Here is a 131750-nt window from a genome sequence, read left to right on the forward strand (position 1 = left end):
AAGTATAGAGGTTAGTCACTTGGACTTTGAGTAAGGTTTCAGTGGAGAGTGATTTTCATCACTGCTTAGGAGACAGAATGTGGATTGCAGAAGATAGCCCAGAGTACATGAAGTCTTCACATGGTTTAGGTGGCTGACTATGAAGTCAGAAAAGGCCAGGTGGGGAGACCTTCAAAGCAGGGCTTTGGGCTACCCCTGACATAAGGGGACTTTGATGTTCTGGGGAAGGATGGAGGCTGAATTGGATGGTGGATGTATTTGCCATACACCACCTGGTTTCCATGTGAAGAGCAGCCTGTTCAGAGGTGAAGGAATGCCCGTGATGTGGGCTGGGAGTCATCTGTGGAAATGTAGTAATGAAGAGTGCAGAGATGTGATGGAAGTGCCAAAGAGTCATATGTAGGCAGGAGGAGTGTGACTGGATGGCCCTCAGGCCCCGACACTGGGCCCTTAGGGAGAAGGATGAGTCTAGTTTGGTTGACCAGGAGGAAAGATCTGGAGGCCCCCAGGGATACTGGCTGCAGGAGAAAGGTAGAGCCCTCCAACCCAGGCCCCTATCTTAGATAGTGCTTTTCTACCTACCCCACCCATTTTCTCAGTGTGCTGGACACAATAATCAATGGAAATGTAGAGAGAAATTAACCCATGCTACCAGGACCTGGTATCTCTTCCACATGGGGAAGTTGTGGAGGAGAGGGACTGAGATCCTGTAGAGAGATGTAGAACAGTGATTGTGCCTAAGGGGTTTTAATTTATGGATGTGAATGAGTGATGACAGGGGCAGGCCAATAACATTGAAAGAAGACATTTATTCCTTACATTTTCCCAAAAGGGAACACATGGCTGTTGAAGCACCAGATTTGGTCAGGAGGCAGAAGACACGGGCAAGGGAAAAGCTTGGGCCATGGCTTCTGTTAAGGTTCCTGAGGAAAGACAAGGCAAGGCAGGGTGACCACCTTAAAATTGGCTAATTTAAATAATTCCAGCACATCTGGGCCATAGGGGCTGTCACTAAATAGAGGTGTGATACCTGTCCCTGGGTCAATTTAGGACAAAGGAAATACAATATTGGCTTGGTCTGAGAAAGTTAGATAAGGAGGGGGTTCAGAATATGGGTTTTAGATGGCAGGGGAGATGGAAAGAAATTTAGCTGTGTGGCCCTGTATTTAATAGATGAGAAAGAGAGAAATAGAAAACACAGTTTGAAAAAGCTGCTTATGTACTGAACTGTCTCAATTTTGGCAGGGCTGTGTGGTCTTTGAGGACGTGGCCATATATTTCTCCCAGGAGGAGTGGGGGCACCTTGATGAGGCTCAGAGATCACTGTACCGAGATGTGATGCTGGAGAACATGGCACTTTTGTCTTCACTGGGTAAGGCCCTCACACCCAACCAGCGTCCTGGGTTGGGCTGTATCTTCCCCTTTTACCTAAATGCAGTTCTGGCTTTCCTGCAGTGAGACCATGGGTGCTGTTTTTTTACTGGTTTCCTGGCACATGTGCTGTGGAGCCAGGGCTGGGCTGTGTGCTCTGTACCCCTTTTTTTCTACCAGCCCCCTTCCAGCTGCTCTGAGGCTCACAAGAAATTTTGAAGTTGGCATGGAGATCACACCAGCCTTGTCTGTTCTAGACAGGTAGCTCTATCCAAATGCATGCACCCTCCTTGCTCTAGGTTGTCCCCTTGCTCTCACTGATATTTCAGGTGACTTCCTGTGATAGGAATTTCAGGCACTGACCTGGTCATTAATATTATAGACCACTGGATTGATTCTACAAGACTCTTCTATGAAATTCTTGTGAATGTGGGGTGTCACAGGGTGGATCTCTCTGGGTATATGCTGTCAACTCCCTTTCCCTGTATTTTCCCTAGGACTGGCCTCCCCTGGGTCCCAGACATTGTCACCTTGAACAATGGGGAGCGATCAGGGTGCCTGAGAGGGTGGATATGACTCTAGTATTGGCAATAAAGCCTCAATAATGGCCCTGGTGCCTGGGAGTCAGGAAAAGGTGTGATGTCAGATCTGGGTTCAAATCACACTGGGTACCTCTCCTGTGCTCACCATTTGATGGCAGGACCTCTGTCCACACCTCATTTTTACTTTTTCCTCCCCACTGTCATGTCTAGTATGATTTCCTGCCCCTGGATCTTCCACCTCCTGCCCTACAGCCCCCACTTCTGTGGCCACCATCTCTCACCCATTTTCTTCCACTGCTCCCTTTACAGTGTCCTCCAACATATGACTTGCACTTTAGATGTCATTGAGTCTACTTGTCTCTGTCAGTATTCCTTGAACTCCAGCTCCACAGTCAGTTCTCTCTGGGTCTGGACACAACCTTCTACACACTGTTCACCAGTCACCAGCAGCCATGGCCATTTGCAGAGGAAGGAGTTGGAGAACCCCCCTCCTCCCTGCACTGCACCCCTCCCTTGCGTCCTCACTCTTCATCAGGGCTCTTGATCTTAGGCATTTGCCAGGCCCAGCTCTGCACAGCCCATCTTCCTCTCATTGGCCTCAGTGTGCATGCCTGTCAGCAATCCCATGCCTTATTTCTGGGTATGTCAGACAGACATTTGTGTTGGGGCTGCTTCTTCCCACCAAAGTTAACAAACACTTCACTAGTATCTCTCTGTTTTCAGGTTGTTGCCATGGGGCTGAGGATGTGGAGGTGCCTTCTGAGCAAGGTGTTTCTGTAGGAATGTCACAAGTCACAACTCCAAAGGCTCTTCCATCCACCAAGAAGACCCTGCCCTGTGAGACATGTAGTTCACTTCTGAAAGACATACTGCACCTGGCTGATCATGATGGAACACATCCTGAGCAGGGGCTGGAAACGTGTATAGCAAATCTTCACCAGCACCAAAAACAGGAACTTAGAGAGAAACTCTCCAAAGGGGATAAAAGTAGACTTTCATTTATGAAGAACTGCAGAGTTCATATGGCAGAGAGGACTTTCCCATGCAGTGAATGTGGGAAAGCCTTCACCCACAAACATAAACTTGTTGACCATGAGAAAATTCACACTGAAGAAAGGCCTTATAAATGCAGCAAATGTGGGATATTGTTCATGGAAAAGTCCACACTCAGTAGACATCAGAGAGTTCACACTGGAGAAAGGCCATATGAGTGCAGTGAATGTGGGAAGGCCTTCCTTTGTAAGTCCCATCTTGTTCGTCACCAGACAATCCACTCTGGAGAAAGGCCTTATGAATGCAGTGAATGTGGAAAATTGTTTATGTGGAGTTCCACACTCATTACACATCAGAGAGTTCACACTGGAAAAAGGCCTTATGGTTGTAACAAATGTGGGAAGTTCTTTAAGTGTAACTCCAACCTCTTTAGGCATTATAGAATTCATACAGGAAAAAGGGCTTATGGTTGCAGTGAATGTGGGAAATTCTTTATGGAAAGGTCTACACTCAATAGACATCAGAGAGTTCACACTGGAGAAAGGCCTTATGAGTGCAGTGAATGTGGGAAATTCTTTAGCCTGAAATCTGTCCTCATTCAACACCAAAGAGTTCACACTGGAGAAAGGCCTTATGAATGTAGTAAATGTGGGAAGGCCTTCCTTACAAAGTCCCACCTCATTTGTCACCAGACAATTCACACTGCAGCAAAGCAGTGCGGTGAATGTGGGAAATTCTTTAGGTATAACTCCACACTCAGTAGACATCAGAAAGTTCACACTGGATAAAGCCCTTATAAATGTAGCAAATGTTGGAAAGCCTTTAACTGCAAAGATATTCTGGTTGGATGTCAGACACTCCACACTGGAGAAAGACAGTGAATGTGGGTAATTATTTAGGCACTGCTCCACACTCATACATAAGAGAATTCACATTGCAGAAATATATGTTCAGCAAACTTGGGAAGTTATTTTGGTTCAATTCTGGTCTTACTAAACATTGGAGAGTTTACACTCAAGATAAGTCTTTTCAGTAAAGTAAATGTAAAGCCTCGACATGCAAAATTATATTTTTTGAAGTCAGAATATTCACACTAGTGAAAGTCTTACAAGTGGAGTAAATGTGAGACAGCCTTTTGGTACAATTCCACACTCATTAGACACCATGTAATTCACACTGGAGAAAGGCCTTATGAATGCCTTGGATGTGGGAGAGTCTTTTTTTTCTTTTTGAGAGAGGGTCTTACTCTGTTGCCTAGGGTGGAATGCAGTGGCATGATTATAGTTCGCTGCAACCTCAAACTTGTCGTCTCAAGTGATCCTCCTGCCTCAGCCTCCTGAGTAGGTAGGACTACAGGTATGTGCCTGGCTAATTTAAAAAGTTTTTTTTATGGAGATGGGGTTTTGCTCTGTTGTCCAGGATTATCTCAAGCTCCTGGCCTCAGCTGTTCTTCCTGCCTTGGTCTCCCAAAGTGCTGGGATTACAAGGGTGAGCCACCTTGCCCAGCAGGATGTGGAAGAGTCCTTAGCCAAAATTCCCACCTCATTTGGCACCATAAAGTTCACACAAGACAAAGTACTTAGGTCAGCAAATGGAGAAAGAATGAAGACTAAAATCTCTGATTTAGCACTGAGGACTAGTATTTGATACATATATATTCATATATATGTACACACACATATATATATTTTAATAGTGGTGAAGTACATGTCACATAAAATTTGCCATCTTAACCATTTTAATGTTGTGTTGAATACTTGCAGTACATTCACATTGTTGTGCTGAGAATATCCTGAACTCTTTCTGTCTCTTAAAATGAATCTTTATAACCATTAAATAAAAACTCACTCCTGTATTCCTTCAACCCTTGATGACCACTATTCTACTTTCAGTCTATGAATCTGACTTCTTGGTATCTCATATAAGAAGAGCCTTAGAGTGCTTTTTTTTTTTCTTTTCTTACATTTTTTTTTTTATTTAGGATAATATCCTCGATTTTCATTTATTTTTTGTTTCACTTTTTGCTTTTCTTCTCTCAGTCTCACTTGTGTATGATCATTGATTTTGTAAATGTGTCAGAATTTCCTTCCTTTTTAAGGCTCAGTAATATTTCATTGTGTTTACATTTCCTTTATTCCTTCATCCATCCATGGACACTTGGATTGCTTTTGGCTGCTGTGAATATTGCTACTGCAAGCATGAGTGTACAAGTATGTCTTCAAGGCCCTGCTTTCGATTCTTGGGTTTATTCCCAGAAGTGGAATTATTGGATCATATGGTAATTCTATTTGTAATTTTTTTTTTTTTTTTGAGACAGAGTCTCACTCTGTTGCCCAGGCTAGAGTGAGTGCCATGGCGTCAGCCTAGCTCACAGCAACCTCAAACTCCTGGGCTCAAGGGATCCTCCTGTCTCAGCCTCCCAAGTAGCTGGGACTACAGGCATGCACCACCATGCCCGGCTAATTTTTTCTATATATATTTTTAGCTGTCCATATAATTTCTTTCTATTTTTAGTAGAGATGGGGTCTCGCTCTTGCTCAGGCTGGTCTCGAACTCCTGAGCTCAAACGATCCGCCCACCTCGGCCTCCCAGAGTGCTAGGATTACAGGCGTGAGCCACCGCGCCCGGCCCTATTTGTAATTCTTTGAGAAACTGTTTTCCATGGTGCACACACCATTTTACATTTGCACAAACAGTCCACAGGAGTCATAATTTCTCCTCATCCTAACCCATAGAAAGTTTCTAGGTTGCTGCTGCTATGGGGTCTACATTTTGAAGACTGCTGTCTTACTCCATTTTTTTTTTCTTTTTGATAAACTTTATTAAATCTTGTGTTGGTATGGGTTATCTCTTACTGCATTCTACAATCCCAGGATTCAAGGGGGTGGTAAAGTGGCAATGGTGAATTTGGGTATCTGGTCTCCCAAAAGTACCTGCCGCTCTACCCCTGACTCTGCAATGGCTGCCAGGCAGATCACCCCTCCACTGGAGTCATCCCACTCCATGGCCAAAGCGAGAGCATTGGCAGTGAATTGCAGACACTCTTCCTTGGTCATGCCTTCCCGGTAGGTAGCATTGTCATAGCCATAGATACTGGAGCTCCCAGAGCCTCCAATGGCAAAGGACTGCCTTACCATCATATCCCCCATGGGCACTGAATACACCTGCCCTTCTTCTTGAGGGTCCTAGCCAGCAACAGTAATTCCCGCCTTCAGGTCTTCCCGGTATCAGTAACACATCTCTTTGAAGAGGCTGACTACTGTGTGCACCAGTGGAGGCTCATTCAGTTCAATGCTGTGGAAACCAAGCTGGTAAGTGACAGCATCAGCTACTGCTTAAGTATCAGCTGCTGAGCCTGAGTGGCAGCAGAAAATTCGATCATGAATAAGAGTCAGCTTGTCAGTCACTCGATTGGTGATGTAAAGACCCAGTGGTTGTTCTGGAGTCAGCCCCCAATACCACGCCCCCGTCAAATTGGATGGCCATGGTAGTGGTCCTTGTGGAGATTTCACGGTTTTCCCAGTCTGGAGTGATGGCCTCCGGCCCCCAGGCCGGTGCTGGCCCCAATCCCCGAGCAGCTACCAAGGTGGCTGCCATCTTCCTCCTCCATGTCTTACTCCGTTTTTATGGCAATGTACATATTCTGTAAATATTCCTCATTTCCATTTGTGTTCTATCTTGTGAGCCTTATCATTTTATTGATTAATTTCTCCCAATGTTTACAACCAAGAAATGATTTGTTATCTTGGATATAAAACAAATAGAAATCTTTGCTAAATATCAATAGCATACTGTAGTCCCTGGGTCATTTTCTCACCCAATCTAGGTATTTATAAGCATGTAATCATGTATGAGAATATATCTTGCAAAGAATAAATTTTAAAGGATTTAAGTACAGTCAAAATTACAGCAATTTATTTACCTGTGATTCATATGATATGTAGCTTTTTCAGATAGCCTTCTTTCGCTCAGTAATATGCATTTAAGGTTTCTCCATGGCTTTTCATGACTTGACACCACATGTCTTTTCATCTCTGAGCAATATTCCATTGTACGGATGCACCACAGTTTGTTATGAATCATCTACTGAAGGACATTTTGGTGGTTCCACATTTCGGCAAAAATGTGGAATAAATAAAATAAAGCTGCTATAAACAGCTACGTACAGGTTTTATGTGAACCTAAGTTTTCAACTCCTTTAGGGAAATGCCAAAGTGAGAGAATTCTGGATTGTATACCAAGAGTAACCCTGCAGCTTAGCAGACCCTCAGGGCAACTCCCTGTTAAACAAAGGAAAGATCAAAGGAAGTGGTGCAGCGGGGACCAACCAGGGGACTGCTAAGCCATCGCCTCCACTCCTCAGGGCAAGGGCAATGTCCAGTGCTACAATCAAAGGCCCCCTGTTAGTGCCCTTATAGAATTATGCAGCTGAGGCCCTCACCAGATGATGCCCAATCTTGAACATTCCAACCATCAGAATCATGAGCCAAATAAACCTTTTTCTTTATAAATTACCCAGCCACAGGCAATCCTTTATAGCAACATTAAACAGACTAAGACACCATAGGTATTGTATAGATTTTTATTTGCAAGGATATGTTTTTTAGCTAATGTTGCTACTAAGTGATGTACTTGCCATTCACAGTGTGCAAAAAATGGGTCTATCAAATTTTTCTAATGTGTTGCAACAACCCGAATACAGGATATATAGGCCTTTTGATAAGTCAATACAGGATGCAAGAAAAATCAGTAAATGCAAGATATGTCCTTGAACTCTGCCAGGTCTTAATGGATAAATGTGAGTTAGTTACTACACAAGTCAATGCCATTAAAAGAAAAGTTTAATGTTGCTCGAAGTTCCGCTGGACATGGGGTACCACACATCACACAGGCCAGAAGAGACCTTATCACATGCAGAGACCAGGAAGCAGAGAAAAGAGGAACTGGGACTGTGCCTCTATAACTAAAGTGGCAGGGAGTAACAAGGTGAGGACATCTCTATTGGGCAGGTAAAGAAAACACACGTTAGGGTTTGTGGTTGGGGTTTCCTTATGAGTTTTCACGCACCTAAGTAAATGACTTGGAAGAAGGAGAACAGGCTGGGCGAGGTGGCTCACGCCTGTAATCCTAGCACTCTGGGAGGCCGAGGCGGGTGGATCATTTGAGCTCAGGAGTTTGAGACCAGCCTGAGCAAGAGCAAGACCCCGTCTCTACTAAAACTAGAAAGAAATTAGCTGAACAACTAAAAACATATACAGAAAAAATTAGCCGGGCATGATGGCACATGCCTGTAGTCCCAGCTACTTGGTAGGCTGAGGCAGGAGGATTGCTTGAGCCCAGGAGTTTGAGGTTGGTGTGAGCTAGGCTGACACCATGGCACTCTAGTCCAGGCAACAAAGTGAGACTCTGTCTCAAAAAAAAAAAAAAAAAAAAAAAAAAAAAAAAAAAAAGAAAGAAAGAAAGAGAGAGAAGTGAACAAATTTGGCTGTTAGTCTGGCCCTCTGATTAATGAATACCAAATAGACAAATTCAGAATCTAAGGATACACAGAACAGTCCTGTATACATACACACAACAGCTCACTGAACATTTGATAGAGCTGTAAATACATGACACCATACAACTTTCCTATTAACTTTTCCTTTGTGGCAAGTTGCTCAATTTATCATTCCTACATATCCCTCCAAGTAGTTAAGAAGCAATGTTTACAAGCATGAAAAAAGAATAACATTTTGGAGACAAAAACATGAATGTGTCCAAGGTACCACCACAACCACAGGCTCAGTGTCTTTAACTTCTAAGACTTCATTTTCTCTCACTCAAACTTTACTGAAATCTTATCTTTTTTCCACAAAAGTCATAGATAGGTTTCTCCAGAGCAATTTTTGCCAATTTTTTTAAATAACTATACAATCATTATTAATAGATTTTAGAAATTTCAATTTCACAAGTGTTTTTCAACAGATAATTTCAACTCTGTGCACACACTCTTGCAAATACAGATGAATTAATAAATCACTTCTCAGAAGGGAGATGAGATCATGGAATTCCACACCTTTTCTTGGGGGTAAGAACATGTGCTCCAATTATGAAAAGGCAGACAATGTCCTGTCAGATGGCATGTAATCAGTCATTCACATTTTCAAATAGGATTGGGATTCTTAAAATAAGTAGAAAATATCTTAGATATAGAGTAATAAATATTATTTGAATATAAGTGTTGCTCTCTTGGTAGGAACACAATCATGGACTATACAGCCTGAAAAGACATTTTCTCTTGCAACCAGAGGCAGAGTTTCACTCTTTCAACCTACTTCAGTAACTTCTGTCCTTCCTGCAAATTCCCTGCCATGGCCCTGTCCATAGTCTTTCTCCTGAAGCAAACATATTGAAGCTTATTAAGCAGACTCCAAAGTTTAACTCCTTATGTGTTTGAAATGCAACAAGATAGCTGACAAGAATGAATAGAAACAGAATGCCTTTGTGATATCGTGTGTCCCTTTGCATGTGTGTTTTTGAGAATTTGCTCTGCTTCTTAGAGTCTGAAACAATAGGTCCCTCACATTTCTGTGAGTATCCTAGACTGCACTCCAAGAAAATCTGGGTACCTCGCCTTTAAGATCAAGCCAAGCCCGGTCCTGTCTTTGGAGTGCTGGTCCCCAGTTTCCCACGACTCTCAGGGTACAAGGGGGCCTTTATCCACCATGTAAGGAGAGATCAAATCTCTTAAGACGCGTCCAGAAGCAGAGTGGAAAAACTTCATTGGCCGGGCGCGGTGGCTCACGCCTGTAATCCTAGCACTCTGGGAGGCCGAGGCGGGTGGATTGCTCAAGGTCAGGAGTTCGAGACCAGCCTGAGCGAGACCCCGTCTCTACTAAAAATAGAAAGACATTATATGGACAACTAAAAATCTATATAGAAAAAATTAGCCGGGCATAGTGGCGCATGCCTGTAGTCCCAGCTACTCGGGAGGCTGAGGCAGTAGGATCGCTTAAGCCGAGGAGTCTGAGGTTGCTGTGAGCTAAGCTGACGCCACGGCACTCACTCTAGCCTGGGCAACAAAGTGAGACTCTGTCTCAACAAAAAAAAAGAAAAAAGAAAAAGAAAGACTTCATAACCCAGAAGACCCTGCGGTGCCCGGAGGCGGGACTGAGCCAATGGAATCTTATAGAGGGACGTATATGAGCATGCGCAGACGTGAGTCCGGGACTTCCGACGCCTTACTGGCGGCGGCCATTTTGGTTGGTCTCTCAGGCCTATGGAGCACTGGGACGTCACCGAGGTGACGGAGCGGAAAAACCCGAGAAGGGGCTTGGTCCCCACTGCATAGAGGCGGGTGTGACGCTCCACTAACGGACTCGGAACGGCCGTGTTCTTGTCGTACCCCTGTCACCGCCGCTCCCAGGCTCACTCTTCCCGATGAGCTCGACTCAGGTGGGTGCTCGTCCCCGGGCCCTCCCCGGCCTGGCCCCACCTCCGAGTGCCCAAGCTGGGACGGAGGGGCTCCGGCTCCGGTCACTGCAGGGCCGGCTGCTGTGTCCGATGGACAGGGGCGTTCTGGTGTGGGGCCCCCGTTTCGGCCAGCGTGACGAGGTGTGGGAGAAAGTTCCCATCAAGGCCGGAAGGCTCGCAGGTGCCACGGCTTCGACTGCTCTGAGGAACACTGGGGTGGCTGTTGTTTCTGCAGCGAAGAGAGGCTTTGGTGGAGTCTCAGCTCGAATGTCAACCTGAGCAGCCGGTAGCCATGGAAGGTTGTGAAGGGAGGGCTGAAGAGAGGGGCATGCCCAGAGTTAGAAATTTAAAGTTGGGAAAAGAGGATGAGGAATAGACACATGCAGACCAACGAGGAGCCCACTGCAATGGACCCAGGAGAATTATGGTATGGGCTGGGCTAGAATGTTGTTAGTAGAGAGAGGATGTGATTAGATCTATAGATCTGAAAGATAGGGCTGGCAGCTATTCCTGTGAGCAAAAACAGGGGGTGTCAAGAACCATCCCAAGAATTTGTTATGTTTTGTTTTGTTTCCTGAATATTTGCGAGAATGGAGTTGAAGAAGTCATCATAATGAGAAGGGTTCAGGGAGAAGATCATGGGTTGGATTTTAGATATGGTGATAGTCAAATGTGTCAAGATGGGTATGTCACATGGGCAGGTGGACATAAAGGTCTGCAGTCTGAGGAAGAGGGTTGGGATAGAAATACGAAAAGGTTAGAGGATGTGGACTGGACCAGGGCACGACCTGAAGATCAGATTGAGTAGGGGAGTGTAAAGGTCGCTATTGCAGATGAGCTCTGTGGTGAGGGAGGGTAGGGATGAGACTTGTGGGCCAGACCTTTGGTGGGTGCATAAGCCTGATACTCTCTTTCAAAAGGCACAGACCTGTCATAGGAAGGATTCTGGCCTATGTCTGCAAAACGGGAGGCCTAGATGGAGTAAGGAGCTGGCTGAGGATGGAGACTGAGGTGTGAGTTGGTTTAGACTTGGCTTGGCTGACTCTCAGGGCCATTGTCTGTGGAACAAGAGAAAGACCATCCAGGCTAGGACCATCTGAGTTCCAAACCAGGAAGTGGTTTCCTCCCCTTTTCCACATGTCAGAACAAGAGGGGATGATCTACTACTCTAGTCAAGGTCTCTTAGCAAGCTCCCTTCAGAGGATTATGTAGCAGGCAGTCCTGGTTGCAAAAAGGACTAGTAGCTCACCAGCCTCCTCAGCCCATCTGTACAATTTATTAACTTAAGAATGTATGAAACAATTATTTAAATCCTAATTAACCAGTATCTTACGAAATATATACGTATCGATAGGCAATTAGTAGCAAAATTATTCAGTAAGTTAAATTTCTAAAAATGTTTCATAATTTGTTTGATGTTACTTTACCTCTAAGTGTTTGCTTTCCATGGAAAATTTTAATATCACATTCCCTAAAATCTTAAAAAGACAATATACCCCCAAATTTAAAAACTCTATTATTTCATTTACACTGAAAACCCATACAAAGCTATTAATTCTTGTACAATAATAGCTAATATGTATAATGTATCACTAATGTTTGATACAAATATGAGCCCTATGACATGGGAGCCATTTTCTTATCCTCTATTTACAGATGGGGACTCTGAGGCTCAGGGAGGTTTAGTTCTTTTCCAGAGTTAAAGAGCTACTGTTAGGTAGCACTGAGGTCTGAGGAGCTGAATTTATGCAATAAATTTCCGATCATTTTGCTGCAGGGCAAGGAAAAAGAGGAGGTAGTCCATCTCAGCCTGCAGAATTCTACCATAGTTGCCCATTTCTCATGCCCTCTCTATTTCCTCAGGATGCCCTCATGATGGCAGAAATGGAACCTGCACAGGTGAGTAGAGGGATTCCTACTTCTCATCTACCCTAATTATCTCCTGGTTGGATTTGGCACCCCAGTATAAAGAAAGGCGGTATCTTGAAACCCTATTCTGTTCTCACTCTCTTATGTCTGAAGACTGTGTAATTCCACCAGGCTCAGTATGAGACCCTATTCTGTTCTTCTCCCTTTCCTGTGTCTGAAGACTGTGTAATTCCACCAGGCTTAGTATGAGACCCTATTCTGTTGTTCTCCCTCTCTTATGTCTGAGGACTGTATAATTTCACCAGGCTCAGTATCCTAAGGTTAGTCCTGGGTTACATGGAGTGGTTCCATTTTTGACATTGATGTGGTAAGATGTGTCAGGGTGTCCTGGGCACAGGATTCAGCATGTTTCAGTGCTTGGATACAAGACTGAGCTGTGATTTTCAGGGAACTTCAAGTCTCATATCTGGTAGGAATGGGGAGCAGAGAGAGAGTTGGCTAGAGACACACAGATATCAGGAGTGGAATGACAGCCTGAGGTTCTGGGCCTACAATCTGAGGGTGGTGGGATGTAGGGAAGATTTGAAGCAGAAGAAGACAGTGATATGGTTCTGATTTAAGAGACTCCCCCTCACTTCAGAGTGGAGCACAGACTGGAGGTGAAGGTAAAGGCAGGGAGATGTGGAAGGGTGTTCTTGAGTCAGTCCAGGTGGATGTTGGTGGTAGCTGGACAAGAATGATGGCTGTGGAAGTGAGAGGAGTGATTAGCTTTGGGATGAATTTTGAACTAGAGCTGTCTACATTTTATGACATAGAGAGTGTGGGAGCTAGGGAGGTGGGACGGGAGAGCAATCAGGGAAGGCCCTGTGTTTTTTCTTGTTTAGAAGGATAGATGCTCTGTCAGCAAAGACGTGGGAAGTCAACATATGAGGAATCTTCAGAAAATGAGGAGTCAGTTTTTGACAATGTCATGAATATTCTAGAGATTCCTAGTGGAGCACTTCAGTTTGCAGATGTCCACAACTTGGTGTCTGTTGTGTGGACTGGAATGAAGCTGTGGATTAAATTTAGGAGGTGGCATGTCTAGATTATGGTGGCAGTGCCCTTCTGGGGTAAGGAATGGGAATGAGGGGGCAGAGAACCAGGTCTGTCTACTGAAGCACCTAGATGGTGGTGGAAGAGTCAAAACAGATGAGACAACTGAGTATTTATGGGAATAAGTATGTTCCAGATGGTGGGGTGTAGGAGTGAGAAGGTTTCTGAGGAGAGAGTAGACGTGATAGGGACGCTGAGGAGGAAAACATGATGAGTTAGGAGAGTTGCTAAGCCTTGATTAGGGTGGGGAAAGGGTGTAGATGTAGGTGGGTCAGTGTCACTGGGCTTTGAATGAAGTTTCGGTGGAGAGCAATTGTCCTCACTGCTTATGGGACAGAATGTGTAATGTAGAAGGAAGAGATGGCCAAGAGTACCTTGTGAAGTCCTCACATGGTTTGGGTGACTGACTGTGAAGTGAGAAACAGGCAGGTGGGGAGACCTTCAAAGCAGGGCTTTGGGCTGCCCTTGGCATGAGGGAACTTTGGTGTTCTGGGCAAAATGTGCACTGAATTGGATGCTGAATGTATTTGCCATACACCACCTGATTTCCATGTGCACCCCCTGTTCGGAGGTGAAGGAAATGCTTGTGATGTGGGCTGGGAGTTGTTGGTGGAAATACAGTAGCTCAGAGTCCAGGGAGATGATAGAAGTGCCATCCAAAGAGTGATGTGCAGGCAGGAGGAGAGTGAGTAGATGGCCCCCAGTCCTGGCACTGGGCACTTAAGGGAGAAGGATGAGTCTGAGTTCAGTTCTCCGGGAGGCAAGATCTGGGGGACCCAGGGAAACTGGTTGGTCTATGTGGTAGATACATGGATCATTAGAAATGTGGAGAGAAAAGGTACCCATGCCACCAGGACCTGGTATCTCTTCCATATGGGGAGGTTGTGGAGGAGAGGGACTGAGGTCCTCGAGAGAGATGTAGAGTAGTGATTGTGCTCATTGGGTTTTAATTTGTAGGTGTAAGAATAATGACAGGAACAGACCAATGGCATTGAAAGAAGACATTTATTTCTTATATATCCCCAAGGAGGGACCACACCACTTAACACAAGGCCACATGGCCACTGAAGCACCCGATTTGGTCAGGAAGCAGAAGACAGGAGTGAGGGAAAAGCTTGGGCCATGGCTTCTGTTAAGGTTCCCGAGAGAAAAACAAGGCAGGGCAGAGTGACCAGCCTAAACTTGGCTAGTTTGTATAATTCCAGCACACCTGGGACACAGGCGCTGTCACTGGATGTGTGGTACTTGTCCCCGTTTAGGACAAAGGAAATATTGGCTTGGTCTGAAAAAGCTAGATAAAGAGGTGGCTCAGAGTATGGGTTCAGGATGGCAGGGGAGATGGAAACAAGTTTGGCTATTAGCCTGGCTCTGTATTTAATTGGTGACAAATATATGAATGGAAAGTCTAAAATCTAAGTAAACATAGTTTGAAGATACTGCTTATATACTGAACTATCTCAATTTTGGCAGGGCCGTGTGGTCTTTGAGGACGTGGCCATATATTTCTCCCAGGAGGAGTGGGGGCACCTTGATGAGGCTCAGAGATCACTGTACCGAGATGTGATGCTGGAGAACATGGCACTTTTGTCCTCACTGGGTAAGGCCCTCACACCTACCCAGTGTCCCGGGTCAGGATGTGTCTTTCCCCCTTTTACCTAAGTGCAGCTCTGCCTTTCCTGCAGTTAGACCATGGGTGCTGCTTTTTGCCTGGTTTCCTGGCTCATGTGCTGTGGGAGCCAGGGCTGGGCTGTGTGCTCTGTACCCCCTTCTTCCTACCAGCCCCCTTCCCTGCTGCTCTGAGGCTTACAAGAAAGGGCTGAGGAGTCAGAAATCTTGAAGTTGTCATGCAGATCCCACCAGTCTTATGTCCCTGGTCTGGTTACTCTGTCCAAATGCATGCAACCTCCACATTCTAGGTTGTCCCCTTGCTCTTGCTGATATTTCTGATGACTTTTGTGTACCAGGAATTTCAGGAACTGACTTTGTCCCTAATTTGGGGGACCACTGGGTTGATTCTACAGGACTCTTCTGTGAAGTTCTCGTGATTATAGGATGTGGGATGTCATGGGGTGGATTTCTCTGGGTATGTGCTGTCTACTCCCTTTCCCTGTATTTTCCCTAGTACTGGACTGTTCTGTGTCCCAGACTTGTCACCTTTGGCTATGGGGAGGGCTCTGGGTACCTGAGAGGATGGATTTGGAGTAAAATATTGGATACTAGAGTAAAGTATTGGCAGTAAAGGCTCAGTAATGGCATTGCTGCATGGGAGTTGGGAAAAGGTGTTAATGTCAGAGCTGGGTTCAAATCACACTGGGTACCTGTCCTGTGCTCACCATTTGATGGCAGGGCCCCTGGCTACAACTCATTTATACTTTTTCTTCCCCATTGTCATTTCTAGTATGATTTCCTGCCCCTGGATTCCCCCACTCCTGCCTTATAGCCCCCACTTCTGTGGTCACTACCTCACACCCATTTTCTTCCACTGCTCCCTTTACAGTGTCCTCCAACATATGACTTGCACTTCAGGTGTCATGGGGCCTACATGTATCCCTCAGTAGTCCTTGAACTCCAGCTCCACTGTCAGTTTTCTCTGGGTCTGGACGCAACCTTCTACACACTGGTCACCATGGCCATTTGCATAGGATGGAGTTGGAAACCTGACCTCTCCTCCTTGCACTGTACCCTTCCCTGGCATCCTCACCCTTTTCCAGGGCTCTTGATCATGAGCACTTGCCAGAGCCAGCTCTGTACAGCCCATCTTACTCTCACTGGCCTCAGTGTCCATGCCTGTCAGCAATCCCATGACCTTATTTGTGGGTGTGTCTGACATTTGTACTGGGGCTGCCTTCTCCCACCAGAGTTAACATTCACTTTAGCAGCATTTCTTTGCTTTCAGATTGTTGGCAAGGAGCCCAGGATGTGGAGGCACCATCAGAGCAAGGTGTTTCTATAGGAATGTCACAGGTCATGACTCCAGTGCCCCGCATATCTACCCAGAAGATCCAGCTCAGTGAGATGTGTGACCCACTCTTGAAAGACATTTTGTACCTGGTTGAGCACAGTGGAATACTTCCTGAGCAAGAGATGTATATTTGTGAGGCAGAGCCTTTTGAGCACCAAAAGCAGAAGATTGGAGAGAATCTTTCTAGAAGGGGGGATGATTGGAGACCTTCATTTGAAAAGAACCACAGAGTTCCCATGGCAGAGAGGACCTTCACATGCAGTGAGGGTTGGAAGGACTTGCCAGCCACCTCTGGCCTTCTCCAGCGCCAGGCCCCTCAAAGCGGGTGGAAGCCTTTCAGGGACACAGAGAATAGGGAATTCTTTCAAACTGGCCAAAATGATTACAAATGCAATGAATGTGGGAAATCCTTCAACTTCAATCATTCACTTATTGAGCATCAGAAAATCCACACAAGAGAAAGGCCTTATGAGTGCAACAAATGTGGGAAACTCTTTAGATATGGTGCCAACTTCATGAAACATCAGACAGTTCACAGTGGTGAAAGGACTTATGAGTGCAGAGAATGTGGGAAATCTTTTATGTACAATTATAGACTCATGAGACATAAGAGAGTACATACTGGAGAAAGGCCCTATGAGTGTGACATATGTGGGAAATTCTTTAGGTACAGTTCTACATTTGTTAGACATCAGAGAGTTCACACTGGAGAAAGGCCTTATGAATGCAGAGAATGTGGGAAATTCTTTATGGACAGCTCCACACTCATTAGACATCAGAGAGTTCACACTGGAGAAAGGCCTTATGAATGCAGTGAATGTGGGAAATTCTTCAGGTATATTTCTACACTCATTAGACATCAGAGAATTCATAGTGGGGAAAGGCCTTATGAGTGCAGCATATGTGGGGAATTCTTTAGGTATAACTCCAGCCTCATTAAACATTGGAGAATTCACACTGGAGAAAGGCCTTATAAGTGCAGCGAATGTGGGAAATCCTTTAGATATCACTGCAAACTCATTAGACATCAGAGAGTTCACACTGGAGAAAGGCCTTATGAATGCAGTGAATGTGGGAAATTCTTTCGGTACAACTCCAACCTCATTAAACATTGGAGAAATCACACTGGAGAAAGGCCTTATGAGTGCAGAGAATGTGGGAAAGCCTTTAGTCACAAACATATACTTGATGAGCACCAGAAAATTCACAGTGGAGAAAGACCTTATGAGTGCAGTGAATGCCAGAAAGCCTTCATCAGAAAGTCTCACCTGGTTCATCATCAGAAAATCCACAATGAAGACAGACTTGTGTGCTCCATGAATGTGGGTAGTTCTTTAGGTACAATTCCAGCCCCATTAAATGTCAGAGATTTCACAATGGAGAAAATTTGCCAGTAACAATTTTAAGTAGATATTTCAGTAATGCTGTATAAATTCACATTTTTACACAACTTATCTCAAGAACTTGTCTTGGAAGAAACTCTATAGCCAGTAAATGACAACTCTTCATCCTCCTTTGTTACTGTTCTTGGCAACTATGCGACTATGTTTCTACACTCTGTATTTATGAATTTGGCACCTCATATAAGTGGATTCATGCAGTATTTGTCTTTTTGAGATTGGCTTATTTTACTTAGGGTGATGTCCTCACGGTTCCTTCATGTTGTAACATATATCAAAATTTCCTTCCTTTTTAGGTGAAATAATTTTCTATTGTATGTATATACCACATTTCTTTATCCATTCATCTGTCAATGGACACTTGGATTACTTCTACCTTTTAACTATTGGGAATAGTGCTGCTATGAAGATGAGTGTACAGATATCTATTCAGACCTTGCTTTCAACTCTTTTTGGGTATATACCCAGAAAAGGGGATGCTGGGTCATATATAATAGTATTTCTATTTTTAATCTTTTGAGGAACTGTTTTCCATCATACTTGTACCATTTTACATTCTCACCAACAGTGCACAAAGGTTCTAATCTACATACTTCTTCACCAGCATTGTTCATTTTCTCATTGTGAATTTTTGTTCTTTTGTTTTTGTTTTGTCTTTTTTTTTCTTTTCCTTTATATATTTGGAGTGTTTTGTTTTTGTTTTGGATAGCAACTATCTTAGTGTGTGAGGTGGAACCTTGTGCTTTTCATTTTTGTAATATTTTGCTAATTAATAATGTTGATCTTTTAATGTCCTTGTTAGGCATTTGTGTATCTGGAGAAATATCCAAGTCTTTTTTTAAAAAATTTTAAATGGGATTATTTGCTTTTTGTTGAGTTGTAGGAATTCCTTATATATGCTGAATATTAACCCTTTTACAAATATATTATTTTCAAAACTTACCTCCCAAACCATAGGTTGTGTTTTTGCTTTGTTGATTGTGTCCTTTGATAAATTTTTTAATTTTGATGTACAGATGACCTTCTGTATCTGTGGGTTCTATATCGGTTGATTGAATTAACCACGGATGAAAACTGTTTGGGAAATTTAGTTATATACCTAAGAGAAAAAAGTACTCAGGAAAAAAGCATGTTTGCATCTGTATGGAACATGTACAGACATTTTTTTCCCCTTGTAATTTCATAAACAGTATAGTATAACAACTATTTACATATCATTTACACTGCATTAGGTGTTATAATCTAGAGATGATTGAAAGTATACAGGAAGACGTGTGTAGATTATATGCAACTACTACATCTTTTTATATAATCAGCAGGTTTTTACATCCACAGGGTGTCCTGGAAGCAGTCCCCCACAGATACTAAATACAACTGTCATCCAGTTTATCTGTTTTAACCTCTGTTACATGTGTTTTTGTTTTCAGAGAGGGTCTCGTTGTGTCACCTCATTAGAGTGCAGTGGTGTCATCATAGCTCACTTCAATATCAAACTCCTGGGTTCAAGCAATCCTCATGCCCCAGCCTCCCAAGTAGCTGGGACTACAGCTATGTGCCACCATGGCTGGCTAATTTTTCTCTTTTTTTGTAGGGGCACAGTCTTGCTCTTGTTCAGGCTGGTCTTGAACTCCTGGCCTCAAGTGATCCTTCTGCCTCAGCCTCCGTAAGTTTTAGAATTATAGGCATGGCCACCAAGCCCAACCAGTTACCTGTGTTTTTTTTATGTTTTATCTAAGAAATCACTGTCAAACTTAATGTCATGAAACATTTCCCCAATGTTTTATTCTAAGAGTTTTATATTTATGGGTCTTACATTTAGGTCATTGATCCATTTGAGTTCATTTTTGATATAGTGTAAGACAAGGGTCTAACTTTATACTTTTGCTTGTGGCTATCCAGTTTTCCAAGCACCATTTGTTGAAAAGACTGCCCTTTCGCCTACTGAATAGTCCTCTCTCCCTGGTCAAAATGATTTGACCATATTTGCCAGGGTTTATTTCTGGGCTCTCTATCTATTGTTTATGTTGTCTATATGTTTGCTTTTATGTCAGTTCCTCACATGTTAGCATTTTAGGTGTATACTTTTTAAAAAAAAAAAAAAAACTTAATATTGTCTTGACTCAGTTTTGAGGTCCAGGCTAGAGGCAAATCAGTCTCTCTTTTGGAGCAGCTGATTATGTTCAGATCCCAAACACTTTCCTTACTGGGGTCTCACACTCCAGACCACTGTATACTAGCCAAAATTATTCATATTAATCCACAGGAAATTTGGGAAACGGCAAACCCAATTCACTGGCCAAATGCAACTCTCTATGGGGCTATGCCTGATTTTCTGTGCCTAGCTGTAGGTAATAAATAGTTCTGTCTTTCATGTATCCAAGTGACATTGGATTGTTTCCTGTGATCAAAAGAACCAAGAAATGAATTATGAGTGCAGTGAATGTTGGAAAGTCTTTTCCATTAGCATAACCTCATTCAGCACCAGCAAGTTCACACTTGGAGAAAGACTTCAGGAGTGAAGGCAATGAGGTCTTTCATTGTTCAACATAACTCAATGGAGCAAAGCTGTGAAAATGACCTTTGTAGGGATGTAGCCAACAATTAAACTTCATTCATCCAAGCATCTATATTAGGGACATTCTCTGTATAGACAGACATATGAGAAAGTTTTGTGAACTATGTCACACTTTTGGACTTTCCTGGGGCCTTTGCCAGAGTTATGTCACTGCCAGTGCCTGTTGCAAAAGTCATCTCTACCAAGTGGCAGAGAGCCACAGTGTGTAATACTTTAGTCACATTAATATGCTCTGGCATGGCAGCATGCCATGTTCTCTCCCTTTATCTGGAGAGTTGCTAGAGATCATAATCCACTTCTTGGATTGATTACTGTAGATAGAAAATCAGCTTCCTGAACTAGTTGGTGCAGACTGTGGGGTACAGTTCAAGTTTTATATTTGGGGTGGCCATTGCCCATTTGTATAGCAAGCAACACTTACACAAAGAAGTAAATATCCATAATAGTGAGATTTCTTTTTTTTTAACTTGGTTATATGTTGAAAATTAGTTTAACGTCCATTTTTTTAAAACCACCCATTTCAAAGGCTTGCCTTTTCTTGACTTTCAGTTAGGCAGAGTATGTTTTTATTTTTTGTTTTGGTAAACTGGCCATTAAGGCAAATTTCAAGACTTTGGCCAAAAAAGTCTTTTCCCCTCCTTAATGCAAAAAAAATAAAATTAATTCTTAGTCCTCACTTTTGGTCTTCCCTCACCAATCCTGCCAGAGAGACCATAAGTCATTGTCCACATATTAATATTTATTTGTGGGGTATGAGTTTCAGCTATTGTTGCCACTAAGTGCTTTCATCTACAATTACAATGAGAGAGACATAACTCTAACTGGCAACTTTTTGTAATGCATTATAAAAAGGTTAATGAAGGACATTTAAGGCATCCTGACAAGGTCGATACAAGGCACAGGACAAATTGAAAGAACTAAGGACATATCTTATATCACAGACAACTGGCAATCCTATTCCTGATGTGTCCCGTGAACCTACTATAGTGGCTGACATCCAATAAGTATTCATTGAACATTTGTTAGAGTAATAAATATGACAGCCCAGGTTCACTATTCATTTTTACCTTTCTGGTAACTCTTTTATTATTTATTTATTTATTTTTATTCTGGTAATTCTTTTAAAATATCATCTTTACCTCTACATCCAAGCTGTTAATACACAATGTTTTCAAGTTTGAAAAAGAAACACATACATGTTGGACATCAAACCTTGAGCATATCCAAAGTTCCAGGACAGCCACAGGTTCAACTTTATTTTCTTCTCACATTTCAATGTCTCTTGCTCAAAATTCATTGAGGTCTTTACTTTTTATCTCCTGTCACAGATATGTTTTTCTACAACTATTTTTACCACTTTCTTGGAATAGCTACATAATCATCATTAATAGCTTTGGTAATACCCATTTCACAAAGCTTTCTCAGAGATAGTTTGAAGTCCCTGTGTAGACACTGTTGATACAACTTCAGTTGAAATGATAAATCACTTTTCAGCAAGGAGATGAGATCACGTATTCTCAAATCTTTATCTCAAGGATAAGATGCACCCTTTGCATATGTGCTTTGACTGTTGGAAGGGCACACAATTTCCTGGCAGAAAATGGTATATAATAAGATGCTCTTCTTTTTCAGATATGTTTCAGATTCTTAAAATAAATGGAAAATATTTCAGATAAAAAGTAATAAATATTAACTGAATAAAAGTACTAACTGGGTTGGAACAGAAACACTGATTATTTAGGCAGTTAAGATAGTCCTTCTCTGACTCCCTGGCAAGCCCTATCTGGAGTCTTTATTTTCCCAACGGAGCTTTATTTTCCCAATGAAGGTCATCACATAGTATTTATTTATTTATTTATTTATTTTTAGACAGAGTCTCGCTCTGTTGCCTGAGCTAGAGTGCCGTGGCGTCAGCCTAGCTCATCCAACCTCAAACTCCTGGGCTCAAGCGATCCTCCTGCCTCAGCCTCCCAAGTAGCTGGGACTATATGCCACCATGCCTGGCTAATTTTTTCTATATATTTTTAGTTGTCCAGCTAATTTCTTTCTATTTTTTTTAGTAGAGACGGGGGTCTTGCTCTTGCTCAGGCTGGTCTCGAACTCCTGAGCTTAAATGATCCTCCCCTCTTGGCCTCCCAGAGTGCTGGGATTACAGGCGTGAGCCACCGCGCCCGGCCTATCACATAGTCTTTAAAGCTTCAGTTTATATGTTCTTGACAGGCAACAAAAGAGCTGACAGCTGTGAGTTACGACAAGAGTCATTACAGGCTTCTGTGTCCCTTTGGAAATTTGCTGTGCTTCACAGAATCTGAAATAACAGTTCTTTGGAACATTTCTCGGACTTGCTCTAGAGTGCATTCTGCCACTATCTGACCATCTAAGAGCCAGCGAAGCCTCACCACAGACCTGAAGCCCTGAAGCCCGGGAACTCCATTTCGCAAGGCCCTTCAAGACGCCTCTTGGCTTTCACCAGGAACATCAAGGAGTGAGTGACCTCAATTCCGAGACACGACAGGTGGCGGCGGCGAACTACATTACCCAGAGGAATGTGCGGCGTGCGCAGGCAGCCAGTTGAACCAATGAAAGCCTAGCAGAGACGTTTACGCATTACGTTTGGGCGGGACTTTTGCCGGTGCCCATTTGTGGCGTCATTACCGTTGCTTTTGGGTCTGTTACCTGATTTTTATGGTCCGAGAGCGCTGGGTCGGTACTCAGGTGACAGAGCGGAAAAGCGCGATAACAGGTGTCCCAAGTGCACAGAGGCGATAGTGAGGCTCGACTGAGTCGGGCTGCAGACGCCAGTGCCCTCGTCTCCGTTCAGGTCACCCGCTGCTCCCGGGCCTGCTCCTGCCGATGAGCTCGACTCAGTTGGATACTCATCCCCGGGCCCTCGCCGGCCCGACCTCACCTTCAAGTGCCGAAGCCTGGACGGAGGGGCGCCTACTCCAGTCACTGCAGGGCAGGCCCCCATGTCGGTGGACCGGGGAGATCTCTTGTGGGGTCCCCGTTTCGGCCGGTGTGATTGGGTGTGTGAGACAGTTCCCGTCCGGGGCCAGCACGTACAGAGGCATGTAAGTGCTACCGAGTGGACCGAACTGGGGAAACCCGGGATATCTTGTGTCTCCAGGGAACAGAGAGTGAGGTGGAGTCTCGCCTGGAATGGCAGTAGAGTAGCTGGAAGCCATGGGAGGTTGTGAAGAGAGGACGGACGGGAGGGTCATGCCCAGAGTTAAAACTTTAAAGTTGGGAAAAGCAGGATGTTGAACTGAGGCAGTGGAACCCGCGAGGAGACTACTGCAATAGACCCTAGTTGAATTACGGTAAGAACTGAACCAGAGGGGTGGCAGTAGAGACGAGATGAGATGAGATTCTGGGTGGATCTCAAAGGTAGAGGTGACAGGATTTCCTGGTGCGTCGAATCTATCTGTGAGGAAAAGTGGGTAGTGAAGGTCCAACTCATGGATTTTTGGCTGCAAATCTGAAAGAATGGACTTGGGGAAGTCATCAAAAGGAGCAGGTTTCGGGGAGAAGATCACGGGTTGGATTTTGGACATGGTGATTCAGAGGTGTCACAAAATAGAGGCATCACATGACTAGGTGGGTAAGGTAGCTATTCTGCAGCTTTGAAAGGGGTAGAAGGTGTGAAGTGGATGAGGGCATGGTCTGAGGGTCAGATTGAATATGAAGTTTAAATGTTGTTATTTCAGATAGGATCTGTGGTGAAGAAGGGGAGGGTTGAGACTTGGAGGGCAGACCATCGGTGGGTCCATGAGCCTGATATTCCTGTTAGATAGGTATAGACCTATAATAGGAAGGATACTGGCCTGTATCTGCAAAAGGGAGAGATGATTAGGATAAGGATCTGGCTTAGGATGGAGACTGTGGTGTGAGGTGGTTTAGATTCTGCACCTGCAGACTCAGCAGACCCTCATGGGCACTCCCTATGGGAGAGGGAAATGTCAGACAGTCTAATACTTTGGCAGTTTTGTTGAAAATAAATTGACAATGTATGTGTGGTTCTATTTCTGGACTCTATCCTCTTGCTATGTCTATCCTTTTAGCAATATTATACTTTTGATTAGCATAGCTCTATAAAAATTCTTCACACAAAATCTTTCAAATTTGTTATTCTTCCTAAAATTTGTCTTGGGTATTCTTGATCATATGCATTTTCATATGAATACTGGAATCAGATTGTCAATTTCTAAAAAAAAAATCACCAGGAATTTGATAATTATGGGAACCTGTGGAACATTAGGAGAGAATTGACAAATTGCAATATTGAGTCTTTAGATCCAGAAATGTATGTCTCAGCAATGTTTTATAAGTGTTTTATAGCTCTTGAATGTATTTTGTTAAGTGTATTTCTAAATATTTCAAACTTTGATACTACTGTAAATGACATGGTTTTTCAATTTCCAAACATTCTTTGTATATTGACCTTTCATCCCGGGACCTTGGCTAATCTCATTTATTAGATCTATTAACTTTTTAAGTAGGTAACTAAGGATTTTATAAATAGATGTCATCTATAAATAATGACCATATTGGCTCTTCCTTTATAATCTGTACACCGTTTATATTTTTTATGTCATTGGCACATACTCTGAATGCAATGTTATATACAGGTTGTGAGAGTGGACATCCCTGCCTTAATCCCAATATTGGGGGCAAAGCATTCAGATTTTTGCTATTAGATATGACATTAGGATTAGGTTTTTAATAGCCATCCTCTATCAGGTTGAAGAAACCTCCTTTAGTTCTGACACCAATTACCCAGAGTTAGCATCAGTCTCCACAGGTTTAATGGCTCAGTCTGCTGCAAGACTACCCACGTTTCAGATGTCAGCTGAAAGTCTCAGGGGCCACCTGCAACTCTGACCAACTGGGTATAATTTGGGGGGTTCCTATGGCCCCTTTACGTTTGATAGTTTGCTAGAATGACTCACAGAACTCAATAAAAGTGCTATCTATACTTATGATTCCAGTTTTGTTATAAAGGATAAAACTCAGGAATAGCCAAATGAAAAAGATGCAAAGGGCAAAGTTTGGGAGGGTCCCAGATGTGAAACTTTCATGCCCTCTCCCTACAGAGTCGAGGCACCTCACCCTCCTGGTACACCAATGTTCACCAACCAGGAAACTCCACCAAGCCTGTGTCCAGTTTTGATCTAGGGTCCCATATTGTAGTCATGATTAATTAAATCACAATCGCATGACTAAATTCAATCTCTGGCCCTTTTCCTCTATCCAAAAATGAATCTGGCTAAAAGTTTCAATGCTCTAACTACAAGGTTAGTCATTCTAGTGACCGGTGCCCATTCAGAAGTTTTTTAGGGGCCCACCATGAATCACCTCTTTAGTATAAGACACTCCTGCCAGGTGCATGCGTATAGTCCCAGCTACTTGTGAGGCTGAGGTGGGGGACCACCAGGTTACCTAAGGAGGGGTGAACTGGCCCAGGTTGGAAATGGAGCAGGTAAAAACTCCCATGCTGGTCAGTAGTGGGATCATGCATGTGACTAGCCACTGCACTCCAGCCTAGGCAACATAGCAAGACCCCCTATCTCTTTCTGTATGTATGTATGCACACTAAATAAATATATATATTTTTAAAAAGACACTCCTCTCACTCAAAGAATTCCAAGAATTCTGAAACTCTGTGCCAAGAACCTGGGACAAAGTCCAATATATATTCTTTATTATACTATACCTTCTATTTGACATAGATTAAGTTCATAGATTTTCAGTCATTAAACCTACCTTACGTTCTTGATCTCACTAGTATATAACTTATTGTCTGTCTTTCTCTCTCCATATATATATGTCAGATTTAATTTGCTAAAACTTTGTTAAGGTTTTTTTGCACCCACATTCATGAATATTGGTCTGTAGTTTTCTTTTAGTACCACTACCTGGTTTTGCTAGCAGGGTAATAATGGCTTTACAAAATTAGTTGAGAAGTGTTCCATCCTTATTATTTTTCTGGAAAAGTTTGATAGAGTATGAATTATTTGTTCATTACATGTTTGGTAGAATTCATTAGTGAAGCCATCTTGGTCTGAAGTTTTCAGTAGGAAGGCTTCTTTTATACACAGATTTGTACTACTGGCCGTCTGGAAATACTAATTAAATATCTTTAACAGAGGATTTTTCAGATTATCTATTTCTTCTTGAGTAAGCCTGGTTGGTTGGTATCTTTCAGGAAATTTTTGTTCTCTAAATTTCAATTTATTGAGAAAGAGCTGTTTAAAATAATCACACGTTATTTATGATGTTTCCAAGTATCTAGTACTATATCATCTTTCCTTGCTCATATTTGTAATATGTGATTTTTGTCTTTTTCTCTGATATGGCTGGAGGTGTATCAATTTTACTAATTTATTCAAGGTATCTGATTCAGAGGTTCAAAAATTTTCTTGAAAAAGAAAAACTGAAATAACAAAGCATATGAAACTGATTCTCAATACACTGAACATCAGACAAATAGTGATCTATAGGGACAGACAAATGATATGATAAATGAGGGACCCTGGCTTCCATGTTAAAAAATAACAAAAGAAGAGAAATGAAATCCAATAAAGGCAAAAGGTAATAGTAAAGGTCTGAATGGGGGGAAAAGAAATAAAGCAGAGAAATTAATGAAACCAAGTGCTTTAACATCAATAAAATTGATGAATCTCTACAGTTAAACCAATCAGGATTAAAAGAGAAATATAGACACTACCAGTATCAAGAATAAGAGAGGTGGCATCACCATGAATTCTACAGGTATTAAAAGAATAATGAGAGAATATTTTGAAAAATTTGACTACTTAAATGAAGTGGACAAACTCCTTGACAAAAAGAAATCAAAGTTCATTCTAGAGATAGAAAATAGTAAGTAGATAAATAGACAGATGGACAAATGTATACATAACTTGCACAGCCCTCTATCTACCATGGAAATTAAACTTGTAGTTAGAAACTTTCCCACAAAGCAAATTCTAGGCCCAGATAGCATCCCTGGTGAATTCTACCAAACATTTAAAGAAGACATAATGCCAATTCTTCACAAACTCTTCCAGAGAGAGCATTTCTTGAAGAGTAGGGAATACTTCCCAACTGATTATGTAAAGCCAGGATTATGCTGATACCAAAGCCAAATCTAGGCTTTAAAGAAAATCAGACACTAACATTTTTCATGAACATAGATGCAAAAATCTTCAAAAAAGAAAAAAAAAAATTCAACAATACATTAAATAATAATATGTCATGACCAAATGGGGATTATCCCAGAAATACAAGGTTGGTTTAACATTTGAAAATCAATGTAAGTCACCATTAAAAGACTGAAAAAAGTAAAGAAAAACACATATGATCATGGTCACCAGAGTCCAAGAAAACTCCCTACAAATTCCTACCTCCTTGTATTTTTTATCTTTGTATAGCTCCCTTTCACCTTTTACTGGAATTAGTCAGAGAATATATCAGAAATGAGGGTACATCACTTTCATGTTTAGGTAATGACAGATGCTGTGGTTTGATTATGAGTTCTCTCCTGGATCACTTGCTTTGGAACTATTTTTTCTACAGTGGAATACTCCTAGCAAAAGTACGAATGAAAAGAATTAAACTACTGAAACACAGAACAACAAGATGAATCACTAAATAATTATATACAGTTAAAGAAACCAAATACATTAAAGTACATTATTATATTACTCTCTACATATAAAATTCTAGGAAATGCAAACAAAACTACAGTGACAGCAGATCAGTAGTTGTCTAGGGATGGGTGAGAGGGAGGGAGAGATTATAAAGGGAATCAGGAAAATTTTGGTATTACAGGTGCAAATGTGTATCAAAACTTATCAAACTGTACACTACAAATATGTACAGTTTATTGCAGAAAATATTAACTGTTCTGACAGTGACCTTAGCCATAGGAGACACAGGTATAGGAGTCCTGAGAATTTATGTAAAGCCCTATAACCCATAGTAATGGAAATATGTGCGGATATACCTTTAGAAGGGTCAGTTCCCCATAGTTTGCTGTGGTTTCCCAACTCCCTATTAATCAGTGTCTCTGTACCAATTATGATTCGTACCTGGGCCTTTTAGAGGCAGCCAGTTGCATCTGCCTATTGAATAATAAACTTCAGGAATCTGGGCAGGTCCCAGGGGATCAAGGTCTACTCAAGAGGCCTGGGGAATATGAAAACTCCTCTGGGAATAAGGGACCGAATTCATGTTGCTCCCAGATACTCTAGAAATTGTCACAACACACACCCAGTGTTTAGGGTGACCCCAGTCACACAAATAATCTGGGCATATTAACCACAAGATTAGGCCCATGAAGATTGGAATTCTTCCCTAAGGGAGTCCAAGCAGCAATGCAAGTTATGCTGACACTAGAACAAGACCTATTACTTGCCACCCTACTATCATCTCTGAGCCACAAATCATTGCAGCTCTCACAAAAGCTGGTCAACCCTTCATACTGGCCTAGCTCAATTCTGTTTTCAATCCAACCCATAAAGTGAACAGAATCCCCAAGATTAAAGGTAGTCTAAAAATTAAGGCATCTGTTGCAAAACCATAACAATATGAGGCAGGTAATTGCAGGTTAGATATCTTAGAAGCACAAGTGCCATATGAGACCAACAAAGTCCATGAAGAAGGGAAACTTTCTCTACAAGTGGCCAGCAGAACACAAATCCCATCCTCCTGGGACAAAATTGGGTCGCACTCATCACATTCATGCTTAAACCAGCTAGGAGGGAAGGAAGGGGTGAGACTCCTCAATGGGCTCAGACTACTGACAATCCCTCTAGGGGAAGGACGAGTACAAAGGTCTGCCTTGTGAAGCAAGCCGAGGTGACTTTTACACCGTGCAGGACTCGAACAGTGCAAAGATAGATGGCTTCTGTCAGAGGCACTGGCAGTGATATAACTCCAGCAAGGGTCCTGGGCAGTTTAGAAAATGCAACATAGCCCCAGAATGCTTCCCACATAGCTGACGTTCAGAAGAATCTCCTCAGGGTACATGTTCGAATGTATGAAGTTCAATTTCTGGCTGATGGCTGCGCACAGCTACTCTTGAAGCTTCTCTGTGGTGTGAGTCATGTTCAACAAGGAGATGGCATATTCCCTATACTAAGACCTTTCTCCACTGTGAATTTTCCAATGGCGGATGAGGGAAGCCCTTTGCCTGAAGGCCTTCCCACATTCACTGCACTTATATGGCCTTTCTCCTGTGTGAATTCTATGGTGTTGAACAAGTACATGTTTGTGGCTAAAGGCTTTTCCACATTCGCTGCACACATAAGGCTTTTCACCATTATGAACTCTTTGGTGTGCAATGAGGTCAGAGCTTTGGCTAAAGAACTTCCCACATGCAATGCACTCATAAGGCCTTGCTCCAGTGTGAACACTCCAGTGTTTAATGAGTCTGTATTTGTGACCAAAGTATTTCCCACATTCACTGCACTCATAAGGCCTTTCTCCAGTGTGAATACTCTCGTGCTGAACAAGTGTGGATTTGTGGCTGTAGGCTTTCCCACATTCACTGCACTTGTAAGGCCTTGCTCCGGTGTGTACTCTCTGGTGTACGATAAGGTTAGAGCTATGATTAAAAACTTTCCCACATATGCCACACTCATAAGGCATTTCTCCAGTGTGGATTCTCTGATGCTGAGCAAGTATAGGTTTGCGGCTAAAGGTTTTCCCACATTCACCACACTCATAAGGCCTTTCTCCAGTGTGGACTCTCTGGTGCTGAACAAGTGAGTCTTTGCGGCTAAAGGCTTTCCCACATTCACTGCACTTGTAATGTCTTTGTCCACTGTGAAAGGCCTCCTCACCCTTGGTATTACCATGTGGCTTCCACTCACTGTGAGGGGCATGGTGCTGGAAAATGCTTGAGCTGGTTGAGAAGTCCTTACAGCCCTCCCCTGTCATAAAAGGCATCTCTGACGGTTGGACAGGGCAGCTGTTAACAGGAAAGGCGCTGCTGTCACCTTTTCTGAAAGGTCTCTCTCCACTGTGCTGCTCCTGGTGCTGGTGAAGGTTTGTACTGAACCAGAACTGCTTCCCACATGCCACACACATATATGGTTTCTGCGCAGGGTGTGTTTCCTGATGCTCAGCCAAGTGCAAAATGTCCTTCAAGACCAGGCCACATGTCTCACAGGTGTGAACCTTCTTGGCAGAAGAGCCTTCCTTGGGAGTCCTCATCTGTGACAATCTTTCTCTAGAAATGCTCTGCTCAAAAGGTATCTCCTCATACTCCATTCCATGACAACCTGAAAGCAGAGAAATGCTGTGAAAAATTGAAGCAGATGGGAGGCAGGCATCCTCATCACAAATGTGTGTCTAACACAACTAAGATCAAGGTAATACGACTGTTGTCGGGAGAAGGGGGCCCACATTCAAGTTGAGTAAAGGTCTGCTGTGCAATAGCTGGTTTCTAAAGGTCATAGAATGGAGGAGGCCTTGACTGGGAGAGGACACAACCGTGGGATACAGAACAGGAAAAAGAGGCAAGTTCTTCAATAAAATCATTCACAATCGGATTTCCTTGCTGCTGCGGACTGGTGAGAGCTGTGCAGAAGGTATATCCATGCTCAAGAAAACCAAATTGCTACTGAGTCACTGGTGTTTAAGAACTCCTTTCGTTATGTGCACATGTCATGACACATTAAGTATAGGCCCATGCTGGAGAGAACTGCGGAGGGAGAAGTGGAGAGCAACAGGTGAGACATGCATGCAGAGGTATGGAATAGCCGGAGGCCAAAGGTCAGAGCATAAAAGCCAAGTATGTAAATGGCTAAGTGGACAGAAATAAAGTGTGACCAGTAGTCTTGGCACAAAAACAACTGTGGGCACAGAGAGGTTATGGAATGATTTGAACCCAACCCTGATGTCACCCTTTTCCCCAGCTTCTACTCACCAGGGCCATTTCCACCTAAAGTCTCTGTGGCAATGGCTGGAGTCACATCCACCCAGTCAGGTACCCAGGGCTCATTGCCCTGCTCCAGTGAGGCAATTATATGAGACATGGAAGATGCCTGTCCTAAGGGAAATACAGGATAGATGAATGGCCAGCACTGGTCTGGGTGACCCACCCCACAGAGAAGAAAACTAAATATTATAAAAATAATCTCAAAGTAGGGTCTTGCAGGAATGGCTTAGTGGTCTCAGCAAGCAATAACCATAATGGTTCTTACACAATTTCTGGCACAGGCAGGCCCCAGGAAATGTCAGCTAAACGAAAGGGGCAGAAACTGAGGTATAGAAGTGCCATGAATATGAACAGAGGCATCCAGTCAGGAAAAGGACAAGATAGGTATGATCTACTGGGCCAACTGTAGGACACTTGACTCCTGGATTCATCCATGCAAGCCTGCTCTGGGACAGCAGGTATTCAGACTGTTCAGGAATAGGAGGCAGCAGTGCACACAGCCCAGGATCAGGCCCCATATCCACAGCACCTACTCCAGGAACTGGGGAAGGAAGTAGTGCCCATGGCTCTTATGTAAGAAATACAAGGCCACCCCGAGAAAATAGGGAAGGGCAGGGCCCAGTCCAGGACACTGGGGTGGGTGTGATGGCCTTACCCAGCGAGGCCATAAGTGCAAAGTTCTCCAGCATCACATCACGGTACAGGAGCCTCTGAGTCTCATCAAGGAGCACCCACTCGTCCTGGGAGAAGTACACAAACACGTCCTCAAAGTTCACCTGCCCCTGCCACAATGGAGAGAGCCAAATCAATGAGCAGCCGCTCTCCCAAGGACCTCCATGCATTCTTCACACATCTACCTAACCATCCATCCTACCTAACTCTTCAACTTGGAGGAAATACCAGGACTGGGTGCCATTTGTGTCTTCTCTCTCCTCACGGTCACAGTGATCACTGTGTCCACCCACAGCAACCATAGGCAAGTGGGCAGGAAAGCACCATCTAAACTACAGGCCTAAGATACATGGCCCCACCCTTGCGTTACTAAACTCTTGAGAATCCACACTGAAAGTTACTTCTACCACCTTTCTGCCAGCTAATTCCTCTGGGGTTGCTAAGATCATGCATCAGACAACCAAAGTTGGGCTCACTTTTCTCCCTTAAGCCCAGGGGTCGTCAGTCCACACTTTTTTTTTCACATGGACATCACTCTTGAGGTCACATCTATCTCACAACTCTGGCCCTCCATCCAGTCAGTGGCCTCCACCATCATCTACCTGGCTTACTAATTGCACTACCACTGTGATGTGAATATTCTCTCTCTTAAACTCCAGTCTATACAATCATCTTCATCCTGAACCCTTCTACAGAACTCCAGTTGTATGTGTCGTCCAGCCCACTTGACACATCCACTCAGTGTTCTCTGGAACATCTCAGAGTCTTCACATGGCCACAAATAAACTCTTGCTACCCACACTGAAAGTTACTTCTACCACTGACTTGCCTATTTCTGCTGATAGATGGACAAGTCAACAGTGGCTCATAAGGCCAAAAACCTTGGGGTTACCTCTTTTTCTCTCACATCAGTGAATCTGATCCAATCACTTCTCCTATCTACATAGCCACTTCTGTGGCCTATCCATTATCTCCACTCATCTGGAATTTTGTAGTAGCCTCCTCCCTGGTCTCCCTGCCTCCATCATAAGCCTCACTGCATACCACCTGTTCTCCACTTGGCATCAAGAGGAGGCTATTAAGACCTAGGTCAGAACACATCTCTCCTCTGCTCCACACTTCACCTGGTCAGACCACTCTCAGAATGCAGATTTACCTCCTCAGCCAGTTATTTCAGGCCTGATTCCTTCCCCCCCCCCGCCCCGCCCCCCGCTCTCCGCTCTTGGTTCCTATCAGAGGTGGCAGAGCCCTGCCGTTTCTTCCCTTTTTTTTTTTTTTTTTTTTTTTTGAGACAGAGTCTCACTGTGTTGCCCAGGCTAGAGTGCTGTGGTGTCAGCCTAGCTCACAGCAACCTCAAACTCCTGGGCTCAAATGATCCTCCTCCCTCAGCCTCCTGAGTAGCTGGGACTACAGGCATGTGCCACCATGCCCAGCTAGTTTTTTCTGTATATATTTTTAGTTGTCCATATAATTTCTTTCTATTTTTAGTAGAGAGGAGGTCTCACTCTTGCTCAGACTGGTCTCGAAATCCTGAGCTCAAATGATCCAGCTGCCTTGGCCTCCCAGAGTGCTAGGATTACAGGCATGAACCACGGCGCCCGGCCCCTGCCGTTTCTTGAAAATTCCAAATCTCAGTCTCAACTCCAAGTATTTGCGCAAGCTGGCTCCTGAGCCTGAAGCAACCTTCCACCCTTATTCCAATGGCTGCTAGAAGAGGAAACCCCTCCACATAGCCCCTGGCCTGGGCCTGGGGATTCTCCAGGGTTCCTAGACCCAAAGGATCAGAGAGTAGCAGGAAGACATTCTATATGACAACAATCCTAGAGAATGTGTGGGGTGGGGGTGGGAGGTGTGATCAGTGAGAGCATGGACATTCTCCCCTCACCTGTATAGAGTCCATAATTACTTCTGAGATCATGGGAACCTGTGGAAAGAGGGAAACTGTGAGAGACAATCAACCATGAAGGAGCCTCAAAGGTTCAGGCCTATCCCATATTCCTGCCCTGTTACAAAATGACCTGGGGCTGTCTACCCTCTGTGCCTAAGTCTTCAGGGCCACCTCTTAACAACTGCGTTGCCCCGGACTATTCCTCAATCTTAATTATGCCTCACATTCATCATCATACCCGCCCCCACCATGACCAACCCAAGTCAGTTTTCCCCTGAGCAGTGTTTGGAATACTTTTTAAACCCTCAGATCGTGTCTCCCATTTGTTCAGAACCTTCCATGGCTCCCATCACCCTCAGAATAGAAACCCAGATGCTAAGATTGACATTCCAGGTGTGACTACTTCTCGCACACCCTGATCCTTTCAGGTCCCAGAGACCCAGTTTTCCTGAATGCTCCGGCTACGTCGAACCTCTAAACCTTTGCATGGGCTGGTCCCTCTGCCCATAACGAACCTTCCACAACTCACCGTCCTGGCCGCCAGAAATGGGACCCAACCACCAGTGCTCCCACTGTCCTGGACACGGGGGCCTGGGCTGCAGTAACCTAAGGAGCCCTTTAGGATTCCGAGATGGAGGTCAGGGCGAGGCCCCAGGGACGCACCCACCTGCGCCGGGCCCATCAATTCGGCTGCCGCCATCGGGCCCCGGGACTAGGGAAAAGGGGAGACAAGTACGGGAACGAGGGATCCGCCGTCCAGGGCCCTCCCCAGCAGCCAGGTCACTCGGCAGCACCACTGCCGAGCCCCAGGCCTGCCTCTCTTCAGAGAAGACAGCGTCTTCTCTCTTTTTTTTCCCTTTCCTGTCGCCGGGGGTCTGACACTGTATTCCAGAGACGGATCTGGGGGATTAATCGAAAAGCAAATAAAATGTCCGCCTGAAGGGGGACAGGAAGTCCCACCCCGACGTCTTACCTAAGAACAGAAATGCCCCTTCCTTGGGCCTTCATTAGCCCAGCACCGCCAAGGCTGCTAGGAAATGTAGTTCTCACAGCACCAACGACAGAGAGCGGGATTCTGAGCGGACCGCTGGGGCAAAGGCCCAGCCACACCGCTAGGGGTGCCTGGAAAGGACTAGGCGGACCTTCCTCTTAAAGGAGCAGCGAATTCTGGTGAATGTAGTCTGTAACATATCACAGAAATGTTTAGAGACATTATTTGAAGCTTCCTTATGCAAAGAATGATCACCAAAAAAATCATACGAACACACTATACGCTAATGTCATTCAGACTTCTTTAGCTGGAAATTAATAAATATCATGTTGTTTCTAAACACATGTAGCATGAAGCTCTAGTTTTGTGAGCCTCAGCATTTTAGGTCAGGCACAAGAAAGAAAAGACCAGACACAACCACAATGTGGAACATGGAGTAGGGATATTAGAAGGTGTCAATGAAAAAGAATCCAAACTCTGTAAAATAATTTAAAGAGGTTTATTCAGAGCCAAATATGTGCAACCATGGCCCAGAGAGCCACACCCAACAAGCCTGGAGCAAGTAAGTGGTCTTGCCGTGGCTGGGTTACAGTTTGGTTTTATCTATTTACACAGCAAATAAATTTCTTAATACTCAAGGCCAAAGAAGTTTGATCTCAGGTGAAAGGTTTGCAATGAGAAAAGGAATGAGGATGAAGAGAGGTGCATCTTTTGATTGAAATAATTGCTCATCACTGTGTAAAACATAAATATGTCTCCTTATGTAGTTAGAATGATGGAATTCCCATGCATAACCTTAGTAACATATGAATTGAAAGGAGACATTGCTCAATGTTTTAAATCTTTTATATTTCCAAGTGGAAAGTAAATGTATTTACAATACTATGCAGTACTCTAATGTATTAAATGTTTGCAATTTCTAGCTTAAATATAGTAAATAGAATGAGCATATATACTTTTCAAGCTAGAAGAGGAAAGACTTGGAATGTTCAAAAAATTAACTCAAAATGAGTCACAGCCCAAAAGCACAAATTAAAAAAACTGTACAACTTCTAAAAGAAAACACAGAGGAAAATCTTTGTGGTCATGTTAAGCAGATATTTCTTAGATACAAAACCAAAAATAAAACTGTAAGAGAAAAACTGATAAATTGGACTTCCTAAAAGTTAACATTTTATGGTCTTTAAAAGATCTGTTAATAGAATGAAAGGATGAGCCAAAGACTGGGAGAAAGTATTTCTAAATCACATACCTGGGTGAGGACTTGAATGCAGAATATATTAATAAATCTCAAAATTCTACACTAAGACAACAAACAGGCCAGGTGAGGTGACTCAAGCCTGTAATCCTTGCATTCTGGGAGGAGGAGATGGGAGGGTCACTTGAGCTCAGGAGTTTGAGACCAGTCTGAGCAAGAACGAGACCCCATCTTTACTAAAAATTTGGAAAATTAGCTGGGTGTCGTGGTGTGCACCTGTAGTCCTCGCTACTTGGGAGGCTGAGGCAGGAGTTTGAGCCCAGGAGTTTGAGGTTGCAGTGAGCTACGATCATCTCACTGCACTCTATTCAGGGCAACAGAGTAAGACTCTGTCAAAAAACAAAAAACAAAACAAAACAAAAACCGACATAAACAACTTAATAAAAAATAAGTAAAAGATTTGAACAGACATTTCCACAGAGAAATTATATGAATTTCAAATAAGTGCATGTGAAGTTGCTCATCATCATTAGTCCTGGGGAAAATGCCATTTAAAACCAGCATCAGATATTACTATGTATCCATTGGATCAGCTAAAATTTAAAGTGCTGGCCATACTAAGTATTAGTGAGGATACAGAGGACTTGGAAAACTCATACACTGGTGGTGGGAATGCAAAGTTACACAATTATCACAGAAAATGGTTTCTTTTAAAATTAAACATACACTTACCATGTGACCCATCAATCCAATTCGTGGGTATTTACCCAAGTGAAATGAAAGCCTGTGATAAAAAAAAATAATAGGCCGGGCGCGGTGGCTCACGCCTGTAATCCTAGCACTCTGGGAGGCCGAGGTGGGCGGATCGTTTGAGCTCAGGAGTTCGAGACCAGCCTGAGCGAGAGCGAGACCCCATCTCTACTAAAAATAGAAAGAAATTATATGGACAGCTAAAAATATATATAGAAAAAATTAGCCGGGCATGGTGGTGCATGCCTGTAGTCCCAGCTACTCGGGACGCTGAGACAGGAGGATCCCTTGAGCTCAGGAGTTTGAGGTTGCTGTGAGCTAGGCTGATGCCACGGCACTCACTCTAGCCTGGGCAACAGAGTGAAACTCTGTCTCAAAAAAAAAAAAATAATAATAATAATAATTACTGAGGCAAATATATGTTTGTTTGTTTGTTTTTTAAAGACAGAGTCTCACTCTGTTGCCCAGGCTAGAGTGCTGTGGCGTCAGCCTAGCTCACAGCAACCTCAAACTCCTGGGCTCAAGTGATCCTCCTGCCTCAGCCTCCTGAGTAGCTGGCACTACAGGCATGTGCCACCATGCCCGGCTAATTTTTTCTGTATATATTTTTAGTTGTCCAATATAATTTCTTTCTATTTTTTAATAGAGTCTCACTCTTGCTCAGGCTAGTCTTGAACTTCTGAGCTCAAATGATCCACCCGCCTCAGCCTACCAGAGTGCTAGGATTACAGGCATGAGCCACCGCACCCGGCCTTTGTTGGTTTTATTATTAACCTACAGTTTCTCACAGAAAAAGTCCTTAATGAATTAATGTATTAACAACTATGGTACATAGTTTGGAAGACTAGTCAGAAGTATAAAGAATGAAGTATTAATACACAAAACAAAGGTGAATCACAAATGCATTGCACTAAGTGAATGAAGCCAGACTGAAAAAGGCTGTATACTGTTGGATTCCATTTACGTGACTCTGGAAAGTGTGCCCCTAAAACTCCATGGAGGCAGAAATCACATCCATGATCCTGGGGGCAGGAGTAAGGGGAAGAATTGATTTAAATGTGGGATGGGATAGGAGGAGACAGCTGGGAACTGAGCACTGAATGCACAATCACATCAGTTTCTTACATTGCTCTTTTCCCCACCCCCTGCCCCAGCTACTATGTCCTCCTTCCCATTACTCCAACTCACCAAGTCTTTTCTCACCTGATCTCTTTGGAACTTGCTCCGCCTTTTACTTGAACAGTTTAAACTTGCCTTTGTAATGGATTTCTCTTTCCCATTTTTCTGAATTTTAAACTCCATAAAAGCCCCTCACATTTAGCCCATTTGAAAGAACAATGTCCCCAGCCCTCCGTTTATAAACATTTTCAACTCCTTCCTTCATTCAACCACTCTTCCCTCATATTGTCCCTTTTCTACACCCATTATTTTTACCACCATATTACAAAAACTTCTCATTTTTTTTCTTCCATTCTAGGTCCAGTTTTCAGACAGAGTGTAGACTGAGCAAATTCCACAAAACCGGACCAATATTTTCAAGGTTTGGCCGTGGAGGAAAGACTTTAGTGTATTTGGGTGGTATGTGTAGATAACTTTCTTCCAGTATTTTTTTTTTTTTTTTTTTTTTGAGACAGAGTATCGCTCTGTTGCCTGGGCTAGAGTGAGTGCCGTGGCGTCAGCCTAGCTCACAGCAACCTCAAACTCCTGGGCTTAAGCGATCCTTCTGCCTCAGCCTCCCGAGTAGCTGGGACTACAGGCATGTGCCACCATGCCTGGCTAATTTTTTCTATCTATATCTTTAGTTGGCCAGATAATTTCTTTCTATTTTTAGTAGAGACAAGGTCTCCCTCTTGCTCAGGCTGGTCTCGAACTCCTGACCTCGAGCAATCCACCCGCCTCGGCCTCCCAAATGCTAGGATTACAGGCGTGAGCCACCGCGCCAGGCCTCTTACAGTATTTTTAGTCTTTTTTTTTGGTGAATCAGTGTTCAGTAAAGAAATCCAGGTAAGTATGAAAGCTGGGATGCCTGTGGGAGCAAGGAGAGGGTTATGGCACTCAGGAATAGCTGTACTCTTGGGTGGTTGGTGATCCTTGGTTACCTGATTCCACTGGAGCTTCAGAGTAGTGCTTGGTCACCAAGGCAACATCTGCATGGGATGGTGTCTTCTGGTGTAAGCCTGTGATTGGGTAATACTAGGTCATGCAGATGCTTACCTGTTGTGGAGCAGAATTGCACCTCTGAAATATCAGGCCGCTCTCTCCCTGAGGAGACAGTTCTATTTCTCCATTCTATAGCCTCACCTCCCTGTCCACTTTTCCTTCTAAAGATAGTTCAGATTGAAAGTTAGTTCTGGCTTTCTAGCAGAAGGGTCCTGACTTCAAGTGTCTAAGGACCAGATGGCCATATCCAGTGGAAGTCCAGAATTTCCAGAGCTTCTGGGTGGTGGATCATTCCATTAAGCTCTAATCTTGGGGAATCCGGGAAATTCCCACCAAAATCTGCTTGGTCGGTTGTAGCCCTCAGCCTCGCCTCATTCCCTGAAGCAGCTCATGTGTTGAAGCTTGACCTGTAACTGGCCACTAAGGAGCATCTGCCTCTTATGTTCTCTTGGGTAAGTTAGGCTTCCAAAACACTAAAGAGCGTGGTCTCCAGCCCTTCAAGAGATCTGGTCAAAGATAGGGCCTGGGTTTCAAACTTTGGTGTTCCCACTCTTTATATACATGGAAATATTCCTAAAGGCTGGAAATAAAAATGGATTCCAGAGGTTACAGAGAAAACCTATAGACACAGAATATGTTGTTTTATTTTGAAAGTATCTGCATGGAACTTATTTTGTGAATTCAATGAAATATAAATGAATTTTACCTAAGCTACATAATTAGTCTATTCTTTCCTCACTGATCATGTTATTTGCATTCCACATATATATGAATGTTTTAGTCTGTCGACTATTCCTGTGACAAAATTAAACTGTCTACATAGACTTTTTTTTAATTTATTTTAAAACTGTCACACATTCAGTAGAATGTTCATTAGAGGCATACAGTTTTGTTTTTTTTTTTTTAATAAAAACCACATCTGGGATTCTCTCTGAACCTATTCTGGTTCAGGGGGCTGCCCAATAAAATAATAATAGTAAAATTTTTAAAAAGGTACATCTGTGAAACAACCATCCATGATAAAACAGTTTGTTAGGCATCCTCTCTCCTCACATCTCTTGCCTGCCTGACATCCCTCCTAGAGCTGACACTTGCATGGCATTTTTGTTAATCATTTTGATAACCATTCTGTTAGTGTCATTAGTTTTGCCACCGATGTAGGTTTCCCTAAACGATATGCTGTTTCTTATTGCCAGATTTTGAATTTTCTATAGTTTGTATTATATCATATGCAGGACTAGATTCTGTAATATGTTTGTTAGATTCATCCACAGAAGTTCATGTCACGGTGGTCAGCTCATTTTCATGGCTTACCCATAATCTGTTAGGTGAATAATCCAGAATCTACTCTTCTAAGGGGTGTTCTCAAGGAAGTGAGACATCTCTTCCTGTCCTTGTCTTAACAGGGGGAAGTTCCTCTACACCTTGTCCCAACCCTGTCAATTGGTCCATCTCTCCTCAGTCTCCTCCCCTCTCTTCCATGTGCCATATCATGACCTGACTAAAATAACTAATGCTGAATAAAAACACCATGGCCACTGTGGAAGTGACAAAGAACTTGGGTCTCTATCCTATCATGTCCTCAATCCCAATATTGACTCACCTCCTCCTTTTCAGACTCAGCTAGTACTGAACACCTAGTTTCAGAAAGTTCCAAGAAGGAAGGAATGCTTCATCACCTTTTGTCCTCGTGAGTCACCCCAAGGCTGTGATGAAGTTGGTCATTGCTCAGCCCACAGATGGAAGGGATAGAAGAATCAGGAAAAGGAAATTGACACAAAAGGACAGCAGTAAATGGTACGGGCTGTAGTGGGACAACATATAGTAAAGGGTTGGCATCTTTCATCAACAGCTGCTTCTTGTCAGCAACAGACCCCCACTCGACCCACCTGTGAGGAGTTGGCTTTGTACTTGGAAGTGGAAAGACAGTGGGAACATGGAGTAGGGACGAAGGGGAGAAATCAGGGGGATAGGAATGCTGCCTGTGGGTGGAAGGCCTATTGTCTTGCCTGAACACCAACGCTGAGTTCTTGAGAAGAGAAAGGGAAAAATGAGCGTCGGGGGAAGGAGGAAAGTGAATTCTTGAGATCCCCGACTCTCTCACCACCCACATCCATAATTCAGAGCCTTTTCTTATTCTCACACGTGAGACATTGCGTCGCCACCGTTGACTTTAAAATTGGGCGTTCCCTTGCCAAGGGAAATTTGGGGATGTATACATGGTTCAGCCCAAAGAAACCACTTTATTCTCTTCAAGTCCTTCAAGCGGAGGAAGGAGTGGAGTAGCAACTACCCAGGGAAAACTGAAATGCAGGCACATTTACAATAACGACAGTCTCTGCACGACTCCAGCAGCAGTTCCGCACCCCGTCTTCTTCAGCTCCATCTCCGCAGCTTTGCCAGCTTCTCCAAGTTTGAAGCTGTGGAACTATATTACCCAGAAGACGCTGCGCCGTGCGGCGGGGTCGCTCGACCAATGGAAATGGGTGTTTCCGTAAACGCACTGGGCGGGACTTCCGGCGCCGGGTTAGTGGCTTTCCATTTAGCTGCTCTTCCAGAGGATTATTTGAACATAGGGCCCTGAAAGCTGATTCTGAATTGAGGAGGCGAGACCGGGAAGGCGCGGGAGGAGGCAAGCATTGTCCTCGCCGCACTGAGAGGGGTCTCGGTGGTGGCGCCCTCGGTGGTGGCGCCCAGGGTGAGCCGGGTGCCCGCCCCGGTGGTTCTCCTGTCCCCGCTCCGCCCTGAGAGTCCGATGGCGGCCGCCATGCTGAGGGACATGGCTCTGGTAAGTGCCGCATCCTCCGGTCCTCAACCGCCCCGGCCCTCACCCAAATCCGAAAGCCCTGCGAAGGCCGCCTGCTCAGGACCTTGGGTTCAAAACAGTGGGGCGCTTGTGGGCGAGGTTCTGTTTCTGACACTCAGTGTGACAGGCGGCCGGCACGTGCAGAGGCTCCGGCGTTCTTGAGCCCTTAGTCCATAGTCCATGGTCATAAACCTGAGATTTGCACGGTGTCTGCTGGACAACTTGTGAGGGGAACGAAGCACACGTGAATTACAGCCCGAGCAGGGCCTTCATTCTGTGGGCGCTGCTGGGCCATAGAGAGTTGGGAACAGAGGAGGGACTCAAACTGTTTCTCAAAGTTTTCCAAAGGCTTCTCAGTGGAAAACAGACAAGGGTGGAATGATGAGGGTGAAGACAAGGAGACTTGTAAGTATGTAAATCCAAGAAACTAATGGAGAGTTCTGGTGGGATTGATAATAGAGGGAGTTGGAGTGACCAGATACTGGATCAATTTTAAAAACTGAACAGGTAAAGTGGTCACAGTGACTCACACCTGTAATTCTAGCTACTCAGAAGGTCAAGGTGGGAGGATCACTTGAGGCCAGGAATTCGAGACCACTCTGGCAATGTGCATACCGGGGAGGCAGAGCATGTGCATCTTGGGAGGGTGTGCAAATGTTTGGCTGTCCTCAGGACCCTGGCATTGAGACATAAGTTGAAGTATGAGCCCTGGTTTGGTTGTATCTGAGATGAAGGATTTAGGAGACCTCAGGGAAACTGCCTGAAAAGAGGGGTGTGGCCCTACATGACAGGCTCAGAGCTTAGATCCCTGCCCACCTGCCGGTTGTTGCTGTGGGAGGACACAGTGACCAATGGTACCTGAGGAGAGGTATCAGTGGGTATCACTGGCCTTGGGATCTGTGGTAATATTTGTGGTTGAGACATGGAGAGGATGGTGAGCAGGGGTGTGTGTTTGGGGAATGCCTAGAATCCCAGGGAAGGAGGCTGCATATAAACTCAACTTTCTCTACCTTGGTAGGGCCATGTGACCTTTGAGGATGTGGCTGTCTGCTTCTCCCAGGAGGAATGGAAACTGCTTGATGAAGCTCAGAGGCTCCTATACCGCAGTGTGATGCTGGAGAACTTTGCACTTATTGCCTCTCTGGGTAAGGCCCTCATACCGCACACCAGCATCTTGGGCTGGGCTCTGTTCTTCCTCGTTTTCCTAGGGACAGATCTGTCCTTCCCATGGATGGACACTGTTTCCTTCCCCAATGTCCTGAAGTAGGTGTTGTAATGGACAGGCCTGTGCTGTAACAGTATTGCCTTCTCTCCCTAAGCTGCCTGAAAGCCTTGCAGGAAAGGGTTTAGGGGTCCAGAATCTTGCAGTCAGCCTAGTGGATCTCATCCTGTTGGCCTCTGCATAGCCTGGTTATGCTGTGCAGATCTGTGGCAGTTCTGTGCTCCAGGTTCTGCCTTCGTCCTCTAGCGAACATACTTCAGGGTCTGTCTGTGCCAGGATTGAGACAATGACTTGATCAGTTTAACTGGGTTGTTCCTGCAAGACCCTTCTCCAGGTTCTTTTGGTACTGTTTAATTTTCTTTCTTGTGGTCTGTTGTGGGGTGGGTCACTCTGGCTCAGTGCTCGCCACTTACCTGTCCTGTCTCCCTTAGGACTTGCATCTTCCGGGACCCATGAAATAATCCAACTGGAGTCATGGGGAGAACCCTTCATGCCTGCCTGGGGATTTGTGGCTCCTGCCATGCCAAAAGGTACTTAGGGGGTGGAGCTTAGAGACATACGAACTCAAGGATGGGTTCAAATCATACCAGGAGTCTTTCCAGTGGTCCTTGGTGTTTTGATGACAAAGCAAGGGACCACTGCTGATTTCCATCTTTTCTTCCTCAGTTGCCTACTTATCATTTGTGTTCTGCTTTCTGACCCAGGGCTGTCTCCCATTTCTCTGCACTCCATGTTTCACCCCTTCCTCTGCAGTACCCTCCGGCAGTGGCTTTCACTAAATGTGTTGTGAGGTATGCAGCTATGCTTGGGTAGTCCTCAAACACCAGCTATTCAGTTGCAGTTGGTTTTTCTGGGCTTGAACACCCACTTTTGCACTGTGTCCTGTGTCCCCAGCAGCCAAGGCCCTGCAGAAGGCCATTTGCAAGCGTGTGTTGGAGACCCTGCCTCTCTTCTCTGTGCTGCACCCCATCCTTGCATCCTTAATGCTCATGAGGCCCCCCAGTCTGTAAGCTTACCAGGTTCAGTATTGCACAGTGGGTCCTTCCCCACCCTGACCTCTTGTTCTGCCAGCCATCCCAGGGACTCATTATGGGAAGTGTCAGACACACATTAGTGAGGGGGCTGTCTCCTCACATCAAAGTCTACATTGGCATTTTTCTGCTTTCAGGTTGTTGGCATGGAGTGGAGGCTAAGGAGATTGCTTCTGAGCAGAGTGCTTCTGTAGAAGTAGTGCTCGGTTCACATGTTTATCAGCACCAGATGCTGAACTGTAGAGAGAAACTCTTAAAAAGAAAAGGAGGGTGGGTCCCAGTTTTAAGGAGCTGCAGAGTCCACTTGTCAAAGGAGCCCTTCCACAGCAGAGAGGATGGGAAGGACTTCCTGACCAGCGTGGGTCTTCACAAGCACCAGGTGACTCACAGTGGAGGAGAGTCACACAGGAGCACCGAAAGTGAGGAGGCCTTTCACACTGGAAAAAGGCATTACAAATGCAATGAATGTGGGAAAGGCTTTGGTCAGAAATATTTACTTGTTCAGCACCAGAGACTACACACTGGAGAAAAGCCTTATGAATGCAGTGAATGTGGGAAATTATTTAGCCACAAATCCAACCTTTTTATACACCAAATAGTTCACACTGGAGAAAGGCCTTATGGGTGTAGTGAATGTGGAAAATCCTTTAGCCGCAATGCTGACCTCATTCAACACCAGAGAGTTCACACTGGAGAAAAGCCTTTTACATGCAATGAGTGTGGAAAAGCTTTCAGTCATAATTCTACACTTGTTCAGCATCACAGAATCCACACTGGAGCAAGGCCTTATGAGTGCAACAAATGTGGAAAATTCTTTAGCTTCAACTCCAGCCTTACGAAACATCAGAGAGTTCACACTGGAGAAAGACCTTATAAGTGCAGTGAATGTGGGAAATTCTATAGCCACAAGTCCAGCCTTATTAATCATTGGCGAGTTCACACTGGAGAAAGGCCGTATGAGTGCAGTGAATGTGGGAAATTTTTCAGCCAAAAATCTAGCCTCATGCAACATCGGAAAGTTCATACTGGAGAAAAGCCTTTTAAGTGCAATGAATGTGGGAGATTCTTTAGTGAGAATTCCAGCCTTGTAAAGCATCAGAGGGTTCACACTGGAGCAAGGCCTTATGAGTGCAAAGAATGTGGAAAGTTTTATCGCCACAGCTCCAGTCTTGTTAAACATCGGAGGATTCACACTGGAGAAATGCCTTATGAGTGCAGCAATTGTGGGAAATCCTTTAGCCAGCATTTCAACCTCATTCAACACCAGAAAGTTCACACTGGAGAAAAGTCTTAAATGCAAAAAATATGGGAAAGCCTTTAGCCACACCTCCAATCTCATTCATCACTGAAGATTTCACAGACCTGAAAGGCCTTATGCAAAGAATGTGGAAAAAACCTTTAACCAATGTCTGTTCTGCTTCAGCAACAGAAATTTCACAATCCAGATAGGCCTTATGAATACAGTGAAAGTAGAGAAAGGTCTTAGGAGTACATGGTACATGCTACCTCCTAGACTATATAACTTGACTTAAAATGGAGAAACACTGAGAGTACCCTTTATGAGGGAGCCAGCAATTGAACCTCATCCATACAAATATGCACACTGGGGACAGGATGAGAATTCCTGACAGATTGCCCCTCCCAAGAAGATAGTGTTCTGCCTGGGAGCCCCAGGGAGAGGGAGCCCTGTGTTCTCAGGTCCACCAGACTGGAGTAGAGTTTCCATCTTGTTGAGTTAACAAGGGAGGAGGGAAGGAGTGGTCTTCCTTCAAAAGTGACTGATTTACTGTTGTTACTGAATGTTAGATTTTCTTGAATAATTATTTTTTAATTTGCTATATGCCCATAGCACCATTTCCAAAGACTTTGAATTTTGTTTTTATAATTTTTGCTAATTTGGCTGAGTCTGTGAAGTTTTTCATGCTGTCATGCTGGAATTTGATTCAAATGTTTAAAATATCAAGAACCTGAAAAATTGTGTTCTAAATAGTTATGCATTTCACATTTCCTCCTGGAGTATATTAAATTCCCAGTTTCTTCATATCCTTACCAAAATTCTGTATGGATGTAAATCATGAGCCATTCATTTTCGCCATTTTAGCAAGTGTGTAGTAGTATTTCGTTGTGGTTTTTATTTGCATTTTCCTAGTGACACAGTGTTGAACATTTTTCATGTGTGCATTTGTCATATATCTTCATTAATGAAATGTCTGTTCATATTGTTTGCCTATTTTTAAAAAATTTGGTTGGTTTCTTGTTTTGTAATTTAATAATAATCCTAGATACAAGTCCCTTATTTGATATAAGCTTTGACAATATTTTTTCACAGTCTGTGGCTTTTGTTTTCATTTCTTAACAGTATCTTTCCTAGAACAGAATTTCTTAATTTTGATGAAGTCCAGTTTGTCCATTTGCTCTTTTATCAATTATGCATTTGGTGTTGCATTCTCTCTCTTATTGTACCATATTTTTGCCTTTAAGTAAAAGTGTGAGTTTGCTGTTGGATTCTTATGAGTCTTTTAAAATACTAGAAGAAGATAGAGAATTCAACATACTAAATATACAGATAATGTGTACATATTCCCTATCTCTTCTGAGACAGCCCAGCAAGCACTGGCATTCCAATAGCTTTGAGCATATTTATGGCCCAATTATTGGTGTGTGTGTGTGTGTCACACACATACACATTTTTTTTTTTAAAGGAACCAGAACTACTTAGGCTATTTTCAGGTTGGGGCAGAAAAGGTACAACATGAGCCTAGGAAATATACTTGCATTAGGAAGTAAAGAAATGCCTGCAGGATAATGTTGATGTATTAGCTTTCTATTGCTGTCCCAACACAGAAGATCTTTTTCCAAACACTAGAAATATGGCTTCTTATCATTATTATACTTGTGGTTTTTCAGCCCATGCCCTGAAAACTTTTATGAGCTAGCAAGAAAAACATTCAGGAAAGAAAAGTGACATATCTATGTCCTGCATCATTTACACTCTGTACCCTCTGTAAACTGAATTTGATAAAAAAGTGAAGAAGCACAGATGTCCTGAGGCATCTATTATTGGCAGTGAATTAGTTTGTCCTCTATTCCTCCAGACTGGAACTAGTTATATACCCTCCTTGGGATAATTAAAACAATGTTGGCTCGAATCGTTTTTTAGTCCTTATTCTCACATGGAACCCCATTCTCAAAATGTGTTCCAAGTTCACATAGCCACAGACAATTTGGAAAACTTATCTTCACTGTCAATTCATTTTTGGTATAGTGAATGTACGTTTTATAAATTTTCAACAATGTAAGAATAAGATGTAAATGTATTTTCTGAAGATTTTATTATTGTCATCTATATTTCTGCTGATTTTTGTCTGGTTTACCAATTTTTGAGAAGATGTGCAAAATCTAAATTTTAATAATTTATTTGCCACAATTCTTTTTTTTTGAATAATTTTTATAATAATGTATATTTTAAGTGAATGTTTTCTCACAATTAATACTTCTTGCTTTATGACTCTCAGTTTATAATAGACCTCTATTGTTCTGTGACATATTGACATGATTTCCATTTCTAAATTAGTAATATGATATCTCTCAACATTTAAAAAAAGATACTATATGGCTATAGTTTTCAAAATTATTTTTGTAAAGTTTTACCTAAATAGGCAATGGATTTATTTTATTTTTCCATTCTGACATATTTTAGTCTTATAATTATTATAAAGTGTTAAATTATAACTAAAAAAGCCTTGTACTTTTTTTGTCATATTTGGCATTATTTATTCTTCACTTCATACATAACATATATGATTTTTCTTTTTCTTATTTTCATAACACAGATCAGATTTTCTTACTCTACATTAAAATCTATATATTTTGTTTTGTGTGTTCACTTAATATGTCCCATGTTTATATTTATTTACCCTGATAATGTTGGACTTCCATACTTTTGAAATATAGTATGCATACAGAAAACAGCTCAAAACGTACATGACCAGTTTAAAAACTATTTCTAAAGTTATATCTATCTTACTCTTGCCCAGGTGAAGAAGTGGAACATTCATAGCACCCCAGGAGGCTAATGTGCATTTTTCCAATGCAATTACCCAAACCACAGAATTTAAGCAATTTTCTGATAGTCCAAGTAAGCATATCCTTGTTTTTCTTGATATTTTTAATACCTATGTGGTGAACAGGTATTTATCTAGCATAGTTTTGTCTGCTTGGAAATCTTGTACAAATGGAACCATACAATAAGGATTATTATGTGCCTTACTTTATTTGCCCAATATAATGTTTGTGATTTTGCATCTTTTTTTTTTTTTTGAGACAGAGTCTCACTCTGTTGCCCGGGCTAGAGTGAGTGCCGTGGCGTCAGCCTAGCTCACAGCAACCTCAGACTCCTGGGCTTAAGCGATCCTACTGCCTCAGCCTCCCGAGTAGCTGGGACTACAGGCATGCGCCACCATGCCCGGCTAATTTTTTTTTTTGTATATATATATTTTAGCTGTCCATATAATTTCTTACTATTTTTAGTAGAGACGGGGGTCTCACTCTTGCTCAGGCTGGTCTCGAACTCCTGACCTCGAGCGATCCACCCGCCTCGGCCTCCCAGAGTGCTAGGATTACAGGCGTGAGCCACCGCGCCCGGCCGATTTTGCATCTTATACCTGTTTATTGTTATCCATTTTCAGCTTTGTATAGTATTGTATGGTATGAATGTATGAATGAAATGCATTTCTACATTCTTCTTTGAAGGTTTTCGTTTATTTTTCATGTTTGGCAGTTACAAGCATTTCTACCATAGAGACACCTGCCACATTTTCTAGTTTATATGCACTTATATGCGTGTGCTGTGGTGAGAACTACATTACCCAGAATACTGTGCTCTGAACGTCCTGCCGCCTTGGTCCAGTGAAGGCCCAGAAGAGGAGCGTTTTCGCGAGTGCGCACTACGTCGGGGCGGGGCTTCTGGTGTCTTCCTGTGGTGGTCATTTTGGGAGTTGATTGCGTCCGCTGAACTGCAGGCTCCACGTTGCTGGCTCGGGCCCAGGTAACTGGAGCTGGAAAGGGCGAGAGGCCTTGCCCCCACTGCAGAGGAGCGCGTCTGAGGTTTGGTCTGAGCGTCACCTGGGCGATCTGCCCCGGACGCCCCTCCCGGATCTCCGACCTCGTTACGCGCGTCTCCAGGTCGCGATCCGCCCACGGGCTGCTATGGCGGCGGCCGAGCTGATGAAGCCGCCACAGGTTGGTGTTGCGTTCCCCGGACCTTCCCATCAATCCTAAAGCCCTGAATGAGGATCGCCTGTTCAGGCGCCTATCTCCAGAACTGTGAGGCGCTCGTGGGTGGGGTTCCTGGTCTGACTGCCGGTGTGCTGAAGGGGCAGAAGTTGCAGACAATGGGCCTGCAAGTGCGAAGCTTTGGAGGTACACCTGAGCCAGGACCATCTGGGAAACCTGGGGTTCTACTGGTGTTCGCAGAGAATGTGAGAATCATGCCTGCCATGACAGCCTAATCAGCAGGGCCTTTAGTCTGAGTCTTTTGGGAGCCATGGAGGGTTGTGAACAAAAGGAGAACATAACATGATCTGAGTGAGGGTTTTTAAAATATTTCAAAGGCTGCCCAGGAGAGAACTGATTGGGTGAGGGGATGATGAGAGAGGACGCAAGGAGACCGGTGAGGAGGCTACTGCAATAGAATCCAAGAGAATTATGGTGGATTCTGGACCAGACTGTGGCGGGTGGGATATAAATAATAAAATAATAATAATAGTAAAAATAATCTTGATAGATCTTAAAAGTAAAGCCAGCAGGAATTTTGCTGTATCATTTGTGCCTTTGAGCAAAAGTAGGAATGAAGTATGATCCCAAGTTCTTTTACCTGAACATCTGGAAGAGTTGAGAAGGGAATCTGGTGAAGGAGCAAATTTCAGGGAGTGATTAGGAGTTGAAATTTGGACATTGTCACAAACATGTCCCACACTGCAGCTGTTACATGGGCACTGGAATCAAGTAGGGAATTGAGGGGACGAGACTAAGCTCAGTGATGTACAAATGGTGACAGTCTGGGGCTTAGACTCAAGCCAAGCCTGGACCTCAAATTTAAAGGGGTTTAAGGTTTTATTTTGAGGTAAGCCCTCAGATGATGGGAGGACTGAGGTTGGAGGGTGGGGAGTGGGGGGGGGCCTTACTAGGCCACCTGCAAATGGGAGGGGCCCGGGGATTCCAGGGATTCTTTCTGTGTAAGGAATAAGGACCGCTACATAGGATGGATCTGAGGATGGAAGGCTATGTAGATTCACCATTCTGAAGACTCAGTAGACTGTTCACTCCCTGTGAAACCAGAAAAAGTTTAGCCAGACTGGTGGAGCAGCCCAGGCCCAAAAAGGGCACAGGTGCCTCTGCTCTCCCAGGAAAATACAAGTTTAAACTATATATTTAACAAATAAATTTATGTTATCAATTAGTAATTGGTTGAAATGACAGTATGCCTCTGTGCTCTAATAAAAATATATATATTTGGTTTTCATCATGCATTCCTGGCAAAGAATTCCTAAAACCTTTGTAATTTTCTCAGAGAAAAGTGTCTTTTGTTATTCATTACAAGCCCCTTTTGATAATATAGTCATGTACCACACAACAACTGCATATACTATGGTGGTCCCATGAGATTATAATACCATATTTTTATTCTACCTTTTCTATGTTTGGATACACAGATATTTAACGTTATGTTTAAATTGCCTACAGTATTTAGTACAGTAACATGCTGCACATGTTTGTAGCCTAGAAGCAATGGGCATATACCCTAAGTGTATGGTGGGCTGTCCTATCTAGGTTTGTGTAAATACACACTATGATTTAGGCACAATGATGAAATTGCCTAGCGATGCATTTCTCAGAACATATCCCCCCTTTTCCTCAGGGGGTATGTTCTAAGACCTCCAGTGGATGCCTGAAACTGGATAGTACAGAACCCTATATATACTGTTTTTTCCTATACATGCATACTTATGATAAAGTTCACTTTATAAATTAGGCACAGTAACATATTAAGAACAATAATATAGAACAATTATAACAATATACTGTAATAAAAATTATGTGAATGCTCAGTATACCTTATTGTATTATACTCACTCTTATGGTGATGAAGAAATGGAGCTGGATGGCACAAGATTTCCTCACACTTCTTAAAATGCTGCACAGTTTAAAACTTATGAATTGTTTATTTCTAGTATTCTTCATTTAATATTTCTCAACCAAGGTTGTGTGGAGGTGAGGGGGAACTTCCCCTCCCCCCACCCCCCAAAAGTTTGCTGAGAGATCAACTCACAATTAAGGCAGATTAATGAGAGGAAGAGGTTTATTTACCATGCTTACAGGGAGATTCACAGATGATTACCCAGTATTCCAGTGGAATCCAGATATTTTTATACCACCCTTTTAGGGGGGAGGGGGAGATGAGAAATATAGGTAATTCTGTTTAGGGGCAATAAATGGTTGCTAGGGAGAATGAATGCATGGGAGAAACAGGTTGACTTGTGAATGATTCTTTTTTGCAAATTAAATTAACCTGAGAAACAGGTATTATATTTAAAATGATTTGGGCCAGGTCTGGTTGCATTCTTTTTTTTTTTTGAGACAGTCTTGCTTTGTTGCCCGGGCTAGAGTGAGTGCCGTGGCGTCAGCCTAGCTCACAGCAACCTCAAACTCCTGGGCTTAAGCGATCCTACTGCCTCAGCCTCCCAAGTAGCTGGGACTACAGGCATGTGCCACCATGCCCGGCTAATTTTTTGTATATATATTTTTTAGTTGTCCATATAATTTCTTTCTATTTTTTAGTAGAGACGGGGTCTCACTCTTGCTCAGGCTGGTCTCGAACTCCTGACCTCGAGCGATCCACCCGCCTCGGCCTCCCAGAGTGCTAGGATTACAGGCGTAAGCCACCGCGCCCGGCCCTGGTTGCATTCTTAATCATTTTTTCCTTCAATATATTGAGATAACAGGGAGGGGAAGGAAAGTCAATTGTCCTTTTTGATGGGTCAGTCCAGTTTATGCAGATAAAGGGGAAGTCCCTTCCAATGCCTGTTGATCTTGAAGGGCCTTTAATTCAAAGTATCCTTTATACCAAGGAGACACATTTTGGGGTGAAATTTCCTGAGCATCTTCAGTTGACTGTGGGTAACTGAAACTGCAGATAGTGAAACCACAGATAAGGGAGATTACTGTACCTGAGTTTTATGAGATGACTTAGGGTGAGAAGAATTAGAGTGGGGTCTCTAGATAGGCTCAAAATGGAGCTGGTCATCAAACACACCAAGTGATTACAGAATTTGAACTTTCAGCCTCCAGGGAAAAGAAAGGAACTAGAGATTAGGTTAGATAAACTCTTTTTTTTTTTTTTTTTGAGACAGAGTCTCACTCTGTTGCCCAGGCTAGAGTGAGTGCCGTGGCGTCAGCCTAGCTCACAGCAACCTCAAACTCCTGAGCTCAAGCGATCCTCCTGTCTCAGCCTCCCGAGTAGCTGGGACTACAGGCATGCACCACCATGCCCGGCTAATTTTTTCTATATATATTTTTAGCTGTCCATATAATTTCTTTCTATTTTTAGTAGAGATGGGGTCTCGCTCTCGCTCAGGCTGGTCTCGAACTCCTGAGCTCAAACGATCCGCCCACCTCGGCCTCCCAGAGTGCTAGGATTACAGGCGTGAGCCACTGCGCCCGGCCTAGATAAACTCTTGAACAGGGAGATTCAGGAAGTTTGCAAGTTGTGAACACTTGGAAATGCTGGAAGGGTGATCTATCCACAGAGGGTGTGGAAGCACCTTACCACACCCCTTCTCCCAGTACCTTGCCATACACGTCTCAACATTTGGCAGTTCCTGAGTTGTATCCCTTATAATAAACCAGTAAACATAAAATATCTTCCTGAGTTCTGTGAGTAGTTCTAGTGAATTATGGAACCTAAGGTCATGGCTACCCCAAAATTTGTAGCCAAGTTGGACAGAATTACAGTGGACGGCATGTTGACATCTAAAGTAAGGGAAGTTTTGTATGGCTAAGCCTTTACACCTGTTGGTTCAGATGGTGACTCCAGGTAGTTAGTACCAGAATAGAATTGAATTGTGGGACACCCAGTTATCAGAGAATCAGAGAATTGGTGTTGGAAAAGACACTACATACTTTGGTGTTAGAAAGAGAATCACAGAAACCTCTGATTATTTAATTAAATACCGTATTCACATAAAGCCTTAAAAGATAGGTAAGAGATACCCAAATTTGCAAAAACATTTATAGAAATTTTAATCTTGTGGTCAATAATAGCTAAGTCTTTGTGTTGGACATGCACTAATGAGTTTGATGCCTACAATAGCACTATGAGGTGGCTACCATAAGTGTTTCCACTTTACAGATGAAGATAGTCTCAGGTTAGATCTTTGTCCAATGTGACACAATGGCATGGGGTAGTGCTGAGGACTGTGGATGTGAGGCTATATGTCAGCCTGAGGTCACCCTCTTCTGGGACAAAACAGGGGAATGACTTAGCCTTTGTATACACCACCATGATCACCTTTTTCTCATAGCCTACCTCTTCCCACAGATTACCACGGCAACAGAAGGGAGTGTAGAACCATCACAGGTAAGTGGAAGTCCCAGGTTCTCACCAACTCTGATCCCTACACCATATGATCCTGGCACACAGATACAAGTGTTAACTGGTGTCCTGGGACTCTTTGTCCTTAGTCCTGGGGCCCTGGGGTCACCTCAGGCCCAGAATCCTTAATCAGGGTCAGAAGTTATACGGAGATGCTTCCATTTCTGCATCCAATAGGATGAAATGATGAAAGGTTTCCTCGGCATAGGAACCAGCATGTCCAAATGCTTGGAGGTAAGAATAACATGGGCATGTTTAAAAAACTGCAAGTCTCCATTGTGTCTGCTGAGAACAGAGAAGAAAGTACAGGAGTCCATCCTGAGGCGCACGTTGAGGATCAAAGGCCTCTACTGAGGGTGGTGGGAGGCATGGAGGGTTTGGAGCAGAGGAGGGAAGTGATACGACTAAGGTCTAAACAAGCTCCTCTGTTGGCAAAGTGGGTAACAGATAGTGGGGTGAGCATGGAGATTACTCTGACATTCCAGGTGAGTGTTGATGGTAACTGGATCAGAGCAGTAGTTGTGAAGTTGGGAGAGGTGGTTAATTTCTCAATTTGTTTAGTAAATAGGGACAATTTTTTGTTGGGCATGGTGAGAGAGAGAAGTCGGGAATGACCTCAAGATGTTTGGCCTTAGCAGATGGAAGTGCGGAAGTGACATCTATTGAGGTGGAAAATGAATGGTTAGTTTAGGAGTATTTAACAGAAGTACTGTAGGAATGAGGTTTCTCTTTTTACTTTTAATTTTTTATTAGACTATTTTTTTAAAAACAGTTTTAGGTTAACAGTAAAATTGAAAGGAAAATACAGATTCCTCAGATGTCCCTTCCCCGGCACATGCATATTCTTCCTTATGATTAACATCACCAGAGTGTAGTGCATTTATTATAATTGATGAACTTTGTTTTGGCCCACCAAACCTGTGGCTGTAGTCACCCCAAAAATGGCATAAGGGAACTGCCACAAGAGATTACCCTAAACCTCCAGAGTGGTCAAGGTACTCTGTGATTTTCAGTCAGGATGCAGAAAGAAAGTGGGGGGGCCTGGGGAACCCTAAAAGCCCACATTGACACATTGTAATCATCCAAACTCCATAGTTTACCTTAAGGTTCACTCTCGGTGTTGTGCATTATATGGGTTGGGCAAATGTATAATGACATGTGTCCATCATTATAGTATCCCACAGAGTATTTCTGTTGCCCTGAAAATCCTCTGCACTCCACCTGTTTATTCTTCCCACCTCTTACCCCTAACCCCTGGCAACTATTGATCTTTTTACTGTCTCCATAGTTTTGCCTTTTCTGAAATGTCATATGTTAATAGTTGGAATCATAGAATATTCAGCCTTTCCAGATTGGCTTCTTTCACTTAATAGTATACATTTAAGGTTCCTTCCTGTCTTTTTTATGGCTTGATAGCTCATTCTTTTTAGCACTAAAAAATGTTTCACTGTCTGGATGTACCACTCTTGTATCCCTTTACCTACTAAAGGACATCTTGGTTGCTTCCAAGTTTTTGCAGTATGAATATAGCTGCTGTAAACATCCATGTCTAGGTTTTTGTGTGGACACAAATTTTTAACTCCTTTTGGTAAATACCAAAAAGCACCATTGCTGGATCTTATGGTAAGGGTGTGCTTAGTTTTATAAGACACTAGCAAACTGTCTTCCAAAGTGGCTGTACCATTTGGCACTTACACCAGCAGTGAATGGGTGTGTAGAGGTATCTAGCTGTTTTAATTTATATTTCCCTGATGGCATATGATATGGAGCATCTTTTTTTGTATTCTTTTTTCCCATCTGTGTATTTTTAGTAAAGTTCATGTCTTTGGCTTATTTTTGAATCATGTTAGTTGTTTCCTTATTGTTGAGTTTTAAGAGTTCTTTGTAGCTTTGGACAACAGTCCTTTAACAGATAGGTTTTTTACAATTTTTTCCTCCTGGTCTGTGGCATATTTTTTCATTCTCTTGACAGTATCTTTCACAGAGCAGATGTTTTTAATTTTAGTGAAGTCCAACTTCATTATTTCTTTCATGAATCATGGTTTTGATGTTATATATTAAAAGTCATCACCAAACCCAAGTTCATCTAAATTTTCTCCTGTGCTATCTTGTAGTTCTGTAGTTTTGCATTTGACATTTAGGTCTGTGATCCATTTTCAGTTAATTTATGTGAGGGATATAAGGTTTTGTTCTAGATTCTTGTTGTTGTTGTTTTGTTTTGTTTTTGCATGTGGGTGTCTAGTCATTCCAGCGCCATTTGTTGAAAAGGCTGCCTTTGATCCATTGTATTGCCTTTACTCCTTTGTCAAAGATCAGTGGACTACGTTTATGTGAGTCTACTTATGTGCTCTCTATTCTGTTTCAGTGATCTATCTGTTCATTCTTCTACCAATCCCTCACTACCTTTATTATTTTGTCTTTGTAGTAAGTCTTGAAGTTGGGTAGTGTCAGTCTTACAACTTTGTTGTTCTACTTTCAGTATTATGTTGGCTATTCCAGATCTTTTGCCTCTCTGTATAAATTTTAAAATCAGTTTGTCCATATCCACAAAGAAACTTGCTGTGGGCCTGATCGGGATTGCATTGACTCTATAGTTCAAATTGGAAGGAACTGACATTTTGACAATATTGAGTGTTCCTTTCCAGGAACATAGAATATCTCTTCTATTATTTAGGTTTTGTTTGTTTGTTTTTTAATTTCATCAGAGATTTATACTGTCCATAAGAGAGACCTTGTACATACTCTGTTAGATTAATACCTATGTATTTCATTTTAGGGATGCTAATGCAAATGGTACATCGTGTTTTAATTTCAAATTCCACTTGTTCATTGCTGATATATAGGAAAGTGGTTGACTTTTGTATATTAATTTTTTATCCTACAACCTTGCTGTTATAGCTTATTAGTTCCAGGAGTTTTTAGTCAGGTCTTTCAGATTTTCTACATAATCATGTCATTTGTGAATAAAGACAGTTTTATTATTTCCATCCCAATCTGTATGCCTTTTATTTTCTTTGCTTGTCTTATTGCATTAGCTAGGATTTCCATTGTGATGTTGAAAACCAATGGTGAGAAGGGACATTTTTGCCTTGTACCTGATCTTAGTGGGATAACTTTGAGTTTCTCTCCATTATGGATATTGTCTATAGGTTTTTTTGTATTATTAATAGATAGTCTTATCAGGTTGACGATGTTCCCCCATTCCTAGTTTACTGAGGTTTTTGATCATGAATGAGTGTTGGGTTTTGTCAAATACTTTTTATGGATTAACTCATATGATCGTGTGTTTTTCTTCTTTAGCCTATTGATATCATGGATTATATTTATTGATCTTCAGATACTGAACCAGCCTTGCATACCTGGGATAAATCCAACTTGCTTGTGGTATATAATTTTTTTTTTTTGTACATTGTCAGATTTTATTTGCTAATATTTTTTTGAGGATTTTTTCATATATGTTTATGAGAGAAAGTGGTCTGTAGTTTTCCTTTGTGTAATATCTTTTTCTAGTTTTGATATTAGGATAATGCTAGCCAGATAGAATAAATTGGGAAGTATTTCCTCTGCTTCTATCCTCTGAACGAGACCGTAGAGAATTGGTATAATTTCTGTTTCATCTTGTGTAAATTTTGACAGTTGTGTCTTTATTATCCTTGTAGTGTGCATGGATCTATAGTGGTGTCTTCTCTTTCATTTCTGATATTAGTAATCTGTCCTCTCTCTTTTATTCTTAGTTAGCTTGACTAGATGGAGGTTTATCAATTTTATTGTTCTTTTCAAAGAACCAACTTTTAATTCCATTGATTTCCTGTTTTCAATCTCATTGACTTCTGCTCTAGTTTTTATTTATAAATATTGATTGATTGACTGACAGGGTCTCATTCTGTCACCCAGGCTGGAGTGCTGTGGCATGATCATAGCTTACTGCAGCCTTGAATTCCTGGACTCAAGTGATCCCCCTGGCTCAGCCTCCCAGGTAGCTGGGACTACAAGCACACACCATCATGCCCAGCTAATTTTTAAATTTTTTTGTAGAGACAGGGTCTTGTATGTTGCCCAGGCTTTTCTTAAATTTCTGGACTCTAGTGATCTTCCTACCTCAGCGTTCTGGTTTTTTCAGGTTTAGATTGATTTTAGATCATTTCTCCTTTCTAATACAGTAGTAACCCCTCATCTACAGGAGACACATTGCAAGAAACTGCAGGTAATACCAAACCCTACATAAACACTTATCAACCACTATGGTCAAAACTTCTGCAGTTAAAGGTGCAACAGCAAAATTAACAAATATTTCTTTTTCCTTCTTCACAATTTCACAGATAAAAGATTTGTTCTTTCCATAGATCTTGGCCAACTCAACATATGATTTTTTTCTTTGCTTATTAAATCGAATACTTTCACCTTTTCACTTAAAGGAAGCACTTTACAGCTTCTCTTTGGCATGACTGAATTGTCAGTATCAATGCTCTCATGCTTTGGGGCTATTGTTAAGTAAAATAGGAATTACTTGAACACAAGCACTGGAATATTGAGACAGTCAATCTGATAACCAGGATGGCTACTAAGTGACTGACAGGCATGTAGTGTATACCATATAGATATGCTGGACAAAGGGATCTTGTGCGGGACAGGGTGAGATTTAATCACACTACTCAGAACAGCACATAATTTAAAACTTAGGAATTGTTTATTTCTGGAATTTCCCATTTACTATTTTTAGACCACAGTTAACCACAGATAACTAAAATTGGAAAGCAAAACTGCAGAAAAAGGGGGAGAGCTACTGTATATGTAGTCCATGCTATATATTTCCTTCTATGTGCTACTTTCACTGCATCCCACAAATTTTAATAAGATGTGTTTTTATTTAGCTCAAAATATTTTGAAATTTCTCTCAAATATTTCTTTGACCCTTATTTAGAAGTGCTGTTTAATCGCCAACTATTTTGGGATGTTCCAGCTATATTTCTGTTATTGCTTTCTAGTTAATTCCATCATAATCTGAAAGGAGACATTGTACAATTTCTATTCTGTTAAATTTATTAAGATGTGCTTTGTAGTGCCCTTTGTGGGTTCTTTAGGGATTATTCCAACACTGCCATTGAAATTACACTCTGAGAGGCATATACAATTAAACGATTTGTTACAACTCATAGGCCTTAGAAGAAGGAGGCACAGCACGACGCCATGCAGGGGCCATATGAGAGGAGCTCCCAGGGAACGAGAGAGTGAGGACCCATGGGCAGGTGCCTTTATTGGGGGTCAGGATGGAGTATACAAGCAAAACGAGGGAATTTTCCTAGTGTGCTTGAATGTCATTAGGTCACAGGGGAGGGCAAGAAGAGGAGGTTGTGACAGGGACCTGTGCTATCACTGGTACACCTGGTCACCTGGGTGTGGTGCTCACAGTATATTGATGGGACTTTTGAGACATCAGGAAAGTAGGAAGCTTTAAACATTTACAAAACAGGCCCAGAATGTGGTCTATCTCGGTGAATATTCTGTGTGAGCTTGAGAAGAACATGTACTCTGCTGTTATTGAACAGGGTAGTCTCAAGACATCAATTTTATCTAGTTGATTGATGTTGTTGAATTCAGCTATGTACTTAATTGATTTTCTGACTGCTGGATCTGTGAATAACAGAAGAATGTTGAATTCTCCAACTATGATAGCGGATTCATCTATTTCTCCTTAAAGTTCTATCAGTTTTTGCTTCACATAGTTTGATGTTCTGTTGTTAGGCACATGTGGGTTAAGAATTGTTATGTCTTTTTGGAAACTTGACCTCTTTATCATTATGTAATGCCTTTCTTTTTTTATTTCTGATGACTTTCCTTGCTTTGAAGTCTGCTCTGTCTGAAATTACATAGATATTCCTGCTTTGTTTTGATTACCATGTCACTGTGGTATGTTTTTATTCATCCATTTACTGCTAATCTTATGTATGTTTATATTTAATGTACTTTTTGTGGCTTTTTATGGTTATTTTTTTGTAGGCAAATGTAGTTGGGTCTTGTTTATTGATCCACTCTGACCATCTCTGTCTTTGTATTGGTACATTTTAGACTATTGATGTTCAAGTGATTGTTGATAAGCTGGATTAGCATCTACTATATTTGTTACTGTTTTTTATTTTTTGCCCTTACTCTTTGTTCCTATTTTTGTCTTCCATTCTTTTTCTCCCTTTGGTGGTTTTGAGAATTATATGTATTCTACTTTCTCTCTTTCCTTAGCTTATCAGTTATATTTTTTTAATAGTTGCCCTGTAGTTTGCAATATACTTTTACAACTAATCAAATTATGTTTTTTGCCTTTTGGTATGCTTTGTTATGTTTTCTTGAGAGCTGGACATGATGTACCTGGTAAAAGGAACTGCTGTAAATAGGCCTGAGGGCAGGCCTTATTTAGAAGAACGGAGTGCTATGGCATATTTTTGAGTGGTTCATTTTCCCCTCAGTCTGCTAGAAGCACAAGGGGATTTTTTTCTGATATTTACCATGAGGACCTGGTCAATTTCCTGGAGGAAAATATCACAAGATCGTGGGGGCCCCCCTGCTATTGAGTCTCTCTGGAGCTTTTAGTTCTCAGAATTGTTCACACTGAGCCTCCAGCAATTTATGAATTATAGTTCAGGTTTTCCTAACCTGGCACTGGTTCCCACGGTGGTTTCATGAGTCTCTGTTTCTGTAAGCCTTGACTCCTTGTATTTACTTGTCTTTTTCCAATCTTGGGGGTAGCAATTCGTCCTGTGTCCTTACCTCTCTTATGGATCCTAGAAGAGCGGTTCATTTTTCAGTCTGTTCAACTGTTTACTTGCTGTCATGAGGCAGTGGCAACTTCCAAACTCCTTACATGCAGAACAGGAAACCAGAAGTCCAGGAGTTAGTTTTTATGACATGGAGTCTCATGTTGGGACCTCTAAGTGGAGGTGTCAAGTGCACAGCAAGAGATAGACATTGGGAGTTCAGGGAAGGGATTCAGGTGAAAACTACCCACCAGTTGGTGGCTGACACACAGACCATGGCAGATTTGAGGGGGACTCTTCAGGCCATGGTGGCAATGCCATCAGGGAAAGATGAGGGTATTCTCCAATGACTTGGTCTCTTGCATGGTCACCTGGAGAGAGGTGGGGGTCATCACTAAAACAGATGAGGGAGAGCAGTGACCATGATGTGCAGGGGTGGCATTGGTAGGGGAGGGGGTTTGTCCAGTTGGTGGCACAGGATTTAAATGGGGAAGAGTTAAGAGATTCATTCAGAGGCAAAGCAGTAGTGGAGGTCATATGACACCGAGGCCAGGGCTGGTGCTTTATCTCCTCTCTGCTGGCTTGGACTTTTGTGATAACTCCTGGTGGGGCCTGGGGAGTTTCAGACAGGATGACAGATTAGGAGCTAATGAGATCAATTGGGAAAGTCATTTATGCTGTGGTGGGAGCAGCTGGGGACAGGGTTTTGATTGCATATAGGTGGGGAGAGGAAAGATGTGCCTGGTGTGGGTACAGCATGGGTGGCACTGAAGGAGAGGAGGATTAGGCTTCCTGAGTTTCAAACAAGGTCTGGGTGGCAGAAATTAGAACAAAGGGGCCAGGCCGCATGGGGAGTTCTTCATAACAGTCCTGGGACTGCCTCTGGCTTGGGTACAACAGAGGTGTGATGTAGTGCCGAGTCCTGGTTACACCTGGCAAGTACTGCCTGAGTCCCTTAAGCAGAGTGGCATGTGTGGAAGCCTGCAGCATAGATTCAGGAAGTAGCAGTGGTGCTAAGGGTATGAGAGTCATGGTCTGGAGATGGGAGGGAGCTGTAGTCCCAAGTAATGTGCATGTGGGGAGGGAGCGTGAGTGGTGAGTGGATGTACTCAGGGTCCTTGTGCTCAAGAGCTGAAGACAAGGGGGTAAGCACAAGGTTGTGTGTATGTGGCACGATCTGGGTCTCCAGGGAAACTGGTTAGCAGGAACCTGGGTGGGGTTCTACATGCCAGGCCCAGAGCTCACTTAGCACTATCTCTCCCCATGTGGCAATGGTGGCTGGAGACAGTGATCAGCGGGACATGAGGAGATGTCAGGTAGCAGTGGCATGGGGAACTGGTATCTCCTCTGAGTTGGGGAGCTGGGGAGGAAGAAGATTCACTGGGGGTCCTGGAGATTGAGTCTGCTCATGAACTCACCTGCCCCTATCATGACAGGGCCATGTGACCTTTGAGGAGATTGTGGTGTACTTCTCCCAGGAGGAGTGGCAGCTCCTTGATGAAGCTCAGAGGTGCCTATATCACGACGTAATGCTGGAGAACTTTGCACTTTTGGCCTCAGTGGGTAAGAGTCCTCAAAACCACACCATCGACCTATGCTGGCCTCTGCTTTTCCCCGTTTTCCAGGAGTCACCCTGTCTTTCCCAGAGTTGGACCATAGGTCCTGCTCCCTTCCTTGGTTTCCTGACTTACATGCTATGTTTACCAAGTCTTGCCTTTTTGTAGCCTCAATATCTACTGCCCCAAAACTTTTTATTTTTAGCTAAGGGTTTGGGTTCAGAGGCTTGCAGCCTGCCTGACCAGCACCACTTGGCTTTGCCTTGCCTTGCTAAGGTGACTGTTCAGATCTGTGGCAGACCTGTGTCACAGGTTCTCTCCCTGCCTTTAGTAGAAATTTCTTGGGACCTGCCTGTCTCGGGAATTAACAGGCACTTACATGGGAACACCAGGCTATGACAGCAAGATACTTCCTCAAGGTTCTTTTTGTAATAATTTTTTCTCCAGGAGTCTTACGGGTTGGGACACTCAGGGCTGGTGTTCTTTCTTTACTTAATTACCTGCTTTCCCTTCAGGGCTGCTACTTTTCAGGTCCCAGATAGTCTCGCTACCTGAGCTAGGTGCAGGAGAGAGCCCTGTGTTCCTGACAGGGTGGAAAAGTCTCCAGCCATAGCAAGAGAGGTTAACAGGGTCCAGGGCCTTGTGAGGTGGAACAGTGGGAGGGCAGGGTCTCAGGACTAAGATCAAGTCATACCAGGCAAATGTCCTTTGCTCACCACTATCTTGGTGCCAAGGCTCATGCCATACCTCATTTCTGTCTTTCCTCTGCCTATTTGACATTTTGCCCACTTGTCATTTCTACTGTGACTTCTGCCCCCTGGTTGTTCCCTAACTCTCTGTCCCCCACATCTCTCTAGTTCCTCTCCTTCTGCACCATTCTCCAACATTAGCCAACACTTAATGTATCATGAGATGTGCATGTACAGATGCTTCCTCAGCTTATGGAGAAGTTTTAACTTAGTTACTTTTAGAGGCCTAGTACTGTAAGTATTTTTTTCGTTGACCAGGCCCCCAGACCCCTTGTCCTGAAAACAAATCCATGGATTCATCCCTGCTTGTGTCATACAGGTATTTGTAATGGGACTATTCCCTTACAACAAAGTCTGCATACACTTCACTCACATTTTTGTGCTTTCAGGTTGTTGGCATGGAGTAGAGGCTGAGGAGGCCCCCCCTGAGCAGACTGCTTCCACAGAAGGAGTGTCACAGGCCAGTTCTCCAAAGCCAGGTCCTTCCATCTCAAATGCTCATCACTGTGAGATGTGTATTCTGGTCATGAAAGATATATTTTACCTGGCTGAGCACCAGGGAGCACTTCCTGGGCAGAAACTGTACACTTGTGTGGCATGTGGGAAACACTTTTCATTCAATTCGAACCTACCTCAGAACCAGAACCAGCACAGTGGAGATAAACATGTCAGAATGGAGGACAACAGGACCTTGCTTGTAAATAGCTGCAAAATCCCTGTGTCAGGCAACCTTTTTGCATGCAAAGACGTTGAGAAGGATTCCCTAGTCACCCTGGGCCTTCTCCAGCACCAGAATACCCACAGTGGAGAGTGTCCACATAGAAACAGGGAGACCTTTCACACTCAGCAAAGGCATTACAAGTGTAACAAATGTGAGCAAGTTTTCAAGGAGAAGGTTCATGTCATTGAGCATCAGAGAGTTCACACTGGAGAAAAAGCTTATAAACGTGAATGTGGGAAATCCTTGAACTGTAAATACTCACTTGTTCGGCATCATAGAACCCATAATGGAGAAAAGCCTTATGTGTGCAATGTATGTGGGAAATCATTCCTCCATAAGCAAACCCTCGTTGGGCACCAGCAGAGAATTCACACTGGAGAAAAGTCTTATGTGTGCATCGAATGTGGAAAATCCTTAAGTTCCAAATACTCGCTTATTGAACACCAGCGAACCCATAATGGAGAAAAGCCTTACATGTGCAGTGTATGTGGGAAATCATTCCGCCACAAACAAACATTCGTTGGGCATCAGCAGAGAATCCACAGTGGAGAAAGGCCTTACGTGTGCATAGAATGTGGGAAATCCTTTATTCGATCCTCTGACCACATGCGACACCAGAGAATTCACACTGGAGAAAGGACTTACGTGTGCAGTGAATGTGGAAAATCCTTCATTTATAAACAGTCACTTCTTGATCACCAGAGAATCCACACTGGAGAAAGGCCTTATGAGTGCAATGAATGTGAGAAAGCCTTCATCCATAAAAGAAGACTTCTTGAGCACCAGAGGATCCATACTGGAGAAAAGCTTTATGTGTGCGTCAAATGTGGAAAATCATTTATTCGATCCTCTGACTACATGCGACACCAGAGAATTCACACTGGAGAAAGGGCTTATAAGTGCAGTGAATGTGGGAAAGCCTTCATCTCCAAACAAACACTTCTTAAGCACCACAAAATCCACACTAGGGAAAGGCCGTATGAATGTAATGAATGCAGGAAAGGCTTCTACCTCGAGGATAAGCTTTTTCAACACCAAAGAATCCACATTAAAGAACAACTTTATGAGTGCAGTGAATGTGGAAAAGCCTTCAGCCACAAAAAAAGACTGCTTGAGCACCAGAAAGTTCACACTGGAGAAAAGCCCTGTGAGTGTAGTGAATGTGGAAAGTGCTTTAAACACTATACCAGCCTCATTCAACACCAGAAAGTTCACACTGGAGAGAGGCCTTATAAATGCACTGCATGTGAAAAGTCTTTCATCTACAAAAACAAACTTGTAGAGCATCAAAGAATCCACACTGGAGAAAAGCCATATGAGTGCAGCAAATGTGGGAAAGCCTTCAACAAAAGGTATTCCCTCATTAGGCACCAGAAAGTTCATACAAGAGAAAGGTCCTAGCCATTGATGGGATGTGTGATTACCTTGTTCACCAAAACACCAGAGAGCAGATTTTTCAAGGCATCCATCAGACAAAAAGTGAACCTCATACATCTGAAGATCAACAGTTGGATGATTCACTGTGAGGTCCAAGTACTTAGGAAGCTTTCTGGACTTAACTTGTACTTTCTTATGTGCCCGGCATTGCAGCATACACTAGAGTGTGGCATATCCCCACAGTGCCCATCAGTCACTCAAGATGTGCTGAAGGCATGCAGACCTTTGTGCTCACCAAATTCTGAAGGGAATTGTGACTAATATGAGCCTATTGGGGGTCCTCTTCTAGCCTGCTGGATTGTTGAAGGCATAGACAGGACCTATCTTTGGCCAAGAAGAGTATTTGGGTTCTGGTAGCCTATGGAGGTTTACCTTCTTTGTGAATATCATTTTTTAGTGTGAATGCCACGGTGGGGCTTTCTGTACTCCACCAAAGAGGAAAATGGCACATCTTACCATTTGCTGATGTTTCTGGTAAACACCCTATTGTTTAGACCACCTTTAATCTTGGAGGTTGTGTGCACTGTGTGGCTTGGGTTTAGAACAGAATTGTGTTCTACCAGTATGAAGGGTGAAGAGCTTTTGTGAGAACTACAACTTTATGTGCCCCCAGGGGCACAGGATGATGTCAAAGAACAGTTCTTAGTTCTGTTTATGTTAATTTTCATTGTTTTCCAAGGTCTTTGAGAAAGACAGCAGAGCTATATTAGAATTAAATTGCCAAATTTATTTGTAGGTCCAGAGGTCTGCCTGAGAAGAGGTATTTCTGACACTCAAGTACTGGGATCTGCATGAATTGTGTCTTTGATTCCAGTGATGCCTCATATATCCTAGCATTGGTCATGGAAAGCTGTTTCCCAGGTCCTTCAGCATAACTGTGTTCACTGAAGGACAGAATTTGGTAGGCAGATCACTGGCTGTAAGACCTACTAGGACCGGACAAGAACAATAATTGGCCCAGAGACCTAAGGTGTGATAAATAGTGGAGAAAATTGCAGCCAAGATGAGTGAATGTGTCCTATCTATAGGTGCATCCAAAAATGTCCATGTTACTAAGGCTTCATGGTTTGGGAGTGTATAGCAATTCTCAGGACTGCAGGCCTTTGTTTTTCCTGTGGCCATTGTCATTGTCATCATGAGTAATCTAAGATTTTGTGAACTCGCATAACTTTTCTGGACTGTTTTTGGGATGATTGCTACACAGGCAGGAAAGCAGTATTTGAGAGAACATAGCCCTTGTAGTCCAGATTTGTGGTTTTGTGACTTGGCCAATCTGCTGTGTCAGATGGAAATTATCTTCATTACCTGACACTTATTGCTGCCACTGAGAGGACTGTCCTTCCTAACTTGTGAGAAGATGAATCCTTAATTATATCTTGTGTTAACAAATAGCTTCGTTTTCCAAAAAGTGGGATAGATGCATATTTTTGTGTGGAACCATTTATTTTATAACGTTGAGGTGTACTTTTCATACACAGAACCTTCTCTTCATATGGTTTGTCACCTTCAGTAATCTGAATAAAAGCTCTATATTAGAAATATATGCATGTATGTTCTATTCTATGTCTTTGCATTTACTTTATTTCATTTGGTTTTCCAAAGAAAACATTTTTAATTTTAAAGTTGAATTTGTCTATTTGTTCTTGTACTGATTGTTCTTTTGGTGTTATTGAAAGAAATGTATACCTGATTTAAAGATATATTTCACGTGTTTCCTTCTGAAACTTTTACAGTTTAGGTTTTCTATTTCTGATCATGTTCATTTAATTTCTGTAAGTTCTTTTTTAAGATATAAATGATACCCAGTTGTTTCAGCAACATTAATTTAAAAGATCTTTCTCCACTGGGTTCCTTTTGTATCTTTATTAATTATTTATGTATATGTTTCTTTCTGCACTTTCTATTCTGTTATGTTTATGTATTTGTATTTATGCTAATACTTTCATGTGTTGACAAATGTGTTTCTATAATAAGTCTTGAAATCAAGGTCATGTACCACTTGACCTTCTGTTAATATTTCATAGATATTTTGGCCATCTTTGGGCTTTTTTTTTTTTTTTTTTGAGACAGAGTCTCACTTTGTTGCCCCCGCTAGAGTGAGTGCCGTGGCGTCAGTCTAGTTCACAGCAACCTCAAACTCCTGGGCTTAAGCGATCCTACTGCCTCAGCCTCCCGAGTAGCTGGGACTACAGGCATGCGCCACCATGCCCGGCTAATTTTTTTGTATATATATATATTTTAGTTGTCCATATAATTTCTTTCTATTTTTGGTAGAGACGGGGTCTCGCTCTTGCTCAGGCTGGTCTCGAACTCCTGACCTCGAGCGATCCACCCGCCTCGGCCTCCCAGAGTGCTAGGATTACAGGCGTGAGCCACCGCGCCCGGCCCCAGTCGTCAATTTCTATAAGAAAAAAACTACTGGGATTTTGATTGGAATGGTATTTAATCTATAGAGCAATTTAGAAGGACATATTGAGTGTTCTAATCTCTAAACATGATATATCTATTTTCTTATTTAGGTCTTATTTAATTTTTGTCTGCAGTGTTGTAGTTTTCCATGGATAGGTCTTGCAAATCTTATAAATCTCCAGGTACTTTCTATATCTGATGCTATGATAAACCTTAATCATATTGGCTACATTTTCTTATTTTCTATATTCTTTTTTTTCTAATTTCTATTTTTTTAGTAGAGACTGGGTCTCACTCTTGCTCAGGCTGGTCTCGAACTCCTGAGCTCAAACGATCTGCCCGCCTCGGTCTCCCAGAGTGCTAGGATTACAGGCATGAGCCACAGTGCCTGGCCTTATTTCCTATATTCTTGATGCTCTGGCATTATGGACTTCAATCCTGAAAAGACTGCCCCTCCCAGAGATATTGAATTCCTAGAAATAACAAACTACTCCTCTTATGAGCATGACAATCAGGCCATAGCCTACACCCCAATCATCTCTATCAGACTCACACACCAAGCCAAAATTTCCCCGGCTCTAAATCACCCCAGGTCTGAGGTACTGAACATCTAGGGATCACCCATGTAGCTCAGATCACCCATGTAGAAAGCCCAAATAGGTATTCTTATATCAGGTAAAATAGACTTTAAATCAAAAATGGTACAAAAAAACAAAGATGGTCATTGTATCATGACAAAGAGGTCAATTTAACAAGAAGATATAACAATCCTGCATATAATGATATATGCACCTAACTCAGGAACTCCCAGATTCTTTTAAAAGGCTATAAGGCTCAAAGTGAGGAAATGATTATTTTATATTTTTCACACAATACATGTTTTAACCTAACATTATCTCATGTAGCTTGAAAACTAACTGAGAGAAAATCCCACAGGAAAATGAGCACATTCAATGCCAGCACCCAAGGAATGAGTCTATGGTGGTTAACTGTGAAACCCACATGAACCTGCATGAATATATCCTGATTCACCTGTTAAAACACTAGGCCCTTTATTTTGTAGCACAACTTCACACAAGCATTTATAAGATCAATGAGATTGATTTCTCTCTGATTTCCTGGGTTTATCATGAATTTACCTTAGCTGTGTTTTATTTTGCTTATTTTAGCTATAACCCAATCCCTAGAAAACTGGTTGGGGGACTTCAAAATGTCTCTCTACACAGGATTAAAGAACTTGAGAAACACCAGAAGTAAAAATTGAGACTCACCTGAGAAGACCAAACAAGGTGATCACCAATGCTGTCAGAAAACAAACAAATAGAATGCAATCAGAAAAAAAGTGACGGTGGCTGGGCATTTAAAACCACATTAATAGGTGTTTTGTTTTGTTCTGCTTTGAATAAAAACCAAGGCCTTAAACAGTTTTAAGTGGTGCACATTTTAATGTGACCATCCATATGTGGATTCTTCTATCCTTAGAAATAAAATAGAAGATAAGTATCATGGGAGGATATTCTCTGTATTCTAATTTCTTATAAGTTCAATGATCTCATGACTCAAGCCTTCATATTTCTCAGAAAGAATGACCCTCCTAATGGATTCCCTCCCAGAGATGTCTGGAACAAAGAAAATTTCCAAGAAATGTTAGAGGAACTGCCCTTGTTGTCCAACTCTCCTGACTCAGGACAGCAGTGAATACATATAAAAAACAGGACTGAGAACCTTTACCTCTCAAATATCCCCCTACTAAAAATCAAAACTGATGAAAACTGTAACAGGCTTACAGGGAAGTCTGAAAGAGGTTGTAAAGACATTTATTTTTTGCTCTTATAGTCTATGTCTCTATCTCCATATTTTAATAATGCTGAGATGGCTTTCCAGTGTAAACCAAGGAGATACCTGACACTGAAGGTTTCTATAAATTCATAGAATAAATCCCAAGGTGGGTCAAATTCCAGTATGGCTCTTTACTTGACAAGTAATGACCTGGTCACAGAAAGTTCTCTCAGAGTGATGATAATTATGCAGTAACTCTTCATTATGAATTCTCAGGTAGCACATGAGAATTTTTTTTTTTCCAGACTGTCCTCAGTAGTTATATTCGGAATGTCTTTCCCCAGCACGAGTTCCCTGATGTTGATGCAAGTGGAATGCCCTCTGCATTTCTCTCTGATGTGAATCCTTCTGCTATGAGTAAGGGCTGGGTGGTGGCTGAAGGCACCTTACATTCATTGCACTCACAGGGCTTCTCCCCAATGTCGACTACTTGTGCATTTAATTAAGGAAGAGCTGACAAAAAATAAAAAGCTTCCTGACATTCTTAGCACTCAGAGGGTTTTTTCCTCCAGTGTGGGTCCCATCATAAGGGATGAAAGAGGAGCAGTAGGCCTTTCTACATTCACTGCACCAATAGGGCTTCTCTCAAGTATGGACCCGCTGGTGCTGCAGGAGGTGTGACCTGCGTTTGAAGGCTTTGCCACACTCAATGCACTTGTAGGGCATCTCCCCAGTGTGGATGACAGAGTGCTGAATGAGGTATGTGCTCCGATGAAAGGCTTTCCCGCACTGGGTGCATTCATAGGGCTTCTCCCCAGTGTGAATCCGCTGGTGCTGCATAAGCTCTGAGCTGCATCTGAAGGCCTTTCCACACTCCATGCAATCATAGGGCTTCTCTCCAGTGTGGATGATGTAGTGTTGAATTAGGTGTGCCCTATTGCTAAAGGCTTTATCACATTCTTTGCACTCAAAGGGTTTTTCTCCTGTGTGGGTCCTATTGTGGCGAATAAAAGTAGAGCGATGGGTGAAGGCCTTTCGACACTGACTGCACTCATAGGGCTTCTCTCCAGTGTGGATCGGATGGTGCTGCATGAGATACGACCTGCGTTTGAAGGCCTTCCCACAATCAAGGCACTTGTATGGTTTCTCCCCAGTGTGTATGAGGTAGTGCCGAATGAGAGTTGAGCTCTGGCTAAAAGCTTTCCCACATGCATTGCATTCATAGGGCCTCATTCCAGTGTGAACCCGCTGATGTCGTACAAGATACCACTTCCGGCTAAAACCTTTCCCACACTGCTTGCATTTGTGGGAGTTTGTCCCTACATGAATTGAGGTGTCTTTCCCTGTTTGCTGTGAGTCACATTGAAGGAGAACATCTCCTGGAGATATGTGCTCCAGTAACACCCTGGAGTGCAGACTATCTTCCGTCCCCAAACCTTCATCTTCAAGGCTCATTTTCTCAGGGTGGGTCTCCTTGTGAGGGTCTGCCCTTGGCTTCACTTGACCTTTCTGCATTTCCAAAAGCCCTTCCTGATTCCTGGATTTCCCCAGTCTGGAGTCCCTTGAAGATCCCAGACTGAGGCTTCCCTGGAGAAAGGCTCCCTCAAATAAGAGCGGCAGACAAGTGGTTGGCTCTCTGGTCTGAAGTTGTGCTCTGTCGCCTGAAGGAATCCAACACACAAAGGAGGAGACTTTCAGTGATACAATATAGCAGAAACAAACACTTCAGTGGTAAGAAAAGAATGAAAATAGAGGCCGAGGAGGGAGGATCGCTCGAGGTCAGGAGTTCGAGACCAGCCTGAGCAAGAGTGAGACCCCGTCTCTACTAAAAATAGAAAGAAATGATCTGGACAGCTAAAATTATATATATAGAAAAAAATTAGCCGGGCATGGTGGTGCATGCCTGTAGTCCCAGCTACTCGGGAGGCTGAGGCAGAAGGGTTGCTTAAGCCCAGGAGTTTGAGGTTGCTGTGAGCTTGACGCCATGGCACTCTAGCCCGGGCAACAGTGCGAGACTCTGTCCCAAAAAAAAAAAAAAAAAAAAAAAGAATGAAAATAGTACCTCTGACACTTGCTGTATTTTTACATCTCTATAACCCAGGTTTCCAAATACTTTTCATGGTCCTTGTACCCTTGACATCATTGAAGGGGAAATCTGGAGTACAGGCTGGACCAGGGGACAGAGGATCTGGAGTGGAGATTCCCCTCTTCACAGTCCAGAGTAGGGAAGGGAGGGCAGGGTTTTGATGACACTGTCTGAAGAGCATTTGCTCCAAGAACTGATGCCTTTTGGTGCTATGAGAGTACAGACAAGTGGTACCTAACAAGATTGGGAAGAAAAAGAGATAATGAAAAGCCTCCTAGAGGGGGTCTCCCATGAGTTGGGTCCTAATGGAGAAGCCAGAGCAGTTGCCAGATAAAGGAAGTGGGCACTGGGGTGAAGGTGAGGGAGTAAAAATAGGAAGATTCACCCTTGGAGGGTACTTAAGAGTTATAAGAAAAGGGCACCAGATGCCTGGTCAAGCCAACATGGGAGGTGTGATCAGAGTTAGAGGAAAGAAATGACGATCCCAGCACAAAAGTGATAGAGGGACACATGTGAACAATTGGTACAAAAGGTCAAGCATGATAAGATTTGACAAGTTTCTGCTATAGGAGGAGGCTGATACTGGAGGATGCCTTTCTCCACTAAGTCTCAAATTCTTTAATTAAGAGACTAGGAGACTCAGTTTCTTAGGCCATGATGAGGATTAAATGAGAAAATACACAGTTCTTTATTTTATTTTATTTTATTTTAGAGACAGAGTCTCACTCTGTCACCCTGGCTAGAGTTCAGTGGCATCATCACAGCTCACTGCAACCTCCAGCTCCTGGGCTCAAGCAATCCTCTTGCTTCAGCTTCCTGAGTAGCTGGGACTGCAGTTGCATGCCACCACGCCTGGCTAATTTTTCTATTTTTTGTAGAGAAGGGATCTTGCTCCTGCTCAGGCTGGTCTCAAACTCCTGAGCTCATGCGATTTTCCTACCTTGGCCTCCCAGAGTGCTAGGATTATAGGCATGAGCCACCGTGCCAAGCCAAGAAAATGCACAGTTCTTGATGAAGCATAAGTGTTCACTAGATTGTGGCCCACTGTCATTATTATTCTCATTGTTGCACTGGGCAATTAGGATGACAGCAGTGACATCAGCAAGTGCAGTGCTGTGGTCTGAGGGACATAACTACTGTGTCTCAAAAGTAAAGGCATCACCACATGTTTAGAGGAACCTAGTGCAACAGTACTCTCATGCCTGGCTTGTGACGAAGGCAAATGGTATAGCTACTTTGGAAAAATATTTGGCAGTTTGACTTAAAGTTGAGTATAAACCTGTCTCATGATTCTGCTATTCCTCTCCTGGGTATATATACAACAGAAATGAGTGCTTGTATCCACTACATATGATGAAAAAGAATAATCATGGCAGCATTCTTCATAATCTCCAGAAAATATAAACAATGCAAATGTCAATCAATAGGAGAGTGGAGAAATACACCCTGATATTCTTACAAGATACTATGATACACAGTATCATACAGGATGAACCAAGCTCATGGACACAATGATGATAAAAAGAAGAAATACAGAAAAAACAAAATACTTCGGGGGTCCAATTATACACATTCATGACCAATCAAAACTAATCCCTAGTGAGAGAGTCTAAATAGTGGCCATCATTGTAGGAACATCTATTGACAAGGATGGGGCAAAGGAGCCTCCAAGATGCTGGAAATATGCTAAACCTTGACTCTCCTAGATGGAGAATATTTCAGTTTATACATATGTAGAAATATAGTTGAACCCTTAAGATTTGTGCATATCATTATTATAATATCTACATTGTGCACATCATTATTATATATGTATGTGTCAGATTTTTAAAAATTATTTTAAACAAAAAATATGGAAGTTAAGTGAATACATCTCTTCAAAAAATGAGAAAACTCCAAGGAGCTTGGCTTTATAAGTAAACACAACTTACAGGCTACTGCAGATAAAAAGCATTTTGGGTTTGTTTTCCCCAGATGTAAGCAACTTGAACACATTTATATGTTGAGTATGGAAAGGATGAAGACACAGACAAGAAAGAAAATAAAATAAAAAACAAGTTCCCTGAGAACACAGAAGGAACGGTATAGGCACTGGTGGAGAAATTGGCCATGGTTAGAGGTAAGATCTCCTCCACAGAGGATAAGGGAAGCCATAGGCATGACACAGCAAGAAACATGTAAGTACACAGCCTTTATTTTTAACATGAAATTGATTATATGCTGGGACATCAGTTGCTAAGGAAGTAGTGAACAAATCTGAGTGTCTACAGAAGCCAGTGCAGGAAAGAGAACTGCCCAAAGGCATAGAGCAGATGTGGGGAGACCTGCTAGGAGCCTCTAGCACTGTTCAGGCAAAAGATGAGAAGAGCTTAACTAGGGTATTGGTGGTGGAGCCAATGGAAGTGGTGACGATGGGCTCAGGAGACCAGGATGATGTAAAATGACCAGGACTAGGATGGATGGATGCTGGGTTTGATTAAGTTGGAGGAGCCCAGGGGCTGTCTGGGGTGTTTCTAGCCTTCTAACCTGCTTGGACAGCAGGACATTCTTTGAACCAGGAGCTCAAGTTGCCTCTGAGACCCTTAAGTGGAGATGTGGGATCAAGGGCATGGGGAGGGAGGTGTTTGGAACACAAAAGGTTGGAGGTGGGGCTGGCCAAGAGGCCTGAGGAACCACAAGAGGGGAGAACCCACAACTCAGCAGTGACGTCAATCCACTAGTCGATGGCTCCAGCTACACTCATCAGCACAAATGTGGAGCAGAAAAAGTCAAATGTCACCTTGGTGTCTTTCCGGGAAGAGGGGCAGGAAAATATAGTACAAGGGGCTACTCTGACAGTCTGATGGTCAATCAGGATGGATGAATGGATGGAGAAGGCAGGAAACAGTGGGATCCATAGTATAGTGTGGATACTAATATCAAGGGAGGAAAGGCTCCTTTTCTGAGTTCAGAAGGGAATGTGTGATATTACTTTTATTCACTACATTGATATTGTTACATTGATAATACTAACAGCTGACTTTTGTTGACATTATGGGCCAGGCACTGACCTAGGCAGCATTGTACATTATCTCATTACATCCTCAGATAACTCAGTGACACAGAAATAATCACCACTCTGACATATTTGAGTATAGCAGCCTGAGGTGATATAAACCAAACCCATTTGCTCTTCTCTTTGGGCACACAGACAAATGATGTTTCTCAGCCCTGAGCACCCAGGTACGGCCAAATGCCTAGTTCTCATCAAGAATTTGTGGTCATGGAATATGTACACAACTGGGTATGACCTGTCCCCTTCCTCTTGCTTCCCTTCTGCCAGCTGGACTATGTCAGAGCAACCTTTATTAAAGCTTCCCGTTCACATGTGAAGGCCCATCTCTGAATAACTGTGTGATTCAGCACTCATCTGCTGATGCACACTGTACCCTGATGTGGGTCAGAAACAACTGGATGCCCAGAAGGTCACAACACAGACTTTCACACAGAATTTCAGAGGCAATGGCCTCCTTGCTTTCTGAAGGCTTCCGTGACTCCACATGACCAGTGGATGGCTCCTACCTGCACAGGTGCTGTGGGAGAGGCCTCTCTTCACTGTCCACAGCTCCTGTCCATGCTCCAGCAGGTGGATCAGCTCTGGTTTGGGAACTCGATGCCCTGTTGATGGCAAAAGAAATAGGACAGGGGTGATCTGATGAGAAGAATGAAATCTCTCCACGTTGCCTGAGACTTCATGACAGGGGGGTATAACATAAATGAAGCTCCTCCCAAAGTAAGCAAAATTCTAATCTAAACACTGAAAACCAAGGGCATTGCTATAGAGTGAATTGTGTTCCCCCCAAAAGTCATACATTGAAGCCCTACCCTCCAATGTACGGTATCTGGAGAATCGGTCTTTAGGAGGTAATTAAGATTAAATGAGGTCATCAGGGTGGAGCCCTAATCTGATAGGACCATGGCCTATCAGAAGAGAGATCTCTGCTCTGTCTTGTCTCTCCACCATGTGAGGTCACAGCAAGAAGGTGGCCATCTGCGAGCCAGGAAGAGAGTCCTCACCAGAAAATGAATTAACTGCTACCTTAATCTTGGACTTCCCAGCCTCTAGAACTGTAAGAAAATAAATTCCTGTTGTTTAAGCCACCCAGTCTATCATATTCTGTTATGGCAGCCAAGTAGATGAAGACAAGCACAAATCCCATTCTTGGACTGCAACTGCTGTAGAGCGTAGTGCTATTATCAATACCCACTGCCCTTGACCTCCATCTATGGAGGCCAACACTGTTCAGGTGCACACTGCTTTCATAGCCACGGGACATCATAAAGGGGAGCTTCTGCCTCCAGAAGGCATTTTCTAATTAATCTAAATCATTGGTTCTCAAATATCCTGTGCTCCGAACCACCTGAGCATTCCTGATTCCAACTCAAACCAAATGAAACAAAATGTCTTAGGGTGAGGCCTGAGCATCAGTATTTTTGAAATGTCCCCCCCTCCCCACAGAAGACTCTGGTGCACAGAGAGGACTGAAAACCACTGGTTGAAACAAACTGTTGAATGGCATCCCTGATCATCAGCAGTCTGAGGTAGGGAGATGACCTAGGCTGGGTTCTCCTTGTGAAGAGAAAGCCTTTATCTGGGCAGGAGGAGAGGGGTGAACACGGGGCCTTCTGCCCAAGTCATGGCTGCACCATCCTGTATCCCTGTAAGGAGCAAACTGAGACAAGACAAAAGTCTGACCAGGGAGGAGGAGCAGAGAACCGTGACATCCTTGATAGCACTGGGCTGCTGCATCCCATAAGCCTGAGCCAGCCACACCTCAGTTTCTCTTTAGGTGAGGTAGTAAATTTCCTTCCAGGTGAAGCAAGTTTGATCTGGTTTTCTACGCAGCCAAATACATTTCTCTAGATGAGGGGAGAACGAAACAGGAGGGTTTTGTATAGACGACCAATGACTGAGGCATAAGACCCACAGAAATATCGACTGGCAGATTCTGATCCACAGCCCAGGACTCCTTCAGACATGTCTCAGTAATGTTCACCAATGTATGCCACATCCCTGGCTCTGAGCTCTGGGACAGGGCTATGGAAAAGGTGAATCAGACATTCCTTTGGCTCCACCAGGAGTTGAGCTCCCCGTCACTTTCACATGTTGGTTCTTCCACCTGGAACACTCTTCCCCTTCTCCCCCTCCATCCATCCAGCTAACTCCTACTCAGCTTTAAAGTCTCAGCTCCATTGTCACTTCCTGAGATGGCTTCTTTGAAGCACTCACAATAGATTATGACTCCCTGGTTATTTACTCCTAAATTCCCCTTATTTTTCTTTCTACAATTCATTTCAATTGTCACCTACAGACTGATGTCCACCTTTCCAACTAAACTCAGAGTGATAGGTTTGCACAGCACACACAGTATACCATCATTTCTAATAATTTTTCTTTAACCTGACTTATTTTTCCTAAATATTTTATTCTAAAAGGGAACCTTGCTTTACTCTGGCAAATGAGAAAGTCAATTTCACTTCCTACAAATAGAAGGCTACCATCAAAATGCAACAAAATCAAAACAATGCTGTTAAGTCCCACCAAGCTCACGTAGCCTGCTCAGAGCTGTGAGTTGGAGGCTCTTGCCTCTGTTGAAAAGAGAAATTAATCACACTAGGGGGTGGGCAGGAGAAAGACTCAGCACAGATCTGAGTCTTTTTCATGACAAAAATTAGCACATTGGATAGAGAAGGTAAAAGGAATGGTTTTCTCAGAGTGTTGACCCATGCCATTTGAAGACATTCCTGTACACCCTCTAAAAACATCTCCTAGACCAATGGAGGATTGGGACCCAGCAACAGGAAACAAGTAATGATCACGCAGGCATCAGGGACCTTTTTTACAGAGATTGTATTGCTTGGGAAGATATCTCGGGGGCACTGATGACAAATGTCTCCCGGGAGACTGCCTCACTCCCTTCTCTCAGAAAAGCCCATCACCCACAGCCCTTACTAACAGAGCTGTGAGGACAGCCCATCCCACCAGCCTGGACCAAGCAGGTTCTTTCTTGCAAAATCTGAAATAAAGACTTCAGACTGAGGCCAGAGTATGCTGAGCACTGAAGTGAGGGCTTGTGTTTAGAAGGACTATGTTTCTACTGCAACAATCCCTGATGTAGACACAGGGAGACCACACAGAAAGAGATGGGATCAGAAAACTACAGGAGCTGTGAGGAGGAAGACAGGCGGCTCCTGCGACCTTTCTGCCTAGCCAAGAATCAAAAGGGAGTCTAGAGTGCCCCCAGGAGTGAGAAGTGAGCCATTACCTAAAGAAACCAGGAGCCCACAGGTCTCCAGCATCACCTCTCGGTACAGGGTCCTTTGGGCCAGGTCCAGCTGTCTCCACTCCTCTCGAGTGAAGGTCACAGCCACATCTTTGAAGGTCACCAATACCTGGAAAGTCAAACAAGTAGTGGTATTGACTTTGTGTTGTTGGATAGGATCAGAGCCTGTCACTCAGTTGCTGGTCAAGGTGTAGAGAGACCCAGGCATGAATCACCCCAAGGCCTCCCAAGGACCAAGCTCTGTGCTAGGCTCAAGGTGGAGGTAGACACTGCCTTTTGATATAATGCAATGATGGCTGAGAGAAAAGCCTCCCATGGGGAAGCCACTGGAGATGGCACAGGCAGTGATAACTGTGGGAAGCAGACAGTATGTGCTCTGGGATGTCAGAGGCATGAAGGAAAATAACTATAAAAATAATTCTAATCATGATTCACAGCAGCAGCAGCTGAACCCCACTGGTCCTCACCGTGTTCCTGCCTGGGGTGAAGACTTCATATGCTGTGGTGAAGGAAATAAAGGTCCCAGCTCTGGAGCCAGACACCGGGGGTTTGAATGAGGCCTCTTGAATCTGACACTTGCCAGCTGTGTAACCGTGATGAGGATATCTCATTATTTCCCTAAGCCTCCATTTCCAAATCAAACAATAATTATTCCCATTAGGCAGTTCTGAGAACTGAACATGTTCACAAGGCAATCACTGTAGTGCCTAGCACGTGTAAATCCATGATATGTTTTGTAACTCTTATTAATCTTCCCAAAGGCCCAGAGGTCAACACCATCATCACTTCCATGTCATGTCACAGTCAGCAACCTGGGGCTCAGGCAGCTTTAGAACTCACCTAGTCTCACATTTAAGAAGTAGATGCAGGATTTGAACACTGAGTAAAAGACCTCACAAAGCTGCCAGAGGGAAGGCAGGTGGGGGCAAGGAGTACTTTAGCTAGAACTAGAATAGCCAGGAAAAGACTATGCTACGAGGTGACACTGATGCACAGGAAGGGTGTGGAGCGGCAGCCCTGCAGAGATCTGAGGTCAGTGTCCTAGACAAAGGGAAATACAAAAGCAAAGGCTGAAACATGGGAAAGAGCTTGGCAAGTTTAGGACTCCTTAGCTGGATGCAGTGAGCAAGGGGAGAATAGAAGAGGAGGAAGCAAAGGTAGTCAAAAGGGCAGATCAAGCAGAGTCTTGCAGGCCATCCCGCGGGTGGGGAGTAGATTTATTCTAAATGTGATGGGAGCCCCTAAAGGGGAGACTGGTACATTCATCAACCATTTATTAAATACAATAAAAATACCTAGCCAGGCTGTTCTAGGACTTGGGAGAAAGCAGCAACAGGCACTCACATTCCAGTGCTGGAAAGAGATCCTAAATAAGCAACTAAAAACACGAACAAGACTATGACAGATGGCCCTAAAGATTCAGAAGACAAGAAAATAGAGCAAGGACACCAAAGAGATTACAGTCAACCTTAGATGGGGTGACAGAGCAGGCCCCTTTAAGGCAGGGACACTGGAAGGAGTCTGAGGGACACATAAGGATGAGAAATTAACAAATAACAAAAGTCCTGACAGTGATCAGGGCTATATTAAGAGTAATCAGAGTGACTGCTAGAGAGTAACCCTTGGGCTTCATGTGTTTACATCCAAAGGGACACTCCATTCCTGCACACTCTCACCACTGAATATTTTAATATTCATCTTTCACCTGTAACTGTCTTGGATAGGAAAATAGATTCACTACTGTCAGTTGTAACCCAGCTCCACTTGTCCTAAACTGAAAAATAATTTCCTTGGCCTGCCTTGCCACCTTTTCTGCCCTAGCATAGCAGCAATTACAAAAACACTACTCCCACCTCTCCCCACAGCAGCCTTTAGCTTTGTAGAGACAGTAAGCCAGGGAAGCCAAAGTGTCAGACACCTGCTGGAGTGAACCTCTAAAATCAGCACATACCCAGGGAGTATCTCCATGGAAACATCCTGAACAATGCTCCCTGGACTGTGTTGGGCACTGAGAGGCCAAACATCACCCATATACCCTTTGTACTTCCCTTAACCCAGAGAAAAAAATGTCAATATCCCTACTTTCTACACGAGAACATAAAGGCCAAGGGCAGCAAGTGGACTTGCTCAAGGTCACAGCCCCGGAAAGGAGCACTGCTGGACTCTGCAATGAGGTCTGCGGACTGCGGGTCGTTTCACTCACACGGTGGTGGTGTCGAGGGGGCGGGGAGGTGTCCTGAAAGCCTCATTTCACCCTCCATTCCGCAGCCCATTGGTTGCCAAAAATGGGAGCTTCCCCATATACCCCCGGCCTGGATTCCGGACCATGGGCCGAGTGACCCCATCCTAGGCTCCGAAAACCAACAGCGGGGACGTGGCAGTGCGAAGGGCCACCGGGGGCGGGGGAGCCGTCCCGCACCTCGCGGGCCCGGGACCCTGAGGGCGCGCCCGGGCGGGTGGCCTGGGGCACCGTCCGCTCACCTGCGCCGCGTCCATAGCCGCCGCCATCGGCTGTGAGGAGAACCGGGCCGCCTGAGATGATCTCCGCGGGCTCAGAAGCCTTTCAGGGTCCTACAAAGGAGCGGAGGTGGACCCCATCATCTCCACTCGCCTTCCCTCCTCGGACCGGGCGCGGACAGGCACTCCACGCCACAAACAAATGACCACCCAGACACGCCGGAAGTCCCGCCCCTGGCAACGCTGGCGCTAGCCGCGCCCCCTCTTGTGCCGTCATTGGTGCAGTAGCACCGCCGTCCCACTGCCTTCTGAGTAGCGTAGGTTTAGCCTGCATCCGGCCAGGGCCCAGACGCTCATCTTGTTCAACCTCAAGCGCGGGGCTCCCAGAGGGGCGCTGTGAAACGGCGTCCTGAGGCTCCAGAGGAGGCGGGGCCTTGTGTATACTTAAAGGGGACGCACCCAGATTTCATGTCTGTGTTTTCTGCAATTTACTACAGGTTCCCTTAAGGGAGCTAGTGGACACACTATTGTAAATTTTTTTTTTTTTTTTTGTGAGACAGTCTCTATCTGTTGCCCAGGCTAGAGTGCCGTGGCATCAGCCTCGCTCACAGCAACCTCAAACTCCTGGGCTCAAGCGATCCTCCTGCCTCAGCCTCCGGAGTAGCTGGGACTACAGGCATGTGCCACCGTGCCCGGCTAATTTTTTCTGTATATATTTTTAGTTGTCCATATAATTTCTTTCTATTTTTAGTAGAGACGGGGTCTCACTCTTGCTCAGGCTGGTCTTGAACTCCTGACCTCGAGCGATCCACCCGCCTCGGCCTCCCAGAGTGCTAGGATTACAGGCGTGAGCCACCGCGCCTGGCCTATTGTAAATTTTTAAAACTTCATATTATCCTGGTGCCTCAACATCCCCACAAGCTGGCTATGAGCACCCCAACCAGGCTACCAGGTGCACCAGTGTGATAAGGCTGGCATCAGCCACAAGTTCCCCTGCTTGCCCTCCCTTGACTGTGACCTAGTGACATTCAAACACACCAGTAAAATCTCTTTACCGCCTTTTTACTTGCGTACTCCACCCTGCCCCCAAGTAAAGGTACTTTCCCGCGGGTCCACAACTCTCTGTCAGCTCCCCACTGGTCCAGTTGAGCCTCCTCTGTGATGTGCCATGCCTACCTCTTTAGGACCTGTGAGTATGGTAAATCCTTTAATTTCATAGGCTTCTCCTGTTAGGTTGTTTGTGTTTTTGGAGAGATGTTCTGAACCATTGGCTCCTTGCTTGGAAGAATCGCAAGCAGGGCCAGGGCCACAGAGTGATGACAGACACAAAGCAATTCCACACAAGTAGCCTTTATTTAAAAGCATAGGGTACAAAGTGAAAGTACATTCTGGAGAAAGGAACAGGTCTGCCTCTGCCAGTGGAGAAGACTCTGAACATAATGAAGTTTACCTTCTTATGTAGGTTTCCTAATTTTATGCTAAGCTGGGGGTGAAATAGTTGTGATTTTTCTGAAGAAAGGGGTGTCAAGTTCTCGGAATTAGGGGTCCTCCTCTTTTCTGACCTTATAGGGTAAGTTTCCAGGGTTGCCATGGCATTTGTAAACTGTCATGGCGTGGGTGGGAGTGAATTTTATTGTGTAAATGCGGGAAAGTTCACTTTTGATCACCAGCTCTTAGCTTCTGTGCATCCTCCGGATTGGGAAAAGTTCCTAACCTCAAGTCCCTGCTGTTGTTCTTTCCTCCATTGTTACTGGTCCTGACCCTCTGCCCTTGACCACCTCCTATTGCCTGCCCTGCTACCTGCATGCCCTTAGCCCTGCCTGACATTACCAAACATAATTTCAAGGCCACATTGGAGTGGTCCTTAGAGACCCAAATAAGGACTTACACACATGCCCCCATTTAAGACTTGTCATCTCCAGACAATTAATTGTTGTACTTTAGTGCTTTCCTGAAAGCATTCCCAAGAAACTATAATCCTAAAGTTCTTTGTCTTCAAGGAAATTCATGGAAAATACTCTGACAAGTACAGCAAGTACAGGTTTGTGATAACTTTAAGATCATACCACCGGATTGGGTAAGAATTTTCAGAACTCTAATGAAGAAACTGAAAGATTCATGAAACTGCTGTCCCAAGATCAAGCAGAACAAGAATTAATTGCATGGGACTGGATGAACTAATGAGGGTAATGTTTTTATGACTTTTTATTGGAATTTTTTTTTTGAGGCAAGATCTCTCTCTGTTGCCCAGGCTAGAATACAGTGGCCTGATCATAGCTCACTGCACCCTCAAGCTCCTGGCCTGAAGTGATCCTCCTGCCTCAGCCTCATGAGTAGCTGGGACTACAAGTGTATGCCACCATGCCTGGGTAATTTTTCTTTTTAAATTTCTTGTACAGATGGGGTCTCACTATAGCACAGGCTGGTCTCTCACTCCTGGGCTCAATCAATCCTCCCTCCTCAACCTCTTGAAGTGCTAGGATTACAGACCTGAGCCACCACACCTGGTCTTGTTTTCCAGATTTAAGGAACCTTTTTAATTTTTCTTGAGCTATCTCTAACTTACAGGAATTTGATAAAGTATAGCTTTGTAAACAAATATAAAACAATTATTTTTTTCTCCCTTCCTGATCCTTCAGAATTCAGAAGCTATTTGTAAATATTCTTAGTTTATGGCAATATAAAGCATCTGTGCAGGGCTTGGGGAAGGTGGACATGACCTCTGGACATAATGTAATTGTGTCCGTTGGGGAGACCATTTGTGTCCCGGTTTCTGCTACCGGGGCTCTGTCTGATCACCTAGCCCCACATCTTCATGCACTCACATGGAATCATCCTGCATGCAAGCCTCCAGTTTGTGCCAAAGTGAGCCTCCAACTATCGTGACCTTCATCCGTGCATTATCTACCTGCAGGACAATGGGGAGGTTGTCCTCTTCCAGCCAGGCTGTACCTATGTTATCACAAGCAATGTGACTGTGCAATTGTGTGTACATGTTGTGGAAATAGATGAAGGCTATCCAAATGAGAACATGCAAAGGCTAGGTATTCAGAGCTTGCTATGGCAATAGCAATATAGCACATGTGCATGTGACCCACATGCCAGGCCCTGGGGTGTCCCTATCACATCTCTCTGTGTCCCTATCACAAATCTCTCTGCAGTATTGGTGTTCATGTGGCCACAACTGCCATGTGTCAGAACCTCTGTCTTGTCCAACAGGTTCCTAGTGTGCTTTGCATATGGCAGTTGTATGTCTCATGTCTGTCACACTTGCTTCATGTTGTAGATGTGGTATATGCATGTGTGAGTCCAGGCTGTGTTGAGGTATGTCAATCTCACACACAGTCATACAGGGCTCCTGGGACATGTGTTTGTCCCTAGGCTGTATGGTACATTGAAACTGTCACACTCAAAAACACACACTTCCACTCTATTTGGGACACCTGGAACATGTAGTACCTGAAATGTTTTGTTTCCAGGCTGGGATGTGGTGTGCTAGCAAAACACACTGTCACACAGCATGGTTTCCTGATGTGTCACTATCACACACAGACCCACCAGGACCGGACATGTCACCCATCTCCTTAGTGTCCAGTACACAAGAAATATGGAGAAGGTCAACATGTTAAACAGATTCAGAGAGATGCAAAAAACCAAATCCAGAATGGGGCAAATTCTGATGGAAAAGTAATTCAGCAACTTCAACAAATAATAAGAATTAAAAAAAAAAAAACAAAGTGGTACTTATAGGTAGGTAGATTTACCAGACAAAACTTCTAAAAATTGCACAGTTCATTTTAGATTGGATGCCTTAAAGAACGTTTTTGAGACAGTTGAGAAAACTGAGCACTGACTACTTAAATTAGGATACCTCAAATGTTGTTTAATAAAGTTAGGAAATGAAAGAGCACTTATGTTTTGGAAATGCATTCTGAAGCCATTAGGCATTGAATGACAAGATGTTAGGAGTATAAGTAAAACTATCCAGTAATGTGCATGGAGACAGATGAAACAAGAAACCATGACATGAACAATAATGATGGAAGATTGTGAAGGGTTCTCAGGGCTACATAACAGTCCTTTCCAATTGTGCATATATTTGAGAATATCCACTAAAATAAGTAGAATATCCTTGAATCAATTTTGTGTTACGAGGGATGGATTTAAAAGGGTAGGGGAGAACTTTTGGTGTTGAGGGTTTAAGAAGTATGTATGAAGGCTCAAACTGTGCACATTAAATATGCAGAATTTATTGTGAAACAATTATACATCAACAAAGCTATTTTTAAAAGCAATGGTAATAAATACAAAAAAATTGTCACTTCCTAATTATTTCACTATGTTTTACTCTCACATATGTTCTTGAGACTATTTCTGTATACTGTTGTCACCATGGTGGAAATAGAATGTAATGATGTGCTACTGCCCATCTCTTCCTAACTCCATATCCAGTGACATCATTTTGGTGGCCTGAAATTGGCCATAGTAGGAATACTTACACCGGGGGAATTGGCAAACACTAAAACCAGGGTTTAATGAATGGCTAGACATAAGAACCTGATGAAGAATATGTTAATAATGTAGATTAGATTTAAAAATATATAGTGTTCCTTGTCAGAATAGTGTTGAGTGAAAAAAAAAAGTTGAAAAATTATTCTTCTAGGATTCAAAGCCAATTATTCCATTTACCAAAGATGTCACTCACATGACTGAAGAATGAGTAAAATTCCAACATATGTCTGTTATATATGTCTTATTTTTTAATGAAAAGGAGAATATATAACAGCCAATATCCATTACAAAATAGACTAACAGCATTAACAGAAATTTTATGAAAGAAGATACAAAGATGACAAACAGGTGAAAAAAAATGCTCAACATCATAAAACATCAGAGAAACACAACTAAAACCACAATGAGATGACATTACACACTTATTAATACAGCCAAAATTAAAAAGATTGACCACAACAAAAGCACTAACAAAAGAGAAACAAAAAACAATTCCATATGAAGGATTGTATGCCTATCTTTATTGCAGCTTTATTTGTAACAGCCCCAAATTGGAAACAACCCAACTGCCCATTAATAAATGATGGATAAACAAACAATGGCGTAGCCATAGAACAGAATACTACTTAGCAATAAAATGAACAACTTGCATAAACAACATTAATTAATCTAAAAATAATTATCCAGCATGAAAAATATGAGAAAAAAGTAAATACTTTGATTGAAAACAAAAACTCTGATTCTCCCACTTTTTAGAAACCCCATGTTGGTTCCACTATCTCCTTCCTCGTGCCTGGTAAAGGGCAGCACTCCATCAGTGCAGCAGATAAAAAAATCCACACCATTGCACTACAGGAGCTCCATTCTATCTCCTTGTTTTTTTGACTGTATAGAATTTGGACTTCCAGTGAACATCCCAAAAAGACAATGGGAATCTATATGTTAAGAATATTTTCTCTGATAATGACCTTAACTATGGGAAGTACACAGATTTGGAGGTACTGTGATTACTCAAAACCATAGTCATGGGAATTTCAGATTTCTTTTACAAAAAGCATATTCCTTCTGGTTTGCTGCTGGCTACTTCACTCCCTATTAATCACATGCAGTATTTCTATACCAATTACAGTTCACACCTGGATCCCATACTCTTTACTAGTAACACCAACCTATGGAATTATGTACATCAAGGCACATGGCTCGTCATAGAACCTGATGAAAAGCTTCCCCTAAATAGTGCTGGGCATTATGTGACATCATGTGGGAATAGTGGAACAAATTCAGGCTATTCCAAGAAGCACAGGACATAGTCATAACAACTGACCCCTCTTCAGGGTGACTTCTGGTCTAAAAAGAAAAAAAAAATGGAGGCATTGAGGCTGAAAACTAGGTCCACAAAGCTCTGTATTGTTTCACTGGATGTCTTGGGTAGCAGTGCAATTTAAAGAAAATAGAAACGAGAACTACTCTTGGCTAAAATAGTGTCCATACTGAGACACATGAGGTAAAGGCCCCATAAAACCTATTCAACTTTTCATACAAACAGGGCCCAATTCTGTATTCCTCCCACCCAAAATAGTGAACAGAACCCCTTGATTAAAAGTACACAAAACAATAAGGGCTTTATTTCTACACAAATCCCAGAACAGTGCTAGACAGGAAGTTAATAGTTAGTGATTTAGAGCCTGAAAACATTGCCAGAAGGGTCATGTGAGACCAAGAATTTCCATGAAGACCAACCAGCCTTCCCTGCAAGCCTCTGGATGAACCCAGATAGAGTGCTCTTAGCCAAAACAGCCAGACCCATGGCATACTCAGAAAAAGGAATAAAGTCACTCTAAGGGCTCAGGCTACTCAAAATTTGCTCCAGAAAATGGGGAGAGTACAGACACCTGCCTTGTCTCGGCATGTCAGGGTTACTGAAGCCCCCTATGCAACGTGCAAGAGAGGAGATGGCTTCCTCCAGAGAAACCAACAGTGATTAAGCTCTGGCCAGGGACACAGGCAGTCTAGAATGTGCAAAGCAGAAGTTCATGGATGGCTAACACACACCTGGAACTCATGGGGATTTCACTTCTCTGGATGCTTGCAAGTATCAGGTTTAACTTCAGGCAGATGGCTCCTTCACAAACGATCCCTAGTGTCTCTGAACAAAGAGACAGCACATTCCCTGTAGTTCTAAGGCCTTTCTCAAATGTAGACTTCCTGATACTAAACAATGTTGACCCTTGGCCTGAAGGATTTTCTACATTTGCTGTCTTCATGAGGTCTCTATGTATTGTGACATTTTTGGTGTTGAAAGAAGCTAGAGCGTTGGCTAAATGATTTCCCACATTTGCTGCATTCATAGGGCCTTTCTCCAGTGTGAACTACCTGGTGTTGAATGAGGACAGACTTTTGCCTAAACAATTTCCCACATTGACCACACTCATATGGCCTTTCTCCAGAGTGAATCCTGGAGTGTTGAATCAGGCTGGTGCTTCGACTAAAGGACTTCCCACATTCACCACACTTATATGGTCTTTCTCCAGTATGAACTCTCTGGTGTTTGATGAAAGCTGCTCTTCGGCTAAAGGATTTCCCACACTGGCTACATTCATAAGGCCTTGCTCTAGTGTGAATTCTCCGGTGTTCAACTAGGCTGTAGCTTTGCCTAAAGAATTTTCCACATTCACCACACTCATAAGGTCTTTCTCCAGTGTGAGTTCTCTGGTGTCGATCAAGTTTAGATTTGTACCCAAAAGCTTTCCCACATTGCTGACACTCATAAGGCCTTTCTCCAGTGTGAACTCGCTGGTGTCTAATAAAGGTGGCTCTTTGGCTAAAAGATTTCCCACATTGGCCACACTCATAATTTTTTGCTGTAGTGTGAATTCTACGGTGTTCAATGAGGCTAAAGTTTTGTCTAAAGAATTTCCCACATTCCCCACATTCATAAGGCCTTTCTCCAGTGTGAATTCTCTGGTGTCTAATAAGAGTAGCTCTTTGACTAAAGGATTTCGCACATTCACCACACGCATAAGGTCTTTCTCCAGTATGAATTCTGCAGTGTTCAATGAGGTTGGAGCTTTGACTAAAAGATTTTCCACATTCTCCACACTTATATGGCCTTTCTCCAGTGTGAACTCTCTGATGTATAATGAGGGTGGCTTTTTGACTAAAGGATTTTTCACACTGGCCACACTCATAAGGCCTTGCTGTAGTGTGAATTCTCTGGTGTTCAACGAGGCTGAAGCTTTGTCTAAAGAATTTCCCACATTCACCACACTCATAAGGTCTTTCTCCCGTGTGAGTTCTCTGGTGCCGAACAAGATTAGATTTGCATCCAAAGGCTTTCCCACATTCTCTACACTCATAAGGCCTTTCTCCACTGTGAATTCTGCAGTGTTCAATAAGGTTGGAGCTTTGACTAAAAGATTTCCCACATTCGTTACACTTATATGGCCTTTCTCCAGTATGAACTCTCTGGTGTATAATAAGGGTGGCTTTTTGGCTAAAAGATTTTCCACATTCATTGCACTCATAAGGCCTTTCTCCAGTGCGGACTCTTTGGAAGGGAACAAGTGAGTATTTGTCTTGGAAGGCTTTTCCACATTTGCTAGACTCATAAACTCTTTTTCTAGTGCAGACTTTTAGGTGCTGAACATGTTTATGGTTGGAATCTTTTCTGCACTTACCTGACTCGTAATGACATTTTCTACAGTGAAAGGCCTCCCCATACTTGCTGATTTTATTTAGCTTCTCACCTTTGGGGATACCCTGGGGCTCAAGAAGGCCCCAGTGGGCTGGGAAGTCCTTTCTAATCTTCCTACAGAAGAAGGGATTCCCTGACACATGGAATATGCAGCTCTTCAAAAATGAGGCCCTATCCAAGTCTCTTTTTAATGGATTTTCTGCACTGTTGTGCTTCTGGTCCTGGTGAAGGATTGCACACGCCCCCACGAAGTATGGTTTCTGCCCACGTAGATCACCCAGATGCAAAATGTCTTTCAGGATTGGGATACACAACTCACAGGGGTGAGTTTCCTGGGTGGATGGACCTGCCTTCAGAGTCCTGACTTGTGACACTTTTTCTACAGAAACACTCTCTGCAGAAGGTGTCTCTTCATTCTCCATTCCATGCCAACAAACTGAAAGAAGAGAAATGCTGATGAAATGCATGCTGACCATGGCAAGAGTACATTAACTGTGTTTTAAACATTTTTTGTATATTATGTTTTGATATCTTAAAAAATATTGCTTGCCACAGAGACTGACCCTCTCAGGGCTAACCAATTCTTTTTACAGGGTCTTACTCTGTCACTTAGGCTGGAGTGCAGTGGTGCAATCATAGCTTACTGTAGCCTTGAACTCCTGGCCTCAAGTGATCCTCCTGCCTCAGCCTCCAGAGTAGCTGGGACTACAGGTGACAGCCATTGCACCTGATCAAATCTTAAAAGGTACCCAAGGGCTCAATTGGGACCACACAATTCATATGCTAATAAACCAATCCAGAGCCCGTACTCCAAACCATGTTTTGTGGCTGTACAGTCCTCTACCCCACCATCCCTGTGAGCAGGGTGACTGTTCCATAGCAGAGGCTTTACACTACTCACCTATATTACTCAACACTTCTGCCTGAGAAGGCACTGCTGGCCATCGGTGTGCTTGCACTTTAGCTGGATTGCTTTGTGCTGAGTCTTTCTTTTCTTGCTTTGGTTTTCCAACTTAAATTGTTACAGACCAACCCTGGATCTTAGCATAGGGTAGATATTGTTTGTCCCCAGGATGCTTCTGGGCAATTGTGCTGCATGTGACTAGTGTGTCTCTGGGCCAGTGTGTTTCTGGGTACCTTACGGTAAGAGTGGGATGGGCTCCTGGGGCATTTCCGGGGAGCAGTAAGGCCAACTAGCTAGCTTTTTAGGTGAAGAAGGTTCCAAATGAAGCTGGGATAGTCTGATCCACTGAACAAGTAGAACCTTGGAGGGCTGGAGGCTGGGCACTGAGCCCAGGCGCCACTCCCCACTGACCTTACAATCTATTCTCTACCATAATGGGCAGTGACAGTTTGGGCAAATAAGATCCCTAGTTGACACCCCATTTGGAATCATGACTGAAGGTCTAACACCTGAGACATCATGCTCCTGGGGGACACTCTACTGAATTGGTTGTAAACAAACCAGAGGCCCATCCCCACTTACCACCAGCTAAGTTCATGACACCCTTTCCATGGAAAACCACCTGACCCAAGAAATGTAAATGTTTTTCCAAAGGCAATTCTCTTTGCTGTAGTTGCCTTGGGGCTGTTACAACTCTGGGAGGGTAGAAGGGATCCCAGCCTTATATGGGATCCTGTGGCTCAATGTTTAATGAAAAAAGAGAAAAAGGGAAGGAACATTTGTTCCAGCTCCTCCTAAGACACATGAGAAAGTTTCTCAGCTCATTAGAGATTGTAAATCTCCTGGTTAACATACTTCAGCACATTTCAATGCTGCTGCTTGTTGACATGCTAAGAGAGTCCCCTCTTTTAAACCAAACTGTTACAAAACAAAGGATTTAAAAGATAAATCTGAGGTTACCATTGGCTCCTCAAGATATAGACCTCAGGCACTCTAAGGCTGATTAGGATACCCAAAAAAAGGGAGGCCTCCACTTATAACAGAGGCCACTCTGCACCACAAGGAGCTTATTAGGGAAACACTCCTTCTGACCAAAAAGAAAAAAGAATAAGAAAAAGAAAAGTGGAAAAAAAATAAAAAAAGAAGTGGGAAGGAATTGATTATGCTTCAAATAGGGGCCATCTTAGGAACAGGCTGCTGTCTACAGGCATCAGGCCCCTTGCCCCTCTCCCATTTCCCTCTTATCTGCCAGAAACAGAAACTATAAACCAAACTTCAAGGCAGTTAAAAGCCTGAAACAGAAAATAAATAAATAAATAAATAAACAAGAGAGAGAGAAACAAAGAGAAGAAAGAATAACAGCAACAACAAGCTACCCCTATATATGGTGGCTGAAGATAAAACAAATTATGTATACTTGTAATATTTTAATATAAATACATAACAGATAAATTGTATACATATATAAACACACATATATTCACTAAATTAAATCAAGGTCCATAATTTGACAAAATTAGATAGCCAAAATTTATATATAAAGGAATATAAATAACAAAAAGATAAAAAGGGTCTTGATGGGCTTTTGTGCCTCTACAAATGATTCTACATTAACTTTCACATTTAGTAAAAGTCACCAACTAACAGATTTTGTAAATTCAATAACTACTCAGGCTCAAATTATACTTACACCTGGGAATCCCACTAAGTTTAAACATTATACCCACTACAATCTTAGGAAAGTAACTAAATACGAAATAGAGAAAAAATAGGTATGCCTCACTCTAACTGTAGCCTGTCTGTCTACATTTCCCAATGTCACAGCGTTCATTACCTGAAAATATGCCATACTGGGCACTGATGCTCTAACATCATGAGTGATAAACTAAAATTAAAGCAAGTCTTTGGCTCAGTAAAATGGCACCTAACAGATTCCCCATTTAACACACTGACTGACACACTAGAAAAAATAAATAAATTTCATTGGGGTCACAGTGTTTTATTACAAAAATAGAATAGAACCTTCAAAAACAAACGATCCTTTCTAATTTAATGAAAAATGTGGTGTTTTTTATTGTTTTCTGTGCACGAGTTATACACAACTTGAAAAATAGTTCTCACAGTTCCCAAGGTGAAGAGACATGTGAGTTACATATGTTTCATGAGGCCCTGGGCTCAAACCTAATGTGAGTTAAATACAATTCACATGGCAGCTAATGTTTTAAAATAGTTAATATAGCACAAAGTAGGTTAAAACAGGACTTTAAAAAAATCAAAACTTGTTATATAAAATCTAAGTAATACAGTGGGATCATCCCCACTGCTTCTCCATTCAATAGTCCAATTGTGCCTGTTCTTAAACCTAGAAAAATCAAAGGGCAAATTGTGGTCAATTACTACAACCCTGATGCTGTGGCCCCACCCCTTAGGGCCCCTATACTCAACATCAGTATTATTAAAATCACCAACTCTATCCAATCAAACAACCATTAAATATTATGCTATTATAGATTAAGCTAACACGTTCTGTCCAGCTCTTATTTCAACAGCCTCTCAGCTGCAGTCTGCCTTCACCTACTAAGGGACGTATACACCTTTTCTGCCTACCTGTGAGGTATCTCAACAGCTCAGTCACTGCAAACAATCTCTACAGACAAGATCATCACTGCACACCCACCTTGCTCCAGGAGCCCAAGGATGCCATTGCATTAATTATAGCATCCTCCTAAGAGATTCATTTGACATACCCATTATAGACATACAAGTCCAATATAATTTAGTCCTTATTGGGTTCTGGTGGCAACATATTCCTCATTTACAAATTTTACTTCCAAATTGAAATCAACAGGCATTTCCATTAGTATCCTCAGAGACTAATTCACTGTAGAGGGTTTTAACTGAACCACCTATGATGGATATAAGTTGCCTAAGGGCTTCTGATACAAGAAACTGACCCTCTTGGCTGTGTGCTATACACCATTAAAACAACCAATGACTGGCTACACACCGGACTCTCCTGAAAACAGAGGCTGACCCATACCCTGAGCTTGTAACCCTCTATACCCAGACACCCATTATGCTTTGGGTCATGAAAACAGCAACCTACAAGCTCAGCACAGCTACTAAGGCCTCCTTAAGATAGAATGGAGCCAACTTGGGCCTTTCTGGCATATTCCACCTGCTGGAGGAAGGAGACGCCCTTGTCCTCAATTTCTGGTCAGATGCCATAGTGCTGAAGAAGTAACCCCTCCCTGAGACGTCTTGGCTACCTGAGCAATCCTTTGGGATTAACGAAGTGAACCGCAACAGAAGTTCATATACCATACAAAGGGCACCTCTAACCATCAGACAGGATGGAACTCAGTGGAATATTCCTGCTTTCCAGCCCTTAGCCAGGATGTCCCTGATAAAGAAAGGCACCCAAGAAATAATACACAGTGTTAATGTCAGGCAGTTATCTTAACACTGGATGCCTCAGGCAGCAAGTAGTGCCATCTTCATATTTATTATAACCTATTGAGTCACTACCCTGTCTCCACCTGTGAAACAATAACAAATAAATATTTGATCTTTGCCTTTGGTTCCTGGCAAACAGCTCACCAAGCCTTTGGAATCTCCAGAGTGGTAAGTGTCCTTTGTATGCTAAGAGATAACTAATTGCTGGGCCCCTGATAATTTCAGATTGCGGGCTGGTCCCTCAAAAGCAGAGGCCTGACTAGAGGGCTAGAACTTTCAGCCCACCCTTGATCTCTGGGGAGGAAAGTGGGACTGGAGATCAAGCTAATCATCTACAGGCAATGATTCAATCAATCATGCCTATGCAATGAGACCTACATAAAAATCCATAAATGATTGGGTTTGGGGAACTTCAAGGTTGGTGAACATATTGAGGTCCTGAAAGGGTGGCATACCTGGAGAGGGCATGGACATTTTCCACACCACCTACCATACCTTCTCCTATGCATCCCTTCCATTTGCCTATTCCTGAGTTGTATTCTTTACAATAAATTGGTAATAGTAAAGTACTTCCTTGAGTTCTCTGAGCTGTTCTAGGAAACTATCCAAACCTGGGGAAGGTGTTGTGGGATATCCTGAATTTGTAGTTGGCTGGGCAGAAATGGGGTAGCCTAGGCAACCATCTGCAGCTGGCATCTGAAAGTAGGGTAATTTCTTGGGACTGAGCCCTTAATTTGTAAAATTTGTTACTACTTCCAGGTAGATAGACTCAGAATTGAAATGAAATGTAGGACCACCAGCTGAGTGTCTGAAGAGTTGAAGAACTGGTTGTTGTTATTATAAGAACACCCCAGACCACCATCCCACTCTTTCTTCTCGGTTACACACAATGTCACTGAGCTTTACATATACCCTACAAACTTATCAGCTCATATCCCCTAACAGCATAACTGCTAGACCTGCTATCACGTCTACCAAAGTGAGTTTCTAACACACTTGACAAATCCAGCAAAGTATCAGAGATGCCCCAAAGATTTCAGATCTATTTTCTTGGCTAATTCCACGTAAAACAAAACTTAGTTAAGGTCTGTCCTACAAGGACTCCTTATACTATTACCTCTGTTTCTCCTTTCTTACATTCACAACTAAGTGTTTTATATTGTTCAAGATAATTTATGCCCTATTTCTTAAAATCTTCCACTATCATTACTCAAAGGTTTCTTTAATATGATGTCAAAACATTAGGAGATCTATTATATTAATCACTCTCTTAAATTTTCTGTATATTATGATGTTTTTACATCTTAAAAAACCTTCCGGCTGGGGAGAGATACTACTCCTGAGTTTGGTCAATTCTTAGACACAGCTTGGTCAGGAGCATCTTGGTCATATGTAAACTAATCCAGAGCCCACATTCCAAACCACTTCTTCTGTGTGGCTCATACAGTCTAGGAGGAAATATTCCTCAGCCCTAACCATCCTGGGGCCAGGTACCAGATAGCTAAGGCCAGCACTTATACCCCAAAGGCCACCAAATTATTCACACTAGCCAATCCTAGTGCTTAACCTGTGCTGCCTTAACTGTAGAAACCCCCAATAAAAGCTATGGCCTAATGTTTTTCCCTCATACTGGCTTCTGCACTTTTGCCAGGCAGGACTGGCATGCATCTTCTCTTGGAAATGTAACTAATAGATTGTTCTTCAATGTCATTAACCTGTCCACATTGGCATTCACTGATTTCTGAAAACAGTTTTTAGCAGGACCTCGTCTGCTGATGACACATGTATGATGTGCAGAAAGTTGATTGTGTCCAGGCCCAGAAAAATCCAACTAAAACTGAGTAGCAAGTGTTCAAAACTATTTAATGATAATGTGCACATGACACATTAAGTGTGGGTCAATATTGTAGATCACTGAAGAAGAGGTCTTGGAGAGGAAGATGTTATGCATGGAGAAAAGAAAGGTTGGGGTAGCCAGGGGCCAGAAATTACAAATGAAATGACAAGTCAGCAATGCGTCAAGTTTGGGGAAGAAAAGGTAGAATGAGGTGTGTCCAGTAGAATTTCCTCTACAACACTGGAGACACAGGACAGGTTCCTAGTATGACTTGAAAATAGCCCAGATATCATGCCCTGCTTATTGCAACTCTCTAGGGCCAGGCCTCCTCTGAGGCCTAGTGCCATGTCCATCCTATGAAGCAATGAGGGCTCTCCCAACACCCCCAGTTCTACAATTACATGGGACCTGCATGATGTAAGTCCTAAGGAAAGACAGCACAGGTGAAGCATCAGCACTGGCCCAGAGATGTACACAATAGACCACAGGAAAATAAATTAGTATTAACGTCTGTAAGGAGGGTCTGGGAAAACAGCCCACACTCCACATAAGTATCGATCATGACAATTCCTGCAATTTCCAACACAGGCAGCGATGAGGAAATGTCAGCTAGAAGAAAGGGGCAGAACTAGGGGCAAAAGGTGTCATGGATATGGACTCATGCACCTGGCCAAGGAAAGGGCAAGGAATGTGAGATACAGTTGGCTGACTGCAAGACACGTGCCATCCAGATCCTTCCTTGATTACTTCAGGACAGCAGGTGTTAGGGCCGCTGATGGAGAAATGTACTTGGGACAGTGCACACAGCTCAGCACTGGCACCCATACCACATATGCCAAGAAACTGGGAAGTCAGCAGAGCCCATGGTCAGACTGTGGACAGGGCAGAGCTGCTTCTGGGGGAAAAGAGGAGACACAGAGACCAGGACAACTGGGGTTGGTGTGAGGGCCTTACCCAGCGAGATTATAAGTGCAAAGTTCTCCAACATCACATCCAGGTACATGAGCCTCTGAGTCTCATCAAGGAGCTCCCACTCCTCCTGGGAGAAGTAAATGGCCACGTCTTCAAAGGTCACACAGCCCTGTCATCACAGGGACAGATCATTCAGTGATTAACTTCTCTCCTAGGATTCTAAGTTCATCTACCCACACATCCTCCCCCTACTCACTGTCTTCCCCATCCCCATCACCTCTGAGGGGATACCATGCCCCAGTACTACTGATACTCCCTCACTCATCATGGTTCCATCATCACTCTCCTCCCACAGGATCAACAGACAGGTGGGCAGGGAGATATGCAGGGTTGTATCCCTTCTTGTCAGGTAATTATACCTAGAGTTCCCTAGATTGTGTCTCCCTAACAACCAAACATGGGCTCATCTTTCACTCTTACTTTCTGAATGCCTGTACCCTTGGGCCATAACGTTCCATCTCTATGGGCACATTTCTCACAGTGTCTCACTCCCATAGCCATATCCATCCACTGCCCTCTCCACAAGTTACTCAGCACAAGGCATTCAGTGTGCCTGGCAAATTGAGACAGGATCCAGTGCTACCCAAACCTCTGATGCTACCTAAACCTACTGTCAGAGACAACCCCATCTTGCTCTGAAGTCCCGCCTGCCTGACTCTGTTCCTTGCTTCAACCTTAAGAACCACCTGGGGATCTCAGACACCCATGGCCCTCTTCCAGTTGTGCTGTACTTTTTGTCCCCTCACCAGTCACAGCCTTCCTCTCTCCATCCAACCATCATTCAATGCCCAGCCCCACTCCAGACCCAGTGATTCCCCCAGATGACCACTTATACCCCTGAACTAATTCACCTGACTAAAACTCAGCCTGACTTAAATCCCCCAAACACAACAAGGGTCATTACTACATCCTGGTGAGTACAAAGCCTGGTGAATAAGCACTAGTACTGGCCACAGTGTCATCTTGCCTCAATTACTCCTATGTTTCTGCATCTGACTTATGTCCACTATTCCCATGGAAGCCTTGGCCACCTGCCAGATCCACTTCCTCACACCATTCCCACGGCCACTTCACTCACTTACCTGTGTTTGTGACACCTACCAACTCCACCCAGATCCCCAAGTGTGAGACCCAGTCATGGATCCCTCTCTTTCCTGGGCGGCTAATAGCGTTACCATCATGACCAGGATTTCCCCTCCTAATTCCGACTCAAGCTACACCCCAGGGCAGACAGCAGCCACCACCTTTTGGATGTCTCCATCCTCAATCCCTCTCCAGAGTTCCAGACCTGTGTGGCCAACTAGCAACTGGATACCTCCACTAATTGCTCTTTGAAACATCTCACTCTTAAATGGCCAAAAACAAATTTCCTCATATCCTCAATGAAAATCAATCTTACTGTCAACTTTAACATCCCAGTTAATGGATATTCCACCCTTACAGCTACTAAAGCCTAGGAGTAACACAACTCCTATCTTTCTCTTTCACCCTCAAAATCTGAAAATCCAGGCAGCCCTAATTAAAACTGATCCAGAATCCAACCACATTTCCTATGTCTTTGGCCATCACACTGGTCTAGTCACTATCAATATCCACCTAGTCTACTGCAGTATCTTCCTTCTTCAATTTTCTATCACCCCATTTACATCCACAGTCTGTTCTTGCTACCGTCACAGGGAGCCTAATAAGATCAGGGTCAGATCACCTTGCTCTTCTGCTCCAAACCTCCCATTGCTCTCATTCATCTACCTGATGAATAGACATTCAACTTCTCACAGTGCCATTCCAGGCCTGACTTCGACCCTCTGCTCTAATTTCCCATGAGCAACAAAGAAAACCCGTGGTCCCTGAGTCAGCTCAGCCTCACCTCCAAGCATCTGCACATTCTACGACCTATGCCTGGAGTAACCTTTCATCTCATTCCACTGGTTGCCACCAAGAGAAACCACTTTATATAATCCCCAGCCTGGATTTACAACCCTTGGTCTGGGGTTTCCTCAGGGTCCCCAGACTCAAGGAGTGACAGTTGCAGATGAAGAGTCCCAGGACACAATTCCAGATACAAAGTGGGGGCTCACACCAGTGAGGGCATGGAGCATCCTCCACTCACCTTCGTATAGTCCATAAGTGCTTCTGTAGTCATGGAAATCTGTGGGAAAAGGAAGGTTGTGAGAGGCAGGTGACCATGGCTGGGGCTCCATGGGCTCTGGCCCCCCTGTTCGCCTGCCCAGCCCTGCAGTTAAGTGATCCTGAAATGACTTAAGAGGAGCTAAAGTCCCGCCCTCACCCTGTGGTCCAAACTCCGAAAACGATCCTTTTCTGAGCGTTCGTTGGCTCCGCACTTTCCCACTCCGGCGCGGGGCACTGTGGGTAGCGCAGTTCCCCCAGCTCCCCAATTAGCCCTCGGTCTCACTCCTCAGCGCCGACTCTTACCTGCTGTGGGATGTTGCACAAGGTCTCAACTTTCCTGTGCCTCAGTGTTATCACCCCCTTTCCAGGCTGTTCTAATTCTGATCGGGTTTTGGAAAACTTCGACAAGTCTAACTCAGACCATGGGCCTCTTCTATTCACAACCTCCATGGCTCCCAGCATCCTGCGAATGAAGGTAAAACTCCCACCTTGCCATTCTAGGTGTGAATGGGCTCCCGGCTCAATCGCCCACACAAGATTCTGCACGCACCAGTCCCTCTGCTTGTCACACTGTCCCACACCTCATCACACCGGCTGTTACAAATAAGAACTCCACCCTCGAGAGCCTCACTGTCCTGGGCACAGGGGCCTGTGCTTCAGGTACGCAAGCAGGCGCCCCTCACTCAGGGCTTTATGACTTGAGTGGGGTGAGGGTGGCGAGGCCCTCAGGACGTGGCACTCACCTGAGCCGGGTCCCTCAGCGCGGCCGCCTTCAGACGCTGGGCCGGAGCAGGGGTCGGGAGCGACGGCGACCAGAGCAGCGGTGGGAGGGGTACCCGGGCAGGGCCGTCACCACCGCTGCCGACCCTCACAGCTGGCGGTCTGCGATGAGGACGACCCCTCCCCTCGCGCCTTTCCTAGTCTCGTCACCTGGACCCCAGCTCCGAGCTCCTGAAACTGGGATGCCAAAGACCCACCCAAGAGGGGCTAAAATGACTATCCCGGCAGTGACACAGGAAGTCCCGCTCCCACACAATGTTCCAAACACGGAAACGATCCTTTTGTGAGCGTTCATTGGCTCCGCGCCTTTCCACTCCGCGCGGGACGTTGTGGGTAGTGCAGTTTCCCCTGCTCCGCAGGGCGCGCCACCTCGGGGGCGGGATCCAGGCCCGGGAGGCCGCCGCGAGGGCTGCCTTCCGCGAAGCATCCTGCCCTGAGGGCGGGTCCTGAGATTGTCCCGGCAGGTGTGCTGGAGACGGGGCAGAGACAGTCCCCATCGGGCTCGGGGCTCATAGGAGCTCCTCGACCCCCACAGGGACCCCCTCCGCAGGCGGGGATCGACCGGCGACCTGGGAAGTCTTCCCCAGGAGGGCACCGAGTCCCGCGTGGGGTCCGGGCGCCGCAAAGCTTTCTTCTTTCTTCTTTCCTGAATTCCTCCTGAATCTCCGAGCCACTCCCGCGTTTTCCGACTCTCCAGCCGAGCACCGGGTCCAGAAAGGTCCCGTACGAGCCCGGGGCCCAGCTGGGGACTTTCTGCCACCCGATCTCCAGCACAACTGCCGGGACAGTCTGCGCACCGGTGGGGCGGGCGCCCCGGAGTGGCAGCTCCTGGAGGTCAGAACGAGGCCCTGAGGACCCGCGAGGAGCACTCGGGCCCTGCAGGGAGCAGTGAAGACTTGGAAGCCACAGCGCAAACGGCACTTAGTTCTGCAGCGGGAAGTCTGTGCTCCGCATCCTGAGCGAGCGGCTGGGACTCGGTCTATAGCGACTCTCCTAAAGGCTTCCGCTGGGGTGCGGACACCCTCTAGGTGTGTCGGTTCCCGCGCCTCCCTACTCTCTGGTCCCAGAGGCCGGCAGCCCCTGCCATGGTCCCCTCAGACTTCGCCGGACCTGGCTGGTGCCCTTACTCACTGTCCCCTCGGAGATGCCATCTCAGATGGCACGTGGCTTCCCAAACTTCAAGCATGCCTGTCCACACTGTCATAGAAGTAGCAGAGTTCACTGGGTACCATGGGGAGCAGGAATAGCCGATCTCGGAAAACCTGCTCCATATAGGGCTCCCAGAGGACTCATGACCCCACCGGCTCCTGGGGCCCAATCCTTCGGAGAGAACCCCTGCCATAGAGGGGAAGGCAGAGGACTTCTTATCAACCAGAGAAAGAAACTGAAAACTGAGGCTTCAGGCAGCTAAAAACCTAAAACAGAAAAAAAAAAAAAAAAAAAAGCAAAACATTTTGAAGATAAGTGATGCTGCTGGGTGTGGGGCCAAAAACATCCAAGGTGCTCCTAAACCTTCTCAAGGAAGAAAGCCAGGATGTTCCAGATACCCTGGGTTTATTTGAAGAGGAAAAACAATTCAACTTGAAACAGATTATTTTGCAAAATATTGTTACAGATAGGGCGTGGTGGCTCAGGCCTGTAATCCTAGCACTCTGGGAGGCAGAGGCAGGTGGATCATTTGAGCTCAGGAGTTCGAAACCAGCCTGAGCAAGAGCGAGACTCCATCTCTACAAAAAAAAAAAAAAAAAAAGAAAGAAAGAAAGAAAGAAATTAGCTGGACAACTAAAAATATATAGAAAAAATTATCCAGGAATGGTGGTGCATGCCTGTAGTCCCAGCTACATGGGAGGCTGAGGTAGTAGGATTGCTCGAGCCCAGGAGTTTGAGGTTGCTGTGAGCTACGCTGACGCCACGGCACTCTAGCCCGGGCAACAGAGTGAGACTGTCTCAAGAAAAAAAAAAAATACTGTTACAAATCAAGCATAAAAGAAGTATTAACTTCCAAGATACGAAGCTGAGCAATATGTTGAATATGTTAAAAATCTACATATCATCAATAATTGTTTCAAAATACAATGTTTTATTAATATCACTGAAGATCTTAGGGGAAAAACTCATTATTCTGAAAACTGGTTTTATTTTATTTATTTATTTTGAGACAGAGTCTTGCTCTGTTGCCCGAGCTAGAATGCCGTGGCATCAGCCTAGCTCACAGCAACCTTAAGCTCCTGGGCTCAAGCGATCTTTCCACCTCAGCCTCCCTAGTAGAGTAGCTGGGACTACAGGCAGGCGCCACCATGCCCGGCTAATTTTTTCTATATATATTTTTAGTTGTCTGGATCATTTCTTTCTATTTTTAGTGGAGATGGGGTCTCCGTCTTGCTCAGGTTGGTCTCGAACTCCTGACCTCAAGCAAACCTCCTGCCTCGGCCTCCCAGAGTGCTAGGATTACAGGCGTGAGCCACTGCGCCCGGCCATGAAAACTGATTTTTTATAAAAGGGGAAAGTGTCAATCATTTCTCATCTTTCCTGAATAGACTTTTTTTTTTTTTTTTTTTTGCTTTGACAGTCAAACAGACATTTTCTCCCAGTGCTGGAGGCTGGAAGTCTGAGATCAAAGTCCTCCTTCTAGGCCTCTCTCCTTGGCTGGCAGATGGCCGCCTTCTCTCTGTGTCCTTACATGGTCCTTCCTCTGTCTAGCGTCCCTTTGTCAGACTGTATTTTTTGGTAAGCAAAACAGATAATGATGGATCGTTCTTCATTAGAGAAAAGATTCTTTAATACATGAGGTAAAATAGAATTAGAATGTCAAGATTTTGTACTCTCTAATCAAGTCACAGATCTAGTTATGGTCATTGTAGCTACTGAAACCAAAAGATTTCTAGAATAGTGGAAATGAAATCTAACTGAAAGAAATGGTTCATTTGAAATATGGTATGAATATATTTAGAGCCTTAGTGAAAAGGTGAATTTCTAGCACTTATTCTAGATATATGTATATATAAATATATATGTGAAATATGTGGGAATTAGATATTTAAAAAGGAAAAATCTCCTATATACAATTATTGGAGTATATCTGTATAATTTCGGGGCTGGGTAAATCATTACCAATATTGAACCAAACCCCAGGATATATATTATTTTTATTAGAAGATTTAAATTTACATAATAAAATCACTAAAATAAAAAAATTTCACAAACAAAATACAATAGAAATACTTAAGAATGTAGAATATAGAACAGGAGAGCACAACACTTTCAATAGTGTTACTAATCAGTTTTCTGAAAGAGGAAATAAAGCTTCAAATGAATATGAACAGAAATTCCTAAAAGAAAATCATCATAGATTTTAAATGTCTCATAATACTCTGGTTTCTCTTCAGAACATATGAATCTTTCGCCTTTTAAATGTCTCATAAATCAGTGGTCCCCAACCTTTTTGGCACCAGGGAATGGTTTCATGAAAGACAATTTTTCCACAGGACAACCAGGGTGTTGGGAGGAGTGGGATGGTTTTGGAATGATTCAAGCACATTACATTTATTGCTTAGTCAGACCTCTCTGCTAATGATGATCTGTAATTGCAGCCACTCACCAGCACTAGCATCACCACCTGAGCTTCACCTCAGATCATCAGGCATTAGATTCTCATAAGGAGCCACAACCTAGATCCCGCACACGCGTAGTTTACAGTAAGGTTCACGCTCCTGTGAGAATCTAATGCCACCGCTGATCTGTCAGAAGGCAGAGCTCAGGCAGTGATGTGAGTGATGGGGAGCAGCTGTAAATACAGATGAATCTTCACTCGCTGGCTCACCCGTTGTTCACCTCCTGCTGTGCAGCCCCGTTCCTAACAGGCATTGGACTGGTCTCAGTCTGCAACCCAGGGGTTGGGGACCACAGTCATAAATAATCAGATGGTACTAATCAAATTAATTATGACTTTCCAACTTTCAAATATAGCATATATAACATTTGCTGAAATTTATAGGGTCATTTTCTGCTTAAAGTAATGTGGCATCATGTATCTTGTCTATAAAAAACAATAAATCATCTAATGCAAGTTATAATTTAAAGTCCTTGCTGGGCACAATGGCTCATGCCTGTAATCCTAGCACTTTGGCAGGCTGAAGTGGGAGGATCGCTTGAAGCCAGAAGTTCAAGACCAGCCTGTGCAACACAGGGAGACCCCATCTCTACAAAAAACAGAAAAATTAGCTGGGCATGGTGGCCCATGACTGTAGTACCAGATACTCAGGAGCCTGAGGCAGGAGGATAGTTTAAGGGCAGGAGTGTGAGACCAGCCTGGACAACAAAGTAAGACCCCATGTCTAAAAAACTTTTAAAAAGTATTAGCCAGACATGGTGGTGTACACCTTTAGAGTGGCCAGGAAATTGAAAAACATTTGAAAATCATTTAGGAAATAGAATACATATATGTTTATTTAACTACCTGAACTTGTTTCATCACCCATTTTTATCTCAGTAGCATTTTTAAGCATTTGTATATTTTATAGAATATTCAATTCAGGATTAATTTTTTAAAAACACTTTTTTTTCTTTTTTCCATATTTCAGTTTCTTTACTTGAATTACATGTAATGCATGGCGAAATAAAAACCACTGCAGTCTTCGGGGCCATGCTACTCAATCTGAGGGGACAGTATTCCAGTATGGGAAGAATTGTCTGGTTAGAGAGTATACAAGCTGTCTTTTTCCTTTTTTTTTTTTTTTTTTTTCTTTTTTGGTGTCTTTTCTGTAGGTTTAAAATTGTATCAAAATGAAAAGTTAGAAATGTCCATCCATTCAGCACTTTAGCTGAAAGAGAAATATCACATAAATATTTCAATAGAGGCTTAAAAATAATTTAATATAATTTGACCTCATAAAGAAAACAGCTAGAAAATGAATGGATTGTCCAAAAGCAAACAACTATAAAAATCTATATCAGCGACATCCCATTGGTCCAATATTAAACTATTTTTCTTTTAAGGAGGAACAAAAGGCAGATTTGTATTCGTTCCACTACCCTACATCATTATCCTACACTTGTAGTACAAACTATTGCAATAATGCAAGAAGAAATACGAACATTTAAAGATGTAAAAGGAAGAATCCAACCTGCTCCCTCACCTCTTTAAAATATTTGCGTAAGTATCATCTTCTCTATGAATTCTACTATGAATAGCCTATTTAATATTGCAAACCTTCCTTCCCCTGAACTTTTCATCATCCATGCTCTACCCTTTTCTTCCTTCTGATGTACTAAAGAATTTAGTAACTTAGTTTTAGTTAATGCTGTATACCTTCCTCCACTGGAAGTTAGGTTCCACATTTTGTACTCCAAGGGTACAGTGTAGCTACCAAAGTGCCCAACCAACACAAGAACCTCAGTGAATGTTGTGGAGAGCATTTGATGAGTATGATATCACAGATTTCTGTTCATTTGAACTACCCAGATATTCTTTTTATCTCTACTTGCTTAATGATTTCCTTTCAATTTCAGTACCCTCAGTGATCTCAGATGTGGAAAGGAATCATATTCTGAGTCAAACTTTAAAATGATTAGTAATTCTGGATAACAATGTGCTCGGTTTCTTTACAAGTATGAAAAACTATGTTGTGAAGATTGACCATAATGCATTCATCTGGTTCTTGTAGATAGACATTTAAACTGTTTCCAAGTAGAAATTTCATGAATAGCCTCCACACCCTTAAGCACACATACTTAGGGTCCATTTAAACTGAGAAAATGTGTGTTAGGTTTAGCACTGGAGGTTACTGGGCATGGTAATGGTAACACTTTTTTGTTTGTTGAACTACCCATTCTTCTAGCTCCAGTTGATATCAATGTCTTGTAGATACTGATGTGATGGCTCTTGCCAAGTTGCAAATAGGGATTATCTTTCTCACTCAGAGGGGAGTAGGAATTCTTGGAAACTACTTCCTCCTTTGTCTTTAAAACTTCACCTTACTAACGAGACACAAGATGATACCCACAGACCTAATTCTCAATCAATTGGTCTTTGCCAATTTTTTTTGTGCTTTTCTCAAGAGGGATCTCTCAGACAATGGCAGCTTTTGGATTGAACTATTGCCTGGATGAGGCTGCATGTAAACTTCTCTTTTATTTTCACAAAGTGGCCAGAGAGGTTTCCCTCAGCACTACCTGTCTCCTCAGTGGCTTCTAGGCCATAATGCTTTCCCCAATTTCTCTAGGTGGATGGAGCTCCTAATGAGATTCCAAAAGTGCATTGGCTTCTGTTGTTTCCTCTACTGGATCCTGCAGCTGTTGGCAAATATGTTTCTTCCTAGCAGAGTGACTGGTCCAATGAACAGTAAAAACTTTAATGTGAAAATAAGTTATGGATACTGTTCTTCACTCCAAGAAGATAGATTTGTAAAATTTATGGTTGAATTCATATTCTCCACTATTGACTTCATGTGTTTGGGACTTATGGTCTGGGATAGTAGCTCCATGGTCCTTTTCCTGTATAGGCACAAGTAGTGAGCCCAACATATTCAGAGCAACAGCCATTCTTCCAGAATACTTCCCATGAGACAAGAGCCACATGCACCATTTTGATCCTTGTAAACTCCCTTTTTTCCTTGTATTTACTCTCTTCTCTTTTCCATGTTTGGATGACTCTATTTGTTATTCCAGGCTAGTGGCTGGTGGACACCTCTATGATTTTATCTTTGTTTTCCTACATTCAGCCCCTTTGTGCTCATTTGTAGTGATACTTGTTTCTCTGAGTTTTGTTTGGCCTGCTAGACAAGGGAACAACTTTTTCTGAATTTGGTGGTGACCATATGATTCTGTTCGCTACAGATAATTCAATCATTCTTTCCATCATCTTAGTATTTAGGGTAACAATAACCAATAATTTTCAGATCCTTGATAGAAATGTGTCATTCCATATACAATGAGGCAGTTAGGTCCTATAAATCATAAGTGTTATGAGAGGTCAACATGAACATTATGTGCGTACTTATAAAAAGACTACTCAAACTTTTAACTTCAAAGAAAAAGTTCATGAAATTTTGATTTACCACAATACAGGAAAAACTGAGTTTAGAGATTTGGAAAAAATCTCTTACAGTGGTTATTTTTGGTATTTAGTGGTAAATCATATGTAACAAAATTTGCCATCGTAATAATTTTCAAATCTACAATTCAGTGGTGTTAAGTAAATTTGCAGTGTTGTGTATCTACCACTATTATCTATTTCCAAAACTTTTTTAAAATCAACCCAAACAGAAACTGTGTAGACATTAAGCAATAACTCCCCATCCCTCCTTCTCTCCAGTCCCTGGTAACCTATAATCTTTCTGTCACCTTTTTTTGCCTATTCCAGATATTTCATAATAATGAAATCATACAGTATTTATCATTTTGTATCTGGCTTAGATCATTTCACATAGTTTTCAAGGTTCATCCTTCTGACTTAAGGAACTTTATTTCTTTTATGACTCATTACTACTCCATTGTATGACTTCATTGCATCACATTTTTTAAAAATCTATTCATCTGTTGATGGACACTTGGGTTATTTCCACCCTTCTTATATTGTGAATGGTGCTGCTTTGAACATTGGTGTACAAGTAACTGTTTGAGTCCCTGCTTTAAATTCTTGGAGTATATACCAAAGAGTAGAATTGTGGTGTCAGATGGCAATTCTATATTTAACTTTTTGAGGAATTGCTAAACTGTTTTCCACAAGAGCTGAACCTTTTCACATTCCCACCACAATGTATGAGGATTTCAATTTCTCTGCAGCTTTGTTAATTTCTTTTGTTTTAATAGCCATCCTGGTAGATGTGAAATGGCATATCATTGTAATTTTGATTTGAAATCCCTAATGACTAATTATGTTGACATTTCAAGAATAAATTCCTCTTTTTGATATTCCCTTTATCTATTTTCCCCACTCTCCTCACCTCCCATCAATTTACAAACATGGACTGACATCTATATTGTTGAAAGGAAAACTCTCTTGCTTCCACCACCCCTTAAGTCAATTCCATTTCCTGAGGCTCCCTTCTTCTCTTCCCCACTGTTCCTCCTAGTCAGGCTTGCAGCCCACATGTTAAATGCCTTCCCCCATAGTCTTGCTTCCATTCCCCACATAAAGTCAGGGAAATCCACTTTCTTCCAGCAAGCAAACTCCATGTAGCAAAATAAATCTCCAACAGGAAATGGACACATCCTATTTGAAGTAGAGTTGACATATAATGTGACTTGAGCCTGTCATTTTGGGAGCTTCATCCCTCCTTATTCAACTCACAATTTCCCTAAAAGTAAGTTTCTAGGAAGAGTTCTTCCTGCTGCAAATAAGATTTTCTTCCTACATTTAAACAGGTTTGAAGTTTCATGTTTTACTCTGTGGATTTCCATTTCCTCATGGCTCAGGACTGTGGAAGTTGTTGGAATTTGTATGTCAGCCTGACAGAAAGTGAGATACTCCTCAGAAACATGCATGGGGTCACCATGTGTTTGTCAGAAAACTGGGCTGTGCCTGTGTAGAGCAAGACTCCTCAAGGCCCAGTAGAGAAGAGCTGCAGGTGCTGAGAACTGGCTGGAGCTTGTGTAGAATACAACAGTTTGGGTGATATCAGAATCCCCATGGACCAGAGGGGAGACCCCTCCCTGAACAGCCTGGACTTTCAGTGGAGACTCCCAGATAGGCCCCAACAGGAGCAACATGGTAACATAATGCACATGCTCCTTTCATGGAGAGGATGTACTGTAGCAGCTGATAAAAGGGTCAGGAGGAAACTGGAGCGGCAATGATTCTCACTGCCTGCACTCAGACTGCCCACCACATTCTTAACCTGTAATAGATTCTCAGGGGCTGAATTCTCTTCAAATGTTTGTCAACTTCCTCTTTTGATAATTGCTTAGAAGGAATTCACCAAGGCTTTGGCCTGCTTTGCAGACACTCTGACTCCAGGTAGACGCGCCGGGGGGGCCACTGCTGGCCTCCCTAGTCCTCTGCGTTGCTTTGCTCAGGACTCTGCCCTAGGACAGGCAAGTGGGGCGGGGCCACAGGGGTTCTCCCTGCTCCACATTCCCAAGGGAACATGCTTTGTTTGTTTCCTCTGAAGACCAATATGCTTCCAGTTTTCAGAGCCAGGTGTGATCTGGGGTCCCAGGGAGAGAGGAAGGGAGCGAATCACGTAGGGCAAAGGGGCGTGGGGAGCCCTAGTGAGGACGCCTGACCCCTCGGTCCAGGTGGCTGGCAATGCTGCTGCAGGTGAGGCTGAGGACTCCCGGAGTCCGGAGTCCGAGGGGCATCGGCACCTCCGTGGACGCCTCTTAGGACACTCCTCTCAGGGCCAAGTCCCCGGGGCCGCCCCATCACCTGCATTCCCGTCGCCACAGCGACCGGATCTCGACTTCCACTCGCGACCTCAGGGCAAGGCGTGGGCTGCACCCGGGCTCTGCATCATCTCGGCTCCCTCAGGTTCTCCCTCGCAGGACTCGCCGGTCCTCTCGCGTCTCCACCGCCCGTCCCGGACCGAGGGCCTCATCCTGCCCCAGAGGTCCGCACAGCCCCGGCGCCAGACCCGCGCCCGCCGTCCTCAGGGTTGAGTCCCAGCCTGTGCGAGCGACCCCCGGGGAGGCGCGGACAGTCCCGCCGGGACACGACACGACGGGCTGCGAGCCCGACCCGGGATCTTCTGGAGCCGGTTCTCGGCCTAGGCGTCAGGGGGTCGGGGAGCAGCTCCGAGACTCGGGAGGGGCCGCGGGAGGACAATTTGTAGGGAGCTTTTGGACCCCACGCGCGACCCAGTCTCCGTCCAGGGGGTCTCCCAGTCGCCACGACGACCTGACCGGTGCCCGCCGGCGGAGGGGGCTCTTGTGGGGTTCGAGCCGCCCCTATGAGCCCCGGACCCCCAAGCCGCCCCGGCCTGGACTCTCCTCCCATCCCTAACGGAAACCAGGGGAGCACCCGCGCGGACTCTGCCGCCTCAGCCGCGGGCGCGAGGAGAGCAGCACACGAGGTTCCTTCGGCTCCGTAGTTTACGCGGACGCCGGACGCACGCCGAGTCCGGGCGCCCCTGTGGGATGGCGTGTCCACGTGGGTCCGCAGCCTTTGGGGCGATTGCGTAACTTCTGGGAGCATCTACGTTTGATGAGTTTGAACTCTCGCCGCTAAACAACCAGGTGCTCAAGGGCAGACAGGACTGCCCGGAAATCGGCCAGTGGCGCCTTTAAGGAAACGTAAAGCTTCGCCTCTGCTTGCTATGGTGCGGAGGTTTTTCCCCAGAGGCCCCCGCGGTCTCTCCTGGCCTTTGTTCCGGGTGAATCTCGGGGAGGGTGCTGGGAGCCCGAGAGCCGTGAAAACTACATTACCCATAATGCCGTAACGCAAAGACGCCGAGCCAATGAAAGCTCAGAACCAGGCGTTTCTGTGTTTGTTCCATCAAGCGGGGCGGGACTTCCGGCATCGCTCCTGGGACAGTCATTTTAGTTGTTCTCTGTTTTGGTGTACCGCGTTAGTAAGCAGAGCTGAGTCGGGCTTCAGACTGGGGTCGACCCCGCTGAATAGCAGCTGGTGGGTCGGCGGCGTTGGTGAGGGGTCTTCGCCCCGGTCGCCTGCAGCTCCTGACCCCGATCCGCCCACAGACCGATGGCGGCGGCCGCGCTGAGGAACCCAGCTCAGGTAAGTGCCGCGTACTCCGGGCCTCACTTGCTCTCGCCCCACCCAAGTCCTAAAGCCCCACTCAGGGGCGCCCGCTCACGTCGCTACAGTAGAGATCCCCGTGTCCAGGACAGTGCAAGAGCTTGTGTGTGGGACCGTTTCCAAAGCTAGTGTCATGGAGTGTGGGAGAATGTGACAGGTAGAGGGACCGGTTTGTGTAAAAACCTTGTTGAGACGATTGAGCCGACAGCGTTCACGACTGGAATGGCAAGGTTAGGAATTTTATCTTTCTTCATTCTCAGGACTCTGGGAGCTATGGAAGATTGTGAACAGAAGAGACACATGTCTGAGTTAGGCTGAGAGTTAGAACAGCCTGGAAAGGGGATGTATAACAGTGAGGCAGAGGGAGGTCGAGTCTTTGTGCAAAGTCACACTGCAGGTAAGAGGGAGGACTGGAGGACGGAGGAGCACTGATAATGCATTCATCCCCAGGTCATCTGGCTCCAGGGCTGGTCAGGGGAACCAGGAGGCCTGCATCCATGGATCCCCCACCCTGGTTACCAGCCTCTCACAGCCTTCCTCTTCCCACAGGTTCCCCTGACTACAGATGCACTTTCGGGCTTTACACAGGTGAGTGAAGGGGTGTTTCAGGCACTCACTGGTGCTGACCCCAGTGTTTGCCAATGGAATTGATTTCTGGGACTCATCTCCTGGCACTCTTCCAGTCTTTGGGCCTAGGGAACCTGAGCAACCATCAATGCACAGCCATATTCCAGGCTGGGGGCTACATAGAATGTTTCTCATTACTGGAAACCAGTACAGTAAGGTATGGAAAGTTGTCTCAGTCTTAGACACCACATAAGCAAATGCTTGATGGTAAGGCTGAGTTGGTTTAGGGAAACACAAGTCTTCTTTCTTTTTTATGGGAACTGAAAGCTGGGGTGCAGGATTCAAACCAGGAATGTCTCTCAGATGTTAGGTGTCTCTACTAATGTGAAGTGAGCAATGGGAATTGGGAGGCAGACTGAGTGTGAGGGATTGGGATAGGAAGACTGAGGAGAAGGCTGCTGCAGTAGTCCAGGGGAGCGTTAATGATGGCTAGACCAGAATGGTCACCATGGAGGTGGTAAAAGTAGTTGGATTCTAAATCAGTATTTTAAGTAAGGAAGGCTAGAGTTTCTTTTTTTTTTTTTTTTTCCAAGAGATGAGATCTCATTCTGTTGCCCAGGATGGAACATAGTGGTGCAATCATAGTTCACTGCAGCCTTGAACTACTGAGCTCCAGTGGTCCTTTTGCCTTAGGCTCCTAAATAGTTAGGACTACAGCAGGATGCCCAGATTTTCAGATGTGGAGGGTGAGAGATAGAAAAGTGGGAGTCAGGGGTGAAAGCAAGGTGTTTAGGTTTAACAGCTAGAAGTATGGAAACACCACTTACCAGTATTATAAAGTTGGTAGTAGGGTCAAGTATTGGCAATAACAGAAATTTCATTTTGGGATATCAAAGTAGCTGTGGAAATGAAACCATGTGAGACAGTGTGTGCCAAAAAGTGATGTGCGCCATGTGGAGAGAGAGTGTGAAATAAAGGACCCATCATCGTGGCATTCAGGACACATTTGTTTGTGTTTGAGGGGTACAATCTTGGGAACCCCACGAAAATTTTCTGATAAGAAGGGATCCAGCCCTACATGCCAGGCCCAGATTTAAATGGCATCTCCTGATCTGCCTGCCTGTGGGTGCTCTGGTAGGACACACTGATCAATGGGACCATGAGGAGAGATCAGGAATCAGTACCCTGGTGACTCCTCTGAGGTGGGGATTAGGGACAAGGATGAGCAGGGGAAAGATGGGGTGGTGGGACGAATTCAGGGTTGAGGGAGAGAATCTGATTATGGAAAGATCTGTCCCCATCATGGCAGGGTTCTGTGACCTTTGAGGACGTGGCCATTTACTTCTCCCAGGAAGAGTGGGGGCTCCTTGATGAGGCTCAGAGGCTCCTGTACCACGATGTGATGCTGGAGAACTTTGCACTTATAACCTCACTGGGTAAGGCCCTAACACCCACTTCAGTGTCCTAGTCTCTGTCTCTCTGCTTTTTCCTCAGTGGCAGCTCTGCCCTGTCCAGAACCAGACCATGGGCTCTGCTGACCTCCCCACTGTCTTGGCATATGTGCTGTGGTGTCAGGGATGAGCTGTGTTCGCTTCCTGAGCAGCCCTGACAACTGCTGTCCCAAAGCGTGCAGAGAAGGGTCTGGGTGTCAGGTGTCTTGGGTCAGCCTAATGCATCTCACCTTATTTACTCATTTCCTTTTTAGGTTACTGTGTCCAGGTCTACAGCACTTTGTGTCCCAAGTTCTGCCTCCTTTGTTTAGATTATATTTCCTGTGGCTGCCTGTGTTAGGAATTTGCACGCATTTTCCTCATCAATATTTACATGGACCATGGCCTCTTTTTGCCAGAACCTCCTTCAGGGATCTGTGTGATGATATTTTTCTTTCCTGTGGTCTCTGTTGTGTTCAGTTGCTCTGGGCCAGTGCTAGACACTCACCTGTCCTGTCTTTTCCCTTAGGACTTGTTTCACACAGATCACATGTAGTGGTACACCTAAAGGTGTCAGGAAAGCCCTGGTTGCTTCATAGGGTGAACATGGCAATATGTCTTCAGAGGATACCTGGCCTCGATCAGCAGCAACGGGGGGAGGGCTTGACATTCAGACTATTTTCTAATTGTACCAGGAACCCTTCCTGTGTAAACTAGAATTTTGGTGCTAATGCCACCAAACACACCTCTTTCTACCTTTTCTTCCCCTTACTTGACACTTTGTTGGCTTATCGTTTCATCTGTGACATCCACCCTCATGCTGCCCCATCTTTATGTCCTCCACGTGTTGCCTATTCCTCTGTACCACCGTCTCTACCATATTTTCCAACACCAACTTGCTCAAGATGTGTCAGGTGTGCCCATGTCATTAAATATTCCATGAACACAATTGGAATCTCCTACTCAGTTACAATGGGATTTTCCTGGGCCGGGATGCTACTCACCTTCAGCATCAGGTGTATGACACCAGCTGGCAAGGTCTTGCTGAAGACTCTGGCAGAGAAGTAAATTAGAGACTCTGCCTTTCCTCCCTGTCCTGTACCCCATCCTGTGTCCTTTGTTGAAGCCTTCCCATTTTTATGATCTCTAGAGGTCCAGTACTTCCAGCCCTTTCCTTACCCTGCTTGCAGTTCCCTCATCCTCAGAGCCACTGTGGACTCATTCTTTGATGTATATGTGGTGGGGATTCCTCTTGCCTGTTTTAAAACATATCTGTAGGATTTTAATTTATGGAGGTGACTGAGTGCCAATACAGAGAAGTTAATGTCAATGACAGAAGAATTTATTACAAACAGTGGAAAGATAACATGAACACCATGCCACTCAGTGCCACATGAGGAAGTGCCCAGTGGTCTGGAGGCAGAAGCAAAATAGGAGGGAAAACATTAAACCATAGCCTTTATTGGGGTTTCTGCAGGAAGAGCAGGGCAAGGTAGGCATCTCAGGATTGGAGAGTTTAAATAATTTAAGCAGGCTTTGGGGCAAAGGGCTGGTTAGCCTAAGTGGTCTGCTACCTGACCTTGGGATGATTAGGGCAGAGGAATATTATCTCTTGAAGTGTCCAAGCCACATAAAAAGTGTGATTTGAATTATAGGGGCTGGATTGGTCAATTTGCATTTCAATGGTATGCTCCCAGCTGAACCCTTTGCTATCTTTTAAGAATAGGCTAGCTCTAGGAGCAACATTCTCTCCCCAGCCAGCAAAGTTTTTAAGATGTCAAAACATCGAATTATATAGAAAATAGATTTTTTAAATGATTAATACATTCCCACCATAGTCAAAATCCATTTCATTAACAATTTCTCTGCTTTCAGTTTGTTGGCATGGAACAGAGGATGAAGAAACACCTTCTGCGCAGAGCATTTCTGTGGAAAGACTGTCACAGGTCAGGGCTCCAAAGGCAGGTCCATCTACCGTGACAGACATTTTGCATCCGGCTGATCTACCTGGGCAAAAACTATACTTGATTGGGGCATGTGCAACCTTTCACCAGGATCAGAAGCATTACAGTACTGAGAAACTCTTGAAAAGGGATGTGAACAAGCCCTTGTTTGTGAAGCATTACCTATTCCATGTGTCAGGGAAGCCCTTCACCAGTAAGGAGTTTGGGAAGGACTTCCCAGCCACACTTGGCCTTCTCCAGCCCCAGGCCATTCCCAACTGTGAGAAGCCAAACAAAATCATCGAGTATGGGGAGGCCTTTCACACTGGAATAAGTCATTGCAAGTGGGGTGAATGCAGAAAAGCTTCTAACCACAAACATACTTTTGTTCACCCAAGAGTCTACGCTGGAAAAAGCCTTTATGAATCTGGCAAATGTGGGAAAGCTTACCGCTGTGAGTACTCAATTGTTCAGCTCCAGAGAGTCCACAATGGAGAAAGGCCATACGAATGCAGTGTATGTGGGAAATGTTTTAGCCAAACCTCCCACCTAAATGACCATCAGAGAATCCACACTGGAGAAAGGCCTTATGTGTGTGGTCAGTGTGGGAAATCATTTAGCCAAAGAGCTACTCTCATTAAACATCACAGAGTGCACACTGGAGAAAGGCCTTATGAATGTGGTGAATGTGGGAAATCGTTTAGCCAGAGTTCCAATCTTATTGAACACTGCAGAATTCACACTGGAGAAAGGCCTTATGAGTGCGATGAATGTGGAAAAGCCTTTGGGTCCAAATCCACTCTTGTTCGGCACCAGAGGACTCACACAGGAGAAAAGCCTTATGAATGTGGTGAATGTGGGAAATTCTTTACACAAAGCCACAGTCTGCTGGAACACCAGATAATTCACACTGGAGCAAGGCCATATGAGTGTGGCCAGTGTGGGAAATCATTTAGCCTAAAATATGGCCTCATTCAGCACCAGTTAATTCACAGTGGAGCTAGGCCTTTTGAGTGTGACCAGTGTGGAAAATCATTTAGCCAAAGAACCACCCTCAATAAACACTACAAAGTTCACACCGCAGAAAGGCCTTATGTGTGCGGGGAATGTGGGAAAGCTTTTATGTTCAAATCTAAACTTGTTCGGCACCAGAGAACTCACACTGGAGAAAGGCCTTTTGAGTGCAGTGAATGTGGGAAATTTTTTAGACAAAGCTATACCCTTGTTGAACACCAGAAAATTCACACTGGATTAAGGCCTTATGACTGTGGCCAGTGTGGAAAATCCTTTATCCAAAAGTCTGGCCTCATTCAACACCAGGTGGTTCACACTGGAGAAAGGCCTTATGAGTGTGGCAAATGTGGGAAATCCTTTACACAACACTCTGGCCTCATTCTCCACCGAAAATCTCACACCGTGGAGAGGCCTCATTAAGAGAGCAAATGTGGAAAAGCCTTCAGCCCAAGGTCTAACATTCTTTAGCTCCTGAAAGTCCACACTTGAGAAAGTTCTCTTTCTTCAGTATTATGGAACTACAGGACCTTTGTGTGGGAGCCATCTGCCTGAAGTTGAACCTTACACTACATTTAAATCTCCAGAGGGGTGAAATTCCCCATGAGGTCCAGGTGTGTGTGAGGCTTACAGGAGCTGCTCTGCATGTTCTAAACTGCTTGAGACCTTTGCCACAGTTAAATCACTGTCAGCTTCTCTGGTAGAAGCCGTCTCCCCTCTACCACCGTGCACAGTGGGCATCAATCACCCTGACTTGCTAAGGCATCGGGCAGCTTCTGTGCTCATTCCCTGGAGGAAATCTTGAGCAGTCTGAGCCTTTAGGGGGAATTCATTCCTTTTTCTGACTGATAAAAGCATATATCTATCCCAGTTTTGGACAGGTGGATCCAGCCTGGGTTCTGCTAGAGGCTTCTGTGGAAGGCTTCCCTTCATGGAAATTCTTGGTCTCACACGACACTTGGTAACTTTTCCAGCCTCCAAGTCACCATTAGTAACTTGCTGCCTCACATTGCTCTAGTTTGTGCGCTAATAAAGCCCTTATTGTTAAATCTACCTGTAATCCTGGTAGTTTGTCTACTGTGTGGGGTGACTGGAAAACAGATTTGGGCTGTTTGTATGAATGAATGGACAGCTTGTGGGGGGCCCAACTTTGTGGGTTTCTGCAGGAAAAGTAAAATGACAGAGTAGTTCTGGTTTGGGTTGAATTTGCCTTGCTGCCCAAGACCTAGGGAACAACACAGGGCTTTGTGGTTCTAATTTGTGGCCCTGGTGCCTCTATTTTTGGTGAAACCCAAAGTCACCCTGAGGAGGGTATAGTTGTTAAGACAAACTCCAATGCTTCTGAGAATAGGTTTTCCCCATGTTCTCCAAGGGAGCCATGTGCCCTGATGTCCATAGTTCCATAGATGGTGTCACTCATGAACCATAATTGGTACAAAAATACTGGGCATGATTAATATAGAGTGGAGGAGGTTGTAGCAAAACAAATGGGCCTCTGGTAAAAGTGCACATACGCATCTAGTGACTGGCTGCATCTTCATTTATTTCCATGGCAAACAATCACACAATCTCCATGTACTAAGTATGACGGTACAGGCATAGCCTGGCTTGGACAGAATAGCCTCATCCTGCTGTTGTGATGATGGGCTGAGTTGGTTCAGAGCATGGAGGCAGGTGCACAACTTGGCATAACCTGGAGGCTTACATAGGATGATGGTTCAGTGTGAGTGCAGGAGGACACATCATGGGGAGAGAATTAGAGGGAGCCCAGGTAGCAGAAGCTTTGACTCAAAAATGGCATCCTCCATCAGAGGCTTTTCTCTCTGCCACAGTTACACTGTGTCCAGAGGCAGAGTTCATCTCCCCCTTGTGCCCCAGGTGGAACTCAACCGCCGCCCTCCGGGTTGAGTCCCAGTACAACCCAGTCTGTGTGAGCGACCCCCGGGGAGGTGCGGACAGTCCCGCCGGGACACGACACGACGAGCTCCGAGCCCGACCCGGGGTCTTCTGGAGCCAGTTCTCGGCCTGGGCGTCTGGGGTCGGGGAGCGGCTCCGAGACTCGGGAGGGGCCGCGGGAGGACACCTTGCAGGGCCCTTTTGGGGCCCACGCGCAACCCAGTCCCCGTCCTGGGAGTCTCCCAGTCGCCACGACGACCTGACCAGTGCCCGCCGGCGGAGGGGGCCCTGTGGAGTTCAAGCCGCCCCTGTGAGTCCCGGGCCCCCGAGGCCGCCCAGGCCGGGACTCCCCTCCAGTCCCTGACGGAAACCAGGGCAGCGCCCGCCTGGACTCCGCCGCCTCAGCCGCGGGCGCGAGGAGAGCAGCAGACGAGGCTCCCTCGGCTCTGTCACTTCCGCGGATGCCGGACGCACGCCGAGTCCGGGCGCCCCTGTGGGATGGCGTGTCCACGTGGGTCCGCAGCCTTTGGGGCGATTGTGTAACTTCTAGGAGCATCTGAGCAGCATCCCTCGGACCATCACTTTGGTGGCCAGCTGCAGACAAGACTCCCCCGAAATCTGCGCTTTAAGAAGCAGCCAAGCCCCGCACCCCCTCAACCGCTCCCCACCGCTCCCCTCTCCCACCCACCCCTGGCAGCTGGCTCCGCCGTTTCCCGCAGCCCCTGCGGTGCTTTGTTCCGGGAGATTCGGCCGCGGCGTCCTTTCCCGCCGCCGTGGGCAGGAAACTACGTTACCCAGAAGACTCTGCCCAGCGGCAAAGACGCTGAGCCAATGACCGCTCGGAAAAGGGTCGTTTCCGCGTTTGGAGCTCAGGGTCGGGGCAGCGCTCAAGTGGCGGTCATTTTAGCCCCGCGCTGGTCCACGCCGCCAGAGCTGGGGAGCGCTTTGTTCGGCCAGAGGTACGAGAGCGGGAGGGCGCGGGAAAGAGTCCTCCCTGCTGCACTGCGGCTGATCTGACGGCCGGCGGCGACGGCGGCGGTGACGGCGGTGCCCGGGTCCCCGCGAGGGTCGCCCGCAGCTCCTGACTCCGATTCGCCCACAGACCAATGGCGGCGGCCAAGCTGAGGGACCCGGCAAAGGTAAGTGCTGCGTCCTCTGGGCCTCACTCGCCTTCACCTCACCCAAATTCTAAAGCCCCAGTGAGGGGTACCTTCTCGGGTCTCTATACTCGGGATCCCCGTGTCCAGTACAGCAGGGCCTTGTGGGTGTGGTCCCTATTTCCAGAGTCAGTGTGATGAGGTCTGGGAGAGTGATGAGCAGAGGGACTGGCGTAATGTAAATCGTGGAAATTGAGTCAGGGGCATTCATGTTTGGAATGACAAAGTGAGTTTTACCTTCGTTCTCAGGACGCCGGGAGCCATGCAGGGTTGTGCACAGAAGCGGCACTTGGTCAGAGTTAAGCTTTTCAACGTTTTCCAAAAGCTGCTCGAAGTTAGAACAGTCTAGAACGGGGTAACGCTGAGGCACAGGGAGATTGAGTCCTTGTGGAGGTCCCACAGCTGCTGAGAGTTTGCAGCACTGAGGACTGGAACACTGAGGCTCAGAAATAATGCAGGCATCTCCAGGTCACCTGGCTGTGGCTTGGACCGGGGTACGGTGATGCCTTAATCCGTGGAGCCCTGCCATGGTCACTTGCCTCTCATGGCCTTCCTCTTTCCGCAGGTTCCCAAGACTACAGAAGCACATATGAACCTCACAAAGGTGAATGGAGCATGTCCCAGGCTCTCGCTGGTCCTGACCCCATCCTGTGGTTTTTTTCTTGGATCTCTTTTACCCGTCGTCTAGTCCTTGGGCCTAAGAACCTTTAACAAACCCCAACCCTGGGATTCTGATTCTACGCTGGGGGTTATTTTTAGTAGTTCCTATTGCAGACAGATGATGGAATGAGATATGAAAGGTCATCCTGTGCATAGGGTACCAGAATATGCAAATGCCTGGAGGTGAGGCTGAGCTGGTTCAGGGAAATCTAGGTCTCCTTTCTTTCTTGTGGGAACTGGGCGCAACAGGACAGGATTCAAGTTTGGAATGGCTCTGAAAAATTGGCCATCTATTCTTTAGGTGATAGGAGCAGTGGGAGGTTTAGAGAAGAAGATGGAGGTTATCTGACACTGGTCTCATCAGGCTCCCTTTTAACCGTAGTATAGAGGATACTCTGTGGGTTGTGAGGGAGGCAATAAGAAAACCAAGGAGGAGGCTACTACAATAGTTTAGGTGAATGTTGATAGTGGCTGGCCCAGTGTTGTGGCTGTGGAGTTGGAAGAAGCTGGATTCTGGATCAGTTTTTTAATTAGGGCTACCTGAATTTTCAAATTTTGGGGGAAAGAGAGGGAAAGGTAGTAGTCAAGCATTACTCCAGGCTTTTTAGGTTTAGCACGTGGAAGGATGGAAGCTCCATCAACTAGAATGTAAAGTTGGTAGTATGGTTAATTTTCACTGGGGATATCACAAGTTTTGTTTTTAGCTATTTTTCTAGTCTGAGATGTTTCAAGCACAGATAAAGAGACATCAAGTGGGTAGTTGGGCACAAAGGTCTGGAATTCTGGGGAGTGGTTTAAGGTGGAGAAATCCAAAAGGTGGTGGCCAGTGTTTGACACAGGGTATAGTTAGGAGTGGGAGTCTTGGTCATGAAAGTAATGCTGTTAACAGCCCAGGAACAGAAAGGTGGGAGCTATCGCTGGGTCTCTTGACTGGACACCTGGGTAGAGGTAGGGAGCATCATAAACAATCTTGGGAGAGCAGTGGCCACGGGAAAGGTGTAGGAAAGAGGATGATGTAGCAGGTGATCAAAGTTTCCAATGCCTTAGGGATATAAGACGGACATGGAAACGTAGGAATAATTGGTAGATGACACTGAGACCAGATGTCATGGACTGTGTCCCTGCAAAATTCATATGTTTAAACCCTAATTCCAGTGTCATGGTATCTGAAAGTGGAACCTGTGGGAGGTAATTAGGTCATTAGGGTGGAGCCCTCATGAATGAGATTAGTGAGTGACCTTAAAGGAAGATGCCAGAGAACTAACTAGTGCTCTTTCCACCGTGTGAGGATACAAGAAGTCAGTAGTCTGCAATCTCGAAGAGAGCTCTACCAGAACCTGAGCATGCTGACACTCTGATCTTGTACTTCCAGCCTTGAGATCTATGAGAAATAATTTTCTGTTGTTGATTAGCCACCCACTTTATGGTATTTTGTTATAGCAACACAAACTAAGACGCCAAGACTAATGCTTATTCATCATGCTACGGGCTCACGAGGATGTTGGGTGTCCCCGAGGCTGGGGGGCGGTGAGAGGGAGAGGTGTGGGTTTCAGTAAAGCGGGCGGATAGGTTTAGGAGCACAAGTCTTCATCTGTATGAGTCACTGGGTCTGGGGTGGAGAGCCACTAAGGCCACTGATTTTGAATGGCAGTTAAGAGGTGAAGGAAGGCTGTGACTGGTAAGAGGACATCAAGTGCAGCACAAGAGGGCCATGGGCTCAGGTGATTCTTGGTGGCTGAGGTTTAGGCAAGGAACAGAATCAGGCAGGGGAGCCTTCAGAGCAGGATGAGGGCTATCTCTGACAGTAGGAACCATCAGAGGTTTGGATAGCATTGAACTCTGTCTCAATTTGCCAAGCACTTTCTGCATGCCATGTGCTAAGTAACATGTAGGAAGACCAAGAAGATGCCTATGGTGTGGGTGCAGTTAGGTGGAGGTGGCTGTGAGAGCCAGACTGTGAGAGTGTGGTCCAAAGAGTGATGTGCACGTGGAAAAGGAGTGTGAATTGATGGACTCAGGCTCCTGGCATTGAGGATATAGGGTGAAAGATGAACCCACATTTGGTTGTGTCCTTCACCATCTGGAGGACTCCTGGGGAACTGCCTGATAAGAGGGGATATGACCCTACATGCTAGGCCCAAAGTTTAGGTGGTATTTCCCTGCCTACCTGCCAGTTGGTGCTGGGGGAGCACACAGTGATCATTAGGACCGTGAGAGAGTGGTGCACATCAGTGGCACCAGGGTCTGTATTTCCTCTAAGGCAGGCATGTGGGAAAGGGAGGGAGCAGGGGATGAATGAGTGGGTAGATGAACTTGATTGTGGAGTGACCTGTCTCCATCATGACAGGGCTATGTGACCTTTGAAGACGTCGCCCTTTACTTCTCACAGGAAGAGTGGGAACTTCTTGATGAGGCTCAGAGGCTCCTGTACCTTGAAGTGATGCTGGAGAACTTTGCACTTGTAGCCTCACTGGGTAAGGCCCTTGCACCAACCCCAGCATCCTGATCTCTGTCTGTCTTCTTTTCCCCGAGACAGCTTTACCCTTTCCATAGCCAGACCTTGGACTCTGTTGACTTAACAATTTACTTAGGATGTGTGGTGTGGGTGCCAGCTGTGTGTATTGCCACAAGCCTCCTTCTCCATCAGCGGCCCTAACACCTGCTGCTGTAGCTGGTCTGGGAGGCAGGTGTCTTGCAGTCAGCTGAATGGATCTCATCTTACTTGCCCTCTCCTGGCTGGGTGACTGTGTCCAGATTCATGACACCTTGTGTCCCAAGTTCCCCCACCTCTGCAAGCCGACATTTTCTTGTGGCTACCAGTGTCATGATTGCAGGCATTGTCATGGTCTGTACTTATGGGAACCATGGGCTGTTCTTACCCGCTCTTCCTTTTAGGTTTTTAATTTTCTTTCCTGTGGGCTGTTACTTGCCGAGTTGCTCTGTGTCAGTGCTGACTGATCACATATTCTGTCTTTACCATAGGACTTGATTCACACAGGTCCCATAAACTTAGACAACTTAGGCTGTGGGGAGAAACCTGGTTCTTCATAGGATGAACATGGTTAGAAAGAAGGCCTGGGCAACTAGGGGAAGGCATGATATCTGGGCTGTTTTCAAATCATGTAAGGAACCTGCCCTGTGTTTACACTATTTGAGTGCACATACCACTGGCCAGACCTCATTCCTACATTTTCTTCCCCATACTTGATACTTTTCTCTCTTACCATTTTATCTGTGACATCTATGATCTGGCTACCTCCACCTTTTTGGCCTCCATGTATCACCTGGTCCTCTGCAGTGTTTTCCAATATTGACACATAATGCCTCATGAAGTATGCACGTGATTATATAAACTTGAACATTTGCTATTCAGTTTCAATTGGATTGTCCTGGGCTTGGGCATAACCAACCTCTGCACAGCATACAAGTGTCACCAAAAGATAGGCTCCTGCTGAAGACTATGGTGAGTTTTAGGGATTTGGAGACCACTCAAGGAAAACTTTTGAAGCTATTGGTAGAGGAATGATTTGGAGACATTGCCTCTTCCTGTGCTCCATCCCAGCCTTGTGTCCTTCATCTGGTGAGGCTTCTCCAATTCTGTGATCTTTAGGGCCCAATATTGCCAAGCAACCCCCTGCTCAACTTGCCCCCAGCTCCCTTGTCCTCAGAACAAACCCATAGTATCATTCTTTCGGTGTGTGTGTAATGAGGCTTCCCACTCAGCATAGTCAACATGCATTTCATCAGCAATTCTCTGCTTTCAGGTTGTGGGCATGGAACAGAGGATGAAGAGACACCTTCTGAACAGAATGTTTCTGTAGGAGTGTCACAGTCCAAGACAGGTCCGTCCACTCAGAAGACTCACCCCTGTGAGATGTGTGTCCCAATCCTAAAAGATATTTTGCTTCTGGCTGATCTCCCTGGGCAGAAACCACACGTGGTTGGAACATGTGCAAACCGTCACCAGCACCAGAAGCGTCATGGTGCAAAAAAGCCCTTAAAGAGGGACATGGACAAAGCCTCATATGCGAAGCACTGCCTACTCCATGTGTCAAGGAAGTCCTTCCCCAGTTGGGAGGTTGAGAAGGACCTCTCAGCCATGTTGGAGCTTCTGAGGTCCCTGGCCTTTCCCAAAGGTGAGGAGCCCAGCAAAATCACTGAGTGTGGGGAAGACATTCACAGTCAAAAAAGTCATGACAAGTCAGGCAAATGTGGGAAAGCTTCCAGGCACAAACAGAGCTCTGTTCACCGCACAAGAGTCTACACTGGAAAAAAGCTTTATGAGTGTAGCAAATGTGGGAAAACCTTCCGTGGCAAATACTCACTTGTTCAGCACCAGAGAGTCCATACAGGAGAAAGGCCTTGGGAGTGCAGCGAATGTGGTAAATTCTTTAGCCAGACCTCCCACCTCAATGATCACCGGAGAATCCACACTGGAGAAAGGCCTTATGAGTGCAGTGAATGTGGAAAATTCTTTAGACAAAACTCCAGCCTTGTTGACCATCAGAAAATTCACACTGGAGCAAGGCCTTATGAGTGTAGCCAGTGTGGTAAATCCTTTAGCCAAAAAGCCACCCTTGTTAAACACCAAAGAGTTCACACTGGAGAAAGGCCTTATAAGTGTGGTGAATGTGGGAATTCGTTTAGTCAAAGTGCCATTCTTAATCAACACCGAAGAATCCACACTGGAGCAAAGCCTTATGAGTGTGGCGAGTGTGGGAAATCCTTTAGCCAAAAAGCTACCCTCATTAAACACCAGAGAGTTCACACTGGAGAAAGGCCTTACAAGTGTGGTGAATGTGGGAAATCTTTTAGTCAGAGTTCCATCCTTATTCAACACCGGAGAATTCATACTGGAGCAAGGCCTTATGAGTGTGGCCAATGTGGGAAGTCCTTTAGCCAAAAGTCTGGCCTCATTCAACACCAGGTGGTTCACACTGGCGAAAGGCCTTATGAGTGTGATAAATGTGGGAATTCCTTTAGCCAGTGCTCCAGCTTGATTCACCACCAAAAATGTCACAACATGTAGAGGGCTCATCAGTGTAGCAAATGTAGAAAAGCCTTTAACTCAAGGTCTAACATTGTTTAGCTCCTGAAATTCCACACTTGCAAAAGGCTTTAGACCCGCAGGGAATGTGCTGTCTCTTTAGTATTACAGCACTACAGAGCCTTTGTGTGGAAGCCATCTGCCTGAAGTTGAACCTCAAATTTCCAAACCTTCATAGGGGTGAGGTTCCCCCTGAGGTTCAAGTGTGTGTGAGGCTTACAGGAGCTGTTCCGCTTGTTCTAAACTGCCTGAGGCCCTTGCCACAGTTAAATCACTGTCAGTTTCTCTAGTAGAAGCCATCTCCCCTCTACCACCTTGCACAGTGGGCATTGGTCACCCTGACATGCTAAGGCATGGCAAGCCTCTGTGCTCATTCCCCAGAGGAAATCTTGAGCAATCTGAGCCTTTAGGGGGAATTCATTCTTTTTTCGGGCTGATTAAAGCCTACATCTGACCTAGTTTTGGCCAGTTGGATACAGCCTAGGTTCTGCTAGAGGCTAATGTGGAAGGCTTCCCTTCATGGAAATTCTTGATCTCACATGACATTTGGTTATTTTCCCAGCCTCTGAGTCACCACCTGGTAACTGGCTGCCTCACATTGCTCTAGTTTGTGTGCTAATAAAGGCCTTATTGTTAAATCTAACTATACTCTTGGGGGTTTGTTTACTGTATGGAGTGGGTGGAAAAGAGGTTCTGTATGAAGGAATGGTGGACAGCTTTTGTGGGCATCTCAATTTTGTGCACCTCTGTAGGAAAAGAAAAATGATGGTAGTTCTTGTTCTGGTTTTGGTCCAATTTGCTTTGCTGCCCAAGATCTCCTAGGACAAAATGTAAGGATTCTATTGACCTAATTTGTGGCTTGGTTCCTCATACTTTCTGTGAAACTAGAGGTCATCCTAGAAGAGGTCAGTTATGACAAGTTCCTGTGCAGGTGAGAGTAGGATGAAATTGTTTCATTGTTCCCAGAAGGTGTGATATAATGCCAACACTGTCGAGAAGCTTTTCACAAAGTTATTCAAGGAGACGTGCCCTGATATCAGTCATTCTGTAGGCTGATGTCACTCAGAAAACAATGAGAGTCAGGTGTGAACCATATTTGGTACAAATACTGGGTGTGGAGGAGCCTGCAGCAAACCAGATAGAATGTACATCTCATAAAAGTGCATTCCCAAATCTTCCAGTGACTGGCTGTGAGTAGTCACAGGACCTAGAAATCTGTGTCCAGTAGCTGAGGTCATTGTCAGCTAAAACAATGTAAAGGTTTTGTGGATTCTTGACTTTCTGGGTTGTTCACTTCAAGTCCGTTGCTGTAGAGGCAGGAAAATGAGGATAGAGATAATGGAGATTCTATAGGTTAGGGATGTAGCTTTTGTGATTCTACCGGTGTTGCTATTGTCTCAAATTGCAACAGCCTTCATTGCCAATATTTTCTGCACTGATGGATGCAGGGTTGTCATTCTCTAGAAATCAGGAAAGAGATAAGGCAATCAACATGGGGTTGCCAAGGCTTCTGGTTTCCCAAAAGTGGGAGATCAGATATTTTGAACCATGTTTTACAAACATTCTTGATATATAAGTAACATGCAACCATTTATATGTATTTATGGCATATAATTTAAGAGTTTTGTCATTTAAACTCATTAAATCATCATAATCATGATCATAAACATATCCATGATTCACCTTGTGCCCTTTTGTAAACTCTGCCTATACTCCCCCAGACTGCAAGCATCCAGTGATTTGCTTTCATTCAGAAGAGAATAATTTGTGTTTTTCTAGAATTTTATCTGAATGGAATCATAGAATGTTTACTCCTTTTTTTTCCTGATGTTTTTAGCACTGCATAATTATTTTGAGATTCATAAATATCGCTTAGGTGAATAGTTCATTCTTTTTATTGCTGAATAGTATTCTATTCTGTGGATATCTCATGATTTGTTTGTCTGTTCATTTCTTAATGGGCAGTTGTGTTGTTTCCAGTTTGGGGCTGTTACAAATAATGCTACTATGAACACAGGCATAGAATTACTAATACCCATATATATGTTTTATTTCTCCTGTGCCAATACTACAGTATATGTGAACTGCCAAACTGTGATCTAAACTGTACCCGTTTGCATTCCCACCAACAGTATGTGAGCTTTCTTGTTTCTTTACATTCTTTCCAATACTTGGTATTGTCAGTCTTTTTAATTTTAGTTGTTTTAATAGCTTTTTAATGGCATCTCTCTGTGATTTTGGTAACATTTTTCTGATGTGTCATTGAATATTTTTTCATGTGTTTATTTGCTACCTGTATATCTTCTTTGAAAAAATGTTAATGTCTTTGGCCTATTTTTAAGTGGATGTTGGTGATACTTCACTTTTCATTAATAAATAGAAAGACATGTATAACAAAGACATGTTGGAACTTATTCTTCAGTAATGTGATGCACTTCTTTGCTAAATGGAAAAATTGTTTTTAAAAACTGGGACAGTGTAACAGCCACAGCCACTATATATTTTAAGTATTATCTTCATTATTTAACATATTTTCCATCACCTTCTTAGGTCTAATAATTCAATAAAGTATATAAGCCCTAGTTTTTAGTAGTTGTCAATTTCCTTGTAAAGTACTCCCACCATAGCCAATTCCTAGTTATCAAAATGATGTCACTGAACATGAGTTGGGAAGAGATGAGCAGCAGCTCACCATTGTATTTTCACCATACTGATACAGTAGCCACAAATAACCTCAAGAATGTATATGTAGGAAAACAGCTTGCTGCATGGTGAGAGTAATGCCATCTTTAACCAAAATACCACATCATGACCCATGTTCTGCAGCAAGGTCCTTATAAACAATGCCTGTAGGCCGGGCGCAGTGGCTCACGCCTGTAATCCTAGCACTCTGGGAGGCCGAGGCGGGTGGATCGCTCGAGGTCAGGAGTTCGAGACCAGCCTGAGCAAGAGCGAGACCCCGTGTCTACTAAAAATAGAAAGACATTATATGGACAACTAAAAATCTATATAGAAAAAATTAGCCGGGCATAGTGGCGCATGCCTGTAGTCCCAGCTACTCGGGAGGCTGAGGCAGTAGGATCGCTTAAGCCGAGGAGTCTGAGGTTGCTGTGAGCTAAGCTGACGCCATGGCACTCACTCTAGCCTGGGCAACAAAGTGAGACTCTGTCTCAACAAAAAAAAAAACAAAAAAACAATGCCTGTAGCATAGATAACCCCTCCCTCCTAAAGATGCTTATCTAACCTCTCCAATGGTCATGAGACATAGCAAGAAAGTCTGAAGAACATTTTACCCTGAAAGCTTGGTATAGAAAGGGTGCTTTCTGGAAGATGAGTGCAGGAATCCATCATCTTGTGGCTACACAAGACATGGCTTCTGTTTGTAAGTCTATTAAATATTTCTGAGAAACTGGATTTGTCAGCCTCTTTCTATGTCCTCTCAGCTCCCTTAGCCTTCAGGGATAAGTTTGCATATACCCACTCATCACAGAACAATATATATATAAGAATAAAACAGTAAACTAATGAAGAAGTGACAACTTTTGAGTATTATCTGTGCTTTTTAAGGTAGCTTAAGTGAAGTAGTGCCTTACAATAAATTGTGCATATTTAAAACATACAGTTTCTATTTTGATATATACTTAAATCCCTGAATCAAAAGTTTCCACCTGCCCTTTAAATCCATCCCTCTGAACATGAAATGGGTACAAGATACAAGGACAGGGAGTTCCACTCACTCCTTTGTGACAGCATCTGGAACCTGAATTCAAAGCTTTGTAGGCTGATGTAGCTTTTATCTACATGATTTGTTGAGAGTTTGTTTCCTTGTAAAAAAAATGCCTTCTTGCCATAGTTAAGTCTAAATGCAGCTTATACAAACAGGAATGCAAGTAAATCAGCAACCAGTGTACACCAGTGTAGGACAAGCTACTCTCCCCCTTTTTTATATAACACAAGTGCCTTAGCATGTGGTGCAGCTGTCGCCACTACAGTAAACTGGTTTACAGATGTTTTCCACTGAGCATCACAATAAAGAGAACCATGTGCTACGCAAAAAAAAAAAAAAAACAGATACAAGGACATATTCTGTCCCTTCAAATGGATGTTTTCAAGTATGTACACATATGGAAAGGACTGTGTTAGTAAGCCCAGTGAGCCCTTTCTCAATCTTCCATCATTATTGATCATTTCATGCCTGTTCTTATTTTAACTATTCCCATACACATTTCTGGATTGTTTTATTTACAATTTGCACATCTTGTCATTCAATGCTGCATCTCTTCCTAACATAAGAGCTCTCTTACGTAGTCTTTATAACTTTATCAAACAAAATATTTAAGGCATCATAAAATATATTATCAATGCTCAGTTTTCTCAATTGTCTTCACAATCTGTTCTTTAAGACATTCATTGTAATAAGATTTATATGTTATTTTCTAATCAAAGTGGTTAAAAGATATTTAAAGTGAAGAGGAAATTATCTCCAGTTTATACTCCCTGGGTATTCTCTGGGTTCAGAAGGCACAAGAAGAGTTCAAAAACAGAAACAGGTTCAGAATGTTTGGAGTACAGTGGATAGTCGGACAAATGGCAAGGAATGAAACAAGGAATATAGGCTCCTTAGAGCAAGTGTTGAAATATTATTCTCCTGAATAATAAATTATCTCCAGGCACTAGGTGATCATTATTTTGACCTTAGCCGTTGATGAATAGTTTCCCAAATCTGGAGAATCTAGGTAGAAAGAAAGGTAAATGTTACAATATTGTTCACAAAAGTATATTTTACTCAATTATTGTACTATATAAATAGCTCAAAATTTAAAAAAAAACTTTCTTGATTTTGGGAAACAAAATGTAAAAATAATCAGAGATGTTTCCAACAAAAAGTCAAAATTATCATTTTAGGTCAGGTGTGGTGGCTCACACCTGTAATCTTACCACTCTGGAAGGCCAAGGCAGGAGGATTGCTTGAAGTCAGGAGTTCAAGACCAGCCTGAGAAAATTTTGAAATTTCATATTTTATGATGCCTCAACATTCCCATGAACAGGCTGTGAGCACTATGCCCAGGTGACCAGATGCACCAGTGTGATAAAGTTGCTTTCTGCCACAAGTTCCCCTTCTTGCCCTCCTCTTACTTTGACCTGGTGACATTCAAACACACCAGTAAAATATCCCCACACCTTTTGCTTGTATACTCCACACTGACCAGCAATAGAGGCACTAGCCAATGGGTCCACCCACTATTAAGGCTTCAATCCACTTGATTAAGTCTGCTCCCTGGAAGCTCCAATCCTATGGTCCCCTCTGTGGTGCACTGTGCCTCCTTTTTCTAGGACTTGTGAGCACAATAAATCCTTTAATTTCATATCCTTCTCTGAGTCTGATTTCTGAAAGTATGTTGCAGTGATCCTTAAAGAATCCACAAAAGGCATTTACTTTCCCACTTACAAAACAGTGCAAATATTGGTGGATTCAACCATGATCCAAGCATGTCAGAGGAGGGGTGAAAGTTTTCAGAAAATTGAATTAGAAGTGAAATAATCAGCATTGCTTGTGATTAAAAGATAATGAATATTCAATTAAAATAAATATTATTTTATTAAAGTATACATTCTACAACTCTTTTATTGTAGTTTTTAAAATTTGTTTTTCTTAATAGTGGTTAAATATAATGTATTTTCAATATTGATTGGTTAGATTGGGGAAATAAATGTGGTAAAAATAATTTTTTATAAAGTATTGCCAGCTTTTACCAAAAGGGAATTTTCAAGACACTTAAAGTTCATTTCCCCTTTTATTTGTCATTTTTTACTAAAGCAATGTGCCTTTTAATACCATTAAGTTTATTAACTCAATACTGAGTCATTCTACAAATTCTTATCTATATCTAAAGGTATAATTCTACAGTTACTTGATGACTTTTTAAATCAAAATTGGATTTTTATGTAAAAAATCTTGACAAATAATAATCTAAAATACAGTTGTATTTACATAAACATAGAACATGCAACTTTTGACCAAAATTAAGGCTGTTGAGAAAGAAATAATTCAACAAAGTTTTATTGGAAGACAAAAGTGAGTACCAACCTGGCAACACACACTAAAAAAGTTGGTCATGTTCCAAAGTCTTTACAAGTTGAAAGACTTTTATAGGAAAGTTTAGAAGAAGGGAGGAAGACTCCTCATACCAGAGTTGTCTCTTTCATTGGAAGTTACAACACAAAGGTTACAATCATTGGCTACAGATTACAACATACAAGCTAAAATGTCTACCTGCAAGACAACCAGTAAAACTTTGTGTTTCAGGAATAAATCAACATCCTTTCCAGTATCAGTAGGTAATACATTAATCAGTATGTCAACAATTTGGGGAAAACATGATAAAATTCTTAACTCAGGGGCAGGATGTCACTATGAATCACAACACTGCCCCCATGTGGGTTAATTTGGAAGCATTTTTACTTTTAAAGTAAACTGCCAGATTTGACCTGTAGGTTATCATTTGCCCCTTTGATTAAAAAAAACAAAAAACAAAACTTTCCGTGGAAGTTTTATGATCAATCTCTATTTAGATTAGAGGGATAGACATTCTTCATTACTTTGCACAGGGAAGGCTCTTTCCAAGAAAGTCATGTCCCTCAACAAGGGGAAAGAAACTTATTATAGGTGGACTATAGCAACATGAGGGATTGCTAGCAATATGAGGTTGGTTTTGACATGAGGCTACATGTTGTTCTCCTGAATAACAAATTATCTCCAGTCACTAGGTGATCATTATTTTGACCTTAGCCTTGATGAATAGTTTCCCAAATCTGGAGAATTTAGGTAGAAAGAAAGGTAAATGTTACAATTTTGTTCACAAAATATATTTTACTCAATTATTGTACTATATAAATAGCTCAAAATTAAAAAAAAACTTTCTTGATTTTGGGAAACAAAATGTAAAAATAATCAGAGATGTTTCCAACAAAAAGTCAAAATTATCATTTTAGGTCAGGCGCGGTGGCTCACTCCTGTAATCCTAGCACTCTAGAAGGCCAAGGCAGGGGGATCGCTTGAAGTCAGGAGTTCAAGACCAGCCTGAGCAAGAGCAAGACCCCGTCTCTACTAAAAATAAAAAGATTATCCTGGCGTGGTGGCACATGCCTGTAATCCCAGTACTCGGGAGGCTGAGGCAGGAGAATTGCTTGAGCCCAGGAGTATGAAGTTGCTGTCAGCTAGGCTGATGCCACAGCACTCTAGCCAGGGCAACAGAGCAAGACTCCATCTCAAAAAAAAAAAAAATATATATATATATACATATAATTTTAGTCCTCCATTAATTCAATCTCATGTAATTTTTGTTCTATTTGATGTTGGCTTAGCAATTTTCAGTAATGCATCAATTTTTATTAGAATTATGGAAGATTTATTTATTCTATTGATCTTAAGTTATCAGAAATATATGCTGAAGAGCAGAGTCTTTTCCATGAAAAGCAATTTTGGACTTTATTGATTGGAAATGATTTAAGAGAATAACTCAAAATAATAACTGTGAATGACAAAAACAGAATAGCTGCAATTAAAATCTGATAAAAGTTCCCAATTGGCAAGGATATTTTGTTATTTCCATTACATGAAGCATTTTTAGATAACAACCAGAAATATGACTGACAGCATCACATCAAAACCATCAGACTTTTATAAATTTTATATAATCTTTAGGATATGCACATTAATGACATTCATACAATCATAACTTTAGAAAATATTTAACATAATCAAAATTATAACTAATCACGTTACATTTTTATGAAATTATATAATTTTCATGATGCATCAAAAATATAATCATAAATGTAAGTTAGTGGATAAAATCCAACTTTAGTTTGAAAATCTCATGGGACTATACATCAGCTGATGTAAAATTCTATAAATTTGATTAGGAGCTGTATATTTTGTCCAACTATGGTTGTCATAAAAAATTTAGCTACAATGTGCCATTTGTAAACAAAGCTTCATTTTAAGAAACAGATTTTGAAACAATCATGTTCAATGTGTTTGTGTGTTATAGGTTCTGGCTGTTTTTCTGAGATAATCTCAACTTCCCATGCAAACACTGTTCCTGCACTAACAGTAGAAACGATCATCACTTTCCCTCAAAGAGATGAGATCTTGGTGTGTTAAACCTTTATCTTGGCATTCTGTTGTTCCCTCTGCACAAGCGTCCAACCCTGAGCACTACAGACACTGTCCTATTACAAAATGACACAGCCTATATAACACTTCTTTTCTAATAGTTTTCAGATTCTTAAAAGGAATTGATTTCAGAATATGAAGTAAGAAATAGTGTGTGTATTAATGTATGTGTACACACACACACACACACAATTCTTCACTGGGTTATACATAATCACTGACTACCAAGAGCTATTTTATTAATACGTGGGAACCATAAGCAGAACTAAACTATTGTCCTGCTTGAATGCCATCTATACAAATGTCTGCCATCTTTCTCATCCTGGACGCCATGTGGAGTCGTTTTCTCTTATTCCTTACTCAGCATACTGAAACTCACAAAGCTGATTCTAACGTTGCACCCTACACACAGCTGAAGATAAAGAGGATAATGTTTATCAGGTTCCCACTAAAAGCGGACACATTTTACGTTCAAATGACTCTATGAAATGATATGCCCTCTTGGATTTATAGTCATTGGGAGCACCTGAAATAATGTTAAACACTTTTAGCCTCTGGGAGATGCATTTCAAAGAGCTTGAAATAATATATCTCTAACCGGCCAGGCGCAGTGGCTCACGCCTGTAATCCTAACACTCTGGGAGGCTGAGGTGGGAGGATCGCTCAAGGTCAGGAGTTTGAGACCAGCCTGAGCAAGAGCAAGACCCTGTCTCTACCAAAAATAGAAAGAAGTTATATGGACAGCTAAAAAAAATATATGTAGAAAAATTAGCCGGGCATGGTGGCGCATGCCTGTAGTCCCAGCAACTCGGGAGGCTGAGGCAGGAGGATTGCTTTAAGCCCAGGAGTTTGAGGTTGCTGTGAGCTAGGCTGACGCCAACGGCACTCTAGCCCGGGCAACAGAGCGAGACTCTGTCTCAAAAAAAAAAAAGAAAAGAAAAGAAAAAGAAAAAATATATATATGTATCTGTAACCAATTATTTGCTCACAATGGTCCCCAGAAATCCCTGTAGGGTGCCTTAAAAAGAAGCCAAGCTCCTCCCCA

The 131750-nt window shown here is 43.7% G+C and overlaps 8 protein-coding genes and 1 pseudogene across 12 annotated transcripts in view; 5 read left to right on the forward strand and 4 right to left on the reverse strand.

The window, feature by feature from the left end:
- ZNF547 (zinc finger protein 547) overlaps positions 1-3694 on the forward strand; it is a 5977-nt gene extending 2283 nt beyond the window's left edge. Inside the window, exons 2-3 of the mRNA XM_069456963.1 lie at positions 1246-1372; positions 2637-3694. Of these exons, the coding sequence (XP_069313064.1) occupies positions 1246-1372; positions 2637-3694 (1185 nt within the window). The remainder of the gene's footprint in view (positions 1-1245; positions 1373-2636) is intronic.
- Positions 3695-5766: 2072 nt separating this feature from the next.
- Positions 5767-6503, reverse strand: LOC138374760 (proteasome subunit beta type-6 pseudogene; annotated as a pseudogene).
- Positions 6504-10203: 3700 nt separating this feature from the next.
- LOC138375078 (zinc finger protein 548-like) lies at positions 10204-45589 on the forward strand. Of its 3 annotated transcripts, XM_069458442.1 has the most exons (5): positions 10204-10340; positions 12222-12257; positions 14793-14919; positions 16219-17613; positions 44399-45281. In XM_069458442.1, exons 1-5 carry the CDS (start codon positions 10326-10328, stop codon positions 45214-45216), a joined length of 2391 nt encoding a protein of 796 aa, XP_069314543.1. In that variant the 5' UTR covers positions 10204-10325; the 3' UTR covers positions 45217-45281. The 3 variants fall into 3 exon arrangements, with proteins under 3 accessions (XP_069314543.1, XP_069314545.1, XP_069314544.1); XM_069458444.1 differs by lacking the exons at positions 10204-10340; positions 12222-12257; positions 14793-14919; positions 16219-17613; positions 44399-45281 and adding exons at positions 41619-41651; positions 42688-42814; positions 43323-43421; positions 45462-45589; XM_069458443.1 differs by lacking the exons at positions 10204-10340; positions 12222-12257; positions 14793-14919; positions 16219-17613 and adding exons at positions 41619-41651; positions 42688-42814 and having other exon boundaries at positions 44060-45281.
- On the reverse strand, positions 29369-34464 carry ZNF772 (zinc finger protein 772). Of its 3 annotated transcripts, XM_069457882.1 has the most exons (5): positions 34432-34464; positions 33762-33800; positions 31860-31986; positions 31193-31315; positions 29369-30545 (listed from the first exon to the last, which is right to left on the reverse strand). In XM_069457882.1, the coding sequence occupies exons 1-5, from the start codon at positions 34462-34464 to the stop codon at positions 29398-29400; spliced, it is 1470 nt and encodes a 489-aa protein (XP_069313983.1). In that variant the 3' UTR covers positions 29369-29397. The 3 variants fall into 3 exon arrangements, with proteins under 3 accessions (XP_069313983.1, XP_069313984.1, XP_069313986.1); XM_069457883.1 differs by lacking the exon at positions 31193-31315; XM_069457885.1 differs by lacking the exons at positions 31193-31315; positions 33762-33800.
- A 3621-nt stretch (positions 45590-49210) lies between the features above and the next one.
- ZNF549 (zinc finger protein 549) lies at positions 49211-66285 on the forward strand. Its single transcript, XM_069456964.1, has 4 exons — positions 49211-49402; positions 53521-53559; positions 61757-61883; positions 63015-66285. Exons 1-4 carry the CDS (start codon positions 49211-49213, stop codon positions 64745-64747), a joined length of 2091 nt encoding a protein of 696 aa, XP_069313065.1. The 3' UTR covers positions 64748-66285.
- A 3031-nt stretch (positions 66286-69316) lies between these two features.
- On the reverse strand, positions 69317-79888 carry ZNF550 (zinc finger protein 550). The gene is made up of 4 exons (XM_069458446.1): positions 79862-79888; positions 77363-77489; positions 74619-74714; positions 69317-70632 (listed from the first exon to the last, which is right to left on the reverse strand). The coding sequence occupies exons 1-4, from the start codon at positions 79886-79888 to the stop codon at positions 69617-69619; spliced, it is 1266 nt and encodes a 421-aa protein (XP_069314547.1). The 3' UTR covers positions 69317-69616.
- Positions 79889-86620: 6732 nt separating this feature from the next.
- Positions 86621-95258, reverse strand: LOC138374794 (zinc finger protein interacting with ribonucleoprotein K-like). The gene is made up of 4 exons (XM_069457933.1): positions 95195-95258; positions 87795-88479; positions 87291-87626; positions 86621-86870 (listed from the first exon to the last, which is right to left on the reverse strand). Exons 1-4 carry the CDS (start codon positions 95241-95243, stop codon positions 86621-86623), a joined length of 1320 nt encoding a protein of 439 aa, XP_069314034.1. The 5' UTR covers positions 95244-95258.
- Positions 95259-108607: 13349 nt separating this feature from the next.
- On the forward strand, positions 108608-114782 carry ZNF416 (zinc finger protein 416). The gene is made up of 3 exons (XM_069457326.1): positions 108608-108794; positions 110692-110818; positions 112688-114782. The coding sequence occupies exons 1-3, from the start codon at positions 108762-108764 to the stop codon at positions 114187-114189; spliced, it is 1662 nt and encodes a 553-aa protein (XP_069313427.1). The 5' UTR covers positions 108608-108761; the 3' UTR covers positions 114190-114782.
- A 2602-nt stretch (positions 114783-117384) lies between these two features.
- Positions 117385-122692, forward strand: LOC138374694 (zinc finger protein interacting with ribonucleoprotein K). Its single transcript, XM_069457762.1, has 3 exons — positions 117385-117423; positions 119827-119953; positions 121244-122692. The coding sequence occupies exons 1-3, from the start codon at positions 117409-117411 to the stop codon at positions 122506-122508; spliced, it is 1407 nt and encodes a 468-aa protein (XP_069313863.1). The 5' UTR covers positions 117385-117408; the 3' UTR covers positions 122509-122692.
- The last annotated feature ends 9058 nt before the right edge of the window (positions 122693-131750 follow it).

This window comes from Eulemur rufifrons, chromosome 24 (assembly GCF_041146395.1).
Source record: "Eulemur rufifrons isolate Redbay chromosome 24, OSU_ERuf_1, whole genome shotgun sequence".
Lineage (NCBI taxonomy): Eukaryota > Metazoa > Chordata > Mammalia > Primates > Lemuridae > Eulemur > Eulemur rufifrons.

Excerpts from the sequence above, each read along its gene's own strand:
- ZNF772 (XM_069457882.1), bottom strand. The coding sequence starts at position 34,464 with ATGGCGGCAGCCGAATTGATGGGCCCGGCGCAG. Across the intron at positions 33,801-34,431 it reads AATTGATGGGCCCGGCGCAG|GTTCCCATGATCTCAGAAGT; the intron begins GTGGGTGCGTCC and ends CTCTTTCCACAG. Across the intron at positions 31,316-31,859 it reads TGCACTTATGGCCTCGCTGG|GACAGGCATCTTCCATGTCT; the intron begins GTAAGGCCATCA and ends TATTTCCCTTAG.
- ZNF416 (XM_069457326.1), top strand. The coding sequence starts at position 108,762 with ATGGCGGCGGCCGCGCTGAGGAACCCAGCTCAG. Across the intron at positions 108,795-110,691 it reads CGCTGAGGAACCCAGCTCAG|GGTTCTGTGACCTTTGAGGA; the intron begins GTAAGTGCCGCG and ends CCATCATGGCAG. Across the intron at positions 110,819-112,687 it reads TGCACTTATAACCTCACTGG|TTTGTTGGCATGGAACAGAG; the intron begins GTAAGGCCCTAA and ends CTCTGCTTTCAG.
- LOC138374694 (XM_069457762.1), top strand. Across the intron at positions 119,954-121,243 it reads TGCACTTGTAGCCTCACTGG|GTTGTGGGCATGGAACAGAG; the intron begins GTAAGGCCCTTG and ends CTCTGCTTTCAG.
- LOC138375078 (XM_069458442.1), top strand. Across the intron at positions 12,258-14,792 it reads CAGAAATGGAACCTGCACAG|GGCCGTGTGGTCTTTGAGGA; the intron begins GTGAGTAGAGGG and ends CAATTTTGGCAG. Across the intron at positions 14,920-16,218 it reads GGCACTTTTGTCCTCACTGG|ATTGTTGGCAAGGAGCCCAG; the intron begins GTAAGGCCCTCA and ends CTTTGCTTTCAG.
- LOC138374794 (XM_069457933.1), bottom strand. The coding sequence starts at position 95,243 with ATGTACCTGGATGTGATGTTGGAGAACTTTGCACTTATAATCTCGCTG. Across the intron at positions 88,480-95,194 it reads TGCACTTATAATCTCGCTGG|TTTGTTGGCATGGAATGGAG; the intron begins GTAAGGCCCTCA and ends CTCTTCTTTCAG. Across the intron at positions 86,871-87,290 it reads AGAATTCACACTGGAGAAAG|ACCATATAAGTGTGGTGAAT; the intron begins GCCTTATGAATG and ends TACTGGAGAAAG.
- ZNF550 (XM_069458446.1), bottom strand. The coding sequence starts at position 79,888 with ATGGCGGCGGCTATGGACGCGGCGCAG. Across the intron at positions 74,715-77,362 it reads TGGGCTCCTGGTTTCTTTAG|GGCATCGAGTTCCCAAACCA; the intron begins GTAATGGCTCAC and ends TGCCATCAACAG. Across the intron at positions 70,633-74,618 it reads CTCCCACAGCACCTGTGCAG|GCGACAGAGCACAACTTCAG; the intron begins GTAGGAGCCATC and ends GGATTCCTTCAG.
- ZNF549 (XM_069456964.1), top strand. The coding sequence starts at position 49,211 with ATGAGGATCGCCTGTTCAGGCGCCTATCTCCAGAACTGTGAGGCGCTC. Across the intron at positions 53,560-61,756 it reads GGAGTGTAGAACCATCACAG|GGCCATGTGACCTTTGAGGA; the intron begins GTAAGTGGAAGT and ends CTATCATGACAG. Across the intron at positions 61,884-63,014 it reads TGCACTTTTGGCCTCAGTGG|GTTGTTGGCATGGAGTAGAG; the intron begins GTAAGAGTCCTC and ends TTGTGCTTTCAG.